The 140,463-nt window shown below is 38.4% G+C and overlaps 14 protein-coding genes and 2 non-coding genes across 20 annotated transcripts in view; 8 read left to right on the top strand and 8 right to left on the bottom strand.

Annotated features, from left to right (window-relative positions):
* Positions 1–7,434, top strand: part of LOC119718781 (serine hydroxymethyltransferase, mitochondrial-like) — an 11,241-nt gene extending 3,807 nt beyond the window's left edge. The window contains exons 4-12 of the mRNA XM_038188201.1: positions 2,124–2,324; positions 2,943–3,024; positions 3,228–3,350; positions 3,902–4,041; positions 4,658–4,823; positions 5,083–5,182; positions 5,703–5,858; positions 6,334–6,441; positions 6,870–7,434. Coding sequence (XP_038044129.1) covers positions 2,124–2,324; positions 2,943–3,024; positions 3,228–3,350; positions 3,902–4,041; positions 4,658–4,823; positions 5,083–5,182; positions 5,703–5,858; positions 6,334–6,441; positions 6,870–7,000 — 1,207 coding nt within the window. The 3' untranslated portion in view covers positions 7,001–7,434. The remainder of the gene's footprint in view (positions 1–2,123; positions 2,325–2,942; positions 3,025–3,227; positions 3,351–3,901; positions 4,042–4,657; positions 4,824–5,082; positions 5,183–5,702; positions 5,859–6,333; positions 6,442–6,869) is intronic.
* Positions 7,435–8,269: 835 nt separating this feature from the next.
* LOC119718783 (COMM domain-containing protein 4-like) lies at positions 8,270–12,919 on the bottom strand. Its single transcript, XM_038188203.1, has 8 exons — positions 12,725–12,919; positions 12,102–12,173; positions 11,655–11,720; positions 11,284–11,323; positions 11,022–11,141; positions 10,416–10,496; positions 9,549–9,725; positions 8,270–9,254 (listed from the first exon to the last, which is right to left on the bottom strand). Exons 1-8 carry the CDS (start codon positions 12,725–12,727, stop codon positions 9,211–9,213), a joined length of 603 nt encoding a protein of 200 aa, XP_038044131.1. The 5' UTR covers positions 12,728–12,919; the 3' UTR covers positions 8,270–9,210.
* Positions 12,920–13,097: 178 nt separating this feature from the next.
* LOC119744931 (39S ribosomal protein L9, mitochondrial-like) lies at positions 13,098–19,288 on the top strand. 2 transcript variants are annotated; one of them, XM_038221145.1, is made up of 7 exons: positions 13,098–13,203; positions 13,858–13,956; positions 14,585–14,744; positions 15,661–15,785; positions 16,460–16,507; positions 16,915–17,019; positions 17,402–19,288. In XM_038221145.1, exons 2-7 carry the CDS (start codon positions 13,864–13,866, stop codon positions 17,606–17,608), a joined length of 738 nt encoding a protein of 245 aa, XP_038077073.1. In that variant the 5' UTR covers positions 13,098–13,203; positions 13,858–13,863; the 3' UTR covers positions 17,609–19,288. The 2 variants fall into 2 exon arrangements, with proteins under 2 accessions (XP_038077073.1, XP_038077072.1); XM_038221144.1 differs by having other exon boundaries at positions 13,843–13,956.
* A 904-nt stretch (positions 19,289–20,192) lies between these two features.
* LOC119744932 (riboflavin kinase-like) lies at positions 20,193–25,246 on the bottom strand. Its single transcript, XM_038221146.1, has 4 exons — positions 25,002–25,246; positions 22,624–22,775; positions 21,748–21,850; positions 20,193–20,484 (listed from the first exon to the last, which is right to left on the bottom strand). Exons 1-4 carry the CDS (start codon positions 25,126–25,128, stop codon positions 20,369–20,371), a joined length of 498 nt encoding a protein of 165 aa, XP_038077074.1. The 5' UTR covers positions 25,129–25,246; the 3' UTR covers positions 20,193–20,368.
* Positions 25,247–25,408: 162 nt separating this feature from the next.
* On the top strand, positions 25,409–30,184 carry LOC119744930 (serine beta-lactamase-like protein LACTB, mitochondrial). Its single transcript, XM_038221143.1, has 6 exons — positions 25,409–25,502; positions 26,148–26,661; positions 26,813–27,003; positions 27,151–27,439; positions 27,690–28,013; positions 28,739–30,184. Exons 2-6 carry the CDS (start codon positions 26,226–26,228, stop codon positions 29,209–29,211), a joined length of 1,713 nt encoding a protein of 570 aa, XP_038077071.1. The 5' UTR covers positions 25,409–25,502; positions 26,148–26,225; the 3' UTR covers positions 29,212–30,184.
* A 5,738-nt stretch (positions 30,185–35,922) lies between these two features.
* On the bottom strand, positions 35,923–35,996 carry Trnan-guu. Its single transcript has one exon. It is a non-coding gene; the product is annotated as a tRNA-Asn (tRNA).
* Positions 35,997–36,709: 713 nt separating this feature from the next.
* Trnan-guu lies at positions 36,710–36,783 on the bottom strand. The gene has a single exon. It is a non-coding gene; the product is annotated as a tRNA-Asn (tRNA).
* Positions 36,784–38,025: 1,242 nt separating this feature from the next.
* On the top strand, positions 38,026–45,638 carry LOC119745462 (tetratricopeptide repeat protein 23-like). 2 transcript variants are annotated; one of them, XM_038221819.1, is made up of 13 exons: positions 38,026–38,125; positions 38,655–38,832; positions 39,104–39,293; positions 40,053–40,176; positions 40,814–40,970; positions 41,678–41,803; positions 41,978–42,104; positions 42,691–42,773; positions 43,490–43,575; positions 44,292–44,419; positions 44,593–44,742; positions 45,103–45,185; positions 45,352–45,638. In XM_038221819.1, exons 2-13 carry the CDS (start codon positions 38,663–38,665, stop codon positions 45,452–45,454), a joined length of 1,527 nt encoding a protein of 508 aa, XP_038077747.1. In that variant the 5' UTR covers positions 38,026–38,125; positions 38,655–38,662; the 3' UTR covers positions 45,455–45,638. The 2 variants fall into 2 exon arrangements, with proteins under 2 accessions (XP_038077747.1, XP_038077748.1); XM_038221820.1 differs by having other exon boundaries at positions 38,652–38,832.
* A 3,633-nt stretch (positions 45,639–49,271) lies between these two features.
* Positions 49,272–52,711, bottom strand: LOC119745463 (CBP80/20-dependent translation initiation factor-like). Of its 2 annotated transcripts, none has more exons than XM_038221822.1 (5): positions 52,458–52,711; positions 51,848–52,080; positions 51,343–51,550; positions 51,041–51,094; positions 49,272–50,503 (listed from the first exon to the last, which is right to left on the bottom strand). In XM_038221822.1, the coding sequence occupies exons 1-5, from the start codon at positions 52,674–52,676 to the stop codon at positions 50,285–50,287; spliced, it is 933 nt and encodes a 310-aa protein (XP_038077750.1). In that variant the 5' UTR covers positions 52,677–52,711; the 3' UTR covers positions 49,272–50,284. The 2 variants fall into 2 exon arrangements, with proteins under 2 accessions (XP_038077750.1, XP_038077751.1); XM_038221823.1 differs by having other exon boundaries at positions 49,276–50,503; positions 51,848–52,077; positions 52,458–52,707.
* A 4,736-nt stretch (positions 52,712–57,447) lies between these two features.
* Positions 57,448–62,520, top strand: LOC119745934 (solute carrier family 25 member 40-like). Its single transcript, XM_038222638.1, has 10 exons — positions 57,448–58,075; positions 58,472–58,534; positions 58,705–58,853; positions 59,590–59,657; positions 59,821–59,954; positions 60,136–60,309; positions 60,721–60,830; positions 61,310–61,391; positions 61,694–61,774; positions 62,196–62,520. Exons 1-10 carry the CDS (start codon positions 57,649–57,651, stop codon positions 62,303–62,305), a joined length of 1,398 nt encoding a protein of 465 aa, XP_038078566.1. The 5' UTR covers positions 57,448–57,648; the 3' UTR covers positions 62,306–62,520.
* A 1,990-nt stretch (positions 62,521–64,510) lies between these two features.
* On the top strand, positions 64,511–70,135 carry LOC119745268 (solute carrier family 25 member 40-like). The gene is made up of 10 exons (XM_038221504.1): positions 64,511–64,878; positions 65,418–65,477; positions 65,937–66,061; positions 66,376–66,443; positions 67,136–67,260; positions 67,770–67,943; positions 68,418–68,527; positions 68,925–69,006; positions 69,242–69,328; positions 69,692–70,135. The coding sequence occupies exons 1-10, from the start codon at positions 64,698–64,700 to the stop codon at positions 69,805–69,807; spliced, it is 1,128 nt and encodes a 375-aa protein (XP_038077432.1). The 5' UTR covers positions 64,511–64,697; the 3' UTR covers positions 69,808–70,135.
* Positions 70,136–71,512: 1,377 nt separating this feature from the next.
* On the bottom strand, positions 71,513–74,402 carry LOC119745269 (GATA zinc finger domain-containing protein 1-like). The gene is made up of 4 exons (XM_038221506.1): positions 74,039–74,402; positions 73,613–73,672; positions 72,901–73,081; positions 71,513–72,397 (listed from the first exon to the last, which is right to left on the bottom strand). Exons 1-4 carry the CDS (start codon positions 74,360–74,362, stop codon positions 72,207–72,209), a joined length of 756 nt encoding a protein of 251 aa, XP_038077434.1. The 5' UTR covers positions 74,363–74,402; the 3' UTR covers positions 71,513–72,206.
* Positions 74,403–74,507: 105 nt separating this feature from the next.
* On the top strand, positions 74,508–83,549 carry LOC119745267 (alkylglycerol monooxygenase-like). Its single transcript, XM_038221503.1, has 13 exons — positions 74,508–74,629; positions 75,326–75,472; positions 75,649–75,782; positions 76,550–76,701; positions 77,382–77,485; positions 78,147–78,242; positions 78,910–78,976; positions 79,228–79,293; positions 79,770–79,849; positions 80,480–80,614; positions 81,450–81,566; positions 81,971–82,053; positions 82,660–83,549. Exons 2-13 carry the CDS (start codon positions 75,356–75,358, stop codon positions 82,862–82,864), a joined length of 1,356 nt encoding a protein of 451 aa, XP_038077431.1. The 5' UTR covers positions 74,508–74,629; positions 75,326–75,355; the 3' UTR covers positions 82,865–83,549.
* Positions 83,550–90,568: 7,019 nt separating this feature from the next.
* LOC119744928 (tetraspanin-31-like) lies at positions 90,569–112,756 on the bottom strand. 2 transcript variants are annotated; one of them, XM_038221133.1, is made up of 6 exons: positions 112,538–112,756; positions 100,259–100,426; positions 99,613–99,813; positions 99,025–99,156; positions 96,987–97,080; positions 90,569–93,926 (listed from the first exon to the last, which is right to left on the bottom strand). In XM_038221133.1, exons 1-5 carry the CDS (start codon positions 112,595–112,597, stop codon positions 97,006–97,008), a joined length of 636 nt encoding a protein of 211 aa, XP_038077061.1. In that variant the 5' UTR covers positions 112,598–112,756; the 3' UTR covers positions 90,569–93,926; positions 96,987–97,005. The 2 variants fall into 2 exon arrangements, with proteins under 2 accessions (XP_038077061.1, XP_038077062.1); XM_038221134.1 differs by lacking the exon at positions 96,987–97,080.
* A 3,171-nt stretch (positions 112,757–115,927) lies between these two features.
* On the bottom strand, positions 115,928–133,119 carry LOC119745741 (tetraspanin-13-like). The gene is made up of 5 exons (XM_038222297.1): positions 132,672–133,119; positions 124,501–124,668; positions 121,642–121,851; positions 120,318–120,446; positions 115,928–116,819 (listed from the first exon to the last, which is right to left on the bottom strand). Exons 1-5 carry the CDS (start codon positions 132,729–132,731, stop codon positions 116,745–116,747), a joined length of 642 nt encoding a protein of 213 aa, XP_038078225.1. The 5' UTR covers positions 132,732–133,119; the 3' UTR covers positions 115,928–116,744.
* A 61-nt stretch (positions 133,120–133,180) lies between these two features.
* Positions 133,181–139,363, top strand: LOC119745740 (probable acyl-CoA dehydrogenase 6). The gene is made up of 9 exons (XM_038222296.1): positions 133,181–133,494; positions 134,409–134,529; positions 134,876–135,005; positions 135,195–135,301; positions 135,848–136,015; positions 136,603–136,776; positions 137,159–137,320; positions 138,033–138,192; positions 138,466–139,363. The coding sequence occupies exons 1-9, from the start codon at positions 133,297–133,299 to the stop codon at positions 138,557–138,559; spliced, it is 1,314 nt and encodes a 437-aa protein (XP_038078224.1). The 5' UTR covers positions 133,181–133,296; the 3' UTR covers positions 138,560–139,363.
* Positions 139,364–140,463: the final 1,100 nt, after the last annotated feature.

The following is a 140,463-nucleotide window of genomic DNA, read 5'->3' as shown; positions in this document are numbered from 1 at the left end:
TGGCATGCCCTCAAAATCTTCAGTATTTGAGCATATTAATGGGGCATGAAATTAAGGGCCGTAGAAAATAAGGGTTGAAGCCGTGCACAGGACTGTGAGCTTGCAGTTCTGTACAATTTGGATGAATTTGGGGCCCTAAAAGCACTTTATTTTGCAATAGGGTGTTGGCATCGTTTTTCAAAATGGCGATGGGCATCAGGACTAGTAAGGGGTGATCATCTTCGAAAGGAAATTTCTCCTGAATTCATCAATTGAACCCCCCCCCCCCCCCGAAAATTGAAAAGAAAATGAAAGATGATGAAATGAAATAAGCTTTAATTTGATGTGTGTCTCGAACACTTAGGAGAGTTGTGAGTATTTTTCCTGAATTTCTGAAGTGGGTGCATTTATCATTGGGGACTAGCGCAGTTTATTTAATGGTCTTCACCCATACTCTTGCCATTACTAACACATTGTCGTAAAAGTCGGTCTCATAAAATTTCTATGCGAAACCCCCTGCACCAGGGGTTTATGTAGAAATTATCAGACGGTTATTTATTACTCCCCATCACACTCAATTAACTTTGGCAGCGACCGCAAGCCCCATTTGAAAGAAAAAGTTAAGACAGGATCAAGGTACCAACTTTTACGATGATGTGCTAGTAATGACAGTTCAAACCAGTGGCGCACCCAGTATTTGTCTTGGAGGGGGGGGGGGGCCTCCAAAAAATTGGTGTTTTAGGGGGAGGGTAGACTACATGTATTTTGACGTTGGTGGTGCCACTTCACTCCTATAATACTACTGGAAAATAGGCCACATACATATCACCTAGGTCAAATCATGGGACTAGAAAAAAAAATTGACAACCTCTTGGCCCCCCCCCCCCCTTGCGCCACTGGTTCAAACAGTCAGAACACATAATAAATTGGGGTTTTTTTTGACAAAACAGGTTTTCGGGTCATTGGGTTTTAAATGGTGATAATCTTTGAATGGATTGAGCAATTTAAGTGATGTTTTCATCAAGTTGTTTCTGGAATTGGCTTTTGCCAGTCATTATTTTTGTTAAATATGAAATATACTTTTTGGGGGTTTGGGCTCAGTTTTTTTCCCCTCGCCCTGTATGATAGCGAGCTTTTTTATGTCCGTTTTGTTTTAATGTATTGTTGTGCTTTGCTGCACATCCTAAATTGATCAGACATATGTATGTTGTGCTAATTTTGTGCAAAATCAATAAAGTTATCATCTGGGTCAATAATAATGGGATATTGCCGGTTGTGCTTGAAGCGGAAATATGGATCACATAAAAGTTTACAAGGCAGAGAGCGTAAAATATTTTTTCAGTATTTTGCACAATATTTGACATTGATAACAACTGGCCAGTAATGAAACTTGTGATTTCACAATTTTTTTAAAACAATTTTTGCCCTCTCCTGTGGTTAATATAAGACAGTGCTCCTGTTCAAAATAAGATTCACATTTTGTAGTGGACTAAGCATTACTACAATTGAACAGGCTGCTTCACTTATTGGACCACTGCAGGATCTATAGCAGTATTCAGTGCATGCATGAAGTGTGCTATACCTTATTTGGTACAGTGTTTAACAGATGCATCCGGTCATGCAATGTATGTAAATCCTGTCTGTCAATGCAAAATTGTACCCACACAAATATTTGTATGTATCTATATGTATTACAATACATTGTCGCCCACACGAGAACTGATCATTTGAAAATACACAACAGATGTCGTTTGAGGGGGAAAAATACATGAAGAGTGTAGTTTTCAATGTGCAGGCAAATGGAAACATAGAAAACATCAGATACACACAAAATATCCCCCAAACAGGGAAGGAAAATGCTATAATTCTTTAAAGTCTTTGGCGCTTTTCCATTGATACAGATATCAATATGTGCATCGAGTTTGAGTGTAAATTGTTTTACCTAAAATCACAATTAAGATGATATTTTTCATTAAAGTAGATAAGGCAACTAATATGTCAAGTGTCTGTGTAACATATGTTGCCCTGGAAGGCATGTTGCATTTATTGAAACCACTGAACCATATGGTTTTTATTCCCCTCTTTTTTTAACATCTGTTCGTTGACTTGATATTAACACTTAATTGCGTTTTCTTTTGTTCTAGATATTACGGAGGAACAGAAGTCATTGATAAAGTTGAGCGGCTGTGCCAGAAACGTGCCTTGGAAGCCTTTGATTTGGACCCGGAGAAATGGGGAGTCAACGTTCAGCCGTATTCTGGATCGCCAGCAAACTTGGCAGTGTATACGGGGCTGCTGGCCCCCCACGATCGCATCATGGGGCTGGACCTACCACATGGCGGACAGTAAGTCTCAAGATTTTAGACTAACACCTGTTTCAGACTGACGTTTAAGAGTTGTGTCCTATTGAAATACTCTAAAGTTTGAATGAAGTTTGATGTCTAAAATAGTCAGGCATGGAACTTTTCCTCGAATCCGCTGATTTCCTCCTTTTTTGCTACTCATGAATGCCATTACAAATTAAAAAAAAAATGTACAAAGTCTTGTGTGGTTTGGAGTTTCCTCGTTTTTTTATTCTAAATTCCCAGTTGCATGCCTATAAAGTAAGGAGTGGCTAGGCCTGCAAGATGTCAAAAAATGAACTGTTGAAGTCACTCAGAACAAATAAACCAGAGCAACTTGATTTCAGATATGGCTCTTTTAAATGAAAAACCAATGCATTAATTTTGCCTTTCTGAAACCAAATTGTATGTGGCTCGACCTGATTCATTCCAGACAGTTTTTGGTTCTTCCCAACTCAAAAGCGTCAGCCTATGACAGGTGTTACTGCTTCGTGGCTGGTGACCACTGAAAGTGTGCTCTTAATAAAAAAAAATTGAGTAGAAGTATCAGTGCCTTTCTTAGTCAGTGTTGCAAATACAATCTCTCTTAAACATGTCTTTCCTTTTCCTTCTGTCTTGCAGTTTAACTCACGGCTTCATGACAGACACCACCAGAATTTCAGCCACTTCCATCTTCTTTGAGTCCATGCCGTATCGACTGGATGTAAGCAACCTTCCTCTTTTCTTGTTAATATATTTGCGGTCTTTCAAGCGTATCTTTAAGTTTTGGGATGGTTAGAAAAGCTCCAGGTAGCAGTCTTTGATATACCTCACTATTAAAACAGTGGTTGATTAGTGAATTTGATTTTGAAATGATAGGTGATACTTTAACATACACTGATTTGATTTTCTGTGGTCTTTTTACAGATCAAGACTGGTCTGGTAGACTATGACAAGTTGGAGGAGACCAGTCGCTTGTTCCGCCCTCGGCTCATCATCTCTGGATACAGCGCATACCCTCGCAGGCTAGACTACAAGAGATTTAGAGAGGTCAGTCAAAACAGGATATCCTCAGTGTTTGTTTTTTGGTTTTTGGTTTTTTTTATTCAGTTTCCTCTATTAACATGCATCTGTTAGCCCTAAGCATGATATAAACATATTGGCGCAGCTAAATATACACACAGGTGTCATTTTTGCCCAATTTATGCATATTTTATAAAGGAAATGTGCAGTGTATTTCACGATAGATGTGCAAACTAAGGGGAAATGAAATGATAAAACAAAATAAAAATTGTTAGCTCATTGCATGTCAAATACAAATTAAAATTGAACAGTATACATGTAAGTGTCAGGTTAAAGACAACGTTGGGCACTGACTGGGTTAATGACATTCATGTTGAATTTTGGCTTCTGACTAACACCCTTTGAACAAAGAAAAACGACAGATTGGAAGACCATCAACACGGGTCTTGATAGTTCAGTTGGGTTGGTAAAGTACAGGTACAGTGTTCAAATCCTTCTCCAAACATATTTGTTATCGTCTTTTAAAATATTTTTTTTTCGTTGTAATCCACAATGCGGCTGTCGTTTTGTACTTGCAGATCTGCGACGGAGTCAAGGCAATCATGATGTCGGACATGGCACACATCAGCGGTCTCGTGGCTGCCAAAATTCTCCCTTCGCCGTTTGACCACTCGGACATCGTGACAACCACAACGCACAAGACCCTCAGAGGGCCAAGGTAAACAAGGCTTCTTGAAAATTCAAAACATCACCAAGGAAAGTTTTGATTTCCACAACACTTCATCAGACCTAATGCATAGCAGTCATCTTAGAGTGCAGTGCTTATGTAACACTAGGGTACAAGTAGGCATGGCGAGATATTTGTGCGTTAAGTCAAGAAACACCCTTTATTTATTGGTAACCCTTCCCCCTCCCACATCCTTCAAAATCTAGAGCTCAGCCATTATGACTGGACATAGTACATCATGCCTGTTTTAAAGTTTGTCTGCAAAAGAGTGTACCATTCGGTTCCTGTACAGTTGAGAATTCAGTTGAGGTTTCAATAAGGTTACCTTCAAAAATGCCTTGGATGTTAGAGCAACAATTTTAGAGGAAAAATATTGCTTAAACGAGTATGAGACTGGTCCTATAGGTATGATGCTACAAGAAGGATTTGAGATGATATTTCTAAAATGATAAGAAGCAGCATCTCAGGACCCAGTATGAACGTGGGTATAGTGTAATATATTTATGGGTTACTTGAAGGCGATTCGGATTTCTCCAGATATGACTTACATTTACAATCGCAGAAAACCAACAAACACTAGTCAATGTATGTAAAAATCTGTTTGTAGGTCTGGCCTCATCTTTTTCCGTCGCGGTAAGAAGGGCGTCAGTAAGAAGACTGGCAAAGACATCATGTATGACTACGAGAAGAGGATCAACCATGCTGTCTTCCCAGCGCTGCAAGGAGGTCCTCATAATAACAACATTGGAGGAGTAGCTGTGGCTCTCAAACAGGTAATACCAGGTAGTTTCAGATGGGCATTCCAGTCTCGCTTAGCTAAGTAGTACTTAGAGCAACTGAGGTCGACTCGACCCAAACAGACATCCTTATAATTATATGAATAAATCTGAAAATAAAAAAAATTAAATCAATGTAGTTTCTTGCGTTTTTATCCACTACAGCCTGTGCCCAGTACCGTCTCATTTTGCTAGAATGCCTCACAAATTTGGAAGACACCATAAGATGTTTTTGTGTCTCATTTTTTTTCTTTAGACAATGACTCCTGCGTTCAAGGAGTACCAACGTCAGACTGTCCTGAATGCGAAAACCATGGCTCAGGCACTTCTGGCCAAGGGATACTCTCTTGTCTCAGGTTTGTATAAATAATCACTTAACTCTTTAAAACAAGGAAAATTCCATCTTATAAAGAGCTTGGTTGCGGTACCCACTGCTATGTCAGACTCGAACCCGCCGGCAAGATCGGTGGTCGAGCGGTAAGACGTCTGCACCAGTAAGCAGGAGCTTGAGGTTCTTTTCTTTTATATTTCGGGTTTCGTTTAAACGTTTTGGAAAATTTGGAAACGGATATCTAATTTGTTTTCGTTTAAACATTGTTTTCGTTTAAACGTCACATCTTTAGTAATTTCAATGATATGACCAAGCAAAGGATTCCTCAAAAAGAAACAGAAAAGAGTGTCTCATGTATCAGGTTAACAGGTGTATTCCTATTTTTCATGTCTGAGTTTCGTTTAAACATTTTGGAAAATTTGGAAACGGATATCTAATTTGTTTTCATTTAAACGTCACATCTTTAGTAATTTCAATGATATGACCAAGCAAAGAATTCCTCAAAAAGAAACAGAAAAGAGTGTTCCTATTTTTCGTGTCTGCAGGAGGGACTGAGAATCATCTGGTACTGGTGGATCTCCACTCCAAGGGAGTGGACGGTGCCCAGGCCGAACACATCCTAGAACTCTGTGCTATATCTGTCAACAAGAATACTTGCCCTGGGGACAAAAGTGCTCTACATCCAAGCGGCCTCCGACTCGGTAAGATATCCATATATTTGTTTTCAGTGCTTGAAGTTGTTGAACACAACCTTGGTCTGGAGTAAGGCGAAGGATACTGCTTTTCAACTGAAGATGTATGCAGTAAATTAAACCAGAATTTCTGTTTTCTTGATTTTTACATGTTTCCTGATTGTAATACATGTGTCATGAAACAAAGGATTATTCTTATGTACCTGTGACTCTGAAGCTAATTATTATTGTGAAGAATATGACTTTGCCATATTAAATGTTGCATTAACAAAGAATATTTTGTCAGAGAAATTCCTGAAAACCCCATTTTGGAGAATTTCCTGGCATCTGGACAGGGACAAATAAATGCACTGTCACACTTTTCATTATTTTAGTTAAAAAGTGAAAAGAGTTTACCCTATTTGCTATTTTTATGCCCTTTCGTCATAAATTTTTTCTTCCTTTTTTTGTCAATTACATGTTATTCATTTTTTTCTTTAATCAGGATCACCTGCACTGACTTCTCGCAACTTCAAGGAAGGTGATTTCTTGCAAGTGATAGACTTCATCGATCGCAGCATCGCCATCGGGCAGGAAGCCAAGAAAATCTCTGGTAAATTTTTGGAGAAATGCAACTTTCAAATATTTTTTTAAGGAGCAAGTTTCAATTTGCGTCCAGAAACTAACTTTTTAGTTCTTTACGCTCCAATAAGATGCCATTGTTAAGCGTACTCAATCTGTAAAAATTTGCTAACTGAAATTACCAAGCATCTGTTATCAAAACTGTCTTTGTGGCTTTCCTTTTTCTTTGATATTCTTAAGTCTACATGATTTGAGACAGAAATTGAATATGCTGAGTGCACTTGTTGGGCACAGCAATTTATGCCGTTAAAAATATGGGTTTTTTATTACAAAAGCTGTTACAATGCTACGGCTTATTGTGCCCCACTTGTGTCCAATGATCACATTAAGCAAATATATAAACTGATGAGAATGACATGACTATTAATCAAATGTATTTTTTCATTTTTTTGCAAATAGGTGCTAACAACAAAGTCTACTATGAGGTCGTGGAAACCAACAAGGAGTTTCTGAAGAAGATCGCCAAACTGCGTCTGGAGGTTGAGGACTTTGCTGCGCAGTTTCCCATGCCAGGATATGACAACTTTTAGTTTTGCCTAGAATCATTCCAGTGAGACTTACATGAGTGAAAAATCTCACTCTCCTGTATATTACAATGTTATCACTCATTCAATGAGTGTTAGCTTTGAACAGTGTTATCTCATTATAACTCATTTCCATTTCCATGTGGTAACTCGCGAGAGAAAAAAAAATTGTCATTCGCTCAATAACCAATATTTCTGAAATCTGCGGGAGTACGGTAAAGAACAGCATGTACATGAACAGCTCAAGCACAGGACCCACCTTTAATACAGCTTCTAAACACACAAACTTTGCTCTGCATATTGCAGGTAAATTGCACATGTTTACGAAAGGTGTGTGTGTGTGTATTAAGTCCATACAAGCGCAGTGTGTGAACTGATTGTATTCGTGATCAATATTTCACCATCGGCTTTGCCATCACATCATTTGTGGATTGAATTTTTTTTTTAAATGTTAGTAAATGTTTTTTTATTCATTTCATTGGAGGTACTCATTGCCCATGTTCTTCTTTACAATTTGAATTGGCTGAAAATTTTGACTGAAATTAGTTCTGTTTTTGGCTATTGCCACAAAAAAAAACAATTATGAGGATTTACGTTTTAATTTTTTTCCCTTTAACTTATTTTCATGTAATTGTTATGCTATGCTACAAAGTGCTAGCTGAAATGTTACACTGCCGTTCTATATAATTCAGTATTTGATCATACATGCAGAACAGTGTGCTCATTAACAAGAAATTTGCTTAGCAGATTCCTTTTAGTTAATTTAAATTTTTGCTTTAGTTAATTTAATTTTGAAAAGTATAAGTTGAATAGTGGAGTTTTGAAATAACGTAATTACACTATTAATAAAAGGTCAGTATATAAACAAATATATTCCATTATTTTTTTCTTTTTCCTTTTTATTTTTACTTATAATTTGGTGATGGAAATACAAATGGAAATGAGAATTAGTGTAATAACATATAAGCTGCAGCGATCGTTCAGACCAAATATAAATTCATTTATAGTCAACAGTTTGTGTGAGAAGTTTGACAATACTATGATTAATAGTATTACATTTTCATTTAGTTGGAAAAGTTTGGGGGGGAAAAGAAAAAATTGAGATTAAAAGAAAATTTAAAGATTAATAAAAGTCTGAAGAGTTGTTTTAGGGAGTGCCTCAAAACTTCAAATGTTCCTATTTATTTATTTTTTTTGGGGGGGGTCTTGCAATTTAGAAAAAGCAAACTCAAAAGTGCTGAGCAAATATCCCCGCTTGCGTCCATCTAAAACAGACTGCTCGTGAGTTAGCATTTGTAGCTTTTTTTAATGGGAACATCTTGAAGTTTTAAGGCTATTCCCAATTGGGAAATGTTCCTAATTAGGAACACCGTAATCATGTCGTCAGTCGGCCAGTCTTCCCTGTGTGACATTCCAAGCACTCCGAGTTTTGTAACTAAAAACTCATGTTAGAAATAAATGTAACAGTCCATTATACCGATGTGGTTAAATTGGCTTGCATAATGCCATGTATATATGGGCAAGATACTAAATTTAATGTAAATTTGTTGAACAAAGCATTGTACTATACAACAGTAACCAAAGTTAGAAAGTTAATGCTTTAAAAAAAAAAAATTTGTTCATTTACTATTCATGATATTGTTTAATTTCCATTCATAAAGCAATAAATTTTCCAAAAGCAGGGGAAAAGCTAGCTTTAACTCGTGTTATTGTAGTTATATGTGTGCTTATAATTCATCAATTATATACTATTGAAAACTGCAAATGTTTCTTACAGCTGAAATTAAAAAAAATTTTGTTCTACGATTCTAAAAGATGCAAAGTGATTGCATTTTCTATTTCTCAACATTTGCACTCATCAGCAAATCAACAAGTTTTATGGACCTCAACATTTGATGTTATAAAAAAATATATTAAAAACCTTTTTTGAGTCTGAGGTCCCATTGGCATTACGGTCAGACATCGGACTTTTTCAAAACGTTTACCGACAAAAACATCTGCTCCGTCAAAATGCGTTGTCAATGCATTCTAATTAAGCGAACTAGGTAACCATATTGCATCTGACGAGCTCATATTGATTGTGTACCTTGTTCATTCAGTCCCAGCAGTATACTGTGTAACTTCATCATCTGGTTTTCATACTTATTCAAGATGAATCGTAAAAATAGTTGACAAGACACGTTTCTTTATATCATGTACAGTACTTTGTATGTTCATCAAGTTGCCATCCCTTCCATCAGCTTTTGAGTCTGCTTCAGCTCTGCGGGAAAAAAAAGGCAAACAGATTATTAGATCTGGCATTCCACCCAAGAAACTCGGAACTCGATACTCGGACTCACACACAAGGTTGAAAACAGAGTAGATGGGGGTCCCTTTCCTCAAATTGAGAGTCATCAGTTTATTCCAACGTTCCTCCAAATTTATCAAGGGCTCAAGAGCTCAAGTGGTAAAAAGCGCCCTCTCTGTTCACACACGGAGCCCATACTCCCTTCAAAGATTCAATTTCAGATTTTTTTTGTTTAAACATTTTTAGACAAACTTTCAAACTACTTACCACTGAGGAAAATCCTGAACTTGTCGGCCGACATGTTGAAGCTGGTCGGCTGGACGGTACCGTCATCAGGATTGCGTATGTGCAGCCTGAGACGCACGCTAGGTTCGTTCACATCTCTCAACTCGCTGGAGCCCAAAATATAGTCCACTCGCCACTCCACTCTGTCAAGCTTCGATACTTGGTAGACAGAAATGATGAACTTGAATTTACTTCAACATTTTCAAAGACTCATCACATCCATTCACTGTTACAGTTCAGCGGATAGTAATGCAAGATATTTGTCTTGTTTTCCCTCTTTCTGTAACTCCCTAACCAAAACCTGTTTCCCTTCTACCTATAGGTAATCGTTCACAATTCATAAGAAAGTTGAATAGATATCTCCTGTCACTATGATTTCTTTTGTTCTTGTTCCTTCTGTTTAGTTTGTAGCTTACACGAGTGGTTCTTCGCCTTGTGTTTGGGCGTTACTCATTCAAAACAAAAAGTCCCGGATTCAAATATATTCTTGAAATGATAACATTCCAGTTTAAAAGCTACAGAATGATAAACTATCAAAATAGACTTCTATGTCCTCACTGACTGACTGACTTATTGTCACTTGTGAAATTTTTAGCCTGGTTTTTAACTGGTGAAGCAAGCCGGGCAGTGCTATTGTATAGGACTACCCCGTAACATTTGGACTAAATTCAGCCCAACGTGTGCACCAGATGCATGTAAAGACTTCCAGTAAAGAGCCATTCTGAATCCATTGCATAAAATTTTGTACTTGTCTTTCATTTTTAAGATTGTGACCAACAAGACCTCAAATTTTCAAAGATCAACTTTCCTTGTTTTGTTTTTTTCTAAAATTATAAGCCAACTGCTTACCTCTTAAGCTCTGCTCTTTGAATCTGTGTTGTAACGCCTCCAGCTTATCCTGGTAGGAGCGACAAAGTGCCGTCGAGTGCTCTGATAAAGATATAAATTTTACACAGAGGTAAAGACAACCCCCATGTACCCTTTTAAGCTAGATAGGAACGGTGCAGTAAGAGTTACATTGCGGTAGATTCTGGGACAGTTTGTGCTACCAACAGGTTTTGTGCAGCATAAACTGTCCCATAATGCAGTGCAGCATATACCTTCAATACAAATTTCCTGGCTGGTGGATTTTTGAAAAAAGGGTCTACAGTGCTGTTAAAATTGCTGCGGCCATTTTCACAGAGATGCTAAGTGCACACATTTTCTTAGCATGGCAAATGTTTTCTGCTAAGACAAAAACAGCCAAAATCCTGATTAACTTCACAGTCACCAGGGGCTGCCAAGCATAGAAGTATGCCAAGCGCAAAAAGAATTTGCTAAGCAAAAACAGGTTACAAGATAATGTGTGTGACTGGTTCTCTGTAGATTTTTGCTAAGCACATAAGTTTGCTAACCAGCAATTTCTGTTAAGCAGCTGTGACATTTAGGTCCTGGGACCGGAGACTTTCAACTCACCCTTGGGAAGACCAAGTTGCTGCAACTCATTGGAGAGAGATTCCCCGTCCACATTGTACTTAGATGCACTGGACAGGATAAAGTTGAGTGCTGCTATGCTGGCTTTCACGTCACCGGTTTCTGTTAAAAATAAAACGTGTGTGAAAATAATGCCACATCCAATAATAATTTAATAATTAAACACTACTCTGTCAGATAATAACTCCTTTTTTCGCAATCTACAAGAGTAGTACTTATTATATAAAACAAATCCCAAACTTACCATATTTTGCATCAGCTGTAAGCTTATACACTTTCTCATACTGAAAAAAATCAAGAAAAAAAATGAAATCATTTCTAGTATTGATAAAACATTCTAAGAAAGAGTGAGCAGAGAGTTTTTACTATTTCAAGTGGAAAGGCAATTTTGAAAGTAAGACCAAAAAATGGTTGTGTTTGCAGTTACACTGTCAAAAACAAAGTATTTTTCACTTCAAGCAGTTTTTACATTGGCTTAAAATGAAAAACTTGACAATAGAAAATGTTGTTTCAAGGTAACGTATGATGTATTCATAAATGATAAACACATCAGCAACTCCGAACAAAGAGAGGAATATAACATTTCCTTGTAACTCAAAAGAGACAGGAACTCACATCAATGCTGTCTCCAAGCAGATCCTTTATGACCTGGGCGCACAGTAACTTCATCTTCACAGATGTCTGCAGACCAAAACCAGTAAAAAAACATTGACTGGGATTATATTAGACTGAAACAAGTACTGTAGTAACCGTCATTGCCAAATATTACAATTTACCATAATATTGAATAAACAAAATAAATAATCAACTCTTGTGGTCCTGAATTCCAAAAAGCGACAGTTATACCCAAAAACTACAGACGAAAAGTTGACATCTCAGTTTTAATGTCAGACCTTAAACGAAGACTGTGATTGAGACAGAGAAATACTTCACATTTAATTAGAAATTTATAGTGTTATTTTCTCCTTAAAATAGTTCAGTTTATCCCTTGAAGTCCTTCAACAAGTCCATTCACCTGTGAACAAAGCAAAAGCAAGCCAATTTGAAATCATATCCACTCACAATTTTGGACAAGATGCTGATTTCTGCAAGCACCCAATCTGGGCAGTCCAGCCCTCCACAAAAACGAAACCTCTGAAAACGGGGGAAAAAAATCAATATTAACTGATGAGTTTTCTATTGAAATTGTGAATAACTCAATCGAATGTGATGAATGGTTTGTAAACAACACCACGTTCCGGTGTAATTTTGAAACATTCCCACATTCGATGTCATTTTATATTTTGATATATATTAATTATTATAACAATTATTATAACAATGTATAATTTTGCCCTATTGATTAATCACTTACGTGTGGCTTTCTGTGAGTTTAAGCGAGTGTTGGGTCTCTCATTGTCATTGCCAAGAAATTTGATGAAAAATACGGCACAACGAACGTGTTCAAAATGATCAGAGAATCAAAAATGCGCATGGTGGTACTCTGGTACCCCGAGTTCCGCATGCGCAAAACGGTGGGGGTCCCCCTAGTGGGTACCCGTCTTACGTGGCACAGTGACCGTAATACCATTTTAAAATTCTGCTAAATCTACTTCAAAAATCTGCCAAATCTCCCAGTATCGCATGAATAGTTGAATGCACAATTAACACTTAAAATCTCAGATAGAAATATCAGAAATTCTTACCATTTTAAACGTGCAATTTCACAAATATAAGATCTGGAATGGTCAGGAAAAGCCTCTCTAGGGAGTCACCAGAGTTACTTTACATGAAAATAATTATAAAAGCCTGCAAATTAACTATAAAGTTTAACTCTGCCACTGCTGCTGCCAAAAATTGCAACTTCAATTTACTTGACCTCCTTGATGACCCGCCTACTTTTACAGCCTTAACAAAAAGTTAAAAAATTAATAAGTTGTAATTAAATAGTGTAATAAATTTAATACCAATAATTTTAATCAATGTATTTTTAGAGAAAGCATCAATAATATTATAATGGAAAAATTAAGTTTTATATGTAATAAAATAACAAATATTTAGTCTTTTTATATAAAAATGCTGAAAGAGGACATAATTTCAACATGGCGGCCTCCATGAGCACGATTTAGTATTACATACTTTGTGCACAAAACAAAACTGTTCAAAACACACTTTAGTTGTAAAGGTATGTGGTATCAACGTAATGTTTTTGTTATATACGAGTATATCATCAACTGATTGTATTTTTTTTCGTTGGAATATAAAGAGAAAGTAGTGTTGATAAGATTGTTTCGTGGTGCGTGCAAATCAATCCAATTTAAATTTGTATCATGTTTGGATTGGCATATATTGCCACTGCACGGCGCACACAGAGATTCATGCTAAATACTCATACTCAGTATGGAAGCTATTGACATGGTTAAAAAGCAGGGGGGAATCAATTTTCCTCACGCTAAATGTCTAGAGTTAGTTATCCTTTAATTTTAAGGGGAAATTTGGAGAAAGTAAGTTGATATGAATGCAGGAAGTGAGTAGGCAAAGGGAATTTTTGAAAGTTAATAAGGAGAGAAACACGGGGCTAACCTATGATGTTGGTTATCATTAAAAAAATTGTGATATGTTGTAAATGAATGTTTTTCTTTCTGTTTTCCTGTAATGTATTTTAGAGAACTGTGACTTTACCATTTATGTATTAACGTTTAACTGTTCGTATTACTTTGTATCTTGTTTGTTGCAGACGCAGTTGTCATTGCTTGAGAACGAATTAACAACTGTTGGAAAGCACAAAGTGTCATACTTACAAAATTGATATTTCTTCCCTCAGTGTCTATCTATCCAGAGAACCATGGCGTTAGCAGCATTTTCAAGCGGCTGTCAACTGTTAAGAAGTTTATGCAAGACGGTACCTGTCACTTACATGGGATGTCAACAACAGAGGGTAACACAAAAAAAATCATTCATTTTAATCGTAGCAAAATGAACTTTTTCTTTGAAAAGGAACCAGTATATTTGATATTCTTAAAAACATAAAAAAACAATCCAAGCATGCTGTTGGAAATGTCAAATTTATTTTTATTTCTGTTAACCCCCCCCCCCCAAAAGAACATCCTTCAAAATAGGCATAGTCTATGCTGCTGCAAACCCCCCCCCCAAAAAAAGAAGAAAATCCTTCAGTATAGGCATAGTCTATGCTGCTGCTGAAGCATTTCTTTTCAATTTTAAATTTCAGTGATGCGGGAATTCCAGTCATGTAGTCTGAGATCTAAATCTTACAATGTGTGTGTTGTTATTTGTGGCCAAAATCATCATCGTAAAAGCCAAGCCTGAGAATGATTTTAGTTACCACAAGGAAGTATTGTCAGGGTTGTAGAATGCCATGCTCCAGTGGTTACGATGTTTCACTCATGTACGATGGTGCGTGGGTTCGAACCCTGCCGGGAACATGGTGTGTGTGCCCTTGGGCAAGACACTTAAACTACAATTGCCTTTCTCCATATATTAGCATTACAATTTAATTTATTTTAATTTAATTTTCATTAAATTGATTAGTTACATTTTGATTGCAGAATGCTGTTAAGTTGCGACGACGCTATCCACCGCCAATACCGAGTCTCAGAGGCAAACCCCACCGTGTCAAAACTAGTCACTACGTCTACGTCTTGGAAGCTGATTCAATGCATGACCCAAAGCCAAAGCTACAGGTTATCCTGACGGAAGATGTTCCAAGTAAGAAAATTGAAACTGAACACATTGTGTTTTGTTTTGGAGCTGTAATGGCCAACTATAGCAATGGCCCCAAGTACAGTTAAAACAGTCCCAACTATAATTGAGGAATCCCTACCATAGTTTGAATGATCCCAACTATAGTTGGGATTCTCTCAACTATAGTTGGGACGATGCTTTAGTTGGGATGCAATAGCGCTTGATGTCCCATTTCTTATTTTTCAACCACAAAAATGTTTGGTTATTCTAAAAGGCTCCTAGTCAAAATGAAAAGTGATTAGGAGTAATATTTACCTTTATTAAACCACCAAACTTGTTTTGGATATTGTTCAAATATTTTGATGTAAAAAGAAAGAATAAATTGCAGATGGGAGCTCTCCTTCATCCATATCTCTTGCATTTCTTATTGAAATTTTATCGATGCATTAAGTTCATCCGTTACAAGCTTTTGCTCTTACTTGCTGGCCTCCATACATGTCTTACCTGTAGATACTGTCATTTGGTTTCACTGACCTGAAGTTGCAATGTTTGGAAGCAATGTCTTTTGAAGGAGAAAAATAGGCAGATTTTGGTGAATTGACCTATCGCCGTTTGCGAGTTAGCCACGGTCCTTAGACAACCCTAAGGGGAATTTTGTACATTAAGTTTGTTCGTCTCAGACTTTGCGCGTTCCTCGTCCATATGTAGATCATGTAATTGGACAATATTTCACAAGCTGCGTTGACGCGATTCTACTGCGATTGGTCAATTTGATACATATGGAAGCTTTCTATTGAAGTTCTTGTAGCCCTTTACCTTGTAATTGGTGACTTCCATAAACAAAGTTCTAACTTAACTATACGTTTCTGTGTGTGACTAAATCGACATCTGAGGAAAATAAATAATGAGAATATTTTGTCAATGTTTTTTTTGTGTCCAGGGATAGGTTCAAGAGGAGACATCGTCGCTGTAGACAGGAGCATGGCTCGCAACCGGCTCTTGGGCAAGAATGTAGCCGTCTACGCCTCACCGGAAAACATCAAAGAGTTTGCATTGGAGAAACAGGCAAGTAGAACAGTGGATGTGTGAAAAAGTGTGTCTGGGAGGATTTCTACCACAGTTTGAAAGTTCAACAGCCTTGAAAGCCAAATTTGACAGAGAACTAAAACTGAAGGGGGAGGGAAAGGCAAGGCATCACCAGTTTTGAATGAGTGACTACCAATGCAGTCAGACTGCTGGAGGTTTCAAAAAGCGAGGATGGGGGCGAGATGGTAACATAATGACGCCTGGGGGCGCTGTTCAATGTGATCAAAACTGGACACTATCTGGCACGAGGTGATGATGTTTGTCAGTGCAGTGGTGGGGGGGGGGGGATGGAATCTAAATGTCTGTGTCAGTTATGATAATGATTCAAGTGGGTAAGAGTACTAAACATAAGAAAAACAATTCTTTTTTTATCAAACATTAGAGCCCATTGTCTGAAACATCCAGTTTGCCCGGTTCTTTTCAGAGCCTCACAAAAGAGATGTGTTACACGGTGCAACTGTAAATTCATCTTATTACCTTAGAAATTATTTTCCTTTTCTATATTTATCTGAGAGTCCACCTTTGAGTTTTCTTGATTGCATCTTGAAATTCTCTTAATGGCTCTTGAATTTTACTATGCAGTTCCTTCGACTGAACAAATTTTGTTATTTGATTTGACTTGTCTGCTTTCGTTTTGTTTTTTCTTCTTCAAGGAAAGGGAAATGGAAGGCAGTCAATTGTTGACGCCAACTGCTCTGAAGGTAAAAAAAAGTTTATCGTATTGGAATATTTAAATTTGTTAATCACTCTTATTCAATTTATCAGAAGCAAGTTGAGATTTGGGATTAACAGATTTTCTTGGAGCATGCTAACATCTGGGGGAAAATGTCCGGTTCCCTTCCCCCAGTAAATAACTTCACACTGTTAATTGTATTTTGGAATTTGCAGTTTAGGTGCTTTTATTTTGTTTGATTTCAAATTCATTAGTATTATGTACCGACTGTTGCTTTTACCATCTGCGTGGATTTATGTCGTTCACGCCCAGGCAGTGCCCAATCCACCCATCACACTACCAATCCAAAACATATCGCCCTCATCTGATCACCAGTTTTGTAACATTTTTGCCAAATTTGGTTTATAGTTCAACGCATTTCTTCTTAACTTGCAGACGATAGAATATCTGAAGAAAAGCCGATTAACCTTAAGGATTCGCTCCGTTCCCATATGGGACGTGCTTCCTAAAGAGGCTGTCATCCATGCATTCGACAAACATGTGAGTTACATTCTTTTAATACTTATGTTTTGCCTTAATTTGTCCTTAAAATTTGCCAAATTTGCATTTTAAGTAATCAAAGTTGTTGTATTTCTTGTTTTAGTGAATCATATTAAGTGCCAGAACTGACAAATATTCTCCAATAAATATGGAAAGTGGGTAAACTTGAGACTTAATCCCTAATGTCACTACAAATTCTAAAACTTAATGACATTTTGTAAAGAGCTCAGAAATTCTTTAAACACCTTCCATACTAAAATGCAACCCATTGTTATGGGGAAGGGTTTCTTGATTTTAAGGTTTATTTCTTTAAATTCTAAGCTTGCATACCTTTTCATGCAAATTTCTGATAAATGTCACTTCTTGTTTGTTTTTCTGCCAGTTGGGTGTAGTTGTTGCCGACCATGCTTTGGAATTACCAGAAGAGCCCATAACGGACTACGGTACATACACTGTCAAGGTCACAGTCAACAAACTTGAAACTGTGCCCATAGAGATGGATGTCAAACGTTACATCAACAAAGGACAAATGAAACGACTAGCTGCCAAAGCCGCAAAAGCCCCGCGGGAAAGTGCGGTCTTGGATTGAACTGCGATACCCCCATCCCCACTCCGCTCACTGAAAACAGTTCCTCTCAAAAAATTTATATGAAATTATTTGCTGGTTGTAAAAAGATTAGGCTTTGCTGATTAGAGCTGGACCCAAAGTCTCAGTTCATGCTGTCACTGTAAATTGACAGGGTCCCTATTCAGTGGCGAAGACAATGTATGTAGCCAACTATTGTACAGAGCAACTGCCGCACAAAGGATTATCTGAATAATAACTGGCTAAATGTTTGCCATTGAATGGGGCGAGTGTGAGCATACGGTGATAGATTGTTTGGACTGCTCTATACTTGGTGACTCAGTCAGTCGCCTAATCAGTCAGTCAGTGTTTCAAGTCATTCAGGACAATAGCCTGGTCCTTCAAAAACGTGTTATCAAGGAACACGGTATTCGCCATTCAAGTTTGTGAAGTAATTCAAGGCATTTGCAGTCACATGTTCATATTCGTAAACCGCAGTTTTGTTACATCGTGCCAGTAAGTCAAAAAGATATATGGTTGTAACTTACGTTGGGAGAAAGAAATTAAATCACTGATAACTGAAGGTTTCGATGTCATTCCGGACCTAAGACTGACCGTTTGACGTTGCAGTTTCATTTGCGAAAAGCTAGCATGCCGGAGGGTTCCACACACGCAATGCGATATTACCCTCAGTGTGTCATGTGACATGTATTTTTATTGTCCAGACACATGACCATCCTAGACCAATGAAATTACAGTATCCAAGCAGATGATACAACAAATATATTTATTACATACAATCCCTTGTGTGATAGGAGCAATATACACGTTCCATACCTTCTATAAATGTACACTCATAAATGTGACTCATAAATCTGCAGTGCTTTTTCGCAGTTCAAAACAATTTTGTAAAAGTTGTAAAAAAAAAAATCTGAAGGCCAACCTCATATTTGAAAACCTTCTTGTTTTGGTAAAATATATACTCATTTTTGTGCACAATGTGCAGTCCTAATTTGTTCTACATCTACCCCCAACCCCACCCCGCCCAATTAACTCATGTTTCAATTTCTGTCTGAGAAACACTGAAAATCAAAAGAAAAATCATAAAACCACTTAACAGAAGAAAGTGACAAGAAAAGATTACACAAAGTACTCAAGGATATGTTTTGACTTTCCACAATTATATATGTGTCTTAGTACAATCATCTCAATACTTTCAATGAACAAACGCAATTATGTCTAAATTGAAGAAGAAAATACTATATTTTGAGGCACTATAGATCTCTCTCACAGGACGCCATCTTCGTAGGAAAATTACAACTGCGTATTCAACGCCATCAGGTGTGTGTGCGCGCAGTGTGCAAAATGTTCTTAACACGCGCACATGTTGCTTGAAATTTTTCTGAAATACGACACAATTATTGATACCAAATAAACATCATAGCCTTATCTATTTCCAACCTTTACTGTGGAATAAAAAATCTTTACATAAGAGCAATTTCAAAAGTCATATTTTCCAAATGAAGTGTACATATAGCTAAAAATAGAAAACAATCTCAGAAAACAATTATTTTAATAGCATGCGAAATAAATACAATTCTCGATTTCAGGTTAAACATGAGCAATCATAATATTTAGCGTTGACATTTCTGAACTAAAATCCTACATTAGCAAATGAAGAGTTTAAAGGTTAGAGCAATAAAATACTGAATCCATTTCTGTCTAATACTTGTAAGATTCCGTCCACCGCAGAGGGGTAACTCTAATATTGAACAGATTTACAGGTTGTTTACAAAACAGCTCATGACAAGAATTCTTGAGTTCACTGAGGTATTCTGATGCAGTTTCCAAATTTAAAACTTGCACTTATTGCACTGTAACTGCATCTAAAAACTGCACCTTCTCACACAAAAACTAAACGATGCTATGGATTTCTGCAAATTAAAAATTGCTGTCGCCAACTAGGTCCAATCGCACTTATGAACCAATGTGCATTTACAATCTATCATTTCTCGGCTGTTGTTAGCCACTCAATGCTGTCTCTAGTGCCAGAATGATGGGCATACAGTAACGATAGTCAAAAGCATACAAGGGTATACAGACGAGTTTAACTCCACAACAAATGCTGAAGAGAATACGCCGAATACAATACAGACCACATGGATTGTTCACAAATTTCCACAACCTTATTGTGACTTCATTCACTAACAGTGATACCAGGGATGAAGTCGAGTCCAACACAATTCCCTGCAAGTCCATCACAAGTCCTCTAGTCCCAATTCAACTCACAAGCTATTCAAATAAGATTTGACAAAGGCATTTCTTTGTTATTGTTCATCCACTGTTACAGTGAAATCTCGAACAGGTTCAACATTTGACTTAATAAGCAGAGTTTTGAGTTAAGGAGCGTTGTATATCATTGTTATACTCAGGCATGCAACTTTTCCTCGGATCAGCTGATTTCCTCTTTTTTCACTTCCAATGTGTGCCATTGAAAATAGAAAAACACTGTACAAAATCTTGGAAAGATTTGAATTTCCTCTTTTTTTTGTGACTTCCCAGTTGCATGCCTGTATACTACTAAAGGGAATGGATTCTTTGTTTATCGAGATTTCACTGTGCTTGTGACTGGACTTGTGATGCACTCGACAACATCCCTGATGTGATACCCAGAGATGTAGAGTCACAATTCTCGACCGGTATTTATCACAGAATACCTACAAATATTTTTACATGTATATAAAAAAACATAAAATGATTTAACCTATAAAACGATCTACTTCATCATAACCTGGATTCCCCATTGAAGAAGTTATCTTGCTGGAACACTTTGTTCTCGGGCAGTTCCAGGACCCTGTCTGCCTCTGCTATGTCGGCCTTGATGGCGCTGATTAATTCATCTGCAGAGTGCACGAAAAATGTGAAACAGAATATTAGGATCAGGTTGTTTGTTTACTGCAAAAACAATATTCTGAAAAACTCGGGTTAGCGGGGTATAGGGGCATATGTTGCACACACTGCAGGCTAAATTACGGACTCCTAAATTGTAATGCAACTTGATGTATTTGTATATATACATTTCAGCAACTTGTATCTCAATTTTGAAGGCAAATTTTGAAGGACACAAAATTTTCAAATGCTTGCTGAATCTTTTGTTGAAAAAGGAGCGGGCAGACATGCATCATGATCATTTTCAAATATTTTAAATATGCTGGCGCAATGACATGGGTACCATTAATTCTTTGAATATGTAATTAATGGCCTTGGGTGGACAGAATTCATTTGGTTATTAACTACCCCCACCAACACAAATCAACATGTATCATGAATTTCATAATGTATTTCTTTACTTCAAATGCCCCACATATTTTTGCTGTGAATCGTCCTCAAGCCACTGTGCAGAAACCCAATTGCAAAGTTTCTGTACTTCATCTTTCAAAGGGCATCAAACTCCCAAAATTAATTGTGGCTCAAGCTCAGTGTAGTAGTACTCGAGTACAACTCGAGTACATTTTGAGAATACTCGTAATCGAATATCAAAATACTCAGAGTCGAATTCATGGTACTCGTACTCGAGAAGAAAAGTACTTGGACTCGACTATTCAAAATTGTACTCCACCATCTAAGTACTCATACTCGATTATAAGAGGAAAAATCGAGTAATTTAGTACTGAATGAAAAAAAAAGTGTCCTTACTTAGAGACACACGTGCTCTATTTTATCGATACTGCATAGTACCGGGCTGTGGAGAAGATCAATTTCCTGTGTGTTGGTGTATGCACAGACATTATGCTTCATCTTTATGTACAACATGCAGCCGTCTGCGAGGAAACTCGTTACTGAGATTTTAATTGTTTTTCCGCTTGAGTTCTCCATAAAGTACTCGTACTCGGGGGTCCAAGCACTCGGACTCAGTTTCACAAAACTTGTACTCAAAGGTCCAAGTACTTTGACTCGGATACCTGTGCTTGTCCTCAAGGGTCTAAGTACTCGGATGACGGTGGTACTCGATAGCTTGGTACCCGGCAGTACTTTGTACTTGCGAAACCCTGCTAAACCTTCTGGAGGATTTTGATAGACGTGGGAGGATTAAACCGTACGGTACAACATTCCAATCGCTCGGACATGCTTAATTCATGAAATTATGACTTCACTGCACTCACCTAGGGAATTGAAGCTTTTCTCTGGTCGTATAAATGCTAATATGACGATGCTGAGATTACAGCCGTAGAAATCGTCCTTGAATACATGCATTACATGCGTTTCCTGCAAACAGAACATGTATTGTAGATGAGACATACATTAAACCTCAAAATACTTCATTTTGACAAAGGAAGAATATAAAATCTTGATTTGAGAAAAACCTCTGAAATGTGTGTTGGGGATTTAGAACATTTCATTTTTCAGAACATCTAAAATGTAAAACAAGAATTGCTTGATTGGCGAACTCAAGGTAAAATCCAATGGAGCCAACTTAAAACAATTGTTTGATTTATTTTTTCTAAAGGAAAGTTTATTAAGCGAATTACAGTGTGTTACTAAAAAGACTAACTGAAAGATGCTTCTAGATGTATATTAAGAAATATATGTGTTGACTCTTTTGGAATGCAAAGGTTAATTTCTAAGGCCTAAATTTGGCCACCAAGATAAAACAATTGAGGGAGTTGAACCAAACTGGTAGTCCACAAAGAAGGAGATTGTAGATCTTGCCTTTGTATAGCCCCATAAATGTGGCCAATAAACTGGACTACCTCCATAAATAAAGGCCACACTTCCACCATGTACAAAAACATGTAGAACTTCGTCAAATTTTGATTTGCACATTTAGGCTTAGTTTGTAGTTTAATTTTGCTTTAGAAGCATACTCGCCCTCTTTATAGGCTAATCAGAAAGTGCTGCCTTTTTCAGATGTCTATTTTTCGTGAAATTCCCAGATTTGTTTGCACACCTTTGCGTATCAAAATTTCAACTTTATTTACGGAAGTAGTCCAGTAAATTGGCCACATTTATGGGGCTAGCCTTTGTACACATGTACATACCATTGATTTTTTGGTGTTTTTGTAATATGGGTTCCATCCCAGACTTAGCACCATCTTATGGACGTCGCCATGGTCTACTGACGCCCAGCCACAGTACACCCCAGTGCTTAGTTCGGGGGGTAGATGCTCCACGACTTCATCCGGGTAGTTGGCTGTCAGGAAACGAAAAGAAAAAGATCAAAATTCTGTAAAATATCACGTTTATATGAGTCAGGATGTAAACTACCTCTCTGATTTGCAGAGTCGATTTGTTTAAAGAAGAAACTTGAGCTAATTATCCTCATTGAAAGCTCTCCAATCATACACGAAAACAGCTTTCAACAAAAGTGTGGCATTTGACAAACACTATAACCACACAACTTCAGAGTCCATACTATAAACTCCAATAATCAGATTACAAAAGTATCCAGAGAAAAAAAAACTGAAGCAACGTTACTGCAGTCTTGCCCCTGCACTCAAAGGCACCTACCAGTTGGAAACCCCAACTCCTTGCTCCCACGCCTGAAACACCTCACCACTCTGCCTCTAACGTAGTAAGGCAAAGGCTGCATGGTAAACTGCAGTAGAGATTGTGTGTATCACAAGGAACACGATCGAAACAGTATTAAGCCATCGCTGGCAAAAGTCAACAGATCCGTTTTCCACGGGTCACGCCAATTTACATGCACATTTCTCTGGTACACTGCACACGTGCTGCTATTGTGATCACTGCTCAGTCAGTGTGTACACAACTTGTATTGATCAAATGTCCATTGACAAAACAACCATCCAAATAATGAATCTGAACTGAATATATGTATTTCTAATTCTTGTCAGCCTACAGTACAGTGTGCAAACTAGGTACCGGTACATGTGCTTAGAATAAATCAACAGTGGTTTCGCACTATAAACTACATGTACATGTATCTCTTGTTATCTTAAAACAGAATTTTTTTTTATAAATTAAGTTCTAAAGTCCACTTCTCTAATTGCACAACTGACATAAACCCATGTGTAGAAAGTCACAGGACCACCAAATCCACACAAGTTTAGCATCAATCCCACCAGAAAAAAAACCAAGGCTGTTGACCAATCTGATTGGTGGAGAGAGATTTAAGTGCACGAACATCTCAGAGTCAGACAAGTTCAGAAAGGGGACAGAGGGCAGTGACACAACTTAAAGGGGCACTGCATCCTGAAATCCCCGAAAATTTCATGTTTTGGATTGTTTACTTATCCTATTTCAACCATCTGGTAGAAAGGACACCAACCTAAATATGAGTACAAACAATCCTCCATGCCTGAATGGGTTGACAATCTCTATTTCATTTTGTGTACTGGACGGTGACGGACCCAGATGTCAGCACTGTACTCAGTGAGAGAACTCCATAAAAATGCACCAAAATTTGTGAACACACATACTATCACAAGCAAATTCCTCAACTGGGTGATAACAAATTGTGAAAGGAATTTGCAGTGACATCGCAATCTAAATGAAATTACTTGTTTGACTACATAAATACAGGATAAAACTTTAATTTTTTTTATATTTTGAGTTTCAATTTAACGATGTAGGCCTTCTAACATGTTATTACAAAAAGGCACTGAACACGCACAGCGAGAGTTTTTGGGGACTTAAATATAGGTGCGCAGCGTAGAGGAAGTCTGGCTCAAGAACAAAAAAAATGCGGGACCGGTTCAGGGTCTTTTAATCACTTCGGAAAAAGCAAAAAACATTTTGGTAAAAAAACAGTGCAATGTGACCATATTTTTCAGAAAAATCTAAATACTTAATAAAAGCTATTGTGAAATTGACAAAAATTAGTAGGCGCCTATTAAAGCTAAAGCAAACAAATATATTACATACAGGACAAAATACAAAATGTTACTAAAAATTATGGCAACTAGTAGTAAACTACACAATATTAATTTTATTATTGACAATTATAACTTGCATTACTAGTATGAGTGGGCATTATAATTAGTCAAATGAGAAACAAAAATTCATTTTTTAATTTAAAATAACAATAAACATGATAAAGATGAACGTAGAGCAAGGTTTTGCTCTATATGAGAATAGTAATACAGAATTTATACTACCAAAAAAAAAGTACCATGCACCATCATGACTAGGCTAAAAAAATAATATGAAGTACATGTATCATCATGATCATCGATATGGTTCAGCTCGAGTAACTCCAGCTCCAACACTCATCAGGAATTCGACATTCTATATGTCAAATTCCTATTGAGCATTGCAGCTGGAGTTACTCTCGACCCGTGAACGTGGCCGGCTATATATACACGCCACGTTCACGTTACTCATAGTCATAGTCATAGAGCAACTTGCTCTATGCTCAAGCTACGATAAATTAAATTCAATCAAAAACAAACCGTACCTGTTGGAATACCCAATTCTTTACTCCCTCGGCCGAATCCTTTCACAACTTTACCCTGTGTTAAATAAGGTAAGGCTGACATTATGGATGACATTCGGTTCAGTTGCCCACATAAACTGCGAATCATCTGCACATTCAGCGACAGTAAAAGATGTTTTTTAGGAACTATCGAAAGTTCGCGAATAAAATATCCGCATTACATCACAAAATACACACATGCACAAAGCCGGTGTACGTAGTCTGTCTCCTTGTCACGTTTCAATTGGACTTGTTGAAACTTTGAGATGGTCACCAGACTGTATGTAAATTTTTTTCCAGTGACCTTTAAACTGCGCGCCATTAAATATTTTCCAGCAGGTTGCATGTGCTCAGTAAATATCGTGTACTTCAGCCTTCAGGTAAAATAGGATGTGGGCGGAAGTAGGAAAACACATATACAGCTAGCTCTACTCTCCAAATTTTCTATATTTAACGTGGACGTTTACATTAAATGTGTAGCGAGTGAGTGTAGATTTGATTGTGGAACAGTTTAGCCCGTTTGATTGTGGACTTTGTCAAAGTTTGTGGTGTTGTGTACTGTGACTGGCACTCAGTGACAGCTCACTAAGTGTACAAAATCCTGGAGAAGTCTAAGTAATGAATACATAAATTAATTTTGTCGGCCAAAATTTGTGTTTTTTAACAAGTTTGCTATAACTATTCCATTACAGTTAACCAGGGATAATAACACATTAGGAATGTTAATTCTAATGTTTAAAAAAAATATCTTTCAAAAATGTTCTTGAATAGTAGCTTGAGTAACTCAAGCTTAACAAGCTCATCAGGAATTCACATGTCTACTTGAACAGCATTTATTAATTTTTTATAACCTTTTTATTAAAAATTTTCTTGAATTATTTGCTGCTCAGTGCTATTAAAGTTGTATTCCCCGTGCTCTTAACAATTTTGATTGTTTTTCTGTCAATATATTTTCAACTTGTATGTTTTATTCCAACCAAAAATCCTCCATTTTTTCTGATGTCCGCAACCCTTTGAAAAAAAAATGGGTTTTCATTTTTGGAAAAAGGTTACATTTACTTTTTAATTAAATCATGAAACACAACTCATAAGAGTTTTGATTTAATCAGTAATGACTTTTCTTTGCAGTTGAGTTACTGTGACGTACCTACCTGCCATTCAAAAATTGGACGTGTGACAGAAATCCTGGTGACCACTCAGTGAATTATGTTGAGGATAAAATCATCCCTTGTGTGTCTTGGAAGACTCAAGTCCGGAAACTTGAAGCCAGCCAGACAGAAATTCTTGAAGTCATACAGCAGTGGAGCCAGAACGTCAGGAGGAGGTGGCCAGAGATGGAGAACTCAAATCGTGTGCGCATTAGGAGGTGGACTGGCCGTTGGGGTTGGACTAGTAGCCAGTCTATGGTATTCGCGTTCTCGTAAGGTTGCGCTCGTGGGTCTTGAGGAGGCTGCATGTCACGAGAAACACAGATGGAGAGGGAAGGATGCGTCACCATGGAGACAGGAGGTCGGTGCGGAGGCGGGACTCCAAGAAGCAGTGAGGAGGTCCAGAGATTTGCTGCGTAGGGTCAAAGATGAGGCGGGCTCACCAGGTATTGTCGTGGCTGTGAGTGTCGACGGGAAACTGCTGTGGGCAGAGGGTAAGGGTCCTTGGTATCTTCTCTGAATGATCATGAGGAAGGAGTTTTAGCCACCAAACAGGAATTGTAGACGAAACTGTCTCACCTACTCAGGAGAGACATTGAAGAAACAATCGTAATTGTAATTTCCCCTTGTTGTTTTTGTTCTCAGGAATGGGGTATGCTGATGTTGAAAATCGTCTTCCGTGTACAAGTAAAAGCGTCCATCGGATAGCTAGCATCAGTAAGTCGTTAACTATGACGGCGGTCGCCAAACTCTGGGAGGAAGGAAAGCTGGATCTGGACAAACCCATACAGCACTATGTACCAGAATTCCCTGAGAAAGAGGTTGATGGGAAAAAGGTAAGTGCATGGATGGCGTGCATGATTTCCGTTTTCTTTCACTTATTAAATTTCAGCCATATTGCATCCACATTCACACAAAGGAACAGTGACCTATGAAACAAGCAGATTTGATTATGAATATTGGCTGATCAATTTCCTTTGCAGGTCGAAATAACCACAAGACAGTTGGTGTCCCACCTCGCGGGCATCAGGCACTACAGCAAAGACTACATAGAGAAGCTGGGGAACCAGACTGACAAAGATGGTGCCTCCAAACTTGCCCAAGACTCCAAGACGTCTTCCAAGAATGACAAAACCAACGATGCCACCAAGACAATGAACAATAATGGGGGAAAAGACACCAAAGAGACAGAGTTCTACGTGACAAAGGACTATTCTTCGGTCGTCGACGCCCTGGAATTGTTTAAAGATGACCCGTTGAGGCATAAACCAGGTTAGTTTGTTCTACTGGAGGGCACAGATGGGAACCTATATGGTGCGGTTACGTCCACCATAAATCCTTGCAAATTCCTCACAAATTCCCAACAAGTCCTCACAAGACCCCACAAGTCCATGACAAGTTAAGTCAAGCTATTCAACCAACAATCGTGGCAATATACTTCACCTAGCATTTTGTGTACATTGATCTATGGGGAACGAGACTGACATTCATTCATCCCCTTTTTTTATTGCAATTTAAAAAGGTAGCAAGTACTACTACACGACACACGGCTGGACGCTCGTGAGTGCCGTCGTGGATGCAGCAGCGGACGAAGACTTCTTAGTGTACATGAAGAAGATTTTCAAGGACCTCGGCTTGACTCACACGGTCCCCGACGAAGCAAGTCCACTGATCTACAACCGGGCGCGAGGCTACACCAAGAACAAAAAGGGAAGGCTGATTAACGTGCCGGCAGTGAATCTCTCCCACAAGTGGGCAGGCGGGGGCTTTTTGTCGGACGTCGGGGATCTGGTTCAGTTTGGCAACGCAATGCTATACAGTTACCAGTACACTAACAAGCACAGGGGTAAGAGAATCAAACACATCAATTAAATCAATTAAATCCATTGGTCACTTGCTTAAAGGGAATGTACATCATTGGCTTTTGCTGTAATTTTCAGTAATAAACTATTTGAGGGGTTAGTATAATAGATCAAATATTGTTACACTGACATGTTTGAAGTTTTGTGTTCAAAAATGCTGGAAAAACCAAGAAAAACTAAAATGTTCAAGTAGTCTGGTTCCCTGACTCCACTTAAGATGATATGGATCCATTTATAGATGCCGGAAAACTGTAAGGTAATGGAACCAGTCCAGCTGGCCTGCACTCATTCATGAACATGTAACCAATAGTAAACAAAATGTGGACTGAAAAAAAATGGTAAATTTGGAGCAGTAGTTGAAAAATAGTTAGGTTTTTCCAACGGTGGTCAGCCAACCACCGTTGGAAATTAACAATAAAATACCACTTTTCTTTAAAATGACTTCACACCAGGTGCCATAATTTTACAAGATGCTTAAGACCGTCATTTGCCAACATCCTAGTAAGGTATTTCGTAAAACTTTGGTATTTTGTTTTTTCGATGTTTGCAAATGTTGTATATTCCCTTTAATCGAATCAATCAAATCTGAGTGAATCAACAGAATCCAGACAGTCAAGATGCCTTCAGTTAAAGAAATTAAAATAAAATGTAATGCCAAAGTAAAAAAGGAAGTCGTAATTTTTGTTTCTTGTTCAATTTGTGCCCTAAGATGCAGGGCTTCTTCCAGGCTACCTAAAGCCAGAGACCATGAAGGCGATCTGGTCCCCTGTCCCCCTCGCCAAGTGTTCCTCGGGTACCAATGGTGAGTACATGTACGCCATGGGGTGGCAGGTGCACGAGAGGGGCGAGCACCGAGGCTTCTGCCCCGAAAAGCACCAGATGGTCTGGCACCTAGGAGGTGCTGTGGGAGCCAGCAGCGCGCTACTCGTGGTGAACCGGGGCAAACCGGACACTGTCAGCAAAAGCGAACCAGTTGCAGGGGACACCACGCAAGACGTCTCCGGACTTGGCGACGCTCCAAGTCCAAATGACCTCTCTGAGAAATGGGGTGTTTCATCTTCACATGATTCTGTGTCTTTGCCAGAGGGAATAGTTGTCGCCATGATTGTTAATGTAGATGACGTCAGCTTGTTCAAGGCAGCTGTTGAAATTGCACAGGAGTTTCAAAAAGTACATTGCTAACTTTGGGGCGATTCCGTAAATTCGGACTTACATGTCAGACAGTTGAATGAGCCTCTCTTGCTAGTGTAAATGTGATACATTACTATATGACATCTAGTGAAGAAAAAACAATTACAGGCCAAACAAATGTGCTACCACCTTTACAATTTTGTAAAATCATGTGGTAGACGTACACAAAATAGCTGGAATTTATGGAATTGCTCTTTGACAACTAGATGTTGTCTTACTTTTGGGTACATTTATTTTAACGCTTGAAGTATCTAAAATACAAATCTTTTTTTATTCTTGCACTTAAATATGGCACTCGTTTTAAATTACTAACATAATTTTTACAAATTTTAATACGGTTTTAAAGGGAAACAACTTTTTAACAATACAATATTAAAGCTGTACATTTTAAAGATGAGTGGTGTCCTCAAATTCCGTCCACTCCATTCTTTCATTAATCAAATTATGAGCCGGGAATCGGAGGAATACCTGTACAGCATTTGGACGTTTCATCACTGTTGCATTTTGATGATAATGCCTTCCAATTTGTGCCTGACAATTTAAAGTAAGTTTACTCAACGAAAATATATTCTACAATGTATTGTTTTCCTTTGCACGTCAAAAACTAGGAATAAATTAACAGCTCCTTTGCTTAATGGACGCTTTGCATTACAACCATCTTTGAGGTCTTCTTTTATCTTATATTTAAGTAAACATCTTGCGTATTCATAATAAAAAGTGCCTCAAACAAGGCGTCTGGATGCAAATAAAGGGTCCTTACTTGCACAAAATAGGGATAACGTGAAGATGTAAAATTAAGGTAATCATTTATCCTAATGCCAATACGGTGCTAACAGATACATGGATTGTAACATGAATATTTTTTTAATGATACAAATGTTCATATTCTTACAATGTCTATCTTATGTACGTGCCTAAGTACAAGGGACAGTCTGGGCATCTGGTGTTTAAAGGGAAATTTACGATAAAGTTTGGGGGGTCTATTTTAGAAAATTGGTTTGGGAAATTTGACGAAAGTCTTCTTTTTTTCTGAAATAACTGTAAAAGCAAATAATGCGCATACAAGTATTTTTTTTAATCGTTTTTGGAAGTTGAAGTGAAGTCTGACATGCAACTGTTCAATTGGAATGTTTCTGTAGTTTTTAAGCAATTTTATGCAATTTTTAAGCAATTTAATGAATATTAATAATTCAGAAACATTACCGTTATTTAATTTATGAAATAAATTAAATAAATGTCATTGGAATGGAAGTTATACGTTTTATTTGTTTGAGGCTGATTATTTTGTGGTTCAATTAAAACAAATCCTCCAAACATCCTCCATAAAATAAACATTATCATTTATAATCATAACATTATCTCCCCTGAGGAAGTAACAAAAGACCAAATCAACAAACCAGTCTTTTTATAGTTTGTAAAAGAAGAATAATTAATACGTCATAAACTAGTCTGTGTTCCTGTTATGTCGGGAATGACAAGACTTCACGTGGCTACAGGAAGTGGCGCGCCCGCAACAACAGGTGCAACCTGTGAAGTGTTTGTTTGGAAGCAATGTGTGGTTTTTCAGATGTCATTCAATTTCCATAACCGTGTTGATGTTTTTGGCTACACGTTTGTTATTGCCATTAAAGGGAAAAGTTTGTTTTTTTATTTCTGTCTGACCGAGTTAAGTTTGATACACATTCAGTGTCTTCTCACAGAAGGGTAATAATCATAATGCGTATTTATAAAGCGCACGTATCCACCAATATTTGTGCTCAATGAGCTGCATCATTATTACCCTGCACATTGGGCCAACATTCCAAATACCATCTCAACTCCCTGGGGAGTATAAAGCTCGATGCTGTCATTTCCGCGCAAAGCAGCTAAAATCAACCACAATGACCAATGAAGCAATGAGTGACAGAGTGCCTTGCCTAAGGGCACACGCACCATAACCCCAGGCTGGCTTCGAACCCAAAACCTGCAGAATTACCCGCAGACCACGAATTCAATGCTCCAGACCACGAGGTCACAGCATTCCACAGTCTTTACAGTAAAACAATTAAATGTTCATTACTATGATTTCCATACTTTTGTTGTAGAAATTATAAAGGCTACACTGACCTGCAGGCATGACAATTTTTGTTTTGTTTTTTAATGCAAATGCCAATGAGTTTTTGTAATCGTCTTTCAAGTAGGTGGCATTTTCTTTGCCAGCCACTAACTGCATAATGTTAGTAGCGGGCAGTGATAACTCTGTTCGGGATCCCGTCAAAACATTGGTTCAAGATTAAAACTCGCGTTTCAAAAAATGTGTCTCTCGTAAGCGGGTTGGTTCTCGACGGCCCTTTCATGGGCGGGCGCCGGAGCGCAGGGATGGGGCTGACCCAAAATCTCCATATACACGTTCTCTGTGTAAAGATTCTCTGGTACACTTTGACTTTGACGGCCCAGTGGCGAGCCGTCTGGAGCCACAGCGTGAGCCCGGACACACCCGTCACCCAGCATGAGGTCAGCCTCCGGGTTGTGCAGGGAGAAAGTCGTCCCTCCTCCCTCCGGGGAAGGACTTGATGGGGTGGCATCTTTGACTACCTCGTTCATGCGCCGTCGCCAGCGGGCGTACACGACCCCCATGCCCGCAGCTATAAAGACAACCACGATGCATAACATGATGCCTATGACTAGAGCCAAGTGTGAAAACTGTGTCAGATCCTCCGGGTTCTTGGAGGACTTCCTTCCTTTCTTGGTGGCTGGCTGGTCGGTGTTGGCAGTTCCTTGGGTCGGTGTTGGCCTGATGGTAAGCCTGGATGGCAAGCTGCGTCCGGTGATGTTTATCTCATTGGATGCCTCGCAGATCACCTCGATGCCATCGTCTTCTGTTGATGCTCCGAGGATGCGGAGGGTTCTCCCACTGATGAGGAATCGCTGACTCGGTTCCACTGTTGCCCCGTCCTTGTTAAAGACCCAGGTGTATGATGTAGCTTCAGGAATGGCTTGAGCGCTGCATTGGATCACCACTTCGCCACCCTCCATCACGGCTTGCGGTCCGGACGGAGAGATGCTGACATTCGTCGGTATGGCTAACGGGATCAGAGTGCAGTTCGCTCGGCTTGACGTTGATGGATCCGTGATCCTGGTCTCGGGTTTACAAGTGAACTTTCGGAAGTTATCCGTCTCCGACAAGGTCCACACGACTCTGCTCTCACCCTGTTTCTTCCCAGCGAACTCGCTGCCTTGTTTACCAGCCGTCCAGGACAGCGTTTTTACCGGTACCTGTCCGGTAGTATCTGGATATGAACACGCCAAAGATACCGTGTCCCCTACTTCGTGAGGTCCTGATGGGTCCATGCTGCAAACCGGTGGTTCAGATCCCAACAACGCTGTTGTCTGTGATGGGACGACCGTCAATGTAGCATTGGAGGATTTCAACCACCCTCCCCCAGCTTGGCTGTACTGCCAGCACTCATACACGGTCCCGGAGTCTTCTAAACTGACGCTCCTCACGCGAAGTGAGTACACATTGTCTTCTCTCTGGATGCTGTACTTGGATTCGTAACTCGTCAGACACTTGGAGACGTACGAGAAATCTCCATCGGGGGCCTGGAAGCGTCCCCAGTAGAAGAACAGACAGGGGAGGTCGGTGCCGCATCGGAAGGTTGCATCGCTGCCCTCCGTGACGGTCACATCGTCAGGTTGCACGGTGAAGACTGTCGCAGTTGCTCCGCACGCAAAAAGTACCAACATCCAGAAGGTCTTAACTGACAGTCGATTTTCCATTTTGTCTACCTCGATTCTTTATGAGAAATCACAAGTTTCGTGAGGAGAAGTAGTTTTGGCCCGCAGCGTGACACATGGAAAGCTTCTCCAGGATAACCTCTTTAATTGGCGCAACAAATTAGATAAGTTACTGGAATATCTTGGTCCGGGTTCAGATTATATACGTGCACAACCATGCTGTTGTAGATCCAGAATAACATGGAGTGTGTTGATAAAAGTCTGGAAGCATTTTTAAAAATTGTTTCATGTCATCTTCTCAAACCGCGTCTTTTAAGTCAACAGTGGAGCCGGCGTGGTGACGACACGAACCTCGTCACTGTGTCGGCAGAGTGACGAAATACATGCAGACAAAAACATCGGTGCAAAAGACTTCGCGATTGACACACAGGAATCTTCCTCGTAATATTTCCTCAGATATATTTACCCTTTGGTTAGAAAAGTGTACTACGTGTACGGATGTGCAGCCGGCAAAAATATGTGGGCGGTATAGTAACGAAACTGTATGTACCGGTACCACCACTGTTACAACTTGCATTATGTGTCTATAGCTGGCCTTATCTTGGTACACTTCCTCTTGGAAACATCTTTACAGCACACGCTGCATTGTTACAGCACTTGTGGCCATGCAGGTCTCGAACAAAGACAATGAATATTTTTACCAGCCGCGTCCTTTGTTTTTAGAGTATAAAGTTAATGAGTGGTGGGTCGATTCAGGAAGTTGCGCACAGTGTATGTAGCCAACCGGGGCCCTTCACTTTTGGATTTGTTCACCGGATGGGGCCGGTAGTACCGTGCTAGGCGGCGCACAAGCGTTTTAGCGTGATAGTTCAGTAATCTAAACTGCCACGCTATAAGCTGTGGGGCACTGTGGTCCAATTGAGGAGGGATTTATCCGACATGTAATTGGGAGTGTGTATAAACTAGCAGACATCAGATATGTTTATATTTTTTATTTTGGGGGGAATTCGTCTCTATACTGGTTGTTTTTAATACTGGTCTTTGGGGCGTTCCTTTTTTTTACTGGTTTTTACCCTTTTTCTGGTTTGATGGTGTTTTAATATAAATCCATTTTTTATCAATTTTTATCTCATCATGGTCATTTGGTCTCATTGGGGTTTTTCATCTAAGACAAAAAGCATCTTGAGATAGTACAGTCGGTCTGTTTTTATCATTACATGTTCGTATTTACAGTTGTTTAATTTAGTATAATATGGTTCTTATTTCATTTTTATTTCTTCATTTAAAATTCAGTGTTTTAATTTGAACAGGGGTCTGGTCAAACACATCGTTTGATGACAGTGTTTTATGCTTTTGTTTGTCCTTGACAGCCCCTGTTCATGTGGTTTTACGTTTCCTTTTAATTCAATTTTATATTTATGTCTAAAGATGTAAAATAAATAAATAAATAAATAAATAATGGTGACGGTGTTCGACTGCATGTGACGTGGTAATTGGTATGGGTTTGAGGCCTGACAGGGAACGTGGTTCTTGTGTTCTTGGGCAAGACACTTTACTACGATTGACTCAGGCTCTCAACCCAGGAGTATAAATGGGTACATGTGAAGGTAGAGGCCAAATTGCGCTGATCTCGAGCTGCTGCAGAACGAATGGTCTCATTGCCTAATGAACAGGGATAATACCGTAGAGCTATATTAATAGCTCTATGGATAGACTCACAAAGCGCTTTGAAACCTCAGGTATAAAGCGCTATACAAGCACACATTTATAATCTCGCGACTAGTATATGTCCCTTCTTTCTCCTATGTATATTCTTTAACCTTAACGTTTACATTTTGCTTTCCCTGAAGACCCGTTCACAAAAAAAATTACGAGGATTATTGTAAAAAGATTATTTCTTCAATTAAATGTTTCAGAAATTGTCGATCTGCCACGGTTGCGGAAACAAAACTATAGAATTGAGCCTTGGTTTTATTCGGTGCGTTTCGTAGAATTAGATATCCTGTAAAGCATAAGGCTTATGCTTTACATTTTGAATCAAATGTTTAAATTTCATTAAAATTGAGGCAGTTTTCTGCATATGCCCTTTTGCTGGGAACATTTTGGTCATTACGCGCTATTGCAAAAGGGAATATGCACATATGCCCTTCTGCCGGGCACACGACGAAGCATAAGTATATGGTGCTATTGCAAACAATACAATGCAAGACTGGTAAATCTGGTCACAGAGTGCAAAAGAAAAAATATGTCTCATCTAATTCAGAATGGATTTTCACTGGAAGTCTTTTCAAGTATGTGACCTACACAATGCACTGATCTCGAGGTCTTGGGTCGGACTTGGGTCGGGGTAATCCTATCAGTTCAAAAGTTTTGGCCAATGTGAGAATTAAGCAAGTCTTATTCACAGTCAGTCAGTGAGTCGGGCACAAAGAGGACTACACAAGCCGGCCCTCCCCGAGACCAGCAAAAATATCCTAAACTAGTGTTTGAACTGTAGTTTCTTTTGAGATCTTTCAGATCTGAAAAAAAGTTTTGGTATAACAGATTTAAGGTTCGGTATTTTTAGGAAAAAGTATCAGGGGCAGAGCCATATACACTTTTCGAAAGTGTCATGTATTAGCATGTCAAAAGTATAATTAGTTGAACTGTGTGCACTTTATAAAGGTGACATCGACAATATACACGATTGTGTTGTTTTTTCCCCAACTTCCTGTTCTGTCTGACCTTTATCGTCCAGCTGGTCCTACGATTATTTTACAGGCATGTGTAGCCTAATGAACCACTCCGGCCCGCCATGCATTGCTAAAACCTGAACCTATACCTCAGAAAGAAAATTTATAAAACTGTTCGACGAAATTGTTCAAGTGAAAGATGGCTCAAATTTGATAAAAGGGAAAAACTAAAGTAAGTATCATTGATTTAGAGTGTGATTTATTGTGACCTCAGATAAGTACAGATTTTGTTTATAAAAATAAAAAGTTGGATCGTCCCTGGGTGGGCTTGAACCACCAACCTTTCGGTTAACAGCCGAACGCGCTAACCGATTGCGCCACAGAGACGAGACAATGCCACTTTGCTCAAAGTCCATCAAGTATTGTTGTTGTTTTCGCTCATGTCATAATTGATGCATAGATATCGCTGATTATTTATCATGTTAAGTAATCCAGTTGCGCAATATAAGTTGAATCGATACCGATTAGACTTGTGTAGGGAATTAAAGTATGGAATCACGGTGTCGATTAAGCAGAAGGAAGATATGGATTTAGAACCTTCTTTTAAATTTCAAACAAATATTTCCAGGTAATAAATACTAGGAAGGTTGCGCATATTCTCTTTCCCATGATAGGTGGGCGCGAACATCCGGCAAATTTTTAGCTCCCATACCTATGTTCTTGAAACTCAATTGTTCTTGAGTCTGGAGTGTTGATTGGTAACACATATCAATGTACTGATGAAAATGTGCAAATTACTAAATGTTTTCATTGGATGACGTCAGCCCGCCCACACCTATACCTTCATGGACAAAAAGAAGCGCGATAATCTGTGATTTCTAGTTGTGTGTGGAAAACAGATTCTTCATCCATTTGGGAACATAAAAAGTAACACGAACAGGACCTACATGCGAGATCTGCCCCCCCCCCCCCTCCCCCGCCATAACACCTCCGTCCTGACCTCGCGCCTCCACGCCTGCCCAGAATTTAGAGGCAAAATTATTTTGTCAACACCGAGTCGTTACACTCGTTTTACAAACATAATCCAAAATATATTTGACCGTCCCTGGGTGGGCTCGAACCACCAACCTTTCGGTTAACAGCCGAACGCGCTAACCGATTGCGCCACAGAGACAGACGTTAGAAAACGCGAAACTTTATCTCATTTATCTCAGTTCTTAAAGACGGAGGAGTATGTTGGGTTAGGTAAAATAAAATATCAGCCGTCCCTTGGTTGGCTCTGACCACCGACCTTTCGGTTGGCCGAACGCCGCACCGATCGCGTTATAGTGAGATACATCGCAGAAGAATGATGCCAACCTTTGATTTTTGAAAGTTTTTGTCTGTATTCCTTTTTTCACTATTATTATTTTTTGTAATATAAAAGTCAGCATTCTTTAATGAGGTGGAATGGGCGCAACTTGCCGAGTTTCTGGGTCCTAACGGAGAAGGAAGACACTGATTTGGTTGCAGTTGCAGTAATAGGTCTCACTTGTCTACTACAACGACCGGAAAATTACAATAGTATACTTTTGAAAATGACGCAGTTTTCAAAAGTTGTGTTAAACGACAAAGCAGAACAAGGAACAGACAAGTCACCTCGAACTTCGAAGACAATCGCACCAGCGACCCCGGGACTTAAGTAGATCACAACCCGGGCAGCCGGGTTTGTGCTCGCTTCGGGTGACTTACAAGCCATGAACTTCCACTGAACTCAGAGCTGTACCCAAACCGTACTGTAAGAACTGGAGCTGACTTCCTTTTTGGAGTTTTGCGATGACATGACCGGGTATATTCGGGCAAGGTTAGCCTTGAGTTCACCTCCGAGGGGTCACACATACAGGCAGATATTTATAATTATCATAAAAATGTTAGATAAGTTGCTAACTTGCTACAATAAAATTAACAACCACTCCTCCAAAATGTTGGTTCCCTTGGAGATAAAATGAGTATACATAGGGTTCACTCAATTGAACTTGAAGCTGGAGTATGGAGTTCCAATCCCAGTTTTTGCTTTATAAATCCTCTAATTGAAGTCTGCGCTTTTTTTTCTTTGAAGCTATATTATTCTTTTTTCTAATGAGCTGAATTTTCTCACTTTACCCTTTTCACTCCTAGGCCAATTGCTAATTACATTGAAGCATTGAACAGTCTAAATCTAAACAGCTTTAAAGTTTAATTTAAATTGTTTGCTGAAATGTCATTTTCAGAAATGCAATCTCAACAGGCTTGAAACTAGGCGGCCGCGGATTACTAAGTTGCAGTGTTTTTTATTCTCCTCCCCCCCCCCCCCCACGTCGACCTCCCTCTCTTGCGAACAGTTGTAATTTGCGCGATCAACAAAAGAGGGCGCTACATAAAAATAGCCAATTTTTTTCACAGAAACGAAAGGCATGAAGAGGAGCGTCGTTTCAATAGCAACAAAAATATCTGCCATTATTTACCCTTTTGCGGAAATTTTCTGACATTTCGGTTCTGTAAGTAAAAGTTGGTGTGCGGTAGATTATAAAGGGAAGATAAAGGAAAGAATACAGTTCATAATAAGCGCCTGGCACTTGAGAATTTTACGCATGATTAAGTGAGTTACTTTTGACAGCGTTGGGAGATTTGTGCATGATTTCTTGAACTGTCTGTAGCCAGGCAAGGCAGTGCATATTTTGGCGATCGTGTAGTTACGGGCCCTGCTCCCTTGGTCAAAAGAGAACAAAATAAATTTCTTTGACTTGCCAAACTAGTTGGCAACATTAAGAACATGCAAGTATGTCATAGATAGAGGGCAGGGTTTGAGTTTTAGAAAAAAATTTGAGTAAAATGACAATGACAAAACGGAAAAATGCAACACTAAAATAAAAGTGGCGATCACCGCGATGTACGGTGTGATTTGAATGCGCAAGGCACTCAAAATCGCATGACACCAACTGTGAACCAATGCAGCAGTAGGGCCTGCTTCCTTTCTCCAATAGGAAATTGACAACATTTTCTTGCTAAATTTCCGATCTTTACTAGATCTTAGGATGGAGTCTTTCTCGGACCTGTCGCTGTCCGATCCGGACCAGGAGGCCTCAGATGGCGAAGAAAAGCCCAACATGGAGGGCCTCGGACTCCAAATCGTCGACATTCCGACAGAAAACGGCAGTCACAGTTCCTCAACGAGGCAAAGAAAACGGGCAGGGGGAAATGAAAGGTACACATGGTTATATCTAATTGAGTTGTGATTTAGTGGAAATCGCTTAATTTATTTTCTTTAATTTGGCCATTTTTAAGTTGTATCTTTTAGCTGTCTTCTCTGTAGAGTTAGAGTTTTTAACAGCATTATAGCTTCTTATTCTGTGCTTATGGCACACGTAATGTAACACATTGCTTGATTTGTAACTGGTTCGGTTTGAATTCCATCAAAAAAGTTGGCCCTCAAATTTATATTTAAAAAAAAGGTGGATAATTCTTTTTTTTTGAAGCAATGATAATTTATCGGATGACGGTTCTGAGTTGTCAACTCAGAGGTCTGCAAGGGCATCCCCTGGTCGCAGGAAGAAGAAACTCCACAAGTTGAAGCTGAAGGATGGCTCCGTCATCGTGCTGAATCCTCCCGAGGAACTACTCAAGAGATCAGAGAGCAAAGCAAGGAAACACGCTGGATTGGGAGAGGTTAGTTATAGCGCCCTCTCATGAACTGACACAGAAAACCTATGAATGCTGCCGTTTTGTTTGTCTTGTATATTTTCAATTTGCTGTGTTCGGCCTTGGTTCATTTATTTGAAGTCCTCTCTTATGGTTGTGTTTATTACAAATACCCAATTTGTTTTCTCTTTTTTTTACTCGAAGTGTGATTGATCAGATTTATACAATGAGATTGTGTATCTGTGGTCTGTCTGTTTGTCAGGCTGGCCAGTTATCTGTCTGTCTATCTAATTTTTTTCGCTTCAGTGCAGGAGGAAGGTACTTCTTGTCAATCAATCTTCCACCTTGTTTAATCCTCTTCTCTCTGCGTCCACGTGAATGCCACGTGTTCCCTGGTGTCTTTTCTCCATTTGTCCCTCAAAATGACAATTGCCATCCAAATGACAAGTGCCACTGCCTTTGGAGTCCAGACAGTTGTTCTGCATCCAATTTCACGGAGCTGCTCGATCAACACAAAAATGTGCTAAGCTAGAAAAAAAGTGCTCAGCAAAAGCAGTTTACTAGCCAAAATGTCGTGCCAAAAATATATCGATTTTGAAAGTCTCTCATTCAGTTGATTTTTCATAGCTCATAAATTTGGTAAGCGAAATTTTCTGCTCACTAGCTCCACAAAGTTATGCCCCTGACTTCCATCTTCCTCAATGCCCCCTGGTCTTGACGAGGTTGATTGACGGTGAAAGGAACTCAAGGGGAATTCAAGTCATGTTATTCATTATCCTTGGTTAGGTGGAGCCAGCTCTGGAGGAGTACATCCGCTGTACCGCCCTCTGTCGTCTGGTTCATGGAGACGGTCACTGGAAGCTAGCAGAGAGTCACACCAACTTGGCCTATGCTTACCTGACACTCAAAGGTACAGTTGAAAATTGTTGCAAACCTCAAAAGGTACAGAAAAATACGAAAAATGCAGAAAAATAGGTACAGAAAAAACTTCGAAATTTAGACCATTTTTCAAGGGGCGGGGTAGTGATAAAGATACAGTGTACATGTCTAGTAACATATTTTATGTATCACTGCTTATATCATGCATGATTCTACATGAACAATTTGGATTTTTTTTGTAGAGAAAAAAAATTGACAGGACTAAGTTATATTTGGTGTTTTTTTTTTACTTTTCAAAAATGTCGCAGAGAAGCTCAGAAGGGCAAAATAGTTGGTGAAGACTTCACATGGTTGTGTGTTTTTGTTGTCATTTGTGTTGGGGTTGGTCCTATCTGCAGGAGTGCACTAAGGGAGCGGTGGGCTCATTTTTCTGGGGTGGGGCACTCAATGGGATTTTAAAAATTGAAGGCTCCTTTTTGCTTTCTCCCAAGTTCTGAGGGTGGGGGGAACAAGGGGGGTACAAGCCTTGAAGGAGGAGTTCAGATTTCCCCCATCCCCCCCCCCCCCCCTCCCCCATGCCGAAAGCCACAGCCGCCCTGTCTTTCCACTCCCCATAATCATGCCTCTGCATTTGTTTATCTACCTTGTTTCTATCACATCTCTGGCAGGACTAGCTCCCCAGGCACAATATCAAGCCGAGGCAGCCAAGAAGATCATGCTGAGTGGTCTACACGCCTCGGACTCCAGTGACTGCAAGGCAGACCTCCTGGCAGTACTGGTCAAGATGTACTATGTCCTGGGACGAAGTAACACCATGTTCAACAAATATCCTTGAAAAAATATACAAATGGGCATCTACTCAGTTGGTTGGGTTGGGGAAGGTAGGATCACCTACTGCCTTTGGGAATTGAAGCAATCCAAACAAGAAACAAATTATACAAGCAACTTTTGGAAAGTAGTTGATCTGGCACGAACTTTATACCTGCACAAAAACCTCCCAACTCCTAGTTCAAAGCAGATTTCACTAAACTGTGGTTAAACGTTGCCATATTTCTCACTCCTTGCAATATCTTGTGATACACACAGCAGCTTTTGATGTTAACCAATTGGAAAATTTGGGGAGGCGGACAGGAAAAAATAATTTTTTTTGAAATACATCAATTGAAATTCCCTGATCTTAAAAATTGCCTAATTTAAAAAGTAAACTTTTCAGAAATTCTCCCCCTTCCCCCCCCCCCCCCCCAAAAAAAAATTATGATTTTTATTTGACATTCGTTTATTTTGGGATAGCATTTAGAAAATTCTGACCGAAATTGGCTTAAGTTTGCATAATTACAACATAATCTGTGAAAACTTGTTTGCCTAGAAATGACTTGGAGAGTTAACTACGCCTCCCTCCCCAGTTGTTAATAAGACAATGTTCAAGATTAGTCCATCTACAATGAACCAAATATGTTTGAGCCCGTTATTGAAAAGTCTTGGATGTTGACTATTGAGTTGACTTACAGTAACTTCCTTAACTTACATGTTACGTATCCAGAGGCTGAGCAGTGCTTACTCAAAGCTGAGAAAGTATCTGAGGAACGAGCAAAGCTGATTGGCTCGGTGGGATCAGAACAGGAGCAGATGGCTATCTATATCGCCATAGCGATGGGAAAGTAGGTCCAAAAACAAATGCTTGGATTCTTAATTAATGCACAATCGTTTCCTTTTTTTACAAAATAAGATATTGGTTTCTTATCCTCTGTAAATGGACATTGATCCCTCACTGATTTTGGCAGAGTTGTTTGCTGATGATTTTCTTATTGTCTCTACTCCGTCCAATTTGACAGGCTGTATGCCAATCAGAACAAGCAGGCTTTGGGAGCCAGTTACTATGAGAAGGCCGTACGACTGACTGAGAAGCACCATGGCTCGGACAGCTTGGAACTGATTGCAATATACCAGGACCTGGGCAAAATATCCTTTGAAAAAAGACCGACCTGCAAAAGCCAGTTCATGCTCAATACGAATGTGATTTTGAAGTGGACTTTTCATCAAGAATCAATCGCAGCAAACTTCACTGGTATTGAAATGAGTTCAACGTACGTGGATTTTCGTTTACATTCGCTTTTGCCCCGAGTTTGAACTGGCCTGAACTTTAGTCAGTGGGCTTAGTTTTTATTGGAAAAACTACAGGTTTATCTCATTGTGTTTTTTTGTTAACAAGAGTGCAGCAAGATGTTTTGATTTGTTTAGGTCTCAAGGCAGGTTTAATCGTCAAGTGAAAGTTTAGCGGGTCAATATTTCATGGGGGGGGGGGGTGGGACAGAAATGTCAGTTATTGACATAATGAAAAATGTTTGGCTTTTCCTAATACTATGACACTTCTCTTTCCAAGCACTGATTCTAGAATGAAAATTTCCTCTTTGTATCAGGATGCACAAAAGTTTCCCAAGATTTGTTTAATTATGATTAATTATTATTATCATAACTGGGTCGTTTTTGTGATGCTATCGATACAATAAGAAGAAATGCATGTTATCATTTCCTTAATGAACTTCACTTAGAGCAGAGCAAAGGCCGACATTCAAACCATGACAAAGCAGTGGAGTATTACCTACAAGCACATTCCATCACTGTAGCCAGGTAAGTGTCTCCAATTATTTCACGAAAACAAAAGGGAAAAAAACTTTTTAAATTGTTGTATTTAAATGCTCTGCCACTAGCACTGTAATGAAATGGTGCAAGCGTGCCAAGGTCCTTGCTAAAGGATATTGTGTAGGGTTATGTGGTATACGCATGTCTACGCTTTGACAGTGACAACTCCAAAATAATGTGGTGTAAAATAGGGTTAGTGTTATGATATTGTGTTGCGTTGTATTTATTCCTGAATGAATACATGAAACCGTAGAGTGCTGGGGCAGTATGGGCTCCGTGCGCCAACGAAAGAGGGCGCCCTTTTACCTAGCAACGACGGCCCATGGGTGGTTGACGCACACCGTTCCTTGTGTGTGACGCACGTACACCAGGGAAATTGTACTATGTACACGCAGTGGTACGGCCGCGCGTCGCGGCAAAATTGCAGTCAGGCAATATGGCCTTGTCGGTCACCCCCAACTGTACTTTCTTTGCTGGTGAGGGGGTACTTGTGAACAGAGCCGATAGGATCGTACAGGGAATAAACAGGCTGGTCAGTTTGGGGTGGTCCAGGGACCGATGGGTCAAGAAGCATAACAATGCAAAATTATCTTAAGGATTGAGGTTGGGTTGTCTTTAGGTCATGGTAAGAATTTTGTAGAAATTCAGGTTTTGGTAAGAGTTCCTTAAGACTAATGGGTGATATAATTATGTGGATGATACAGGTATAGCGGACAGAGTGAAGAGGTAGCGGAGACTGCCCACAAGCTGGCCCTGGCCTACTCTGAACAAGCATCCGCTGAGGCAGAGAGTAAGTGGAGTTTTTAGTGTTTTAGTGGCTTGACGCAAAGGGAAAGCCTACTGTCCTCTGAGACACTGACTGACTGACCGACAGACTGAACTGTCCAGCTTACTTCTTACAGGCATGCAACTTTTCCTCGGATCAGATGATTTCCTCGTTTTTAACTTCACACTTATGCCATTTTAAATTGAAAAACACTGTACAAAGTCTTGTAAAGATTTAGAGTTTCCTCGTTTTTTGTTTCTTCCAAGGTGCATGCATGTTCTTAGACAACCAGTCTTGCAGCTGTCAAACTTTCATGCCTAGAGTTGTTCTTATATTATAGTTTCATCAATTGAAGTTTCAGTAAACAAAACCTCAGTCACTGAAAGAGCTTTCCAACTCTGGCATTGTCCAACACAGTGCAGGAACCAATGGTACATTTTGTATACTGGCAAACCAAATTAGGACATCAAAACCCATGAAATAGCAAGAAACAATTTATTACCTACAAGAACTCCCAAGACCTATTACTTTATCAAAAGACATTCAAAAAGATAATCTGTTTAAATAGAAAGTAATTAGTTGACTGACACTTAGCTTCACTTGCATTTAACACGATAGAAGGTAGAACCAGACAAAACAGAAGGTACATTGTCAGACAGGTTAAGGTTCTGTCCAATCTGAGGAAAAAAAAGAAAGATTGACACCCATGAATTTATTCTGTTTTACCGCTTGAACCACAGCAACAGCTGAGCGATATCTAGACGAGAGTCTAGGTATCAGACAGGTCCTGTACGGTCCCCATCACCCTAAGACTATCGCTACTCAAGAGAGTTTATGCAAGCTGCTCATCAGAACAGATCGACAAGAGGTCAGTCATTTCATTACAAATTACAAAACTGGTCTTCAGTAAATTTGTTGGACTCCTCAGTTTTGTATTCTATTGAAGACAAGTGCGTGCGTCTCAATGGTTAGCAAGGTATTTTTTTTGGTATCATTTCTGGTGAACCAAGACAGTAATGAGTTCTTTCTCATTCCACACAGGAGGCGGTGTCACTACTCAAGACGATTATTTCCTCCAAGTGCGTCACGTTCGGTGATTTCAGCGAGGAAGTTGGAGAGACTTACAAGCTGTACGGCTCCATCCTGCTGTCGCAGGGACAACTGGACAAAGCCATGAAATACTTCAGGAAAGTAAGATTGAAAAAGTAAAACAAAACCTGACAATATACTCATGAACACTGGCTGCAAAACACCCACTTCATCCGGTTCGTTAGTGTGACGTCACCTCCAGCACTTTCTGCACGATTGGAACCGGAAGTTAACGCAGCTCGAGTGTTTGTAGCCAATGGGCGCAACGAACCGGATACTGGCATTCCAGAATCCAGACAAGCCAGAGTGCTGACTCTGGCTAGGCAAGCTTAGTCTTGTTTGAACTTACTGATTTTGTAGAATAAGTAGAACTGTAATGTTTACCTTCCAACTGAGCTCAGCTACATTATTTTCACAAATCTGTTTGACACATCTGTCTTGTTTTCTTGTTTTTGTTTGCAGTGTTACAGCATTCAAAGCAGTCTGTACGGTCCCAGCCACAAGAAATCCAAGGCCACGCAGCAAACCATCGATATGCTGTTGCAGTGAGTACAATCATATTCACCCTCGACTCTCTGCAGAAATTTTAAACCTTTTTTTGTAAATGTGTGGTTCTGAAATGAACCTGAGGGTGTCCTCGACATTTTGACCAGTATTTAGGGATATTATATGTATAATTATTTGCATATTTATGGAATTTGTTTATGACAGATCTCCCGCACTGAAGGCAAAAGAGGGACAGAGCAAGGCGGGGCAACTGAAGAAACGCCCACGCTTCTCATCCACCATCAAAACTGGTGGCACGCTGCCCTGAGGGAACCAGTGCAGTACGAGGTACCGGGCATTAGATCCAGCGAATCACAAGGGAAAGTCCCTCCCATACTATCATCGTCACTCCAGCATAACCACCACCTGCAAATATAACTCACAGAATCGTTTCAAGTACGAGGTTTAAATGTACAGATGAACGTTAAATTTGTTCATTACATTGGCAACTATTTGTAGAGCTCAATTGTAAATATGCACTTCAGCTGCCAGTGTTAAACAGGGTGAGATGAACAAATGTTAAATAACTGTGAAATTTTAGGGAAAATATTTTCATGAAAATATATAAATATAAATATCTTATTTTTAAGTGCGTTAGTGAATGTTGGTTGCAAGTCTTTCTTGAGTTATTGTATTCCTGTGCTGGAGTATAACTGAGAGTCACAAGAGTCTACTTAAGTTACTTAAAGGGAAAATACAACATATTTGCAAACATCGAAAAATAAAACTACCAAGTTGTTACGAAATACATTACTAGGATGTTGGTAAATGACATGCTTAAGCATCCTGTAAAATTATGGCACCTGGTGTGAAGTCATTTTCAAGAAAATGGTATTTTTGTAAATATTTCCAACGGTGGTCGGCCGACCAGCGTTGGAAAAACATAACTATTTTTCAACTACTCCAAATTTACCATTTTTTCAGTCCAAATTTTGTTTGCTATTGGTTACATGTTCATGAACGGGTGCAGGCCAGCTAGACTGGTTCCCTTGCCTTACAATTTTCCATCATCTATAAATTGATCCATTTTATCTTTTGTGGAGTCAGGGAACCAGACTACTTGAACATTTTTGTTTTTCATGGTTTTTCCAACCTTTTCGAACACAAAACTTCAAAAATGTCAGTGTAACAATATTTGATCTATTATACTAACCTCTCAAATAGTTCATTTCTGAAAATTACAGCAAAAGCCAATGATGTACATTCCCTTTAAGCCAATGGGGCTTGTTTTTCAAAGTTCACAAAAATCTATAAAAAAAAATCGGTGGAAATTCTTGTGAGGTTGAGTAAAACCTGAAAAGAAAAAAAAAAAAGCTTTTAGAGTAGGTTTCACTTTTGAAAGGAATGTTTCATTTCCAGCTTTTGTTTTCTAAACTATCTGGTGGTCCAAGTATTAACTTGCTGTACATGACATGTTCCTTGCAACTTGAAGTTTGCAAAAAGTCGCGAATGTGACAAGTTATCAGCTACAGTGGAAACTAGTGCCCTTTGTCACTGTGCAATATAAATTAATGTGTGTTGTAAATAAAACGTATTTTCCATGATTTGTAGATATAAACAAGAACATCATTGATTTTGATGTAAACATGTTTGGAGAAGATAGGGGAATCCCTATTTATTCATTTTGTGAAAATAGAAATCTTTTTCCTTCTGCAATACAATTCTAAGCAGCCTGTAAAAATGTTTTGTTGTTTAAAAAGAAAAGGATAAATAACTTTTTTTTGTAGCTATACCTAAGAGTTTGTTTTAATTCAGTCGCTTCTTAAAATCCTCTTAAAAATTTCTTAAACGCGTTGAAATTGACGGTCACCCAAATTTTGCAATGAAAATAAAGACTGTCTTTTGTGCTGTACTCCACCCCTATGGGTTATCAAAAACTACTCCCAAGTTTTCCAAAAAAATCCAACATTATTTTGATGGGATTTGTTGGATTCAGAACTACTTGCTGCACGAGTACTTGGAGTGCGCCATTAGTTGACTGCACTATGTTAAATTTTGGAGGATCTAGGAAGCTGTCTGATAGAGTAAACAGGCTTGCAACTGGGAAGGAACAAAAAAAGAAGAAACTCTAAGCTTTCCAAGACTTTATACAGTGTTGTTCAAGTTTTAATGGTACTGTATGTGTAAAGTGAAAAACGAGGAAATCAGCTGATCCGAGGCAATGTTGCATGCCTGAGTTAATTAATTAGTTACTCTGTACCTTTATTAGGAGGTAAACTGATATGTGTCGCTGAATTATATAATGGTCCGTCCTAAATAATTATTTTTTTAATTACGGACATAGTGAATTCACTCTGTAATCCTGTATACAACAAAGAAACCAATGCTCAAGTATTTGAGATGTAGCCAACACTTTATATGCAAAATTCACACGTGTAAAAACACAATAAATTACAACCACCTTGAAAATCAATTTTAATTTTTACACTGTACAAAGAAACGAGCAAGCTTTATTGTAAGATTACACTTCAGTGTGGAAGCGCACTTAAGGTTTTAATGCAAATAATGAAATAAACAAATGCATTTTTTACAAAACAATAAACTTTTGAAAATTAAAACGAGTTTGGCACTTTGTGCACGAAAGGGTGAAACATTGGCATTTAGGAACAGTCCATGTCATGTACTAATTGAATTCAAAATGAAAATAGTTACATGTAGGAGTCAACGCATTGAAACATTTGGCAATGAACACATTTTCTAACAGTTTTTGTAAAACATAATGTTATATTTGCATTTTAATTGTGACTTAAAACACAGATTCTGGTTAATAATAATAAGTTCGTAAATGCCAACCATTTTTAAAAAGCTTGTGATTTTGATGTAAATGAAATATGTTCCGAACTCTCAGCGCAAAATTATCTTTAAAAAAAAAGCAAACCATATGCAGTCCACTCTAATTAATACAAACTCCATTGAACCCTGCCAAAGTGTTTACATGTCAACTTTGTATAGAGAGGAGTTTCGGTCACATTCATTGTGCACATAAAGGCAGAGGTGGAACCAGTAGGCTTTTTTTATCACTATAACCAGAATTCGTATTAACAGAGTTTGTATAACCAGAGTCGACTTGAAACAACACATTTTGGGCCGCAGTAAATTGTCATCTTATTACAAAGAGCAACAGACAGGACTGAAAGAAGTTTTTAAAATAAGAGTTTAAGCTATACCTTATGACAAACCCAGACAATTGATCATCGTACACTCACGAGGCCCCCTTCAATGGAGAAACCATTGTGCATGCTATTGTGCTAAGCAACTGTCCCACGATGGATCATCTGAACAATAGCTAGCACAATGCTCGCGCCATTGAAGGGGGCCTTCATGATTGAATTGATAGCATGCCCAGATTGGTCTTTTGCTCTTACTGCACAATTTCAGTGCATCATTAACCAGTGTTTGCTCGTGGTTTCTGTAACTTTGCTACAAATACTTGATGCACAGATTTTTAAAAACAACAAGATGGGGAAATTCAGATTGTGAAATCACATAGGAGTTTTATTACATGTAATGCTAATAAAGAAGTGCCAATCATAAATTATGCTTTTTTAAAGACCCACCATTTTTGAACAGAAGTAATGATGTGGTGCTTATATTGCACTTTATACCAAAGGTCTCAAAACGCTTCACAGAGCAAGGACCTTTTGTGTAGTTAATGAAAATATAAATTTAAGTAGTGCTCACCAGTTATTGGCAAAGCAATAACTGGTGAGCACTTACTTAAATTTATGTTTTCATTTACTACTTTATTAGTGCTACACAGCACCCCATTTTGTCTTGTGTGTAGTTACTGTGTAGACTGCTGTTCAACCAAATCGTGCAAATAGCCTTTAGATGGACGACCATAGTCAACTTGTGTATCACTATGTACAGCCGGGAACCAACAGAATTTGGTCCAAGTTTGCTTTTTCCCAGCATTCAAAATTCTGCATATATCACACATGTAAGAAAATTGGTGAGTTACTAGTACAGTCGAGTCTCGTTATAACGAACTCGTTCGGACCTAGCCAAATTGTTTGTTATATCAGAATTTTGTATTAAGAGGAACATCAGTCCCATTCATTGTGCATATAAATGCACAGTCGGGACCAAGGCTTTATGTTTGTTATAACCAGAATTTTGTATTAACAGAGTTTGTGCTAACGAGAGTCGACTGTACATGTATCTATGTCTGCTACTACATGTAGTTGTCTGTACATGTATGTACACATATTTAAGCATTCAAACAAATACCAGAGGCCAATGTCGTGGAACAGCTCAGAAATTCTGCCCTATTAGCACAGAAAATATTTACTTAGCAAAACAGGTGACAAGCTGAAACTTGCATAGGATGTGTACATTTCCTGTAAGGAACGTTTTTGCAGATCACTGATTTTGTTAAGAAATATTTTCTCCTTGGCACAAAATATTGCCAATATATTGCTTTTCATTCTGCACTCAATTTGCTACGCAGAATGTTCTCTGCTTTGCAGCTCCGGGGATTGGGTCTGGGCCCATTTGGTAGATTTAGTATGCAGCCTTGTTGCAAGATGATGTTGAGAAGTTTAGTGCCTTTAACTTCAAGACATCAGTGACACATCAGCGTCCCTTTCTAACTCTAGCCTGTTCAAGTTCCTTTTATATGCCTAGACATTCACATTCTTTCACTCACTCACAGATCAGCATTAAATAGATTCCATCAGATAATTCTTCATTGCAAGACATTAGGTCCAAAAATCCTACATCTTATGTTGCAGTTCCCTTGTCCGAATATTCAAGCATCCCCTGTATAAGGCCTGTGTCCGAAACGGCCTGTTCCTAGGTGAAGGCCTAGACAATGGCTCTAGATAAGAGTTTCGGCTGTGACTATGCAGCATCATGTATTCCATTTATTGCTTCCGTCAGTTCGGTCGTCCCGACTACCCTATTCCAGGGTGCTTCACTAATCCCTTCTCACAAAAACCAGCGACGGAAATGCTAAGGAGTCACAGAGCATTTCTGGCTCACAGATCCACTCGTGAAAATCACATGCTATACAAAATACATCCAATGGTGGTAAACTTCGTCAGTCTTGAGGGCGCCCTCGAGGGACATTAAATTCCGGAGGCTGCCCTCGCTGAATTCACGCTTTCTCTGAAGTCATTTGTTTAAGTTCGTCGTAGGCCTTTGCGGCTTCGTCGTCAAACTGCCAGCCACTCGCATACAACTCGATGGACTCCAAAAGCAGCAGGCGACCAATGGCGGTGGTGCCTGGACCGAGTAGTCTGGTTCTCAGGTTATCCATTAAGAGTTCCATCTGAGAAGGCTGGTTACTCTGCAGGATCTTGCCGAGTTGCTTCAGCTTGGAGGGAATAAAATATCTAAGAGATTAGAAAACTGGAAGTACAATTTCACTTGATTGGCAAAGTATGAGAAATTTAAGGGACTATGGTTTTGTTGGAAATTAAAAATGCTTTCCTTTTAAAATTCCCATTTCATCCTCGGAAAACTTGCCTACAAAATATCAAACCATCCATGGCATAAGTAATTAAGTGTGAAGCCTGTTGATTGCTAGAAAATCCAAGAACAAAAGATGAAATCATTTTCAACTCACAAGACAAACAAATCCAACATTAACACTCAAAATCAATCTGACTGAACACTAGTGAACAGCAATTTTAACAGCTAAGCGAAACTTTCTTGAATTCATCAACTATCAGACTATGTACAAAAAATGTATTTTGATGGACTCCCAGTCCCACATCTATAATACTTAACATGGGGGCTGCTATTCCAATTTTGTGTATTTGTAAGAACTTGATTGATTATGTTGGAATCTGGTGGATTCAGGAAACTTCCAGTTAGAGCTTCAGGATTGCACATTGTAAATTCATCCTACCTTGAGGGTTGCATATTCAATCTGAATGTCCGAAGCCTCATTATCTGTAAGCAGCTAGGATGAGAAAAAGAAGAGGAAATATTCAATGCAAATAAAGAAATTTAATATAGACGATTCTGGATGTATCTTTTGCAACAAAGAAATTTCACAGCTGCTACAATAATTTCATATCAAAACCCATCTGGATATTCATATCTGTAACAATAGGTTTTTTTTCTTTTGGGAGTTGGGGAGGTGGGGTGGGAAGTGGGGGTGGGGGAGGTGGTGGCACTTGGTATGTTGGGGGTGGGGGTTGTTGGTACCTGATCCAAACAAGAGTACACAGGCTCCACCAGGATATGCAAGTATCCGTCGGCTGCTGTCTTCATCAAGGCATACAAATCACACAGAAAGCAGACGAAGGACAGCCATCTTGTTTGCTTTTCTTTCCTCCACTGATCTCTAGACTGAAAGTCTTCCTGGAGGGGTTTCAGCAGGGTGGAGCGGAAATTGACCTCATCTTTCTCAAATCTGGAAAAACCATCAGACAAATGACAAACAGAGACACTAAATGTAGGTCATCAAATATATTAAATACTGCAAATATAGACCCTCTGAATTTGGCACTCAGGCTGGTTGTAAATCAGTATGGTCTGAATCTTGTTTCCGTCAACTTTCTTTGCCTGCCAAGTTTTCACTTCCTTCTTTCAATATCAAAGACAAATCCGAAACCCACATCTTTAAGATTGCTTGCCCCACATTTCCAGCAACCTCACAACACAAATACACAAATATGGTTAGCAAAATGTAGCATTTTAATGGTCGTACTTGGCAAGGGTTGCACACAGGCTTGCCACGCACGATGTTGTTGCAGGATCTTGCAACGTCCAGTTGTAAATGTCTAAGACAAGGTTGCGCAGCTCTTCTCCGGTTGAAATGCTCTCAAGAGCTTTCTCCACGATTGCGCTTTCATCCTCCGGTGACAGTTCAATGATTCTCTGATTGGGATGTTGATGGCACATCGTTTGCAGAAGATCAAGTAGGCCTAGCTTGTTTTCCTGCTGGTGAAAATCAATGAAAATATAAGAAAGTACTTAAGTAGAATGAAAACCAGAATGAATAAATGAAGTTGCAGCTGATGAGATACATCAGTTGTTAGAAAACTGCTATGCTCCATTTTATGACTTGTTGTACTAGTGAAAGTGGTATGGCTAACATGAACATCATTTGAATTGTCATTTGAATTAAAAATAAAATGTAATTGAAATGAATTTAAATTTTTCCCAAATATCCTAATTAAATTATTCAACTGACTGAGTGTATACTGTTTACATAAACTATAATGTAACATTATCTCATTTTTTTTCAGTTTTTGTTTTTTTAATTCTATTTTAAATTAAGTTTCGATACAAATATTTTCACGAAACTGATGCAGTACCGCTTTTGGAGCCGCGTCATTTCCCTCAACCTCATCAGGCGAATTTTTGGCGTTTTCCTCTTTGTCAGTTTTCTTTACCAGACCAGGTGGGGCCGATGGATTGCTGGTGTTCTTGCTGCGACTTCCCCTGCCTCTACCCTTGCCCATATAGTTTGTTGGTCGAAGGTTCGGTGTTTCGTTCGAGAGTAGCCCTGCGTGTAAACTTCTTGCCGACGCCATGTTGTTGCAAAATGGTTCCCAGTATACAGTATGTGTGCAGAAGTACATCTTTTGGGGATGGAACCTGACTATATTGCGTGTGTTTCGCGGGGAATTCCCAAAAGAATATTTTTTCTCTCCGAAGTTCATTATCTGTATCTGTATCTGTATGCTACTGCACAATCGCCTATGGTGGGGCTATCACGTGCAGGTGCTAGGTAACGCTGTCATGGTGCTGGTTGATGACTAAATTTTGAAGTGCGCATGGGTGGAGAGTTGGCCGATATTTATCTTGTCTAGTTGGGTTTTGAAGGCGTTCAGTGTGGGTTGGTTTTTAGTAGCGTCAGGTAGGAGGTTCCATTCGGGGACTGTCCATGGGTATAACGAGTGAAGATAGTTGTTTTTGTTTGACTGGATGCGCTGAAGATTTAAATTGCTATTGGATTGTCTGGTAGTACGTCTGGTGGTTGGCTGGTTACTGGGTAGATGAATTTGCAGGTGGGAGATATTACTTGGAATTATACCGTGAATTTCTTTGAAGATGGTGCATAGTCGAGCTCTGTTGCGTCTTTCTTCCAAGGGGTCCCAGCCTAGCTCTTTGAGCATTGCAGTGACGCTCGATGAGTAACTGTAGTCCCTCAGGACGAACCTGGCTGCACGTCTCTGAACTTTTTCAAGCACGCCGATGGTGTTCGATTGGTGGGGGTCCCATATGACTTGACAATATTCCAGAAGTGGTCGAACGAGTGCCTTATATGCTATTTCTTTGGTGTGTTTATCACAGCTGGATAATGTTCTTTTGAGTAGACCAAGGGTTCTGTTTGCTTTGACAGCAATTTGGTTTATGTGTCGATTCCAAGTCATATCAGAAGTACATCACAAACTAATTATGTGGCCGGCCAAGAACCATGGTGGCATACCACCAACTTGAAGGGGAGGGGTAGCGTTATAGAAAAAAAACAATGTAACTTTTTTAAATCGATGAAGTTCTTAATTAGGCCCAAATGCGCTAGATCGACGCGCGTAAAATCCAACTAGAGATAGAACCCAAAGAAAGCACGACTTACTTAATAATTAATAAAATCAAATGTATAAAGACAATACACCGTATTAAAAAAAAAATATTTTGGAGAATGGTCGTTTAGGCTTATATATAGCCTACTACAAGTAGCTTTAGATATGATCAATCCACATATTTTGTAAATTACTTGAAATTTATTTCAGAATCAGATAACAAAAACAAGTGGCAGACAAGGGCGGATCCAGAACACAATTTGGGGGGGGGGGCCAAAAAAATTTTGGTCCCCCCAAAAAGTGGGTCAAAAAAATTACGGCGTGGGGTTCGAGACCCGCTTAAGGGCCTCGAAAATTTTTTGGATTCTAGATGCTCTGTGGTGCGATCTGAGGCAATTTCTGACCACTTTAACCAATGTTTTTTGAGGAAAAGATGGTGGTGTACTCATTGCCTGCCTTTATTGCGATGTCACATAAAAAAAAAAAATTGGTTTCGTTTTTTTTGGGGGGGCCATGGCCCCCTTTGCCCCCCCCCCCCCCTGGATCTGCCCTTGGCGGCAGACATGGAGCATATGGGACTGGCTAGTTTAAAATCTGCAATTTAATAGACGATCGAATAAAAAACTAGACCGAGACAAACTCACAAACATTGAATCAAAATATTGTACTACCCGGCCCTTTGTTCGAGAGTTGGTTGGTGGACGTGCGTCGGTGACACTACTTTTGTTTACATGGACAAATATTGTAAAACATTTTATGATTTCATACGGATGCATGCATGGAGTCATAAAATGTATTACAATATTTGCTGTTGCATATTGACCTCGCCCTACAAAATACATTCTTGACTTTATAACCACACGACGAAACGTTTTCGTTACTGTGTTCAACTGACGACCAGCCAGTGAGAGTACTTTTATAGGCTGTGATACAAGAATCTTAATTGAATCTCATGCATTTTTAAGACGTACGTTTCATTTGCATTTGACAATACAGAGTGAGTAAAATAAAAAAGCGGAACCCAAACCCCAAAATTATATTTCATATTTAAAAAATATGTAGCACCAAACATGACTGGAAAGCCAATTTCATAAGCTACTTTTACATGAAAAAAATTACTGAAATTGCTCAATCCGTTCAAAGAATATCACCATTTAAACACTGACCCTAAAACCTCTTTCGTCCTAAAATGCGATTTCAAGAATCATCATCACAATTGTCTTCAAACATCACCAGATGTTTAAAAACCTCAGTTTAAAAGTTAAAAAATATTCAACAAAGTCCTTTTGAAGGCCCGTCTTTAAAAAAAAAAGGTGGACTTTATAAATCATATTGTTTGCCTAACCAGGGTTGTTAACATACTACAGTTGTTGGCAGTTGTTGAAACAAGTATTCTGTGTCATTTTCTTTGTTGTTCCAAACAGTCAGAATACACAATAAACTGCATGGGTTTTTTTTTTTGGACGAAACAAATTTAAGGGGCATTGCCGGCGTTTAAGTGGTGATATTCCTTGAACGGATTGAGCAATTTCAGTATTTTTTTCATCTAAAAGTAGCTTATGAAATTTGCTTTCCAGTCGTTATTATGCTTGGTGCTACATATTTTTTAAAATATGAATTATATTTTTGGGGGTTTGGGATCCGCTTTTTTTTTTTTACTCACCCTGCATAATACTACATTTTACTACTACTAGTCATTCAATGACAATAATTTGAACGGGCATTTTATGAAGAAAAAAACTGTACGCTGAACACTCTTGAAGAGATGTCACTTCGGCGGGCCCTTTTCAATTAGGGTAACGAAGTTTTTGGACAACGTATCTAAAGGCGGAGATCCATCTAAGAGCCTTTATTGAGGTTATAATTTCTCGTGATGAAACTGCTATTTGCTAGATGTTAAGCATCATACGATTAAAAAGAAAATATATATAATATAGGCTGTGTCAAGAATCCCTCGTTCGGATGCCCAATTGTTGCCCGAGGTTTTCTTGGATTTAGTACAGCGAAAAATAATTGATTTCAACGGGAAGATTACTTGGAAAAGGATCCGCAAATGTGCTGACGCCACGAAACCACGAATACATTTAATTTCATAAACTGAGCTAACAACTTGACAAGATAAGCGCACAGCTCAATACAATGCCTTCACAATTCGGTCACAGATCCGATGAGTGTCCTTCACCTCGCACTCGCAGCCGAAGCTAGCTAGCTACAGACAGACTATTGTATGTTAATCAATCTCTAAGTCAGCCCGTTTAATAGCCAGGGACGTATTTTTATTGCCTTGACCTGACGGTTCTGGCACGCGCACGTAGGCCAAGCTCAGTGACCCAGACTGTCTAGCTGAGGCCTTGAGACCATGGGTTACCTGCAAAACACTAACCCCGAGGACCTCACCCAAGTACATGTACTTGAAAGGTTTTCGTTTTACAAACCTTATAAATGGGATACGTCGAGAGTAAAACACGGCAGTGTATACATGTATTTGTAGTTTCTTGTGTCTGATTATGGGAAAGCTGATTATGGGAAAGCTGATTCTACATGAGCGTATTGAGGCAGTTGCGATGCACTTTTGGCTAGTAAGATGGAGCGGTGTTAACATTTTGCCAAATATGAATTAATGTTCTGAATTCCATTTCCCATCTTGTTGAGCACTGCTCAAAACACTGCACGACTATCGCACCCTTGTACCTCCCCCTGTGCTAGCTCAGTCAGTATTTCAGATTGTAGAACTCGAAAATTTCAGTCTCTTTTTTTTTCACACACACACACTACCAACTCCAACAGCCCGCTGCCCTAGAAAATTGGCGGTCCTTCACCCCCCCACCCCCTCCCCCAAGCTGGCAAGAAATTGCCGCCGCTTATTCAAACCATGGAGGTAGGAAACCGGCCAGCCATCTCGAAAAGCCTGCATTCCATCCAGGGCTCAAAATTGATTATCAAATTTCGGGTCAATTTTCGACAGCTGTGTGTGCAAACATGCAGACTGTGTTGCTGACTTGGCAATCCATATCCCAGAGACTTGTAAAGTCGGTAATATTTGGCTTTGCAGTGCACGAGTTTCTCCGTTTGATTCAAAACGACATAAAATAAAAGGCAACTTACACATTTAAATATTTCCCCCCTCCAAAATTCATTCTCCTTAACCAAAGCAACTCATTGTGTGTTTTAAATATTTTTGACATGAAAAAGAAAAGATTAATCAAATACGTTTAAAATAATGTAAAAAAATTAAAAGTTCTGTTGTCGGAACAAAAGGTGAACAATTTGCATGCATAGCGTCGACGAGAAATTTCTCCGCGATAGAGAAAGAAAGAAAATATTTTAATCATAATTATTTGGCAGAATTATTGTCACAGCCTTTGGCCATGTTTTTCTCATCACGACTTTGTTCCATTTCCGAAGAATTGGTGAGGCATTCTCGCGATTATCATTTTTCTAGGAAATCGGCACGCGGACTCTGGATGATATCCAGGCACCACGCGCGCGCTTTGTTGGTAGAATCTACCACTTATGACATGTATAGGGATAAATTGTCGGAGGGTTGCTAATAAACAATAAAGATGTAAAGAGAAATAAAACTAAAACAAGATACAAATGACATAGGTAAGGACTAGAAGTTAAAACTTAACGCATGATAATATCTTTGGCTGTGACTGTTTGCGTTTTGGAATTTTTCTCGTTTATAATTTGACTTCCCACCTACCTAATGAAAGAGTGGAACAGTCTAGTTAGGTTCGCGCGCGTTCATTCCCCGAGCACGTGAACTTGTTTACATCCATAAAGCGGCCAGTGACCAGAAACGTGCACTGTCGATTCTGCACGTAGGCGCTGGAGCTTTCGAGGCCAACGTTCGTTTTACGCGTTTCCGATTGTCCGTGCGCTACAGGTTAGATTTGATTTGGGACTCGACGAGGAAGCTTGGGGTCTGTCATTGCTCCTGAAGTTCTGCTGTTTTTTGTGAGATTTATCTTACGAAATGTGCAGACCCAAGTTTCTTCAGCCCAGCGGGGTGGTCGTTGGGCAGGGAGCGAACGGCAGCGGGCAGCCGCTGCAGAATCTACAGCAAATCGGCCAGTTTCCCGGGGGCCCGAGTTTCCCTTGCTCGCTTCCACCTCCACCATCCCCGGAGTTTGATCGGAAGTCGTCCAACAGTGGGGGATTTTCTCCAAAGCCGCTCACGGTTGCTGAAAGCAGAGTCGGGGAGAGACCGTTGGGGAAACCCGTCCGTGCGGGGAGCCTTTCCCCGTCTTCCCGAGGTGATGCCTTGCCGAGGAAAGCGTCGCAGAGCCCCACCAGAAGCATCGCTCCCCAGGCAGCTGGTCAGTCGCAATTGGAAGTTGATGTGACCTCTCTACAGAGAGGGATTGCCTCATGTGCTGGAACCGTATTCATGTCTGTTTTCAGTAAGTTGGCAGATTCTTTTTGTAGGCCTAGGGGCCTACTAAACTTATTATTAGCGTGCCCTCCCCCGTAAAAGTCCAACCCCGCCTCCTCCGTAAACCCGCGCCCCCCCCCCCCCCCCCCCCTCCGCTTCTGAAAATTGGTGTAGGGCAAGGCCCTACTTAACTTTGACAAAAGATTTTGTTTGTTTCCGCCTGGCTTTGATACTTTTTTCATGGTAGAATTAACAGGGATACCTGTACTTATTACTGTACTAGGCCCTATAATTGAATTAAAAAAAATCCAGCCCTGTTGTTCCTTGCTTTCTCAATAAAATGGGCCTTCGTACTCAATCGTATCAAAGCACTATAAATCAATGTAACTTGTAAGCACGTTTCTTGACTTTTTTTTTTACACAGTGACTCCACTAGATGTGGTTAAAGTGAGGCTCCAGGCACAGCAGCAACCCATCGAAACCATACGTAAGCATCAATTTAACAAACTTTTTCCAAACTTCCTATAATTTTGCTCTTAATCTTAAACATCATTCATCTTCAGTTTCCAAACTGTGTGCAACTTCGCAATTCTGTCATGCAATGTTTAACTTCCAAACTTTTCACTCTTCATTGTTTTTTTGTTTTTGTTTTTCCAGGGTCTTTTCGTCCAGTTTTTGACAGTCACCCCCACTCCACCCTCAACCTCGTCCCGTATAGAAGATACACCTGTCTTCCTGCAACTCGCTCACATTCCCACGTCATCTGCCCGAGTGCCACATCAGCCTACAGATTCAGTGGCACCTTGGTAAGTAAAACGTCATATTGGGTGGTTGTTTTGGGTTTTTTTTGGAAAATTTCTCAAATAATTATTAACATAGAAATAGCATAACTGATCACTTTAGTCTGAAAGCAAATAAAAAAAAACCCAATACATGGAAAAGTTGCTTAAGTAACTTAAGAAAAGTTACTTTAGGCCAAAAAAAAAAAGTCTCCGGTTTCTGGTATGGAGCTTGCCCAAAAAGTGGTGCGGCGACGCGGCTTTTTTTTTTTTTTACCTGTTTTTTTTTTTTTTGGCTTCAAATGTCGGCTGATGACTGCAAATGGTGCCCGACTAAACTTAGTGCAAATATATGGGAGTCCAGAGAGGCCACATAAAGCTTATTCTCGATCATAACCCCATCTAAAAACACGTTAAAATTGTGCAGCAGCAGGATTCCAGTCAAACCAGTGAGTTTGGCGGTTTTGAGACATCATCTTGTATTGAAAAAAAACCTTTTTCATTTTGCCAACGCGCATGGCTGCGGCGACGCGCGCGCATACCAGAAACCGGAGACTTTTTTTTTTTGGCCTTAGCAAATCCAGACTACATATATATTGATTGGAAGTGGCGACCTCAATTTCGGATATTTTTTAAATGCTGACAACACTGCTTTTAAATGTTGACATCATTTAAAAATAATGCTTCATATAAGTTGTCGAATTCTTTTTTTTTTTTCAGGAATGGCTCTTAAGTGAAATGTTTGTTTTTGTTTTGTTTTCAGGATGCCTTTGCAAAGATTGTCCGAAGTGAGGGCTTGAACAGACTGTGGAGTGGCCTTACTCCTGCCCTGTAAGTTTGAACACACTCTCTTCCAATTCTCGATTTCTGATTTAAAAACAGCCTTTTTGTACAACATTGGGGTCTACCTGTGTGCTGCAGAATGTGGTAGTTTCTTTCTTACAATATTTATTGCACATTTTTAAATAAAATATCTTGCATGGTTTTGTTGCAGACTGATGCGTATCCCATCCAATGTGATCTATTTCTCCGTCTACGAGAAACTGAAGTCGGCGATGGGTTTCCAAAAGGGCCGCACAGACAAGAACAGCTTTCTCATCACTCTGTCTGCAAGTGGTACTGCAAGAGGTAATTTGTCTTTAATGTTTTTCTTAAGAAAATGATTAAAATAAATTTATATACACTCTAATTAACTGTACGATTAAACTGCAGAACTTACATTTTTAATTTTGGATAATTTTTTTGGGGGGGGGGGGGTACTTTTCTTTAAAAAAATAAAAAAAAACATTTTTTCCCTTTCATATTGTAGCTGTCTCCGTGACGACCATCAGCCCGATTGAGATGATCCGCACCAAGATGCAGGCAGAGCCCACCTCGTACGCCCAACTGATGCGCTGCCTTCGCCAGGCCATCAAGACTGAAGGTCTGTCGTCCCTGTGGAGGGGTCTTGGCCCTATGCTCAGTCGGGACGTCATGTATGCAGGCAAGATTTTCCTCTCTGGCAGTGTTGTGGTCTAGTCCATCGCAAGTCCGGTCTAAAGTACGTCACAAGTCCTTTCACAAGTCCAGTCCCAACAGCAACATTGGATGAACAAAGGACTGCTTTCATCACAGATTGTTTGAATGGTTTTGACTTGAATCGAGTCTGGAGGACTTGTGAGGACTTGTGATTGACTTGTGAGGACTTTTCAGGACTTGAGAGGACTTGTGATTGACTTGTGAGGACTTGTGACCGACTTGTGAGGAGTTGTGAAGACTTTTTATGATGAATTGGGATGGGCAAAGTTTCTGATACTTTTATCCCCTTTGTTTCAAGATTTGTAAGGACTGCCAAATCTTGACTGTCCTACTTCTAATTTTTTGTTATGATTGAATTCTCCTCGACACCCTACAGTGCTGTACTGGACCAACTACGAACTCTTGAAGGCTGAATTGTGCAAGGTTTGCAACACCACTGACCCAACGGTTGCCATGACATTCTGGGCTGGCGCTGCATCTGGAGTTGTAAGTATAGCAAAAATCAGATTATCTGAAAATCGGAAATAATTGCTTCGAAACAAATGTTATATATTATCTAAAATATTTACTATTGCACTATGTCAGCAAAATCTAATTCCTCACATTAGTGTTTGGAAATTAGCCGGCCTGTATTGTTCCACTGACTGTTGCTGATGATGCAGATGAGCAAACTTACTTTTAGCCAATCATTCAACCAATATGCAAATGAGCAAACTTGCTTTTAGCCAATCATTTAACCAATATGCAAATGAGCAAACTTGCTTTTAGCCAATCGTTTAACCAATATGCAAATGAGCAAACTTGCTTTTAGCCAATCATTTAACAATATGCAAATAAGCAAACTTACTTTTAGCCAATCATTTTACCAGTATGCAAATTTCACTTAACTTATATGCAAATTGGAATAAGTGGAACAAAAGGAGCTTAGTTTACTTTGCATTGTTTTTCTTTCTCTTTTTGTTTAGCTGGCTGCAATTGTGTCCACACCATTTGATGTCGTCAAAACCCAGAAACAAATCACCATTGGAAAAGCATCTGCACCCACCGGTAAGTATCTTAAATTTAAACTTCAGAAACACTAATGTGTATGTAACCCGTTTTTCCAAGACAAAATTTCAATTTTTGCTCACATTTCAAAGGTCCAATATTCTTGGTTTGTAAACAGCATGGCATACCACATGATTTTGGGCCAAAAAAAACCTAAATTACAAACGTAAGCCTGCTTAGCCAAACTGTTATTCATTGTGAGATATTAAATCACCGAGATATTAAATCACCGAGTAATTATCAAAAAAAAAATGAAAAATTGGTTTTAACTCATGGCAAATGTTTGTTTTCTATTTGTGCAGTCATTCCAAAATGCAAGACCAATAGCTGGGCTATCATGCGGACAATCTTTGCCGAAGCTGGAATGAAGGGGCTCTTTGCCGGTAAGTCCTGCAACCATTGTGACATTTTCTTAATGTATAGACAATTTGCATTTGGCAGCCATCTTTGAGGTGTGTATTTTTATGCTAATTCGGTAACATAATGCACGAGCAGTTAACTCATGCGCACCCCAGTGGAACAAAACCACACACCTCAAACATGGCGGCAGTGCAAATGATCAATTCTTATTGGTCACGTACGACAGAAATGTATTGATTGAGTCATGCTTGAACTAACTTTTTCATTAAACAAAAATTGCAACTAAAACTTAAGAAAATTGATGACAGTGAAAGTTTTCCCCCTCAAAACATTATGAAATGTGTAAGAGCATTGAATGGTGCCAAATTTTTAATCCTAAAGTACACTAGAAATTATTTTGTCACAAAAAGAAATGAAATGCAATTGATTGATTCGTTTTTACAGGCACCGTGCCGCGCATCTGCAAAGGGGCGCCCTCCAGTGCCATTCTCATTACAACCTACGAGTGCTTCATCTCGTACTTCCGGAAGCACAACTTGGAAAGGGGTTACTGACCTTTGAACCCTGTTGGTGAAAAAGGTCATCGACCTATGAACCTTGACAACGAGCTACCCGAAAATCACCGAGGAAAAGTTGACACTTCCCACGAAGAGAAGTACGAAAAGAAATTGGCACTTCAAAAAGTCAGAATTAACCAGTGAATATGAATAGAAAGTCCTCCACTAGGTATGCGACATTTACTTCATTTGTGATGAGTCTAAATGTTAAATTTCACATTACAAGATGCTGACTTATAGATGCTTCCGAAAAACCAAATGCACACTTATTTTAATTGCTGAATGGGCGACATGATGTGACGATCCCTGCATGCAGAAACGAGTGCAGTTGGTAAACTGTGAGACAGTAAAAACAGTGAATATGTATCAACTTTTTGGAACTGTTTTGGTGTTTTTGTAGTAATGATTTGTACATATTTCGCTGCTTTGAAGCTTTTTCGAACTTTGTTACTTTTATAGTTATTCTGTGCCAGTGAATTTGCAACCTTATTGTTAGTGACGTGGGTATCTGTTAGCTTAATTGTGTTCAACAATGCTTGGAACAGCTCACCGTTAGAACAGTTGGGATTTTCAAGGCATTTTTTAACTTGTTGAATCATTGTTGCATTGTTTGTGTTTTTGATATTGGGCATTGTCTTGGCAGATGTTCTGTAAGAATGAATATAGAACACCAGCTGACTGCAAATTGAAAAGATTTCAAGGGTTTCCAAAAAGTTAGTGCAATTTACCTCAAGAGTCAAAACAGTACTGATTAAAGAAACAATTTCAATGAATGACAAGCAATTAGGAAGAGTTCTGACCAAAACAGTTTGTAACGGGGGAAAAAATCCATGTTTCAGTTTGTGAAATATTTCACTTTGCAATATTTCATCCTTTCCTGACAAAGATATTGAAATTTGTGGCATTATTATATAAACAAAGATTTTTCGCTTTCCTTACTATGTGATTAGCTGAAGTGACTGTGTGTGCTCAAAAGGCTTTTCATTGTAAATAAGTTTGATATAGAAACTGTACTGCATGCTGCTTTAAACTTGATATTAATTCTGAAGAACTTTTCAAACAGTCTTTTATCTTTTGATCTACAAGGAATTACAAGTGGTCTGTAGTTGCTTGGGAAACCTGTGTACCAATATGGTGTTTCCTTATGTATATATATTGTTAATTGAGCTTGACTTTACTCCTTAAAAAAGGACTGCAATTTTCATTTAAGTTTTTTTTTCATAGTTCAAGCAGGGTTTGAAGATTAATTTTGTTTTAAAGGAAACTTCATTTGGGAACAGGTTATTATTATGAATAGTTATTATGAATAGTTATTATTTCAAAACATGTTTTTTTATCCTATGGGTGCAACTATTTTGTGCATATTTACGACTGGAGCACACTACTCCCTATGATTTTCCTAAGAGTAGTGAACATACAGATCACCAAAGAATTTTGACATCATTTGTTGCAATTAACAGTAATAATTGTAAATGATTTCTTTCCTTGTTACGTTTGTAATTAAACTTGCATGTTTTTCTTGTATGATTATTTTTGCTGCAAGGTGCTCTGAATGTAAGGTGTTGTTATAAATCAATACCTTTTGTTTTCTGTGATTTTGCTTGTTAAACAGGCAAAATTCAATTTCATATTATTCAGTCATGTTTATTGAAGCTTTACCTACTTCAAAAAATGGGTTCATGTATTAGAACTTCAAATGGCAATACCTTAAAAATGTGCTTCATTAAAGACCATACAGATAACAGTAAATTTAATTTCTGCCACCCTGAAAGGTTTTTGGATATTTAAATGTTTCCTACATTGTTAAAGGCCAAGTGCATTTTTGTAAACTTACAATATGGATTTTCATGTGTTGTTCATTAAATGATCAATAAAATGGAAGATAAATCAATTTAATGCGTATTATGTTGTTTTAATGTGACTTTAATGAAAGATAAAAATATGACCCCAACTCTTACAAACTTTTCAACCTAAACTTACAGTATGGATTTTCATGTTTTGTTCAATAAATGATCACTAAAATCGAAGATGAATCAATTTAATGCGAATGATGATGTTTTAATGTGACTATAGTGAAATATAAAAATATGACCCCAACTTTAACTTTTCAACCACAAAAGGGTATGATTTTTGTTACGACGAGTCTTGCCGCAAGGTGGCGCACTTCATCGCATGTTATCATATATCCTATCCATGATCCTATCCAACGTGTGTCATGTGGGACGTGGGGGAATGATGCAGTTTTTCTTAATTGTGTAATTCATCGCCGTCCAAAATTTCTGCATTGTGTTTACCAGCCAGTACCGTAACTCATACCAATGCAAGACTGAACGTCTCAAGAACTGAAAGTGAGCCCTTTTCAGGCCTTAAGCGGCTCTTTTGAGCCAGTATGCCGCGTGAGAATGACGGGCATTCCGAGCCGAGAGGCTCCGTGGCTGCTGCCCGTTGTGATGATGATGTAAGCGGTAGGCCCGCGGTAGCCGCAGGCCCGCCTCAGCACCTACCGCCGCTGACACCGGTACAGCAGATGGTATCGTCTGGAACTGGAGCCTTTCTGACGGCATTATTCAGTGAGCAAAGGCCCAGAATTTGTTATTTAATTAGTGAAAATGAAATGCGTAATGATTGAGGGCATCAATAATCCACACAAAAAAACAATGGAAATCGACTAGACTAGGCCTAGGTTCAATTCATTGAAAAAAGTTGAGGGGTGGGGGCATGGGGGGGGGGGAGTTATACCATATACACACCCTAAACTAATGCTACCTGCCTAGTCCCCCAGATATCTCAAAAGAACCCCTGAGATTATTAGCATAATGCATAACACAAAAGAGAGGAGGGGGGGGGGTCCCTCTGTCCCATTATGGCCCACCGGTCTTCCAGTGTTGTTTTTAACATACATAAGAATTGGGTAGAAGGGTATTGGGCTTAGTTAAGACAGAAATTTTGGCTTGAAAATTGTGACAAGTGTTCAAGAGGACTGAAAAAAAAAAGTCCTAATTTATGAAAATTAACATGACATGCAAAAATTCTTGTGTTTTGTATGTACTGTAGATAGTTTTTACACTTTCAGAAATTATTTTTTGTTTCCCCACATTTTGTGCCTCAGTGACCCCTCTGGATGTTGTGAAGATCCGACTGCAGACTCAGATGAAACCAATGGCCAGCGGTGAGTATGTGTCAACGGTCACATCAGATCACTATTTTGTGTGATGGAATGTTAGCCTCATACAAAAAAGTGATCGGTTATACCCGCTACTATCAGATAGCATGACTATAGTAAACTAATTTGGGGGGGGGGGGGGGGAGAGACAAACAGATAGTCCCACATTTTCAGACTAGCTTCGCGGAATAGTCATGTTGGACTAAAATTGCCTCGTACCATTTTCATTGGGAAAGAACGTAGTATCCAGGCGCCACTTTTTTGGTTGTGTACAGAGTCTATAGATAGTCAAGTGCATTTTCAAAGTACATTGAAAATGTTTCTCAGTCCCAGATTCATGTCTTTTCAACACGTTTGCAATGACTGACCTTCATTGAGTTTTCAGAGTCTTAATAATGAGCCAATTCAACCAGATCATATAGAGTACAATTTTTAAACATTTCCTATTAATTACTTTGCCAACAGGTCAATGTTTTTTATACTGCAACGGTTTGATGGATCACATCTGCACGTGCATAAATGGGAAAGAACCGGTTATCACGACAATCGCCCCATGGTACAAAAGGCCTGGCCAGTTCAATGGAACAGTGGTAAGTATTGCTGTCCAGCGAATTTCATTCATCCTTGACCCTCCAAAATCTGTCAAATTCCAACACCAGATCTGTTGGAATTTGACAGATTCCGGACTTCAAAACCCCGATACTGTTACTTGAGGAGAGCCTTGGTTTTCCATTTTTTAAAAAGTGTATCGTTGCTGTGTTGGATTTTGGTGGATTTAGGCTGCTTTCAAAGAATAGTAAAGGTAATGGAACCTAAGAAATTTGTGGTTTGTGGAAAATATTTTTCTGGTTAGGTTTGTTATTAAAACACATTTTCTTTCTTTGTTTTTTTCTCTTTTCTTCAGGATGCCATGTTCAAAATAGCGAAAAATGAAGGAATTTCCAAGCTGTGGAGTGGACTTCCTCCAACACTGTAAGATATCCAACAAATTTAACCCTAACCCTGCTGAATCCAGCAGGATCCAACTATATCATATACCCGTTGGAGCCTGTTGGATTGAGCAGTAAATCCCTTGTACAAATGTACATGTACATATTCAGTGTTGGATTCTGTTGGGTACTGATATATAACACCAAGTTGGACTCTGTTGGATCCAGCAGGCAACTAAAAATTAGGCACAGTTGGATTCTGTTGGATTGAGCAGGAAGTAACCGTTGGACTCTGTTGGATTTATCAAGGTAGTCCTGAGGAACCCTTCGGGGGTTAGGGTTTTAATGTGTGTTTAGATGCTTAATGATATTGTTGCTTAAACTGGGATGAAATCAATGTTATACTTGAGTCCATCACAAGTCCTCCAGTCCCAAGTCAACTCACAAGCTATTCAAACGAGATTTGACGAAGGTACTCCTCCAAAACTGTTCATCCACTGTTACTTGTGACTGGACTTGTGCATTGACTTGTGATCTACTTGTGACTGGACTTGTATGGATTTCTGATAAACTCGACTACAACACAGGCAGAAATATTTAGGAGGACCATCCCTTTAGTTAAGATTGAGGAAGGGAGTACAAATAATGAATATCTGTGGACTTTCGGGTTTGTGGAAATTTTTGAAAATTAATATTTTGCATGTAAAATATTGTATTGTATTGTATATCTTTTAGGCTAATGGCAGTACCAGCCACGGTTCTCTACTACACATGCTATGACCAGCTGAAGGAGTGGATGGGTTACCAGAATGGCAAGTCTAGTATGCTGATACCCATGGCAAGCGGCGGGTTAGCCAGAGGTAAGCCAAATTCTTTGCTAAGCGAGAACAGCGGGGAGCCAGTCCCAAGCAGCATGAATCAATTGACGTTGTAGCTGGTAACCCCTTTTTCAGCTAAGCACCTTAGCTGGTGATCGAACAGAATACGTGAACAAGCAAAATATTTGTGCTGTACGCATGCCTTTGTTAGGCTATGGGCTCCGTGCGCCAACGAAAGAGGGCGCCCTTTTACCTAGCAACGACATCCCATGGGCGGGACATTTAGCTGGTTGACGCGCACCGTTCCTTGTGTGTGACGCACGTACACCAGGGGATTTGTACTATGTACATGCAGTGGTATGGCCGCGCGTCGCAGCAAAATTGCAGTAAGGCAAGATGGCGTCGGTCGGTCACCCCCAACTGTACTTAGTTTGCCGGTGAGGGGGTACTTGTGAACGGAGCGGATAGAGCATCCTGTGCTCTTCATTCACAAATTCCTTAAGCATTGTGCTCTGTATTGTCATATTAATAAAAATGATTTGTCCCGCCAGTTTTTGCAGTTACTGTCATCTCCCCGTTGGAGTTGGTACGGACCAAGATGCAGTCTCGACCTTTGACCTACAACGAATTGGTCAGTTGCATCAGGACGGCCATACAGGACGAAGGCTGGTTGTCGCTGTGGAGGGGTCTGGGTCCCACACTTCTGAGGGACGTTCCATTCTCAAGTAAGACTTGCAGCTGTCACTGAAATTCTCACCGGGTTTGGATCAGTCATTAAATTTGTATTTTTATTGAAGTGATACTGGAAATTATGCAGAGAATTATGCATCAAATAATCTGCCATAGTTTCATTTTTACTCATTACTTGGTAGAGTAAAGAAATTGACTGGTGTTGGATCTGAACCTTCAATCTCAAAAAAACATGCGCTCTTCTGAGTTATTCAGCCCTGTATTGGCAGTCTCCCAGTTATTTTTCAATGTCTTTAACCATGGGGCACTAGTCAGAAGTCATGAAATCGACTAGTTCCGCGACAGGGCAATGTTAGTAAGATGTAGGTTCAAACAGTCAATTTCTTTGTTTATCATTATGAATAGTTTCACCGTGATTGATTATGACTTCAGGCGATATCTTGTTGATTGTCGATACTTGTCTGTATCTTTGATGGTTAATTTGAGTGATTGTGTTTTATTTTACACAGTGATTCTATGGGTCAGCTACGAGTACATGAAGGCCAGAGTCTGTCTGAAATACCATCGGAAGGAGCCAACGTTCTTGGCATCATTTCTGGCCGGTGCTGTGTCAGGAACGGTAAGACTTATTTCATGCTTCAACAAGTTGTCAAAAATATCCCTCCAAAGGTCAGGAAAATAAATATGGACAAGAATGGCTTGAATCGTGTGAATTAACCCCCCAAAAAACAAACAAATGATTTGAGCACTACTCATAAAGATTCAAGAGAATTACAGTCGGGTACATTTCTCTCCTTCAGTTCTGGTGACCCTGGTCCGATTCCAACCTTGTGCACAATTCGGATTTGTCGACACACTTATTTTACGGGCATGTTGATGTTCAGATTTTTGTTCAAGTACTGAAAACAATAGGTGCAGTTAATTAGTACACAATTTCATGGTTTTTAGAAGGTTTAAGAAGGCTCTACTTGGGTTGATAAAAATAATACTTAATTTTATTTTGTCGTTTGTTATAGGTTGCAGCTGTTCTTACCTCTCCGTTTGATGTCGTGAAGACACACCGACAAATAGAACTCGGAGAAGCCATGTTCAATACCAGTAAGATATTTTAATTACAATTTTTTTGAACAACTGGTAGCATTATTCCAGTATCCAAAAACATTTTTTTTTTTTTTTTTTAAAGTTAGTTTGCTTTTTACCACGTCTTTATTGATGTACAGTAGTGAGGAACCTGGCCACATATTTCGCCACACTTTTTTGTTGTTGAGAAATAAAGGCATTTTTTAATACTTATAAAACTTCATCTTTAAATTTTTCTTTGAAAAAAAAACAGAAAAAGATTCCAGTTACCGCGCCTCCTCGACATGGCATATCATGCAGAGACTCTATGCAGAGAGGGGATTCAGAGGCCTTTTCGCAGGTATGTATGGAACAATCCCGGCACACTATCATTTCTATCGCGAAGGCCCCCTTCAATGGTGAATGCATTGTACTAGCTTTTATTGAGATAATCCATCAGAGGGGCAGTTGCTTTGTACAATAGCGTGCACAATGGTTTCCCATTGAATTTGGCCTCGTGAATGTACAGTGATCACGTGTGCAGATTCGTTTATAGAAAGGAAGAAATTTGTTTATTAAAAGGGATACTTGAACAACTTGAGCTTGGAATCCACACCAAATGTCTGCGGAACCAGTGATGTTCATTAAAATGATAACAGCAAAACTGTTCAAGACAGTGTGTACATATCTGGACACTTCGTAATTATTTTTTTTTTCCCCACAGGTATTTCCCCTCGCATTGCCAAAGTGACCCCAGCTTGCGCGATGATGATCAGTACGTACGAGGCTGGGAAAGCGTTCTTCCATAAGCGCAACGAGGGTGCTCTGTCTCTTACGTAGCATCAGAGAATTGGATATCAAGGATCTTGGAAATCGACCAATGAGAGGGAAGAGAAAAGCGCAGAGGACCATTCAGCCATTAGCTCCGCCCACCGTTTGGATGTTTACATTTGTCAGTTCTCCGAAGTTTTAATTTGAAGACAACCGTGTCAAAGGTCAAAGTGCAGAGGTTATCTTTTAACTGTAGGGCAAGTCTAAGAAAAGGTTCTCTTTTTGTCCCATATGTAAGCCATGTTTTCTTTAATTACATTATCATCGCAAAGACTAATAACATAGAAATTCCTGTGGGTATTCTCCTGGCAGATGCCCAATGTTAGTAGAATAAAAATCGCTGAAATGCATGAATATCTTAGAGGGTTAAACTTTGGGTACGTATGGGACATAGTGTGCAGGAATTCTTGGACTTGCCCTGTAACACAGTAAAGTGTCAGCCTTTAATACCCATGTGATTGATCGCACTGTTTTAAGTGCCGTTTTTAACAATGCATGTTTTTGAAGTGATGTCAGCTGAAAAAAATAAGTCGTACACATTTGATGCTACAGATTTTTCGTTGTTTGGTTTTTTCCCCATTATTTTGTGGTTTATTCCCAAGTAGACACCGGATGTAGAGCCCCATTGGAATTTCTATAAAAGTAAGCTTTTCAGCTTCTAAGCTCTAGTCTGAACAGAAAAAAAACCATAAACCTTAAAATCATGTTTTTATTTGTGGCATCGTCTGTGCACAAATGAAATAATTATTCGTAACTAAGGCCAAAAAAAAAAAGTCTCCGGTTTCTGGTATGCGCGCGCGTCGCCGTAGCCATGCGCGTCGGCAAAATGAAAAAGTTTTTTTTTCAATGAAAGATGATGTCTCAAAACCGCCAAACTCACTGGTTTGACTGGAATCCTGCTGCTGCACAATTATAACGTGTTTTTAGATTGGGTTATGGTCGAGAATAAGCTTTATGTGGCCTCTCTTGACTCCCATATATTTGCACTAAGTTTAGTCGGGCACCATTTGCAGTCATCAGCACACATTTGAAGCAAAAAAATCAGGTAAAAAAAAAAAAAAAGCCGCGTCGCCGCACCACTTTTTGGGCAAGCTCCATACCAGAAACCGGAGACTTATTTTTTTTGGCCTAAGTGTGATTTTTATACCAGCATGTTTTGTGAATTACATGTTTGCGTCGTTGATTATATTTAGTCATGCAGCTTAGTGGAAAAAAAACCACCACAGAGTTCAGTTGTTGATATTGAGCAAGGATCATAAATTTTTTTTCAGATTTCTGAGATTTTGGGGTCGATTTTCGTAGTCTTACGGTCGATACTCTTAGTGCAAAGATTACATCGGCCAAGTGTAGCTGCTCATTTAGTAATAATTGTACTGACGGTCTGTTATTTTTATATCTGTAAATATCTTTACTGCTCAGGCAGTGACTTGACTAAAGATATATATGAAAAAAAATTATTATATTGCTATTTGAACACAATAAAGATTCCTTAGAAAAATTAGTTGGTCTTTTTTCTTATGTTTATGTTTTGAGTTTTTTCTGGAGTTGGGGTCGGAGTTGGGAGTGTGCAGTGTTGCCAGAACAAAAGCTCCTGTAAAATCTAGAGATCCTGTTTTTGGGGAAACATACTTGAATCCAAGTTTCGTTAATAAGTTTTTAATTTTTAGTCGTTATCATTATTCAAACACCAAGAAACATGTTATCAAAACCGTTCAATTTTGCAGTAAATGCACTCAAGATTACAGGAAAACAACGTGAACTTACCACCGACCGTGCCTCACAGGTATCTTGAAATGATATACATACTGGAACACTGCCATAGCCAAATATTATAAATCATCACGTGTGGGTTATAAAGGATTCTGTGACTTCCTTTTTTTCTTGGAATATCAACTTTCAATGACTCCTTGTAAAATAACAAAATTCCATGACTTTTCTGTTACTCTCCATGGTAACTTCAAATTCAAGGATTTTTCCACGACTAAGAACCCTGACCGATAATTTCTTTTAGGTGAAAAGAAGAAAAAGGTAACTTCTGTTCAGACCGTTTAGTGTTTCATGGGTGGATTTATTTACAATTCAATACAGCTGTTACATCCAAGCTTCAATGAATCCAATACGAGATTTTTTCCAGGGCAAAGACATTGCAAAGATTTTCGTTTTCACTCATTATTCAATATTAAGTCGAGTAAGGAAACTTAACAATGCACACATTATTTCATTAAAGAAATACGTTCGTCAATGTGGCAAAAATAAGTGTCTTTTCTGTTCTCAAATATTCCGAAGAGAAAGTTACATTCTTTTTGCCTCCTGAAAATCCAACTTGTGTAACACCACTGTCAGGTCAACAAAAAATGCAAAAATAAAGAATGAAAAAAAAAACGCGAAAACATTGAGAAAGTTGCAGGTCAGCTCTTCCCCCCGAAGATTGCAGCAGTCGACGGTGGCCTCTGTGGGATGACGCTGGACCAGACGAAACCCTTCTCCTCTCTCAGCGAATCCACAGGAAGGGGCGTGGTCCTGGAACGGTAGTACTCACTGGGGGTGTGGCAAACAAACTCCAGATATTCCAACGAGCGAGGGAGCTCTTCTTCTGGACCTGTTGAGAATGTCAAGTCATGAAGCCATTACTGAAAGAGAAGTGTATCTGTAGCAGGGTATCAGGCAAAGGAAAATAATAATTGTCAAAAGGTCGGGGTGCAAATACCCCCTCTTCCCCCTCTTCCCCCTTGTCCCCCCCCCCTCCTTCTGCTGCCCATTGGTTACCAGTCCTCTGCTTTGTCTCAGGCTTTTGCTTAATCAATGGTTCCAAAATCATTTGGAAGCTGCTGATGTTTCTATCAACAGTAGTATTAAATGATTTGATGTTTTGACTTGAAGCTGAAGGAGAAAATGAGAATTCTTTTGGTGCTTCCAGAGATTTTTTAATTCAGGGGCCTTCAATCATTAATCTTGAATCTGGTGCCTTATCTGAAGACAAAGCTACGATATGATTCTGAAGACAATTTTTATTTTTTTAGAAATCATGAGCAACATGACTTTGCACAACTTTTTCAATCAACAAATAAAAAGTACATTGGTTAATTGGTTTACTTTTCTCACCCAAAATATATGTAGAAGGCTCAAAATGGTTCTTGTCTGTTGCTTGTGTGGGGAGTAACCACGTGATCACTGCGCTCTTGTCACCGTACTGGTCTTGAAGAAATCCTCCAATCTGCGCGTAGTAAATACCGCCCTCAACGTCTAAAATTGACACAATGTCACCGGCTTGCAAGTACACACCCTGGACATTCAAGGAAAGAGTGTTTTCAGTGTCCTCTGTCTGAACCTCTGAATCATGACTTGATAAAAGGTGCTACATTTGAAGATAACTCGACGACCGAATATTGCTGCTACACCCAAATTAGACCATCAGTCCCAACTTTAGTTGAGAAAATCCAACTAAAGTGTTCCAACTGGAACAAACCATTTGGGACAGTCCCAGCTTAGTTGGGACCATGGTCTAGTTGGGGCGTATTAAACATCATCATGGTGAGCTCAAAATGATTTTTCAACAGGAAATTTGATATTATACTCTAGCAGGTCTCAGAATCCATGTTACACCCAACTATAGCTGTAAAGCAACGGTCCAAACTATAGTTGAGTCAATCCCAACAATGATAAGTTAGGATCGTCCCAACTAAAGTTGGAATGATGCTATGCTTTGGGCATTACATCAACATTTCCAAACAAAAAAACAGAAGCACTTTTTCATTAAAATCTATATTAAATAACATTTTCGAAGATGAAATATTGGTGCTGGACATGTACTTACGTGATGGAACACACTGTTACTGGTAACAACAGTTGCACTGGCTTCAGGGGATTTCATTGGCTGTGAATCAACGCAAAAACGATCGAAAAATGATGATTTATTAGAGAGTGTGTTACCCATTTATTGGGAAATGGAATTTTATTGGGCATGCCGATTAATACGATTTTTGGCATATTCACTGTATTCTTCACAGGTAAGTACTTAATATAATCATAATACTGGGAGGGACAAATGACGTTCAGGTTGAAAATTTGGAACACGTCGAAAGGTTTCATATCAGATGTACGTGTAGCGTTATTATTGACGCCACATTCACGGGTCTAGTCAGAGCTGTGTAATTATAATCCTACTGAACAATACTAATTTTAATAACGCAGTTATGAAAAAAAAATCATGAAAAATCACATTTACATAATTACAAATTACATTTCTTTTAAAAACAATCCTCCTGTTTTTCCCCTTGGTGGCCTGTGACTTTGCCGCATTGACGATCTGTTTGTAGCGTAGTTTCTTTACAGTTCTCGCTGATTTCCGAGTTCCCTCACGACCCGGTCTTCCACCGGCTCCTCCGCCGTTCTGCCCCGAGGCTGACCCGGCCCCCGATGGCTTGCCGTCCTCGCTTCCTTCCCCGTTTCCTCGGTGATTCAGAAAGCACGAGTTGCACTGGATTCTCTCATCGGAATTTCGCCTCCAGAGGGGGGAATTAGTCGTCTTACATGTCACGCAGAGTGGCTTTTCCCCGAACGGCATTTTGATGTGTGAAAAATACCACTGACCAGAGGAAAAATTAAGAAAAATATATTGGGATTTGTGAGCCGAAACTTCACATGCCGCGAAATTCGCAGTGGTATTTGTGAAGTGCGCCCTCCAGAGTTACGAAAACAAGAGACGTAATCACGAACTTGAGGTCAGCTTCAGCTGACGAGAGCTCCAACTTTACTTCTAATTTTCACCAAAATTGTCGAATAACTTACGTCTCCGCTGAATACACCTTGAAGAAGGTTCATCTGTTACTGAGTGAGTTTCCTTTTGCCTTGAATTCTTCGAACAAAATGAGCGCGTTTTTACATTTGACCCTCTCGAGTCTCGAGTACCTAATTGTTGGTACTGGTACTGTGGTAGATACGTGCGCTATGTACATGATGTACTCTGCCCATTATTGAATTGAAAGTTCATCACACTTTTTTATTTTGTTCCAAATCTTTTTGTGAAGCCAAAGTGAACTTTGTCTCATATGGCTCTGCAAACGTACAAAACTTGGCGTTGACCTATTTTCTGATTTAAATCAGCCATTCATTCAGTAAACAATATGAATTATGAGTCACTCAACCAAAATAATAAATAATTGGTGTCCAAATAAAAAGAATGGACACATGCCTTTGAAAATTATCTGCTCTTATTTTTTGTTAAGGCTTAATTCAAAGTTAAATAATGTTGATGGCAACATGCTCTATCTTACAAAGTTCAGTTTCAATTTATACAGTGAAAAATATATCTTTTTATGTGTATTCAATCACTATTACTATCTCCCACAAGTGGATGTCAGCTGCCACTCGTGGTGAAATGATTTTGGTTTTACTGAAATCAATTGTAGAAAATCAATTATAACTACATTAGTAATAATCGTCCATTGTCAAGATGTGATTTCATGTTACAAAATAGAATATTATTTTCAATGTGATAATTTTGTTCATTTTTCTGGTTTTATTAAAGGGTTCTTCTTAAAGAGACTTAGTAAAAAAAATGCCTGGGATGTTCAACGCCGATGTCCTGACTGGGACCAGACGGCTGTTTTATGCAGTCACTCCCAATGAAACATCATTTGAGAGACTGGAAGATGTACCAGATTACTTCTATGAGGTAACAGACATGAAATAGTTGTATGATATAGTCTTGCACTTTATAAACAAAAAAGGAACAATAACAGTCACAACAAATATAAATGAAGTTATTCATGTTTACTTAGCTTTGTAAATGCTTGTCTTTTGTTTTCTTTTTAACTTTGTTTTTGTTTGTTTTTTCCCCCTGTGTTTTAGGCCATTCCATTCTTCGGTTTAATGTCTCTGATTGAGATGATTGTGACCATCTCAGACAAGAAGGTTCGTGAGAGGTTCTTTCTCGCTGACAGTATCAGCTCCCTCTCTGCCGGCATGTTGCTGCTTCTTACAGCGTAAGTATTGTAAGCTGCGGAACTATTCTGAGTTGCAAATCTGAACATATTCTCTCAAAATTTAGGAATCATCATCCAGCAGAATAATTACTTTTGCAGGAGTCTGGAAGTGTCTGGCTGAGTTGTACTTCTAACCCGTAACCCACTCTACCAAAGTTCAAATTTCAATCTGCTGGACGTTTAGTTTGGGTTTTTCTGTTCTCCTCTGATTCATGTTTTTTTTCTTCGAGTACATAAATTTTTTCAGGGTTCCTTCCTACTCAAAACTGAGCATTACTTCATATCTCTCCACATTCCCTATGAGTACTTCTTGGGAATACTCTTTTTTTTTCGCAAGAGAAATAAAATTATTTTGAAAACAATAGTGATTTTGAATTGACGAGACCAATAAAGCAGAGGAGAGGGTAATTTGAACTTTTTGCAGTATAATCTAGGACATTATCTCTGGCTATGTGATTTGTATATATAGGCGTATATAAAATGACGCCTCTATTTTTGATAAATAAAATTTGTAAAACTTCATTGACCTTTACAAACTAATACTGCAGATTGGGGAGGGTTTGTTTTTAAAGCAAAATAAGTTATATAATGAATTCATTGAAACCGTAACAAAATATCTGTAAGAACAAATTTCAAGTGCATCATTTGTATTGTTTCCATAAGACTGTATATGTATGGCGTTCACGCAATGTAAAGCTAGCAGTGTAATGTTTAAACAGCAAATTATCCTATTAAAATGTCCGTCCTTGTGATTTCTCCCTGTCTAGGTTTTTAGCCTACGGCGTTAACATCGGGATGTACGTCTGGGTTCATGAGCACTATCGCCTGGCCACCTTGCCCTGGAACAGCCCCTGGACCTGGGTCATTTGCTTTGTATTGGTGGATTTTGGTTACTATTGGATGCATAGAATGACGCATGGTACGGACCTTGCCATTGGCCGCTCATAAATGCCTCTTTCAGGACAATGATTTTGATTGGTTGATTTTTGTTTTTTAAAGTATTGGCATGTTTGAGTTAGGACCTGCTACCTTTTTTTATATTTATAAGATATATTTTACAATTGACTTGGACATAATAATTTAGTTTATAAATATATGTTGGTACAGCACATATAAATATAGGCATAATTAGTGTTATTTCTCAAAAATACCAAATATAATGAATTATTTCCCTTCCGTTTCAAATGTACTTAAACAGCACAGGGAACCTACCATGGTCATCACAAGTCAATCACAAGTCAAGCACAAGTCAAGCACAAGTCAATCACAAGTCAAACACTAGTCAAGCACAAGTCAATCACAAGTCAATCACAAGTCAAACACTAGTCAAGCACAAGTCAATCACAAGTCAATCACAAGTCAATCACAAGTCAAGTACGAGTCAAGTACAAGTCAATCACAGTCAAGTACAAGTCAATCAATATGGAAAATCCTATCATTTCCCTACTTTTTCCTGTGTGGGCCATTTGGAATGGGCAGTGTTCCAAATGGAAAATTCCATATGACATTGCAAGTTTTGTGGTGTTGCCCAAGCAGCTCTCTGTTAAAACCACAGAGAATCATTCAATCATTTGAATGAATATTTGTTTTCTTTTTTAGAGGTGAATATCTTCTGGGCAGCTCACCAGGTTCATCATAGCTCTGAGGAGTACAACCTCACCACTGCGCTCAGACAATCAATTTGCCAACGATTCGTGTCGTGGGTGAGCCACATCCTTCCTTTTCCTTCATTTACAGAGACATATTTTTGTGGAATAATATAATCTCTTGTTTATAACTCCTTTCAAGCTATATATCCCTGTACCGCCAAAAACTGATCTGCCTGTTACTCCCTGTACCACCAAAACTGTTTGGGCACTACATAATATAGAACAAGTAGTAATAGGTTTAGGTTTATTTATTCACAAGAAATAGTAGGCAAAATGCTTAATAACTGAACAAATCTGAAATATATGAATTGTTAAAGTATGGAGTTTGGACACTATTTTTTTGATATTCTTTTCCAGGAATATTTCAATAATTATTTCTCTAAATAATCTTGGAGTCAATTGTGAAGCTTAATTAAAGCTTCATACTCCAAATAAAACTTACACCGTTTAATTGTTCATACTAACCCAACAATTTACTGAAATATACAAATGTACACGAGTCCAATCAAATACAATCTCATCCAAATATTGTTAAGTATAACGATTCCGGTAATCCTGAAAAATGACTGAAACTTCTGCAAACATCTTCTTGACCAGTTGACCTGAATATAAACCAATCAAAAAGTTACAGAGCCTAAGGTTTTGATCCTGGCAGAATCTTTCTCAAAAACAAAATTCTGGTAATCCTTGATTTGATATTCTTCTCTCCGGACAGATGTTCTACCTTCCCCTAGCCCTGGCCATCCCCCCTCCCATGTTCATGATGCATCAACAGTTCAACACTCTGTACCAGTTCTGGATTCACACAAGGGTACGCTTATGTTTCTATCTTATGCCTCAGTCAGTCTGTCAGTCATTTTAACTTTACGTCAGTTGTCTTTAGGAGTAATTTCTGTGGCAGCTCAATTTCCCAACTTTTTGAGAGCCATCTGACTTTTTTGTTCAGGTGACATTCACTGCTTCAACTGATGATTGGCTGAAAGATTTTTAGGGGAAAAATGCAAATGCAGCGTGTTGATTTCTTCTTATTTTGACATCATGAAGATCCCAGTTACATTAGAACGTTCTTTTATAGAAACCTGTGCGGGAACATCGATCACATTGAACAGTGCGGCCTTGCCATAGGAACCACACATTATAGTGTACACATTTACACAACACAGTAGTCAACCAATTTTCAACTGAGAATGAACAATTCCGTAACGATTTCACATGAAATGAATGCATCGGAACGCTTTAACGAAAAGTGTCCGTCGATAACAGCAATTGCTCGTCGTCTTGGGTGTTTAATTTTGAACAGAGTCAACAAAAATAAACAGTGAATAAATTAATATAAGGTAAAAAATAGAAAAGAATTTGACTGTAGGTGATGTGATTGTGAACCTGTGACCTGTGGCACATATTACACCTTTCAAGTTGCTGACATTTTTATAAAGTATCTTTTTTTCCCCTTGTTTATTTTTTTGGTCTTTCCTCAGGCTATTAAGAGTCTTGGTCCCTTGGAGTATATTCTGAATACCCCCAGTCACCATAGGGTCCATCACGGTACGTATTCTACAAGAAATTGAAATATCAATTTTGAGAATCAATGATTTTAAAAATTAGCCTGTATATTCATTACAGTGGATCCTTCCTGCCTGCGAATCTGGAGCAGTAAATTTGCCAAGCTTGCATAATGTACAGTTATCAACATTTCAAGTCTTTACAATCAGTGTCTGTGTATGGTACATGTACTGCCATAGGTTGATAAGAAACCAGTTTATCATCAGATGTGTTTGTTGTATGTTTTATGACAGGCCGGAACCGGTACTGCATTGACAAGAACTATGCAGGAACGCTTATCATCTGGGACCGAATGTTTGGTGAGTAGGCCGGTGTTTGATTTGCAGATTAATGCCTAGTCAGTTGTATTTACAAACAGTCTTAAATCGCTCACTAAAGGAAAGAAACAATGAAATAATATATCATCCGAGACTGCAGAATTTGGTTTCCATATTAACAGATAAAATTGAGAATTGTGTAAATGTTGTGTATAATTTTGATTGAAATTTCATGGTTAGGAATTTTGTTTTGTGACTGTTACGCTTTTCAACTGCAACTATTAGTTTTCAATTTTGATTATTTTTTTTTCAATTTCATTTTTCATTTTCCGTTTTCTGTTTTCCATATTCAGTTGTCTCCTCAGTTTCCAATTTTTGCATATGCTGTTTTACTGGTTATTTCTAAATCATTTTCTAACTTTCAATTATAAATTTTGCTTCTTAAATTTTTTTTCTGATCTTCATTTTGAATTTTATTTGACAAGCTTTATCCAAATTTTGTGATGACTTTCAATCAGGCACCTTTGAGCCAGAGAGTGACCCTGTTGTCTTTGGGTTGGTTCATCCGCTAGAATCATTCAATCCTCTCTATACTCAGGTACAAATCTCTTAATTTATTCTCTCTAAAAAAATCTTTTCCTAATTGGTGCCATGCATTTGGCCTTCATTTTGTTTATTTTTACAAAGATAAAATTGATGTAACATAGTTTTGTGAAACTTAGCTGTATCATCATTTTAACTTAGACTTTGTTTTTGTGTTGAAGCACAAACATTGAACTATATTCTGCTGAAAACAAAATGTCAGGCCCTCTATCTTTAATTTCAAATTCTTCTCACTTTGCTCTTTGATAACAAATGTTATTTCTCATAACAATTTTCATTTTGCGTGTTTTATTTTAAGCAAAGAAAAGATTTATTGTTTAATTTTTGGTGTATGCAGCCCTCTGAAGAGGAAAATATTCTGGTTGCTTTTTTGGTTCTAATGCACAGAAAGATCCACTTGAATTTTCATCAAGCAATGAATAATTCTACATTCTTGGAGTATTTATTCCATAACAAAATGTGGGGAGGGTTTTCTGTTTAATATCTCATTCGATGGTGAACAACGTTTGTATTTGTAAAACTGAATAGCGTTTTTGATTTAAAAGTCTATTTTTTTTCGAGGCAAAACTTGAAAGCAGCACAGGAGCAGCTACTTTAAAAGTTTGGTTGTTTTTTGTTGACACAGTATTGTCACTTCAAGTACATCGTGGAGACAGCATGGAATATGCCGGGACTGACCAACAAACTCTGGGTGTTCCTGAAGGGACCGGGCTGGACGCCGGGTTTGCCCAGACAAGGATCCATCAAAGATATACCGGATGTGAGTCACAGCCGAGTCCAAATAACGTGACTACGGCTTGCCAGAACACATGTCTGTGGGAGTGGCTGTAGTCACTTCCCATAGACATGTGTTTTACCGCTAGCCGTAGCTAAGTAGCTAAGTAGCTAAGCTTGGATGCAGCCATAGATGCCTTAGGCCATTCAGGAAAAAAGTCTTAATTTATCATCAGTGTTATTTTACAACTTAAATGAATGTGGACATTATTGATCTATTTCTTTGTTTACTTTTCTTTTCTTTTTCTTTTGATGTGTAAGCTGAGTAACAGGAAGGTATAGATTTAGTCGGAATATTTTGTTCCCAGGAATCTGCGTGTGTTGTTTTTTCCTTGTTAACTGATGACTTTTCAGAAGACAAGTCAGAGAATGCATTGATATATTTATTGTTACTTTCTTCAAAAGAAATATAAATAAGAAGGAAACAATTTACGATTTAACAAACTTCCTTTTTATACTCTGAAGCATAAAGGCCTATTTACACATACGTGATTTTGTCGCAGCGACTTTGTTGCATGGCAGTGTCACAGATGTGTATGTATCCAGCAATACAAAGATATGTTTCGCCTTTTTTGAAAATTTATCTCACAAGGAAAGCAGTTCAGGTACAGGTTGCAGGTGAAACACGTTTGCAACATTTTGCGTCGCGCGATGAAATCACTTCCAATTTGCATTTGAAAAATCGCGCGATAAGCCGCACGACTTTGTAAATGTACTTCGTGTAAATGTACGCAACAAAGTCGCATAGACCTTTAAAACTGAAGCATTACCTTCTTATCTGACATTTCAACCAACAAATTCCTTGTGTCTTTGTTTTTTAGATTCACTATCCGATGCCCAAGTACCGACCCAAACTGCCACGGTGGATATTTGCTTACATCATCGCTCACTTTGCCATCAACTTCATTGTTTATGACGCCTTCATGACATCAAGGACGGTCAGTTTTCTGTCTCCCATCAGTAATATCATTGTAAAGTGGATTGCTCATGGACATAAACACCGTGAACCCAAAGCAGGCTTTGGATTGTCGGAAGACAACAAAAGTCAATCATTTTTGCTCAGTTACAAGTTATTCCTAACTTTAAGCTTTCAAAATGTCTCTTTGAATACAAAATGTTCAACTCTAGACAGCAATTATATGGAAATTGCACTATTGGATGTTGTAAAGGACTGTAAAGCAATATTTCGGCCTGTTGTACTAGAAAGAACTTGTAAATCATTTTGTCCAGACAGACAAATACTAACAGACTGATGAAAAGCGATCCATTTTATTGTTGTGGTCCATAAAATTAATCTTAACAATATTAGACTCACAAAGACTATTCGTTCATTTTCTTTTAGACGCTGTCTCCAACTGCCACGTTTTGCAGTATGGCATACATCATCCTCACATTAACATGCCTGGGAGCAATTGGTGATGCCAAGTAAGTTTCTTAAATATTTTTTTAAAAATTTTTATTCCCCCCCCAACTTTTCAAAGAAACAAAGATGTTACAAGATAAAAATAAAATATTGCTCACCATGATTTTGAGTTTTCCACCCCAGTGTGGATGAGTGTCATGGCCTAGCGGTTAAGAGCACCGCACCGGACTCATGCTCTGGTGTTTTAGAGGCAACAGAATGTGGGCTCCAGCCTGGGTCTGGACACTTGTGCCCTTAAGCAAGGCACTTAACCATTATTGCTTCGTCCTTCAGATGGGGCGTAAAGGCACAGGTCCCATGTGTTGTGTAATGCAATGCACGTAGCAGAACCCAGTACCACTTTTCGCCAAGAGAAGGGGTTTGCCCTGGTATTTCTGGCCTCCTGTGGAAACTCCCCTGCAGAATATTTAGGAGAAGAACCAACCAAGTACCAAGTGTGCCAGCCTATAATCTCTCTTAAAGTTTGCTGCCAAATTTATGTGACAGTGAAAATTTGCCAGGTACTAGTCAGACATAAATACATCCATGACATTTTTGGCTGGTATCCTTTCTTTTTTTTTTTCCTCGGCACAAATTTTCTAATCCTGCCATATTTTTCCCGCCATCAGACCAGCAGCTCCGTTCCTTGAGGTCGTCCGTTCCTGCCTGGTCCTGGTAGCCGAAGCCATCGCCAGTTCCTACCTTCCCATAATGCAGCGGGGTTCCTCCCAGTGGGTGTTCTACCTCTTGAGGGCAGCATTCGGTCTGTCCATAGTGGTCTGGCTGCCGAGGTGCGTGTCCGTGCTCACGCAGAGAAAGAACAAGGCTGAGTAATATCTCAACACTAGAGGGCGCTGTTTGTCACAATTTCACAGGCTGTTTCCAACACAACATACAAATTGAAAAGTCATTCGGAGAACAAATCCATTTTTTTTAAGAGCATGGGTATCCATCTTCAATGCAAGCATTCAAATAGAGGGTTTGACATTTTGAAATTTGCATGTCATTAAATATAGCTGTGCCCAGATTGGTCTGGATATTTTGAACACATTTTAAATGATCTGATTTGGCAAACTGAGGAATTGTAAACAGTTATGACTGCTCTATTTTTTTCCCAAATATTTAAATGATGTGATTTCACTGCCAAAATTTTTACTTTTACATTTTCTTTTTAAATATGTAAATGATGTGAATTCATTGCCAAAATTTCATTTTTAATATTTTCCCAAATACAAAGAGCCAGTTTTAGAGTTTTAAATATTATTTTTCACTTAGTAATGGTTAAAAAATTTATTTTTAGCCCTGTGTCGAAATGGCAGTTTTGATCCATTTCTTCGCAGACTGGAACTTTGACATGTAGAATGCATCAACATATGTGTTGACGGAGACTGAATTTTTCATGTTCGTGTCAAAGAAACAAACATTTTTTGTTGGGTTTCACATTAATACCTACAGGTTTATCCTAGTCTACATGCATTTAATTTTCCAAGAAGGAATCAAAATGTTAAAAACCATTATTTATTACATGTAGAATAGAGTATGATTGATGGCTTGTACAACTTCTGCTGAAAACTTATGATAAGAGTGCTTGATCTTTAGTTGTTTTCCCGTATTAAATATTTCGCAGCAAAATTCAATGCAAATTTGTAACAATGCAATTTACATAAATGTAATCATGTGAATAATCATGTAGAGTAATAAATATTATGTTAATGTGAATATTGGGGATTTTTAAACGCAATGCAAAGATTTTTTTGGAAAATGCAAAATGGTAGACTATTGTGAACGTTAAATTTGTATTTTAATTATTTTTATCAGAGAAGTCTATGATAGATTCATTTAAAGGTTTATGGCTGATCATCCTAGATTATTTTTATATCTGTAACACAGCAAATATAAAAACATTAATGATTTTTATCTCATTTACAAGTTTCTGTTTCTATCCATGTAACCAAAAATTACACATTGATGTCGTCAGCTTAGTTTGTTATCAAGACAAAAGAGAATCCATACAGTTTCCATACTTGACTGTATATTTATACATTTCTTTACTTAAGGAAAACGTATTCAGTGGATGACGCATGTAACATAGAAGCATTACGCATGTTGTTTTTTATCACGGTTTTTCTCTCAGAGCTTACTATCTGTGGTTGTATCAATTAATGCATGGTTATTAAACGGAAGTTTGCTAGAATTAATTGGATTTGTGTGGAAGAAATATGAAAACAGGGTAATTTTTATTGTGAAAGAATGAATACATTGCCAGCTCGAATCTGTAGAATTTATCATCTGAGTTGGTTATTAGCTGCTAATTCAATTGGATCTCAATAAAAGAAGTGAACATTCTTTAACCCAATAACACCTGGACTTCATTGTATTATATAGTATTTATTCACTGAAAAATCAATAAAACCATGGAGTTTTCAGGACAGTTTCCAGACAGTGATTAAAGGGTTAGCCTTGAACTTAATACAGCTTATTGAATTATTCGTATCGTCATGCTTAAACGTTTCTATTAAGAACAAATCTGTGTTTAAATTATTCAGGCTGTTCTCTTTAATCCAACTTTTTTTTTACCAAGGGTTGTAACATAAACAGGAAATTTTTAGGTCATTTTCAGAGTTTATTGGCTAAAAAAATCCTTACATTTTTAGTCAAAATCGGCCAAAAATTGACTTTTCCCTAAACAAGGCAGAAATTCATCTGGATGCAAGAGGAACATCAATCAATACTCTAACACGCATAATTTTGAAGATTTGGGCAAAAATCATCAATTTTTGGAGAAAAAAAGTTAATTTTTGAGCGATTTTACCTTACTTTTTTGACAGAATAACCCCTTTAATAGCACATCTGTCCAACAATCGATTTGGAATGCGTTCTAGGGCCCTTAAGGCATTTTTCTAGCAACTTTCAAGAAATATCATATTTTGGCCAAAATTGAAAAAAATGCAAGGGGTTAGCCTTACATTTTTAGTCAAAATCGGCCAAAAATGGACTTTTCTCAAAACAAGGCAAAAATTCATCTGGATGCAAGAGGAACATCAATCAATACTCTAACACGCATAATTTTGAAGATTTGGGCAAAAATCATCAATTTTTGGAGAAAAAAAGTTAATTTTTGAGAGATTTTACCTTACTTTTTTGACAGAATAACCCCTTTAATAGCACATCTGTCCAACAATCGATTTGGAATGCGTTCTAGGGCCCTTAAGGCATTTTTCTAGCAACTTTCAAGAAATATCATATTTTGGCCAAAATTGAAAAAAATGCAAGGGGTTAGCCTTACATTTTTAGTCAAAATCGGCCAAAAATTGACTTTTCTCAAAACAAGGCAAAAATTCATCTGGATGCAAGAGGAACATCAATCAATACTCTAACACGCATAATTTTGAAGATTTGTGCAAAAAAAAAAACAATTTGTGGAGAGAAAAAAAGTTAATTTTGAACGATTTTACCTTAATTTTTCGCCGAAATTACCCCTTTAATAGCACATCTGTCCAACAATCGATTTGGAATGCGTTCAGGGGCCCTTAAGGTATCTTTCTAGCAACTTTCAAGAAATTTCATTTTTTGGCCAAAATTGGAAAAAAATGCAAGGGGTTAGCCTTACATTTTTAGTCAAAATCGGCCAAAAATTGACTTTTCTCAAAACAAGGCAGAAATTCATCTGGATGCAAGAGGAACATCAATCAATACTCTAACACGCATAATTTTGAAGATTTGGGCAAAAAAAACCAACAATTTTTGGAGAAAAAAAAGTTCATTTTTGAACGATTTTACCTTAATTTTTGGACGAAATTACCCCTTTAATAGCACATCTGTCCAACAATCGATTTGGAATGCGTTCAGGGGCCCTTAAGGTATCTTTCTAGCAACTTTCAAGAAATTTCATTTTTTGGCCAAAATTGAAAAAAATGCAAGGGGTTAGCCTTATATTTTTAGTCAAAATCGGCCAAAAATGGACTTTTCTCAAAACAAGGCAGAAATTCATCTGGATGCAAGAGGAACATCAATCAACACTCTAACACGCATAATTTTGAAGATTTGGGCAAAAATCATCAATTTTTTGGAGAGAAAAAGTTATTTTTTGAGCAATTTCACCTTAATTTTTCGACGGAATTACCCCTTTAATAGCACATCTGTCCAGCAATCGATTTGGAATGTGTTCAGGGGCCCTTAAGGTATCTTTCTAGCAACTTTCAAGAAATATCATATTTTGGCCAAAATTGAAAAAAATGCAAGGGGTTAGCCTGATATTTTTAGTCAAAATCGGCCAAAAATGGACTTTTCTCAAAACAAGGCAGAAATTCATCTGGATGCAAGAGGAACATCAATCAACACTCTAACACGCATAATTTTGAAGATTTGGGCAAAAATCATCAATTTTTTGGAGAGAAAAAGTTATTTTTTGAGCAATTTCACCTTAATTTTTCGACGGAATTACCCCTTTAATAGCACATCTGTCCAGCAATCGATTTGGAATGTGTTCAGGGGCCCTTAAGGTATCTTTCTAGCAACTTTCAAGAAATATCATTTTTTGGCCAAAATTGAAAAAAATGCAAGGGGTTAGCCTTACATTTTTAGTCAAAATCGGCCAAATATTGACTTTTCTCAAAACAAGGCAGAAATTCATCTGGATGCAAGAGGAACATCAATCAATACTCTAACACGCATAATTTTGAAGATTTGGGCAAAAAAACCAACAATTTTTAGAGAAAAAAAAAGTTAATCTTTAACGATTTTACCTTAATTTTTCGCCGAAATTACCCCTTTAATAGCACATCTGTCCAACAATCGATTTGGAATGCGTTCAGGGGCCCTTAAGGTATCTTTCTAGCAACTTTCAAGAAATTTCATTTTTTGGCCAAAATTGAAAAAAATGCAAGGGGTTAGCCTGACATTTTTAGTCAAAATCGGCCAAAAATTGACTTTACTCAAAACAAGGCAGAAATTCATCTGGATGCAAGAGGAACATCAATCAATACTCTAACATGCATAATTTTGAAGATTTGGGCAAAAATCATCAATTTTTTTGAGAGAAAAAGTTATTTTTTGAGCAATTTCACCTTAATTTTTCGAAGGAATTACCCCTTTAATAGCTCATCTGTCCAGCAATCGATTTGGAATGTGTTCAGGGGCCCTTAAGGTATCTTTCTAGCTACTTTCAAGAAATATGATATTTTGGCCAAAATTGAAAAAAATGCAAGGGGTTAGCCTTATATTTTTAGTCAAAATCGGCCAAAAATGGACTTTTCTCAAAACAAGGCAGAAATTCATCTGGATGCAAGAGGAACATCAATGAACACTCTAACACGCATAATTTTGAAGATTTGGGCAAAAATCATCAATTTTTTGGAGAGAAAAAGTTATTTTTTGAGCAATTTCACCTTAATTTTTCGACGGAATTACCCCTTTAATAGCACATCTGTCCAGCAATCGATTTGGGAAGTGTTCAGGGGCCCTTAAGGTATCTTTCTAACAACTTTCAAGAAATTTCATTTTTTGGCCAAAATTGAAAAAAATGCAAGGGGTTAGCCTTACATTTTTAGTCAAAATCGGCCAAAAATTGACTTTTCTCAAAACAAGGCAGAAATTCATCTGGATGCAAGAGGAACATCAATCAATACTCTAACACGCATAATTTTGAAGATTTGGGCAAAAAAACCAACAATTTGTGGAGAAAAAAAAATTAATTTTGAACGATTTTACCTTAATTTTTCGCCGAAATTACCCCTTTAATAGCAAATCTGTCCAACAATCGATTTGGAATGCGTTCTAGGGCCCTTAAGGTATCTTTCTAGCAACTTTCAAGAAATTTCATTTTTTGGCCATAATTGAAAAAAATGCAAGGGGTTAGCCTGACATTTTTAGTCAAAATCGGCCAAAAATTGACTTTTCTCAAAACAAGGCAGAAATTCATCTGGATGCAAGAGGAACATCAATCAATACTCTAACACGCATAATTTTGAAGATTTGGGCAAAAATCATCAATTTGTTTGAGAGAAAAAGTTATTTTTTGAGCAATTTCACCTTAATTTTTCGACGGAATTACCCCTTTAATAGCTCATCTGTCCAGCAATCGATTTGGAAGGCGTTCTAGGGCCCTTAAGGTATCTTTCTAGCAACTTTCAAGAAATTTCATTTTTTGGCCAAAATTGAAAAAAATGCAAGGGGTTAGCCTGACATTTTTAGTCAAAATCGGCCAAAAATTGACTTTTCTCAAAACAAGGCAGAAATTCATCTGGATGCAAGAGGAACATCAATCAATACTCTAACACGCATAATTTTGAAGATTTGGGCAAAAAAACCAACAATTTTTGGAGAAAAAAAAGTTCATTTTTGAACGATTTTACCTTAATTTTTCGACGAAATTACCCCTTTAATAGCACATCTGTCCAACAATCGATTTGGAATGCGTTCAGGGGCCCTTAAGGTATCTTTCTAGCAACTTCAAGAAATTTCATTTTTTGGCCAAAATTGGAAAAAATGCAAGGGGTTAGCCTGACATTTTTAGTCAAAATCGGCCAAAAATTGACTTTTCTCAAAACAAGGCAGAAATTCATCTGGATGCAAGAGGAACATCAATCAATACTCTAACACGCATAATTTTGAAGATTTGGGCAAAAAAAAACCAACAATTTTTGGAGAAAAAAAAGTTCATTTTTGAACGATTTTACCTTAATTTTTCGACGGAATTACCCCTTTAATAGCACATCTGTCCAGCAATCGATTTGGAATGCGTTCAGGGGCCCTTAAAGTATCTTTCTAGCAACTTTCAAGAAATTTCATTTTTTGGCCAAAATTGAAAAAAATGCAAGGGGTTAGCCTGACATTTTTAGTCAAAATCGGCCAAAAATTGACTTTTCTCAAAACAAGGCAGAAATTCATCTGGATGCAAGAGGAACATCAATCAATACTGTAACATGCATAATTTTGAAGATTTTGGCATATATCATCAATTTTTGGAGAAAAAAGAGTTCAGTTTTGAGCAATTTTACCTTAATTTTTCGACGGAATTACCCCTTTAATAGCACATCTGTCCAGCAATCGATTTGGAATGCGTTCAGGGGCCCTTAAAGTATCTTTCTAGCAACTTTCAAGAAATTTAATTTTTTGGCCAAAATTGAAAAAAATGCAAGAGGTTAGCCTTACATTTTTAGTCAAAATCGGCCAAAAATTGACTTTTCTCAAAACAAGGCAGAAATTCATCTGGATGCAAGAGGAACATCAATCAATACTCTAACACGCATAATTTTGAGATTTGGGCAAAAATCATCAATTTTTTGGAGAGAAAAAGTTATTTTTTGAGCAATTTCACCTTAATTTTTCGACGGAAGTACCCCTTTAATAGCACATCTGTCCAGCAATCGATTTGGAATGTGTTCAGGGGCCCTTAAGGTATCTTTCTAGCAACTTTCAAGAAATTTCATTTTTTGGCCAAAATTGGAAAAAAATGCAAGGGGTTAGCCTTACATTTTTAGTCAAAATCGGCCAAAAATGGACTTTTCTCAAAACAAGGCAGAAATTCATCTGGATGCAAGAGGAACATCAATCAATACTCTAACACGCATAATTTTGAAGATTTGGACAAAAAAACCCAACAATTTTTGGAGAAAAAAAAGTTCATTTTTGAACGATTTTACCTTAATTTTTCGACGAAATTACCCCTTTAACAGCACATCTGTCCAACAATCGATTTGGAATGCGTTCAGGGGCCCTTAAGGTTTCTTTCTAGCAACTTTCAAGAAATTTCATTTTTTGGCCAAAATTGAAAAAAATGCAAGGGGTTAGCCTTACATTTTTAGTCAAAATCGGCAAAAATTTACTTTTCTCAAAACAAGGCAGAAATTCATCTGGATGCAAGAGGAACATCAATCAATACTCTAACACGCATAATTTTGAAGATTTGGACAAAAAAACCCAACAATTTTTGGAGAAAAAAAAGTTCATTTTTGAACGATTTTACCTTAATTTTTCGACGAAATTACCCCTTTAACAGCACATCTGTCCAACAATCGATTTGGAATGCGTTCAGGGGCCCTTAAGGTTTCTTTCTAGCAACTTTCAAGAAATTTCATTTTTTGGCCAAAATTGAAAAAAATGCAAGGGGTTAGCCTTACATTTTTAGTCAAAATCGGCAAAAATTTACTTTTCTCAAAACAAGGCAGAAATTCATCTGGATGCAAGAGGAACATCAATCAATACTCTAACACGCATAATTTTGAAGATTTGGGCAAAACTCATCAATTTTTTTGAGAGAAAAAGTTATTTTTTGAGCAATTTCACCTTAATTTTTCGACGGAATTACCCCTTTAACAGTACATCTGTCCAGCAACCGATTTGGAATGCGTTCTAGGGCCCTTAAGGTATCTTTCTAGCAACTTTCAAGAAATATCATTTTTTGGCCAAAATTGAAAAAAATGCAAGGGGTTAGCCTTACATTTTTAGTCAAAATCGGCCAAAAATTGACTTTTCTCAAAACAAGGCAGAAATTCCAAAAGCAAAGTACACAGGAATGGAATTGAATCTCAGAAAATGTTAGGGTTGTAACATGGGCTTGCTCATTTATTTATTGCAATGGAGTAATTTCTAGAATCATACAACAAATCAAAACTGGATGAACATCAGTCCCAAGTAAAATTTGACTTGATAATTAACGGCAATGCACATACACTTTAATGTTCCTGAATAAATCACTACCGTTTGAAAAAAATCTAAACATTTGGAACAATCCTTTTAGTTCAAATACATCACAGGGGTAAGGCTAAACTTACCCAACAAAGACTTGTATTTGATGTATTCTAAAACAAACACAACGTTCACAAAATTGACTCTTATTTTTTCGATGTCATTGTGTGTCGCCTTTTTTTTTTTTAAACAAGATGACCTAACCCAGTTATCTAAAATGTACAAGTGATTTTGTGAAAACCTGCACTGACAAACACTTCTTGCCTAAGATGTTTGAAACTATAGACCACATGACTTAGTCACATGACTGGTCACACGACATGTGTATTTGCGCTTTCAACAGAAGGCATGGTACAGCTTTAAAATGGACAAGGGATACATGTGAGATTCGGCCGAATTTTGGACAAATAATGCACGACATGACCTAAGTTGGCAACTTTTAGTTTTTGCGATAGCCAGAAATTTTAAAAACCATTTGCCCAGTCAGTGTGTCGGGCGTCATCAGGCAAAGAGTTTTCTCGGCCCATGAGTAACAATTATTGATACGTCTTAACTGAGTATTTCTACCATATAAAGGAGACAATGTACAAATGAAACTCCTACAATCGGAGACGTCATACATTTACGAACAGGATACTTCCAAAAGAACATGACCAAATTTCAAATGGGGGTTATGGAGACTGTTTTAATTTGTTGAAGACATATTTTGTTTCACAACGTCGGTAAATATCAGGTACTGGAGCTGGATTCGAACCTGCACCCTCCAGGACAGACTGATGCATGTTTTGACCAATCACGGCCGCGATTACTGAACCATATGCCCAGACAAGTCTGACAACTGCGCTTGAACCTTACATGATGACCACTGTATTACAATTTTCTACATCAGTTGAATGATGTCTCCACATGATGCAACCTCATGCAGTAAATCCGGCTGTTCAAAAAACTACTCGATGTTCAGGAAATGGACACAGAGGTGCTGATGATAGTGGTACAAACAAAAACCACATGGCTTAAAAATTTATTGTATTTTTTTATTGTGACAAGTAAAACATGAGAAAATGGTTTCGAGAATGTAAATGCTTCCAAAATCTACAGGGATTCAAGCAGTTGTAACAAATCTAAACTTGTGCATTAAGTACAAATCACTCTGCTCCTGTTCTGACTTAATGCGGAAAAACATCCAATTTGTTTAAATAACATGCACTTGAAGTTTTTCTGCGATTTTTTTTTTCAACTATGAATTCATCAGGAATCATTTTCTAAATCAAATACCATCACCTCTATCAAAAAGGAACATAAAAACTTACAAAATCTCCGTAACATCAACTGACAAATGCGTACATTTAGTAATAAAAGGAAGGAAATATATAATATTAGAATTCTTATTTATTTTTTTATCTGCCCAATATACAGCACATACACCAAAACTCTTATAGGTTTTTTCTTAAATCTCTGCCCTTCGGAAAAAACGATAACAATTCACACTCACAAAATTGTCATTAATTTAGTATATTATATTCATTACGTACTGAAGGTGATTATATTTTACAACGTCCGTTTGGCTAATATTCTTGTTTCAAACATGAAATTACCGCAAGTTAAGAACATGTACAGCAGGAAACTTAGTCGTTCCCTAAACTTAAAAGAGTACTTTTGGTGTCGTTTGATCAAACGCGGAACTGAACACTTTCAATGAATTGTGTGGGCGTTTTCATTGTAGAAGCCTCATGAGAATTACATTACATACAGCGGCCAAGACGACACTGAAGATTAGGAGTTTAAATTTGTGAAAAGTTTACAAACATTGAGTTCGTGATAAGCGTGCTTGGATCATGAGAATTCGGAGAACAAAATTTCCATGTCAAATATTTTTATTCAGGGATGATTTCTTTTCCTGTTGTCCTTTTTTTTTTGGAGAAACACTTTTACAATGTCTTCTTTTTTGTGTGTTTTTTTTTCTGTCAAAGGCCATGCCTGCTTTCAAACAGGAGAGAAAACGTACAGCGTAGATTTTTCACTAAAGACAAAATACTCCAAAATAATTAGTTTTAGCATCTGAGTATCACATTTGTTAAACTAATATGGACTGCTTCAAAACCATTAGAGTGCCCTCTATAATCCATGACGCCTCGTGAACATTTTTCTAATCCTCAAAATCTGTGACAAAAAAACACAAAACTGTGTCTTCAAGAAAACACCCTATCACCAGAATTAAATTCGCTATAAAACTCATGACGTGCAAACTATACTTTAATTGCCCTACATCAAGATATAAAATAAATACCAAATAATTAATCCCATATCTACCCAGCTACTGTCACAAATCACTGCTTTAGGTAACATCATTCAAAACGACTTTCCCCAAAAAGGAAAGAAAACTTAAAGTCTGTACACATTTAATGAATTACTGACATGAAAACATATTTAGTTGTCAAAGTGTGTACTGTGTAAAACATTCCTGGTATCAAATTGATGTTTATATCAAGTTATTTCAAAGATTATTTTAAAAAGGGGCCATCAAACATATTTATGAATTTTTTTCTTTTAAATCTTGAACAATACAAGTCGGGTTGTCAACAGCCTTTATAAATGTTCCAATCTCAGGGATAAACCTACCGACTACAATTGTACCCTGTCCTATGAACGGATCATAACTTTGTCTTTACTTCGTTAACACTGCATCGTATTACCCATTGATACCACTCACTGAGACTCGATAATTAGTTTTAATTTTAAGCTGCATTTAGTACCGAACATGTAATTTTCCAGGATTTTTTTTTCAATTATGATTTTTTTTTTCAGATAATGGCAATACACCTTCAACAGGGTAGTATTATCGAAAATTAATCAAATTTAACATTGGATTCTTCTGTACACGTGTATTCTTTCTTGAAGGCTGGACAAACATGTAAGTTTATATCTAAAAATTGGTTTTTGTTTCCTATGGGCTTGTGTTGCTTTGTCAAATATTGAGGAGAAAAACAAAACAAAATACCACTTTGTGGGCTGCATCATGTAACAAACTAGGATTCATACCAGTTGAAGGTGATGATAATTTTCTAGACGCCATCCCGCGAGACTTGTCGACGAGCTTCGTGACGTGATGTCGCTGCCCCATGGGTCGTCATAACTACAGGAAGGCGTCGGGTTTGCCTCGCGGGTCCTTCTGGTTTCGGTAACGGAATGTAATGAAAATACCAACAATCTGGGCCGGGAAAGAAGCACAGTAAAAACACAGAATCAGGAAATAAACCACGAAGGCAAACCGACTAAATTCACTTTAAATCAATAATAAGGTTTAACGAATAAACTGACTGAAGCAAGATTCGAACCAGCGACCTCAAGTCTGCCACACCAAATGGAAGACTGCTGTTGGCTGAACGCTTTTACAATTTACATACTGTGATTCAGAGGTCAAAGGTTAAAATACTGCTTCAGTGAATTTCTTTGTTTAATCTTGTAATAGAAAAAGAAAAAGCTTAACTTAAAAACCATTAGTATAAACTAAACGAGGAAAATGGGGAGGAGGTACCACCATCACCGATATCTGTTCATCACCATCAGGGATATGAGCTTCACCAACAAGAAATATGACCCTCCAGCACAAAAGCAGTCGGAAGTTGTACGGCCGTAATTTGAGATACAGGCTATAATACAGCCTTTGAAACATACATGTATATTGATGAAGATTGGGAACTGAACATGCCTACATTGTATAACTCTGTCAGATTTTGTCCGATTCCCATATTCTATACTTCATCGGATAGTTTATTCAATGTCTTTTTTTTTAAAGAGCACCAAATTCCACTTTTCAAAAATTGGTCCAAGTGACTGGTTTTGTGCCACGGCGTCACAATGGCCCTCCAAAAATATTTATACAGTACTGTTATGTCATATTTTTTTTGGAAGGGGGGAAATGAATTGGAAAAAGTTAGTGCACTGAGCCTGGTGTTAGTGGAGAAGGGGGAGGGGCTTAGTGGGGGGGGGGAGTGATATTCAATGGAGCATTAGCTACGACTGCGAAAAGTGAAATTGGGAGTTTAAATGAAAGAAAACAGTGTTAATCATTCATCATGCATATTTTTATCTTCCAAATCATTAATATTAAGGAATTTTTTTCCCAATTGCATTAAAAAAAAAAAATCACTGACAGAAACTCAAGTTATTCTTGTATGCATAAATTTAGTTTTCAAGAATGGGAAGAGGGGTTACTGAGAAAAACAGGACAATTTTGAATGAATCTCACTGCAAAAATTGGTAAAAATGAGGGTAGGTATGATGCATGATGAATGAATTTTAAGACAGAAAATGAGCGATGATACAAAGGATTATGTTAATGTAAAAAAACAAATAATGAAGCAAAAATGCCAAGCAACTGTGCAATGCAACCCAAGCCTTTTTAACCTCTTTTGGAAAACTGGTCTTAAGAAATTTAACGATTAACGATTGCCAAATATTTTAATGTTCTTTAACTCGGTCAGCTTGTGTGTAACACAATCCAACTTGGCCTGACAACTAACTAGACCGTGACGGAGTTGGAGGGCGGTGTGCTTGTGTACGTCCCTGATACAGGCCACAAGCCGTCGGGACGCTTGCGGAATCCTAATGAAGTTGAGGCATTTTTGTTTTTGACTGATCTCAATACCGACTCTACTCCATAGAGGATTTAGGATCTTTTAATGCATGCATTAGTGCAGGCTCTGATTCTTCTTGCCCTCAAGCTTTTGAAATTTCCATTTAAAAGCCTTCGGAAAAATAGCGGATAAAATTCCTGCACGGTGCTTTTTTTGGGGGGGGGTGGCAATGTCTTTGTGGAATGTTTCAATAATCAACTCAATTATGAAGTTATTTGGTAGACAACTAGATAAAGAAATTCAAAGCAATTTTTTTTTCAATAGGCCTTTCCAAAAATTGTCAGATACTTTCTGACTTTTGAAAATCACCAACATTAAAATAAGTTTTAATAAAAAGAACAGCTACATAGTCATGCTGAAAACAATTTCACAATGACATGCAAATAAACAAAACAACAACAACAACAACAACAACAGGCAAGTGCTGCACTGTACTTGATCGGACACACTTTGCTTCAACAACTATGGACTAAGAGTTTGTGGATTTGTGTCATTTCAGTTTGATTTGAAATTAATTATTGTTTCACCGTACACCACGCTTAATGTGGCTCAAAGGCCCGGACCGAGTGAGATAGAAAGAAAATCTAAATGTAAACCAAAATAACTAGTAGAAAAGGCTGAGATAGGTCTTTCACAACACCTGTGCATATTAGATTGAGAAATAGCCTGAATTCTTCCCAAATTCTTTTTGACTAAAATGCTAATAAATAAAGTAATAGTTGCTGGGTTTGGCAATCTACAGTGCAATATCCAAGAAAAAAAGATAATTAAAATCAGCTTTTTTTTTAATTTTGATGGAAATGAGATTAATGCAAATAATGTTTGAAACAGTTTGTGTAAAACACTGGTTTGGAAGAGTAACTAGAAGTACAAAAAAAATAATGAAAACCGAACACAACGAGAGCAAAATATGGCCAGCTCACATGAACCAAAAAAGCAAAACAACGGGACAGGGAAAGACAACATTCACCATTACCACATGTACCCACAATCAGCCAAAATCCAACAGTATCTGTTATTTAGTTATTCATTAATATTTTTTAAGGATTTGGGACCTTACATCTTACTACTAGTTTACACAGGGCTAACTGCTCTAACTTTTAAAGGAAGAGGACACCATTTGCAATATAGAATTGTTTTTGACGATTCAAAGAACTATACAATAAATGTGATGCAGATTATCAAAAATTTAACCTGTCAAAAATTTCAGCTCAGTAGATATTCTTTTTTGAGAAAATTGTGATTAAGCATCTTCACTTTTTTCAACACAAAGAATATGTTTCCGTTGAAAATGCGATGGTTTGGTCCAAACTATCGCCAGGAAATGATGGTAATTTCTATTTTCTCAAAAATGACAGCATATAAGGTGGAGTGATGTCACAGGATGTTTGATCCTATTATTTACTTACAATCATGCAGGACATTTCATATTTTGTCAGTTTCATTTTTGGATGTTTGCAAATATGGAGTCCAGTACCTCAAAGTACACAGAACATGCCACTGATGTAATGCACAATGTTGGATTTTGGAAGATCCACAAACTCAACTTCTTAAAAGCAAAAATGCATAGGAGCCAAAGCTTTTAAAACAATCAAGTTTGCCATAGCAAGCGGTTTGTGTTTATGTAATACCTAATACGGCGTGACGGGGCTACAAGAAAGCACTAGGGTTAGCTCTCGGGTCTTTCTGGTTCCGATATCGAACAGCTAACCACACCCCGATCAGCTGTGAGGAAAGTGGGCGTGGCATAGACGGTGGGATGAAAAGAGAAGAAGAGAGAGACATACAGAGAAAAAAAAAAATAATGAACGGAGGCAGAATACTTGATATGGTTAAGCGTCAATATGGTACAGCAAATATAGACACGATATTACAGGAATGCCAGTGGGTTTTTTGTTCCAGGGCCTGAAGAAAGTTGACGTGGAAGGGGGCAGGCTTGCCCAAAACGATCGCAATACACCATAAACACACTGCAATACCACTAAACACATTGCAATATGTCTGCTTTAAACTTATTTAATTCATACTTTCATGTATCAAGCTAGCATGGCGATTGCAATGGAGCATCGCATGAACAAATGCTTCCTCTGTGCACGAAACACGATTATTTATTTTTCCAGCCTGTGAAGGGATTGAATGCCTAAGTTTGTTTTTTTTACAAACATGAAAAAGCCTGAAGTCAGGATATAGCCTGAAAAATGGAATATCAGATTTACATTTTTGAAGGTCTGGTGAAAAATGGTGATCTTTAAATAAAAAGTTGTCTCTGTTAAACAATTGTTTAGTAGTTTCAATATTATTACTCAGGAAATTGTTATTGGGAGAAACTTTTTTTTTTCAGGAAAGGGGAGAAACATGAATTTTTTTTAAAAACAGCCCAAGCCTGACTACAATGAACTCCATTTGAATGTTAGCTGTCACCGCACAACACCAGTTCAAATGAATGATCTTAATTTTCCATGATGAGTTTAGCGTACCCAATAGAAACAAATTTGTGGTAATATGACGTTGGAAATAATATCAAATACAAGAATACAAACACTGACAGTGTATGGCAAAGGTTGAGTTCCATGTAATTAATGTACAATGGGAAAAGTCTACATACAGGGCAATCAAATTTGGACTTCACTAATGCACAACTCACAAGAGAAAGCCAAAACTTGACTAATTTCTTTTGCCAATGTTTTTTCCCGAGGAGTTCAATGATAAAAAAACCTGAACATGAATGGAGCCATCAAACATGAACTACGAGTGCCAAACTCTTCCAAACCAGTTCGTCTCGTCATGCAAACCTATTCTGCAGTGTTCTGGTCATTGTTGACTTGACATTCCATCAACACACGAGGGCGACATTTAATACATCTAATGGGACACAAAACCCGCATGCCACAAAACGGGGGCAATTCTAATCCACTTTACATGTATCTTAATTATTAATATTTTCCATCTTCCATTTTATCACATCTCATCATGTAATGACCCAGTTTTAAGTACTTCTGTTTAGGTCAAAGAAACAGCGCCCTCTATAAATCATGCGTAAGAACGATGCATCTTATGTGTGCTAGGATGTGCAACCATTAAAAAATAATAAGAATGCGAGGGCGAGGGGGGGGGGGGAAGCAATGTGGTTTTGTTTTAATGTGGAAAGGTTTTCTCATTCTAAGTTTCACATGTTATTGGAGACATGTTTGAAGATGTTATTTTAGAAAGGAGATAGGATGGGGGGATGAGAGGGGGGTCAGTGATGAGCATGGCGAAGCAAACGACCATCGTTCAACAGTTTTTGGGAAGTCAGATTGGCGCAGTGTTTCTTTCCTCATCTTCCGCAACTTATGGCCCGGGTTCGATTCCCGCCTTGGAATTGGGTTCTATTCCCCAGAATTAGCTTGATTTGGTTTTCATCCCACCTCCAAAATTGAACATTTCTTGATTTGTCTGCATTCTGCAGGATTTTTCGGGCATGCAAGTTGCGGTGCCTGTGGTACTTCTGAGGAATTCTTGGTTTCATTTATACCACAACTATATCATAATAATGGTCAATACATGTTTATTGGAATGAAAGCTTTATATTTGAAAAAAAAAAACATTTAAAAGGGTTGGGGGGGGGAGTTCATGAATTCACTACCATGCCCAACAAGCAGCAAGCAATACAACAATCGTCCAACATACCTCTGTAAAACTAAAGAAGAGCCCGACTCCGCCCGAGTAGTGAAGTCCCTGGTAAAACACTGCGTCCAGCTTTGTGTCGCACGGCTCGCAAGAGGAGCAATTCATCTGTTCTTTTCCTTTACAGCATGTTAGCTACGCACAGGCATAATGAATGACAAATTGAATAAAAGAATATATATCATTGTTTATTATTTTTATATAACTAAATATTCAGGTAATTTTTTTTGGCATAATCTACACAAACTTTTATTCCGGAATTTCGCAGTTAACACAACAGAAAAAGTGTGTTGCTGGTGGCATAAATTTACGTAGTCTGTGGAGGGTTGCTTGTCACTGTGCATTGGCTTTTTCCTTCCCTGGGTTTTCCTCCAAGTTCCCACTTTTGGGAGAAACGCAAATGATCCTATACGCCTTTAACCCATTACAAAATGACATTCCCTTTCGCCCAGAACCAAAAAGTATTTAAAGCAACTCAGGTCAACTCAAGTGGTCTTTGATTTTAGACAAGTTAACTCTTCTGCATTGATTTCCACTGGACTTTGGAGATCCATCGCCTAGACTCGGGGCTTTACAACAGGTGTCGCCTACCTTGGCGCAGTCTGGGTGGGTGGTGTCGTTTCCGTTGAACCCACAGCAGTCCAATCCCTTCTGGATGTCGGCCTTGGTTTCCGGGCCGGAGTTGTCCCAGCTAGCCTTGACTAGCTTATTCCGTTGGTCCTTTCCCAGCGCCAGGCAAGCGATGGATACGGAGATCTGAATCAGGAACACCAGGAACAGGATCACCATGTACTGGGGGGAAGGGTTCAGGAAGATACATCTTGCAAAATGACTCCAAATATGCGACTAGGCTTTATGTGTCGCATAGTCTCCGTTTATGACATTATTCATATTCAGTGACTCGGGGAGTCAGCCAGTCAGCCAGTCAGTCAGTGATAAGCACCGTCAATATCGGAATTTTCAATAATCGATTATCGGAAATCTAATATTGAGAATATTCGATACAAATCGATTATCCCGTGTAAACTTTAAAGATCATAAAGATGACACTTTCATAACAACAACAAAATCTTTAAGTCCCAATTTTCATTTGTTCTTCAATTTTTTTTATTTATTTTTTTTTTTTATAATTTTTTTTTTTTTTTTTTTTTTCCCCCTCAGAATTATTCCTGACATCACAGAACGCAAGCGGTAAGAGCATTTGTGATCAGGGAAATAGCTTGGTTGCCAAGGATACAAAGAAGAGGCAGACTTGGTGATGCTTGAGGGCACCGACCAGCCCAATGATGGCCACAGCAAAGAGGAAAATCCCACAGGCGATGATGCCGCCCACGATGTACATGCTGGAGACATAGGCAGCGCTCTTAGCGACCGGCGGCACGATGATGAGAATCAGAGCGACAATCTGAAAGGAAACGATGGGATAAAGAAAAAAAAGAAAAGGCAAGAAGAACATGTCACTTATTGACAACCAAAGATCTTGTCAAATTCCTCTTCTGTTTTTCACGAAGAGGTATTTTTCTTCGAGATTTTGTTGAGAAAAAAAAACGTGGAAAATAATGTTTGCTAATTAGATCTCATCCTAGATTAGATGCCTTTTACACGGGCTAGTCACCAACAGTCAGATCATATTTCAAGCAAGCACCGAGACTAGTCAAATTCAGTCAACAGGCAAAAGCAGGCAAGTGGTAGTAGGCACAGCTGGCTTATCAATCACCTACAGTGAAATCTCTACCAAGTTACATAAACAGTCACAGCCAGTCAATCCTGCTTTCTGTAGGCTGGGAGCTCTTAACTGTTGAAAACAGTCACTTGATTGATTTTGACCGAAAGGACAACTTGGCACAGAATGTTAACGAAGGTCAATTTGATTAATTTTGTGTACAGAAACTCAGCCCCCCACCCCCATGGTCTTGATTACAATGTACATCCTTTCCGATTTGAGCAATTTGTAGGCATGTCAGTTTGTTGCTAAAGCTATCCAACTGTGTTACGCAAACATTCATGTTCTCAATGTGCAAGATGGTCATGTTGAAAAACATCTGTGTAAATAGACAAACTGATCGTATGGACAGACATCAAACATTACACAGTATTTGAACGCATATATTTGCATTAATTCCATATGGGGAGAAAAAAATTAAGAATCATGCATGCACTGATTTTCAATCCTCTCACATAACAGACTACATGCTAATTTTATGAATGTTCATCGTCTCATGTGCACAGTTCTGCAAACAAATACAGGGGTGTGAGTGACCACTGATAAAAATAGCTGAAAACAGCTGAAAAAGGTGTAAAAAAGCTGAACTTACTATACTTTTGTACACAGCAATTGAGGGAAAAAAGCTGAAATCCAGAACAAAAAAAGCTGAAATCAGCTTTAAAGCTGAGATTTCACACCCCTGCAAATACATGTGGCATTTATGAAATCAAACAGAGGCTTGTCTTCCATCTAAGGGATTTTTTGCATTCTGCAAGAAATTGAACAGTGTGTAATTTTTCTAGAAAAAGACTCTACAAAATTTTATAGCATGTGATGGTTGTGTGTGAATACCATGAACGTACATGCATTGGAAAGCATCTGCCAATATTTGTTCCCCATAAATCAAATCGAACAGACGGACAGTTTTGCCACATACTGTGGGTTCAAGCATGGAGGTAGAATTACCGTACATGTACCTCCATGGTTCAAGCAAACCAGAAGACTATTTTCCTTGAGACCTTGGAATTCCTTGCTTTTACTGATTTTAAACTGATTCCTTGCTTTTACTGATTTTTAGGAGGCACAACTTGGATTGAAAACTGAACGAATTCGACTATTTTACATTTTCTGATAAGACTGGAAGTGTATAAACCAAATAAACTACAATGAAATGAAATGTGCTAAGTCTTAAAATTAAGGAAAATTCAGCCATAGCACATTTCAGTCAATTATAATTTCAATTTGCATGATTTACAAGGCCATCACACGATATCTGTAAATAGGGTAATTTACCCGCCTGATTACATGCAACCACCCATAGTTATAGATTCATTGTTTTGTTAATATGTTACGGGGGGAAAAATGGACAAACGGCACAATCACATGGCAACGCTGGCAATTTTTATACAGAGGTCTTGAATCATGGCATGACATGATGGTGGGGTACGTGTGGCCGCTCTTGTCTCGTAAGCCCGAGCATCAAAACAAACGCTTGGTTTGATTAGATTGGCGGTCAATGATCAACCAATATGCGCGTTGTGGGGCAGGAGTCAGTGTCGCGCTACTGTGGCCGTGTACTATGTACGTGTGCAGTACACTAACATGAACCTTGCAAGCGTGTTTACATATGGTAAACATGCAAACGGTTGGAGAAATTAAGAAATGGGACAAAAAGGCTTGCCAATATTAACCACGGAATTCTAATGACTTCGTCTGCTGAGATCACCGAATCAGCTAGTGAAGATCACAGCAATTGTGAAACACACTCACCTCCAAGATGCATAATTTATATATTAACATCTTGACGGTTGAATTTTGCAGGTTTTTTATATGCAAATCACAAAAATTGAGCTGAAAGTATCAGAATTTTTGCCTGTATATATGTACAGCGTAAAAAGAAAGGAATGCCATTCTTGTACACAAATTTACGTTCATTTTTTTGCTAAGAAATTTGCTTCCTTCTGTTAAGCAATTTACATAAAATTGAGCCCATATAGACCATATGCGTAGCAGCCATCTTAGAGCGCAATGCCTTTGTTTAGCAGGAATATGCATGAGTGAACTTCTTATGCATATATTGATATGGGAATAAAATGACAAAAGTTGCCCGCCAAGATGGCCGCTACGTATAAGGTTCATTGTCTAACCCTAACCACCAACATAGGCCCTTTTGGCTGGAAATCATCCTCAATCCTGCAAAATCCTCTAATTGTCACTATGTTAAAATTGAATTCAGCCTTAATTAATTAATCCAAAAAACAAAAAAATAACCCTTTATTTCTTGAATTTGTTCAGGAGGTGTGACCACTGCCTCAATCATTCAAAATCCTCCAACAATCACTTTTGCTACATTGAGCAACTTCCAACTATATCTAGAACTTAGAAGCAGCGTGGATGGTATCCAAGATAATGTGGGCCTCTATTATGCATGGCTGAACATATTCAATTACTCCAGAGTACAGCCTAAGACCTTGACACAATTCATCCTCCAAAATCATCTGATATTTTCTTGCCGTTCAGCCTCAATACTAAAAAAAAACCTGTCCGATTGATTTTGGAGGATTGAGGAGGGTTAGGGCTAATGATAAACAAGACCATAAAGTGCAAAACAGATTTAGATGCCTAACGGTAACTCACGAAGGCATGGGAGGCTACCAAGTCTTATTGAAGAAGGCCCCTTAGGCTCAATGTGTGTGGGGACACTGATCAGCGTCCTAGATTTCTGAACAGTTGCGAATGCCTCGTTTTGAAAATTTAATAAAGTAAACTTCCCTGAAGCATTGTTTTCGGGAAGCTTTTCCCCCTTTTATCTGCCCATGTATCAGTATTGTAGAGTGTCCCTACAGTTTCCATGCTCCATGAGTAAACAAAAAAATGTATTTCCTAAGTTAAAAAAAAAAATCAGCTGCTCCAAATTCCTTTTCAACCAGTGCAGTTAGAGATCTCGCACTTTAATAGTTAATTCACAAAAAATTGTATATTTTTTATAATACATCATATATTATGTAGATTGTATCTGAGCATAACTGAATGTATGAATTTTCTCATATGGTTGGTACTACAAAGGCCAAAAAAAAATAGTCCTGCTTCCGATTACATGGTATTTGAAAATAGGGTAGGTAGGTAGGTAAATTTATTTTTTGCCAATTTTTTTTTGTGTACGATCACATGGAGGCGTCTGCGTATAGTCAAGGGTAAAAGGTAGAAATTGATGGTTTTAAGGGTTTTTTTTCTCATTTTTTCCATAAAAAAATTAGGGTAGGGGCTGTCAGAATAGGGTAGGTAGGGAAACCAGAAGCAGAACTATTATTTTTTTTTTGGCCTAACCACTTTGTGGGCAGGCATGTAAATACTTTGAATGCACTTTTTCTTCAAAACCAAACACACAAACAAACCTCTCTCCCACCCCTACCCCAAACAACAACAACAATACTGTCTCCTGAGTCCTGACAAAGGGCAAAGCATACTCAAATGTCTAGTTTTCCTCCATTTTTTTTTCAGGATCACACAAACTCACAAAAGAGATTTCAGAAAAAACGTGTCATTTTTTTTCAAATACTGGCTGTCGGGTCAGATGAGCAGCGCCAGCGAACCTATACCTTTCCCATTGGTAAATGTTGACATACGTACATGTATGGCAGGCTCTATCGTGCAACAAACAGTGCATAGACGTGGATTGTTGTCTGCTATGCCACATGTACATGTTACCATACCAGCAAATCTTCATGGATTTGCATTGCTGTCGTGTAAACCCCATTTTTTTCCCCATTTGAAATTAGCTGATGCACATGGACATAGAATTGAAGAAATTTTTGGTACACCATACAATACGGTTCGCTTGTTAAGAAAATAGACTGTGGAGATTTTTTTTTTTAAGGGTTCTGCCACTGCACAGCTGTATAGTGCATCTAATCATGGAGGCAGAAAACACATGTATAATAATGGTAGATAAACAATATACATGTTCAAAAATGCACATTATGAAATCACGATCAATTCTGCAGTATTATTGCGATATCCCATTTATCCATATGTTCCCTGTACAGACAATAGACCGTCCACGTGTCGATGACAATAGTGCTTCATTTAAACATTGTGTGTGCATGCATAATGGGCCAAAGGTTACATGTATGCACACTGCATGACTAATGAACAACTGTGGGGGGTATGATGTCATCAGTGGGATGAGGATTAGACTTGTCAAAGTCCTTCAAGCATTACCACAGCAGAGTATGTAGCCTTGACCAAGGCGTTGCGGGCTTATCGATTCGCCGATAAAAAAAAAATCGCCGATAACAAAATCCCTAATCAACTTGGCAAGGCATAATTGCGTGCACATATCGATGCCCGTACGCTGCTAGTGAGAAAGTAACTTGTACCATACAGCAAGGCTATGCTTGTACATGTACATGTACGTACGCACGTACATCACTGTATTCACACACGTACTCGTACAACAGCCATGCACACACAGTACATGTACATGTACATGTACATGTACAAGTACATGTACATGCATGAGCTAGTCCGCGTAACCCAACGCCTTGATGGTTTTGAGTTGACCCAGCAAAACCTATTACGGTAATGAGGTACCACCCCCGCGTATATACTGAATTCTCATTGGTCAGCCCGCGATAGGCTAACAAACACGTCGCATCCGCGAAGAAACGCTGCAATGGCGGCCCGTTGCTGTGGGTGAAAGTCGTTCAGTCCCAGTCTGTCCGAAGCAGTATTGAAGGCTCCAACGAATTCTGCAGGTAATGCTGTCATTAGACGATCGTTGCCCACTCAAATGGATTCATTACACGAGCCGAAAAACTCGAATCAATGTCAAATTGTTGAAAAAGTGACGAACATTTCGCTCTCGCTAAAATGACATGGAAGACGCCATGATGACTAATGCATTATGCATGCCGCGCGACGTCACATGATTCTTGTGAAGCTTACGATTGGTCAGCTTAAAAATGAATTAATCATACTATTGGGAAGGTTGTTTCATGTGATTGGTCCAAGACGAACCTACATAATCATCACGGCATACCCGCATACCTGAAGCCCGCCCATTTTTTTCCAAAACTGGACGAAAAAGTAAAGAAAGACATTAAACCCGGAAGTTGCAGACCCAACAAGGCGGTCGTTCGACAGGCCACGCGGCGCGTATATCCCCACACGTACGTACGTACACCCACACGCAGAACATAGTAGGCCTACATTTTACTGCCTTATTACACCGTGCGTACATGTACAGTCCGTACTCACGTGTGTGTGCTTGCTGGTTGTGTTAGTACCGAACCGTTCGTACGGACAAGGGTCGGTGGTACACGCACGGACAAGGGTCGGTGGTACACGCACGTAACCGCGTTGATTGTGGGTGCTAGGGCCCGATTATCTCCCTTCGACAAAAAGCCGAGAGACCGCATTGAACAAGGCTACAGAGTATGCGGCTTGATAGGTAAAAGGGCCATACATGTAATAACTGAGGACACTACGGTAAAAGGACACTTCACATGTTGTAAATATTTCATGGTTGTAGATGAGTGATGAACGCGTCAATGCGTTTTATAACAAATTTTCATCATTTTAATTTTATTAAATGATAACAAGATGTCAGTAATGTATGTACTAAAGCTGATTAAAAAAAAATAGTTTCTCGTCCGTTTTTTTTTTTAAATGAAGGAGGCGGGTGTCTTTTTTTATTTTCCAAGATGGCGGATATTTCCAAAATGGCGGATGGATTCTTCCATTTTCTTGACTATTTTGCTGATACAAACTTGTGTCCAAAAGCAGACAAAACCCTTTCCACATCGCTACAATTTTATTGGAAACAAAAAATAAAGACAACAGATTGACAATTTGTAAAATATATTGCAAACATATGAATTAAAAAACAAAAAAGGAGGCGGGCAGAAAAAAGAAGCACGTGGCGACGAGAAACTGGTTTATTTTTTTTACTTGGCCTAAAATATATGATTTGGTCAAGTCCATCCTCAATGAAACCTGACGTGTAGATTTTACGTACAGGACTCATGCATAAACAGGAACTAAACAAACACAATGTTTTTTAAATGGGGATGATATCATTCTTGTATTAGAAACCATTAGGTGATTTATGATCTAACTTTGTCCAGGAAATGTGTGGATACCGAAACAACATTCTGGTTTTGAAATCAATAACAATTTCAAAGGCAAGGCTGACAAAACTATAGTACAAGATTTACTCACATGAAACTCAGTAAGTGCAATTATGCTGTTAAGGAAATTTGGCATAGGGACATGTAATGTATGTGTACAGTACATTGTGCATGCATGAATATTTTTTAGTGTGCACATAATTTGCATGTAAACATGTACATTGTAGTCATATCATGACAGGCCTATGTACTATGTGTTTATGTACTTTAATACTGAAGGTAAATCTGTGCCGAGCTGCACACAATGAATTCTTTCTTTTCATTTAAAAGCTATCCACAAGTATGCAAATTTTCAAGAATTTTTTTTTCATAACTTTTTTCCAATTTGATTTTCAGACTATAAAATCATTTAAATTGTACCGATTAAAGAAATTTAAAAGAAAAAACTTATTTATAAAACACATGTTATGCATTTTGCTAAACTGACTCTTTTTCAGAACGTCAGGCTTATCCATCAAAGAAAATGGAAAATTTGGGGGGAAAATACACTAGTTGTAACTACATGTACCAAAAAATGAGGTATTAGAATCTGAAAAATGAACCCCTTGAAAATAAAATTCTTATAACCAAGTGACATATTTCTGATTTGAAAGTTTACGCCGTATTATTTACACCTCTGTATGCATTTTTAGGCCAACAATTCACGTCAGTAAAGACCACAACGTGTACAATATGACTCAAGCACCGGTGACCACGCACAGACTACCAGTCAGGTCACTCCTCACCGCTGGCGTAAATTTGTTGCTTTAGATTTCTCTAAACCCTCCCGCAATCGCCAAACCATGCGGAATGTGAAGGCTAATTCAATTCCGGAAGTCCTGTTTGCCTTAATTGATGAGGTAGAAGGGGGGGGGGGGGGGGGAAGGGGGGTTACAGCAAGCGAGAGTTTAATTCTATCCTACCCTGACCTTTTTCCAGACTCGTGTGTGTTTATTTATGCATTCTTATGACTGATCGATTTCCAAAATCTCAATGCACTCTCGGATCATACCAAGCCAGTAAGGGAGAAAGAAAAAAATTAAAAAGAAAAACATTTTCTTTGTTTGTTTGAGAAAAGACAGTTTTCCAGACAAGGATATTTTGGGTTGAATATTTGTTTAGTAAGTAAAAAGTAAAGTCTGTCACGAGCCAATGTGGCCCATCAGGCCGGCGTTTATCTCCAGTTTCAGTAGCATGAAACGACTGAGAATATTTCTATTCCCCCTGGATGGGATGCTAGTCCATCGCGGGTTACTCCCCAGCTAATGCCGGTATCCATTTATACTCCTGCTCTGGGTGGAGAGAGACAAGTGTGGGTGAAGTGGCTTGCCCAAGGACACAACATATGAACAGCAGCTGGATTATTTGGAACCCCTGACCCTCTGATCATGAGTCACGAACCCTAACCACTAGGCCACACTCCCCACTTTTTCCCCCCGTCTATAATGAGGTACATGTAACACGCAGAACAAAAAGCACTGGCACTAAAAAAATTTTTTTTAAAAGACTGAAGATTTTCATTTGTAACATCTTTCAACTGAGCCCATCCAAACAAAGGTGGTTCACGCCCCAAAACCCAGAAAGCAAGCAACAGAATAGCTTGGTGTGCAACAAATTGGCAGAAAAAAAACTCTTGTAGGCCTATATCTTTTACTGAGCCCTCTAGAACTACAGTGCACTAGGTGCATCTAGATGTTTTGTGTCGTGCCTGGCACTGACTGTAGGGCACAAATATTTTGTAAAATTGCCCTCAACCAACTTTCATGTAAAGTACCGTACTTTGTATTGAAATTGTAAAGCAGGTCATGCATTCAACAATAGGGCTATGTATTGGCCCCAGGTACCTGAGTACCCGACCACTGACATGACTGATGATGTCAGGAACCGGTTCCAGATTACGGGATCGGGTACCGATAACCAACTTTACAAAGTACTCAGTAACTTCTCAGACAATGAAAAAGAAAGGTTTTTTTCTGATGAAAATGGGTGTCACTGAGGGTGTCAGAGTCACCGGTGAGAGAAATATGACTTTGCATGAGTGTACAAATGAACCTATTATTAGGCCCCAACATGCCCAAACTATGACAATGGTCCCAACTATAGTTTGGAAAGTCCCAACCATTGTTTGGAGAGTCCCAACAATAGTTGGGGAATTCCTAACTGTAGCTGGGGTCATCCCAAAGTTCATAAACCAATACAAGTTGCACCGTTCCACTCACTGAAGATTAAAATCCAAGAATAAAAATGACAAAACCAGCAACAATGTGCACCTGGTAGCATTTTAATTGGGCAAACATGTAAAGTTCTTCACATATTTTAGGAATCATTTAAGAAACTGATAAAGCTAAAAGGGAAATTGGTTTTAGCATATCATTTCCTAAATGGTTCCTCAAATATGAGTCATCCCATCCACAATACTTAACATATTCTAAAAGTAACAAGATTTAATTGTCTTAAGCTGTGTACAACGAGCCATGTATCAGCTCATTATTAAAGGCGTTCACTGGAGATGTTTGTGCCACTGTATTTAACTTGAACGTCATGGCACAATGATTTATTTATGTCTATTTTTATAGAAACATTATTCGAGACTCCAAGAGTGGCATTGAATGTTTATTTCAGTGAATTGTATGTAGGGTCCAGAGTTCAGGGCCATATTTCATGGCGTTGCTTATAACAGCCAAAAAGTTGTGCTTACTATAGCAGAAAATTGTGCTAACCTTAACCTTAAGCATTATTTTGTGGCGTGGACGTGCTAACGGTCACGCGCGTATGGAGATTATAAATGTTACGTCACTAAGTTAAGCAAATTTTTCCTCTGAGGTAAGCATACCTTTTGCTGTGCTTACTGTTTATGGTCTCCATGAAATTATCAAAAACATTTATTCAGAACTTTGCATTCATTTGGATGGAAAAAAACGAATTCTCAACTCGCGCTTTCCATATCGACAGATGCCCCAAACATTACCGCGCGAGCCGGCACTTTCATTTCAACCACCGTGTAAAATTATAATCTGCTTGATAAATCGTAACTGTTTTTATGATATTAAATATAAATGAAAATGTCACAGACTTGCACACTCGTACCCACAAAGTTAAGACTTTTATTAAAACAGTGGTATAAAAAGAAATGATTGAAAGCTTGTCGCAACTTTCCGCAAAGCATTTTTAAAGGTTGGGGTACAGAGGCGAAACGAGAGAATTTTGTACAACGGCGAGACGCCATTGCAACCAGACTAGTCTACTACCGCATGTTATTGTACGCTGATGGCATTGGTGCCAGACTTGTACGTAGTTTGGCACGCAGTAACAGTAATAACGCGTGCACACATGTTCCGTGTTGCTGTGTTGTGTGGAGCGGGATCGGCCATTGCCAGACTTTGTCTGGCACGCGGTATTTATAACAGGAATAATGCGTGGACACATATTGCAACTGCGTTGTGTCGAGTGAGATCGGAACTATACTTTGCCCGTGCGTAACGGCGGGCCATCTGGCATTGTCTGGTCGCATCGCGGTGTTTGCTCGGCACGCGCCTGGACAGTAATAATAATAATAATAACTGTATTTATATAGCGCTTTTTGCCAGAGGATACAAAGCGCTGGGGGAGAATGCAACCAAAGCCAGGTATATGAAGTATATGAACATATGAGACCCATTATGAAGCACCTTTTTGCTAGGTGCTGTGGCGCATAATTGCTGCCACTGCCAGAAACACCGGGGCAAACCCCTCCTCTTAGCGACAAGTGTTACTGGGTTCTTTAACGTGCATTACACAACACACGGGACCTACGGCTTTACGTCCCATCCGAAGGACGAAGCAATAATGGTAAAGTGCCTTGCTCAAGAGCACAAGCACCATGTTCCCACGGTCAGGACTCGAACCCGTGTACCACGGCACACGAGTCGAACACCGTAACCATTGGACCACAGCGCCCCGACAGTGCGAAGGTCCAGGGAAAACAATCGTAACTTTTTTGTTATGAGTGGTAAAAAACCTGATTCAGAAATCAACTTTATGTTTATTTAATGGGGATTCCTATGATACCAAACATTTTGATAGATTTGGAAAAGAAGATTTATAAAAGATGCTAACAGTATATAATGTAAATCTTAACTCCAAATTCGGCCATTTAAATTGTATCTCCAAAATGTTCAAACGCCATTGATTTTTTTGTGTAGTTCTCTTTTCAGTGATACAAAAAATAACATTTTTTCGCTAAAAAATTAAATTTGCCGGACTCCCTAGTATTAGCACGGTTTGAAATTGACTAATTTTGCGTGGTTACAGATATGCGGCCCAAAACCACTCGACTCCCTATTAGAAAGAGGAATGAACATGACGAACGAATGTCGGTCACTTCGGCACCTAGTCAACTCGGCACCTGCCAACTCGGCACCTTGCCAACTCGGCACCTTGCCAACTCGGCACCTATGTAGCCAACTCGGCACCTGGCCATCTCGGCACCTGTCAACGGCCGTGCACAGTGGCGATGGCCGGTGGGGATATGCGGCCAGGCCATGCGCGGCACTTTCACCGTGCACCGTTGCCGTGGAAGCATTGACCTGTGACGACCGACGCTGGGCGTACAGTGCTTGCTACATAACCACATAACAGACTTAAGGGCGCTACACGAGAAATCATGCTGCGTATATTGGACAGCGGCAAAAAGTTACAACATTCTCGATCTCTTTCTATCTAAATAAAACAATTCCTATTCAATTAAAAACAACAAATAACAAAGAATGTCACAATTAAATTAGTTGAATCATATTTTTTGGCAGTGGATATTTTGCCGGAGACGGCAAACCTTTAGTAAACGTTAGCTTGCCGGATATGCACTGAACATGCGCAGTTATTGTTTTTTTGTACTTTAACATTTTCCGGTGACAAATTTTAGTCTGGCTCCATGCCAATATTATCGTTGTAACCTCGTATTCACAAGATAGGATTCAGATCATTTTATAATTTCGGACTTTATTTCCCTTTTAAAAAAAATCCTCCAGAGCCACAAATCTGAAAAAGAAAATTTAATACTCTGCAATAAAATGTTTGAGACATGTTAAAATAATAAAAGAATATTCTTATTTATTTGGGGATGGGAAAAAAACAACTTAAAAATGTGGCGGGGATCGGGATCGAACCCGAGTCATCCCGCTCACTAGAGCTTTTGCTTAACCACTACATCAAACGTCCTACACAACTTTTGGTGGGAATTTAATACATCTTATAATTCAGCCCTATCTTAAAGCGTACAGCGCCCTCTGTTGATATGGATTGCCGCCGACAAACCTTTAGTAAACGTTAGTTTGCCGTCATTACCTCCGGCAAAATATCCACTAGGCCCCTAGGCCTACCTATTTTTAATTTTTTTGAGGGGGGGGGGGGGTTGAATCCGATCATGTAACCAAACACCATATGCGGTGTCAAATGAACGTAGCTATGCCTATGGATTCCATATTTTTAAACAAACGTTTAAAAGAGGTGCCGAGTCGGATAGGTGCCGAGTTGGTTTTTGTACAGGTGTCGAGTTGGTGGATGCCGAGTTGGCAAGGTGCCGAAGTGACCGGATACCTGACGAACATGCATGACGAACATAGCAAATGAAAATTGCGAAATAAATTGAAGATTGCCTACTTACGATATAAAGACTGTTGAGCGCAATTAGCGCATTTCTGCTGCACGCAAACCCCCCACACATCTTGACCACTCTCTGACGGTCGTCTTCCTGCTACAAATAAGAGATTTCTTGCGATTTTACTCCAAGGAAGTATTAAAAAAAATAATGAATTCTACTCCGATTCGCGACCCACCACCATCTCCACGTTGATTAAATTCAATGGCCTGGACAGATTTGAACGCGAGGTGGCTCACTTCAACTTTTCCAGTCCGTATTTTTTGACGCGTGACGGTTGACGCGGTAATTGCATGCAATTTGTTTTGTGAACCTTCGCGATGTTGAAAATTCTTAATCATCATTTCGAAACATTTTTACTATTGCGTATTGTTTTTCCATCAAAACAGGAATCAGATTGCGTTTTTAATTAATTAAGAAATATGAAATGTTAGGCAAGGAAAGTTTCCGAATAAATTTCTGGCATCTGATTGGCCAAAAGTTTAGGGCTGCGCCCCCCCCCCCTAATATTTCACCGATTAAAAATATAACGGGAGTGGTCCCAAAAACAAACCATGCAAATGAAGGGAGTGAGAATTTTCAAGTGTAACATTTTTATTTCAAACTCAAATATGTGGACCTTCGATGTAACACAAGATTTTAATATAGAGGCATTCATTTTAATTCCTACACATTATTAATTGAAAGACCCGACATTGAATTTAAAGCTTTAACTTGTAGTACAGTTATAACTTAACAGCATAAATGAGAGTTGCACTCACTTTAATAAAGAAACTTTAATAAAGTACTTCGCTTTAAACAACTACTAAAAACGAAATGGAAATACTGTTCCAAATCCAAAGAGTCCATGTATCTGAACTTTTGCCAGCCCGAGGACCAATCATCATGTCTAGCGCCCTCTGTCGTCCAGGATAGTACAAATCAGCCCGAAAGAAATCATTTTCTCTTTTCAGAACTACTCTGCACAATAGATCTAAGACATAATGACGTCACACTTTGTTAAAATATGCAATTTCATAGGGAAGAGGACCAATTGTCCCGACCTGACTGACTCCCATAGGAAAACGCACATGTAAACAAAATGTGACGCCACTATGTCTTAGGTCTATTTGCATAATTTGGCGACAAATTTCAATAAAGTGCTCTCTTAACATTGGCAAAAATATGCTAAGAAATTCTGATAAATAAAACTGAGCTACTTCGTTTCATGTACCATGTCTACATTTAATCCAAGGGGGTTCAGACAAAATTAAATACCACTTGACGTTTCTAACCTTTCAAACAACTGTGTATTTTAAAACATTACAATAAAATAAATCACTCATTAAAGAATTCTGACAATGCTATATTCTATACACTGTATTTGTCCAAATGACTGCTTTTACCAAAAATCTTCATTCAAACCGAATAAAAATACAACACATTAAATTAAACTTAATAGAGATTGATAAAAAAAGCCACACACAAACAAAATTGGCACCAACATTTTAAAGTGTAAACATTTATATATTTGGCTTTTTTGGGCAACAAAACTGCAACAACTTTAGCAAATGAATACAAGTTCATATACATATACATGAAATTGAGTTATATACATGGTTGGAAAGCCCACAGCGTAAGCTTTCATTTGGTATATAAAAGAGCTCCGTAGCCCCTCCCGTTCTGGAGATATGACGTATTTGCATATTAATTACTTCCTTGGAGTTCAAATTACACAACTGAGAAAACAGGCTTTGAAACAGCTGGCTTTGCTGTAGAACAACAGAACGATGCACACAGAAAGGTTGTTTTTTCCACTTTGTTCATCAAAATCAACATTTCTGTGAATGAAACCTGAAACTGTAGGTATTACAGATGTCATTTATGACAAAAAATTAAAATCACGTTTTGACGATATGTTTAACCTCTCAATGTTGAGCAGGCCATTACACAATAATGCACAGCGCGACTTATTACCCTTTTTTTGTGGAGCCAGTCACCTTTCTCCAACAGTATTTTTACTACTATCAATTTTGCCATAGAAAACTTAAAGTGGTGATAAATGCCTGGCCTTATAGCTTTCTGGACAAGATCCCTTACCAAACCATCATGACAGACCACTTCAAAGACAGATTTTCAATAAGTACGTCTTGTGAGAGGAATTTTCTGAAAGAATTTCTGAGTTAAAAATACATGCTCTTTAACATATTAATGTTTTTACTGCCAATAAATTTTCGTTTTGTACGTTTTATTGCAATGGAAAAAGCTGTTTTTTCCCCTTCTATTTTAGATGTTTTCAAAATACACTTTCACTTTTGTGGTTGCTTTTGCACCCATAACACACAAGGGATACGCCTGAATTCTTGTCAGATTGCAAGTAATTTGAAATTGGAAAGACTTAATATTCCGTAACTAAACAGGGCTTTTTTTTGTTTTGTTTGATGTCGCATTCAGAATGTGTACAACTGTAGTACTGCTAGAAAAATCTAAACACAAAACCTACAGTCCGGTTTTTTAACACCAAGATACCATATCAGTTTGTTTAAATTTTTTGGGGAAAAAGACCCAGAAAAAAAATGAGATAATAAACAAAGGTTAAAAGAAAGTCATATTTGAGTATAAATGTCTATACATTGCACAGTATCCGATAAAATATATAACATCTTTGCAAAATAAACAAAAATAATTTATGTTAAAGGAATTTCCATGCTATTGCAAATAATTGAGGTAACATCGGTACACTCAATAAATATAAATAAAAACCTACAAATATTGCATTGAACAAATTAAACAGAAATAAAAAGTGATAAATAAATATATATTCTCCAAACTTTGTTCAATATTCCAAATACTGGGTTTCTACAAATCTGCAAGCAAAACACACAAATACAAGACTGCAGCATTTTCTTTTTAAAACTTATGTTCAACTATATATCCACATAAAAGTATGTACACTGAGGAAAAAATTGTGCATTTTCTTAGCAATGGCATTTCAGACTGAAAGACTGCTGTTAAGCAACAAATACAGCTCACCCATTTGCATTCAAAAATACAAGTGTTGCAAAACGAACAAAAACTTTAAACCTTTCATTCATATTATTTTAAATAAAAATAAAATTGTTGAAGTAGCAAACTTCCTTTTTAAAAGGTAGGGTAGATCGTTTGTCATTTGTGATGCGATCAAGCTAAATGAGTCGTTTGTCGGCCCTGGTTAATTTTTTTTTTTTTTTACAGTTTTGAAAAAAACACAATCTCAGCATTACTGATGTCAAAACTTTATCAAAGTCGGAACACCAAGAGATGAGATGAAGTGATGTGATAAAGCGGCCCTATTTTGGCCTGTATCTCCAAATGAAAGTTCCCGACAAACGACTCATTTAGCTTGATCTCATCACATTTGTGTTTTTGGGGTTTTGTTTTTTTGAAGTAACAAAAGTTCTCAAAATGTAAAGACAGGTTCTTAACAACTATTCTCATTCTGATGAAGTTTTAGCTCAGTGAATGCTGTTTTTCTGGCAAATCAATTTTCTAGGATCTCGGTTTCACTCCAAAAGTTGCCGATTCATGTTTTGAATTGCGCCCCAGAGCAGCGTCCGGGACATGTTCCCATTCACTGAACTGAGGAATACATCGTCGTTTCAATGCTTGCGCGTACCCATTTACGGATTTGCCGAATTACAAACAGAAATTTCCAAAAATACGTCACTTGACACATCTTTGGAAATGACCGTTTTTTTTATTGCTTTCTTCAAAATGACAGCATGCCAGGAAGAATAACTTCACAGGGAGTATAGTGTCATTACTATCTTTAAACCGAGTATTTTTTTTTTTTTAACAATAATTCTGTCAGTTACTTTTTGGATAGCTGCAAATAATCTACTCTACCTTTAAATGTTCTTGAAAGCATCAGGTAGGCGCTCACAACATAACAGCAGTGTGAATTTATGTTACAATGCTGAACAAAATGCTTATCGTCTCTGAAATAAAAATAAAAAAATTGTGTAAACCTAAATAATGGATGATGGCACCATTGATGAGCCCCTGCGTAAAAAAAAAACTTCCAAAATTTACACCCCTCTCCTTTTACTCACTCTATCCATACTTCCTTCATTTCTGGCTTCATTCGATTTGAGGAGTGTTTTCTTCTGCCTCCTCGACCAATCAAAAACCCCACGGCGGCAGCCCAAGTTGCAAATGATCATTTCCGGAGACTTCACGGGGTGAGGTGGACAATTCAATTTAATATATCATGTCCGAAGCCCAGCGCCGGTTGTCGACGATACCACCAAGCTAGGAAAATGCCCCCGAGCTGCAAAACAAGGCACATGAAAACAAAACGAAAAACAGATGAATCTTGGATCCCATGGGGGGTCGAGAGGATCGAATTGACAACAGCAATGCACAATCGCGACAAAATAGAAGCTGTTTGGGCAAACATCGAAAATAAAAAACCAAAAAATATATGCATACATGTACTACGAATGAATGCGAGCCATGAATTTCTGTCGTTTTAAAAAATACATGACTGTTTACTTTTGAAGATTCAGATACCGAAAACGTCAATACCTGGAAGCTATTTTGTCGGACTTGATGTTCAGAGAGGGTTTGTAAACGACGCCAAAAAAAGTTAACAGATATAAGAAAATATTTTGAAATGCCATATAGGGAAACCTGATCGTGAGTTTTCCCTGGAAGCGACATATATCAGTTACGACTGTTTGTTTTAATGTGGCCTACGCATGGCATATAAAACCTCCCTGAAAAAAAATAAATAGTGTTTACTTTCAAGTATGAAAAATTTTACAGGAAAACAAATGTATTAAATTACTTTTTGTCTTTGTTTAATAACGGAAATGACAACATATTTTTGTCCTTTCTGAAATTTGAATTTGCTTTTTCTTGTTTTTTGTTTCCTTTTTCTGGTTTAACCCTTTTATTTAAACGTCCACTACTTTCTTTTTTTAAATCATGTCTATCAAAACAACTTTAAGTCGTACATGATATATTAACACACAAAACCCGAAATTAACAAATATTTTGGGTCATTTTGATCCTGTTAATTTGCATTATGCTTAGGGAAAAGTGCAAAATGAAACAAGGAGTATCTCCAGCCTTTACCTTGATGTACCCCACAACACACCTCGTAAAAACCTTGAGAAAGCTTGAGTTACTGCCTGTTTAATTTTGCATTCTCCCCTTATTAATCTGAGCTTTCACAGAGCAATGTAATAAATTCTCTGTTAGAACAATTTTGAGGTACGGACCAGGGACATTTGCATGGTTGACTGTGTTGGATTAAAAAAGAAAACATCTGAGTCGTTTATAGACAGCCCAAAAAAAGAAGAAAAAAAGGATTTCTGAAATAATGGCAACTGCCCATGATTTTTCTTGTGTGTCCAAAATGTCTTTAAAGGGCCAATGCAATAAAATTTTCTTAAGAACACATTTTGTGTAACTCTCTTATGCTCTTAATTTTATGAAAACTATTTGACATCCCTTTTGGGTTAATTTTATTGAAAAGTTCTTTAAACATTTAATAATGTGGTGCTGTTGCTGTGATGTCATTTCAGGAAGACACTGTCCAGTGGTAGGGGTTTTCCTTTCAAATTGTGAACCCAAAATTTGCTCATTGAAAACATTTGTGAGAAAGGTTTGCTCATTGGCTTACTGCCGTAAGCCACAACACCGACACAACAACGAATCAGTCCAAAGAAAAGAAAATTTACGACAGCAAAATATCCCAAATTCTAGCAACGTTTTGTGCTGCAATAGCCGTTACATTGAGGTTTCTGCCCGGAATGACATCCAAGATTTGCTCATGAATATCATAAATTTGCATTAGCCTAACAACAAAAAAGGCTCCAAAAAAACCTTGAAAATGGCAAGATGAAAATTGACTAATCAGGTTAAATGGGACACAAAGGTGCATTTTCAAGGATTTTGCATGAAAAAATTACATTGCATGGGGCCTTTAAAATTGATAACTTAGTTACCTACTACCTTGACCTGAAATTACTTGACCTACTTGAAAGAAAACAAAAAGTTACTGATACCCGCATGTTTATTAAAAAAAATAAAGAATTGTACAAGAATTACTTTACTTGTATTTAATATGATTTCTCTATTTCCACCTCTACTCAAAAAGTCTGTTATTTTGTATGAACAGCATCGAAACTGCAGTTAGAAACCAAATGGCCAAATCAATCTGATTGAGGTTTTAAAAATTAATTTCCATCTGCAAAAGCCCCAAACTATCCACCCACGTCCAGCCACGCAAAACTCCCTGAGTGAGTTCATTTGCAAACGGACGCGCAAACTCCTTTCGTTGTGACAGGGGGATGGCGCAGATGCAACTCAATTACGCTTTTGAAATGCCTGCGGGTCCGCCTGCAAAATTCATTTCTTATCTATTCTAGGTGAGTAATCCGCCCCCTGGCAAACTAAAAGCCACACGTAAATAATAAATTTGAGCGGGGTTGGAGGCTTTCGCTCGGGAATAATTTAGATTGGTTACAACGTGCATGCCCACAAGACAGATAACAACACCGAGGTTTGCCCCGTGTCTTCACAAAAACAACAGAGATTTTCTTTCTAGTCCTCAATCATTTCACAGTCTTGATCATTTGACAAGTTAACATCAGTGCATACACAATAAAAACAGCTTCTTACATAGAGCTCAACATGTTGATTACACAAAAAACAACAAGTTTACATTGCACTTATATTTTAAACAAGTCTACATTTTCTGTCCAAAATTCATGTGAATTTTTAAGTGTACAATAATGTTAGTTTTACAATACTTCTACATATATTCTATCAAAGTGTATCTTCAGTTGATTGGTTTTTCTCCATTTTAGTTGGGGAAGCTACGGTAGCACAGCATAATTGTGGATTTAATGCTTTAAAATTGCGTTACTGAAGGCCAACCATACATTTTTATCTGGTACAGCACTGATTGCACACAGCAACAATTTAATTTCCACGGCGTCATTTATTTTTCATTTTTTTTTTATTACAAATGAAAGCCCCCAAAACGCAAGCTTTGATCATGATGGCCAGCTCCCAGGAAGAGACTCTGCCTCATTATGGCGCATCTCTGAGGGGTCCGGAACCGGACTAGCCAAAGCGACTAGGTTAAAAAACAGCCTTTGAAAATGTTGTGGGCGGGTGTACTTATCAATCATATTCAACCACAAATCTAATAAACGGAGGAAAAAGGGTCGTGAAAGGGCCGCCAAATTAAAGCAAAAATTTTGAGTGCATCACAGATGTTTTTGCCTTTTTACTTTCTCAGGTAATGAGAGGAAATGTGGCAGGGGTTTTTACCCTAATTGACGAAATGGGCTAGGGGTACTGTTTGTCATGTTTTTTTTTTCACATTCTAGGCAATATGTTGGTTCGGATAACTGATTCAGAGGGGGCAAATTTTTGATAGTTTTGGTATAATTTTGTTTTCTTAATTTTATTTTAGAGAAAAAAAAGAAGAACTTTGATTAGTATCTTTTTATATAAAGAGAGAGGTGATGTTATTTTCAATACTGATATTAAATTTTGGTTGATATGACTAGGGCTCGAATGCAACTGTAAACAACTTATTTTTTTATTAAGAAAAAATTGTGAAAATGCAAATATTTCCACAAAATAATCATACTATTATGTACAATGAGTGACAATCACTTTAATATCTCATTTTCCAGCATAATGTTTAGGGGAGAAACACACAAATCATCGATATGAAGAAACACTGTTGGTTTAAGCAAATTTTGTCAAATTTAATAACAAAGTTTATAAATACGAATAACAATACCTGTAAAAAGCCAAAAAGTAGCCCAACACCTCCGGAGAACTGCGCCGCATGCTCCAATCGATTGTCGAGTGTGGACATGCAAAAACTACAGCCGGTACAGTTATGGGTGCTAATATTGCAACATGGTAGCTGTGGGAGGGGGAGGGGAGAAAGAAAAGAAAAGTGGGGGGCGTCAGAAAGCAGATTAGAACTGAAATAGTTTATTGAACAACTCTACACTAACACATTTGAAATTATTCTTATACCCCCGGAAAAATATTATTCTCACTTCAAAAAACCTGTTAAATCACTTCATTATAGTTATTTGGTTATGGACAGTGGCATAGCAAGGTTTTGGGTACGGGCTAATATAAAAAAAGTCCCGGGGGCACCCAGAAAATATTTTCAGTAACAGGGGTTGGGGGTGTCAGTAACAAGTTATGAAGAGGTGACACTTTCAATTCTTGCTGGGGAAGTTGTCTGTCCTATTTTGGACATGCCACTGACATGAAGGGCAAAACCTGATTTGATTGACATACCATTGATTACTGAGTACATTAATGTGAGGTTCAAAAGTGCCACTGCACAGTGCATGTTCACTTGACACATTGCAATGGAGCAAATTCGTTCAACAACTGGTTGTTGATTTGAACACTTAACGCAATCTGTGATCGTCTCTAGTCAAATGATGGTCACAACCTCATCACACAACTCCTTGGTCCTGGCTCCCTGCTATGTATTGAGATTCTTTGCAGCTATTATGTGTTACCAGGGATAAGTACCACCGACCTCTGTAAGCTTGTCCTGAATGGTAGACTAGATTAGTCCAAATATGGTGGGTTTGAGAAGACGCGATTAACCACAGGGCAAGTTCAAACAAGGATAGCTTGACTAACTACACCAGAGACGTTCACACGTTGCTGTTATTAGTGCGCATGCGTTACGTCACAAATCAACCACTAGCAAACTAATGGTCCTAGCGCAAAACTTGCTTATAGTAAAGCAAGTTCGGCTGCCAAGTAAAGTTAACCATAGTTCCACTAACTTTGCCCGAACACAGGATGGTTGGACTATATTCTAGTCGACTATTTGGAACCGGAGCCCAGGGCAGGGTTGCATCGCTGGTTACCAATAGCCACAGGTATCATAAAGCACAACTCCCCAGCCAGGAGATTTGACCATCATTTGACTAGAGGTGTTTGCTATTAGTGCGCAGGCGTAAGTTTGCACAAACCAACCACTAGTCGACTAATGGTCCTCGCCCGAAACTTGCTCGTACATGTAGGTCTTGCTCAAACATACTTCTGGTTCCTACTTGGTTTAAAATGGAATTGTCTCCACTCACCAGTAGTTCCTCGCAGCTGCTGTAAACCACATGCTTGGCGTCCAAGCCGCAGCACTTGAAATTACTCTGAACCTGTTGCCGGGTAACGTTGCTGGCCTCCTCCCAGCCGCCTCGTAAAACCTCGGCCCTCCGGGCTTTGCTGAAGGCTGACAGACAGGCTATGGAGATGCAGAACTGGATGAAGCATGTGACGGACATGAATACGAGGTACTGGAGACGAGGCTAAGGAATGGGACTGTTCTGTAAACAGCAAACTGGGGAGATTGTGTACGCGTGTAATAGGCACTTAACTCTCGCATGATGGTATCTTGCGAGCAGGATGGGGCGTGCATAATGTCTAAGTGTTTCTGAGTTGCTTTTTCTCTCTCATGATGGGAGATTGAAAACCTCGTCCACTGCAGGGATTGAAACAAAAGTAAGCTGAATACATACAAACTTGTAATTCTTTGAACAGGCAGCATTGGTGATTTTTTATACCGCAGAGTAAAATTAGGTGTATTCTTTTTAGTTTTCTTTGTTGTATCATGGTGATAAAAATATGGATAGTTGTAAATGTATATTTTGTATATTCTTTTTTTCTCAAGTTAATTATATGTAGTGATAAAAAAAAAAGATAACCGCATGTATGCACATCATACACACGCATCATTGAAATTCATCCAACGGAGATGAAAATGAGCCAGAAAAAAAAGGGAATTAACTAAAAGGTTTTGCTTCAGTGCTTACTTAAGTTTTTACTTCACTGAACAATATATTTTTTTTTCATAGAAAAAAAACTGATCAATAGGTTCTCATCCGAAGAATTGCCAAGCCAAGGAGAAAAATGAAGCGTGTGGTCAATAAATTAAATCTAGAGCCAGAAAATATGGCCACCAAAAAAAACACCCAAAAATAAAATTGTGAGCTAATGCATAACGGGGATCGATTATCCTTTATTTCTTTCTTTTGAAGGATACCGGGCGGAAGAAAATGAGCAGTATTTCCAAAACCAAAATTCTAAAGCCGAATTGGATTTATTCATGGCAGGCTGGGACACTGTGACATTTTAGGAGATATTCAAATCCGGGGGATTTTAAAATTGTCAATGACGTTTGGCAGAAAAGGGTGTTGAATTGTGATTTCTTCATATTCAAAATTGCAAGGCATTATACACAACATTTAACTGAGTATGAAATTCAAACATATCTTGGGCAGATATCCGTGCCTTTGGATAATGCAAATGCTATGCTAATTTGCATCAGTTGCACGAGTCCACTCGCCTATCTGTCACTCATCTGTTAGCCACTGGTGATGCGTTACCATGGCAGCATGCCAGATGCTGAGTTTGGTGGTGAGGGGCCTTTGCCTAGCCATTTCTTATGGATGTGTTTATGTTACGCTCCAAGAATCCTGCGATTTGAAAGCGTTCTTGTGCACTGAATCCATTAGTGTTCCATCACCAAAAAAAAAAAAAAATTAAGCAAAACAAAATGTCTTGTTTCTTTTTCATTAAACCTTTCAAAGATATTGTACTTGGATGTTGTACATGTAAGTGCCATATGTTTTGAGAAAAAAATAACAGAGTGTGGGAGGAGAGATAACTGCAGACATGTCCCATTCTTAGATTGTTGAAAAGGTTAATTGTGTAAAGGTGTCTATGGCAAAGATAGCAATAAAATGATGTTTAAGGTTGCACAAAAATCTTTTGTGAGTCTGTGATGTTCTGAAAATAATAATAATAATGTGTATTTATAAAGTGCACATATCACATTCCAAACATTCCAAATACCATCTCAGCTCCCCGGGGAGTATACAGCTCGATGCTGCCATTTCTGCGCAAAGCAGCTAAAGTCTCTCACAATAACCATCTCTGCCCTCACACTTAGGTACTCAATTTAATCCTGCGTGGGGAGAAGCAATGAGTGACAAAGTGTCTTGCCCAAGGGCACATGCATCATAACCCCAGGCTGGACTCGAACTCACAGCCTGTAGAATTACGCACAGACCACTAATTTCAATTCTTCAGACAACGAGGCCATGGCATCCGGACACTACTAATTAAAGTACTAACTGCACTAATCAAATTTGTATTTGCTGTGCTGACAACCTACAAAAAGGGAATGTACATCATTGGTTTTTGCTGTAATTTTCAGTAATGAACTATTTGAGGGATTAGTATAATAGATCAAATATTGTTACACTGACATGTTGGAAGTTGTGTATTCGAAAATGCTGGAAAAACCAAGAAAAACAAAACTGTTCAAGTAGTCTGGTTCCCTGACTCCACTAAAGATAAAATGGATCAATTTATAGATGCCGGAAAATTGTAAGGTAAGGGAACCAGTCTAGCTGGCCTGCACCTGTTTGTGAACATGTAACCAATAGCCAACAAAATTTGGACTGAAAAAAAATGGTAATTTTGGAGCAGTAGTGGAAAAAAGTCAGGTTTTTCCAACGGTGGTCGGCCGACCACCGTTGGAAATGTATACAAATATATCATTTTCTTGAAAATGACTTCACACCAGGTGCCATAATTTTACAGGATGCTTTAGACTGTCATTTACCAACATCCTACTAAGGTATTTCGTAAAAACTTGGTAGTTTTATTTTTCGATGTTTGCAAATGTTGTATATTCCCTTTAATATGAACAAATGTAAATGGAGCAGAAAAACTGTGTTGGGAATTCCCTTGAAATTGGCCATTTTTTTTGTATGATGAAATTTATATAGTTTCAGGGGGAGGAACATTGTAACTTGGCCCATTTTTGCAAACAAATCTTTTCAGTGCTGACCAGAAAATGTGTGATTTTACATGTAGCAGGAGAAGCTTTTGGTCGCTTTGTAACATTTAGGTTTTTAATTTTTTTATTTAAAGGATACAAGAAATATGAGTGCTTGGTTGCCCATGACAACACCGACGATGCCTAGGATGGCCAGGAAGAGGAGAAAGGTTGCCGTGGCAGCGAGACCCCCGACGATGGGCGTGGTTAGGAGGAGGGTGGCTTGCAATGCGAGGGCGCTGATGCATATTAAGATGATGGCCAAAACCTAGACAGAAAAATGAAAAAAAAAGAGCGAGAGATTTAGGGTGACACATATAGAAAGAATCAAGACTGTTGTTTCAACACATAAAAACAGGTCCACGCTAACTACTCTCCGAGTTGAACAAATAAAGTAGAAGGCAAAATATGGCGGACATTTGACTTTAACAAACATCCCCTCGGGTTCCTGAATTTTATGTACAATACACCGTCCCATCAATCTGCCTCATGCTTCCAAAGATCAAGGAAGTTGAGACAATGTGTTCAACATCTCTGAACTGTTTGTTGTTCTCCCCCTTATGTTGGATGAGAAAATGTTGAAAACATTGATGTGGATGGACGTGCTTGAACTCTGATCAAATGAGACATTTGCAGCCTCTCAAATGTCCACAGGATGCAGGCTTTATTGGCCTTAGAAATCAGTAAATAATTGGCATGTTTGTCCTGAACGGAGGTGCGTATTTTCTCAGAGCCCCTGAAGGGATTTCCAAATCCTGATCGTATCAATGTCTTGAGGTTGTTACAGGACAAGATTACAGGGGGGAGATTGTCTCTGTGCGGCTTTTGACGTCATGGCCCATAAGAGCAACAATTCTGGCCCCCGAAAGATACTTGATTGTCAGCTTGTTAACTTGTAGAACTGTCTTCCGGCAATAATAACCGTTCCATTTTCCCTTTAATAGGTGTTATTTCAAATCCTGTTCTGTTGTTTTTGTTCGCTTTGCTTATTTTTTTGGGGGGGGGGATTTTTGTGGGGGGTGGGGGATGGCACCTTTTTTTGGAAGGGGATTTGTATTTTAATGCTTATAAATAGTCCAATGATTACAGTTAGCTAAGTTCTGAAGAGGAAAAGTCTCAGATATTTTCTTGCATTAAAAAAAAAGTCACCAAAAATATTATCCATTAAAGTTGTTTTGCTCCTAGCAATATAAATCAACCTTACAGTGTACTCCAGTACAGTTCCCATGACGACGTGTTTAAGTCACCAAGAGTTCTCCACTGTGTGCATGCAAATATGATAAGTAGTTTCTTTGTTTTCGAAATCCGAGTTTGGACTTGAGGACAAGACAGACAAACAGGAAAAAATGTGTGTACGTCAATGGCAAGACTTAGCGAAGCCGGCGAGTGATGACAACCCTGGACGATTATTGTCAGTCTGTTAATGGGTACTGGAATACATGTACGTCAGACGTTTTCTCGGTGTGTGTAATCAATGGACGCTGGCCAATTTGACTGCTGGAGTAGAAAACAACGGGCAGAATGCGTGGCACGCGTTCTCCTTGCCGTAAGAGATTATGCTGTGGCTCTAGGCTGGAGTTGTTTTTACAAGGGAAGGAACATGTTCTTGATGTAAAAAACAACTTTCCGGGGCTTTCAGTGACTGATCCTTTGAGGCAGTCCTCCAATTCCATGTCGACCTTCATTTTTTTCTCCCTCTTAACATTTTTTGTGCAGCACTTGCTTATTTTCCAAGAAACAAAACTGTATTCTAAAAAAAAAAAATCATGCATGTGCATTCATTTTCCTAGAGATCTACCTCTAAAATGTGTTTGTGTCTAGCCTGTCTTGTGCCCATGCCATTCTCTCCCCCCCCCCCCCATCCATTCCCCTCCCCCCCCCCCCCCTCTCATTTTTTGAAATCTCAGTAATTGTTTCTCGGAGCTCTCTCTTGGTGATTTGGCAGCCACTGTTGATCGTAAAAATCAGTAATTCATTCCATGCTCAAAAATTCCCTTTTTTGGTGTATTGTGTGGCATTATTTATCAGGCCATCGGGCACCCATGACGTAGTCTTGAAAAAATAATACGTGCCACTTGAAAAAACTTTACGAATTATGATAATGCCTTAAAAAAAAAAAACAGGCTTGGACAAGGCTTCAACGCGAGTGATAAGTAAATGATCCTTCGTGTGTTATTGCATTATACCGCTCATACTTCAAGTTTCATTATTTTTTTGGTCTGTTTACTGTAATATTGAATGACAGTTGTTCACGATAAACACACTACTCCAAACCTCCCCCCCCCCCCCCCCCCCAATTTGATATTTTGGCATTCTCCAATTTTTTTTTGTCTTTTGTCTTTTAGAGTAAATTATATCGTTCTGTCATTAGTTTTTAAAATAAAGGTACAATAACATAAAGACGTTTTCATTGTGTGGCTTTTTTTTCAAAGTCGTAACCTTTATCCCACACTTAATTTTAATCACAATGTCAAATATTACTGTAATGTACATCTCCTAAAGTAAATTATGATACTAAAGCAAAGCTTTCTAAATGATGTATTCTTCATGTCAAATATTTTTACACGCTGCTAAATGGAAAACCTTTATCTGAAAATCATTTTGCGTGTTGAAAGAAGGTCAACTAATGGAATTAATTTATAAATCACTGCTTGTCCTATTTTCCGTCTACATTATTCTGTGATTCCATACCATTCCCCTAAGGTTTTCTGCACGGGATAAATAGAAAGACTCAGAATGAAATTGTGCAATTCCACATTTGTAAAATTGCTCACCAAATTGGTCTTGACATTTTGCTATCTTGGACTGCAAGGGGAAAGATTGTAAATATGTAGGACAATTCAAAGAGAGATAATTCAGCAATTATCTAGCAAAAAAACGTATGATGGCTGTTGGTTGGAATACAGTATTGTCAATGGAAGAGCAATATTTAAAATGTTAGAATTTTCCAACAAAGTAGTATATTTCGTCAAAATAAGACTCTCCCGGGCAATTTTGCTAAAAACTTTCCTAAATCCTCTACAATCTTTCAGAGTGCAGCAACCCAATGCCATATCTGTGCTTTAATATCAAGGGGCCAGCATCACAAGCCCAGGAGTATAGTGGCTGGGCCAGGTATCTCCCTGATCCTGCAAAATCCTCCCAAAGCCCCTCATGAATTTTTGATCGGTCTGGAAGGGTTAGGGTTATTGATGGACATATATATTCTGTACCGAACTGTCATGCTAAGTTGCACTTTCTACAAATGTATTTCATCTTTTTAACCCTGCAGATACTGAAATATGAAGGCAAATCCCTCTTTAATTTACATGTAATTCAAAGAACCTGATGTCGAAACAAAATGATCAATTTCACCGAAAAGTGCATGTTTTTTTATTTAAAAAAATGTTTAGCACTCTCTTGAGGTATTTCCAACTCGTGAACAGTATATTCTAGAAATTCTACATACATTGTAGCTATCCCAGCGGGGGATCATTTTGTTATGACCTAAAAAAAAAAAAAAAATGTCAAAACCCAACTGACAAGTAATTTCCTAGTGTGCCCCATACCTTTAAGAAAAAAAAAATCCCAAGGAAATTGCCCATTTTGAGACAGGTCATGTACGGCCAGTATCGTGATGAGGGGTTGACAGTGCTCGTTGGTATTTCGTCGTGGCCGGTACCCAGCATCATCATGAGACAATGCCCTGGAGTGAGTCACTGATTGAGACCCATGTATCTACTCCAGGCCTAATTTGTATGCAGTGGGGCGACTAATACGAGACAGCACGGTGTAGGAATTTTCCAATTCCGCCCTCCGAAGTATTTTTTAAAGATAAAAAAAATACCCTGTGAATATGGATCAAGTGGGATTAATTGTTTGCTTTGAATTGTTATGAACCATTGTATTAATACATGTACAAAATTTAACGAATATACATATATAAAATTTAGTGATAGATTAAAAATAATCAACAAAGACAAAATTGCAACCGAAATTACAAAGTTAAAAACAAGAGACGGTTGCTCTCTTTTTGATTCTAGTAAAAAAAAAGCTCACTAAAAAGTTAATTTCTATATGGGTCCCCTAATTATAATTATTTAAAAATCATTCGAATTTTTATTTTACCCATTTTTATTTTACCCTTATGCATAAGTGCCCTGAATCTTAATTTTTGGATCTTCTACATTAATTGATTACTTATAATGGCTAATAAAATATTTATTGAAACTTACATTTGTAAAAACTTATCAAATCTCTTGTAGATAAACTGAAATTGAAACAGTGATATCTGGGATCTTTTCTCATGTACGATATTTTAAATTTGCAGATGTAAAAGTTCAATGTTTGGCATATTTCAACTAGATGTGCATTGGTTCAGGCAACGGTGCGTGAGTGCACAAAAACCAAGTGCAATTTGCGTACAGGTCCCTTTACACTGGCGCAGGTTGCATTAAGCCGTGGTGAGGTGGCGCGGCGTGTCAGTGTGACTGATATGAGTCATTAACAAGCCCAGCTAGCCTGTTGATCAATGATAGCATCTCTCTGGATGGCACCGGCCCGGCCTCTTCCTTGATGAGGATGGCGATAGTTCGTCTCCCCCCCCCCCCCCCCCCCCCCCCCCCCCACTGTAAATCAGGTTATGGCCAAATGATTAATCACCAACAAGGCCATGTACATGTATGTTTAGTTGCACGCATCCCGGGACCATGTTGGATCTTGCATACATTATATTAATGATGCATGCGCTTTTTACATACGGGTCACCTGAGGGCTAGTTCACTGTACATTTCACATGCCCATTTTTACTAGTGTAGCATGCAAGACGCAACTTTGAACAGTAGTAAAATTTTTGTTAAATACAGTTTACAAAAGAAATCATCGACATTCCATAAAGGCATAGGCTTACAATGTTCATGATGTAGAATGCAGTTTTCGAACCCTGCCAGCCACTTAAAAATTAAAACAACTTGTGATTTACCCTTAGCGTGTAGCAGTTCATTTTGTTTGTTCATCAGGCTATTAAAAAAATCACGCTCTGAATTTAAAACAAATTCTGACAGGAAGTTTCTTTGTAATTCACATTTTTTTGGCCAAGGATCGTAAGCTAGTAATAGTGATAAGCTGTAGATTGAAGAATAAAAAATGTACCCCAAAAAGGTCAAAATTTTATACACAAGTATATGTCGATGTATTTGGTCCATTTTTCTTCCAAATTATTTTTCAAAAGGACAATTCCTACACTTACTAATGAATAAACTTGAAGGCCCTCAGTCACCCAATTTTTTGTAAAAGTATAATTTAAATTTAAACATCTGCAAACATATTTTAATAATGAGGCAACCTCTCAGAACATGCCTACAAATATATTCATCCTAAAAAAAAGGAGTGGAAAATTTTGCAAAAATACCCACAAAATCCCGAGCCTGCATAGCATAGCATCAGTCAATTTTAATTTAAAAAAAACTTTTCTAAAATCATCACCCGTCAGTGCGGCCAGAAATTAATAAGCACGCATGTTGATAAGATCATGCTTCGCCGACACGAGATTAGTAATTCTGTCGCGCTGGTTAGCACTTTGCGGAGATTGACTGATTTCTGCTGGGACACTCGGATCATTGATTAGACATCAGTGTGAAGCTGTGGTACCTGTACCGCAGAATATTATGAACAGGATCCAATGACAGATTTTGAAAAGACTGCATGATTCTTCAAAGCCAAGGCCAGAAAAGAAATCAATGGGGAAATTTGAATGCAAAATAGAAAACGATAAGCTTACAAAGTACTACCAGAAATGAAATGGCCACTGAGTGATTTCCATTTTTATCGAGTTGAACACAGAATCAACAATCACAAAGTTATTGACACGTATAGAGACAAAAAGCTTTTATTGGTTTTCTTGTTTAATTAACCCAGCCGCATTTATTTTTAAATGGTTGGAAATCTGTTGGATTTATGTTGATCTTAGCAGGAAATAAAAACACCTGTTGTTTGAGCTGTAACGTTAATAGATTTTGTGGAATTTGACAGGCATCATGATTAGCAATTGATAGGTTTTGCTGGATTTAGCAGGATTAGGAGTAAGGCTTAGACTTTTGCTTTCTTCTCAATTTTGCACTCTTCTTTGAATCATTAGTTTTAAAGAATTAATTCTAGAACAATATTTTTTTTAATCCGTTTGTAAATATATACCCAAGTAAATATGCTTAGTTTGTAGATTTTATAATTTGTTTGTAAACTTTGCCCAAAGTAATACTGATAATACCAAATACTTTAATGACTTTAGATCACGACTGCATATATTATAACTATATAACTACATGTATCAACAAACCAAATGTATACATCAACAAATCCCTTTTAAAATTAATGATGTCCAATTAGATGGCAAAACATTGTAATCTCTTTAATGATCAAAACCACTGTAATTAGCTGCTATATCAGTTGCATATTAAACTACCCCCCTCCCCCCACCCCTCCAAAAATCAAAATGACAGCACACCTATAAAATTATCCTGGAGTTGAGCTTTAAAAAAGCAGTGCTATTCATCTCCAAGGCCGCACAGTAATGCGGAGGGTTATCTTTACTAGCAACGGAGCAATCTCCCTGAGTAGTCCCCCGACTCGTTCTAAATCACACAGGTGTCTGGGTCAATCAATATACCTCCCATTATGCAGAGAATAATGAACGGCTAAAACGCCTGCGGGCCCGAAACAGGCCACTGGAATTGCAGCGGCGCAGAATATGGGTTAAGTTTGAGCCGATGTAGAGAAAATCACTCCCGCTCATATGTAGACATTGTACTTTTCTGCTGTTTGTTTAATATCAATACTTGTTTTTAACAAAGAATAACAGGCCTATGGCAGGGCTTACAAGTGTCTCATGGAGGGTTTCTATTAAACCCAAACTCCCTAGAGTAAGTGGAAGATCATATTAAAACCGGAGGATTCAGGACTGTTGAGGTTAAAAATTAACAGCATGCACAAAATTTTTACGAAAACAAAATAGAGAATTAAAAGATGATTTGTATATTCCATCCTCCAAAATCATTATTTCGATTAAAATCACTGTCATTATTTATTTTCCTCGAAACAGGTTCAAAACCTGATGACAAAAACTTGTGACACCGAAATGTCCTCGATTTTTCAATTCCTAAAATGTTGCCAAATTTTAAGTAGATATGGGTAATTCTTAAATTATAACTGCAATAAGTTATAATTTTTTTTAATTATTTGTTGGTTTTCAACAGAAATATAAGCTGCCTTTTTGTGTAAATCCCTAGAATATGACAAGATTCAGAACATATCCCTGGAGGGTTTGGGCAGCTTAATCCAAGGGTTGGGTCAGAATGGTAATGCAGTACGGTAGATTCTTTTTCATTAAAAGTAATTTCTATTTTTTTCATGTTATTTCAAGTTATTTTCATAAATTTCATTTCAAGTGATGTTTATATTGATTTCTTTGAATTTGGATCCCTTGCCTGTGAGAGTTCAATAATGCACACAACAAATAACTAAATTACCTAAAGAAAAAACTTCTGTATGCATGCTTTTATATTCCATGATAAATTCTTCAACGCCTGATGCCTGATGAGAGGGTTAATTCAAGTTTTCAAAGTCTTTTTTTTTTAAATTATCTGACTCGATAACTTCACGCTTATTGTAGGCCTATTCACCTATCTTGTGTTTGTGTTTCCCCAAAGACTTACAGCATTTCTATTTATGAATCCCTAAAAATAAGAACAATAAAAAAATCATGAATGTTCTATATTGGTATGTCACACTATTAATATTTTAATTCCAGCAGAAGTAAACAAGTTTCAACTACCATCAATTTTTTTCAGGGTCATGAAAACAGAACAAAACAAATATTAATCAAGTTGTTAAATTTATTAGCTAGAAATAATTACTCAACATTGTATTTTTGAAAATCCCATTCAGCTGAAACTGGTTAAAAAGTATGTGAATTAAATACAAAATTAAATTTAACTCAATACCTGCCATTTCAAAGTCACACACATTTTCTATGAATTAAAAACAAATGAAAAAATAAAAATACATGCAAGTGATAAATGCCGACAAATAGACCCTTTAAAGTTGAATTATGATCATCAAAATTGCAAAAACGTGATAACAATCTAATTTTGGTTCATTAGATCATTTACCAAAGCATATTTGAAGTTGGCAAAACAAAATAAAAGAAATGAATGACTTATCTCGAATTTCTCGATGATCATGATGATGAAAAATTTCTGACACTGACAAAAGCTGTTAAAAGTAATGTTTTCTTACCACATACGCACAATTTACAGCAATGAAAGCCTTGTAAATTCTTTCACTAGGCTCAGCCATGTCGCTCCCAGTCAGTTTTTTTTGTTCGCTTTACTTAGGCCTTACAACCTCTTTATGCTGTGCAGTGCATGCACAAACCAAGGAGGCGTTGCCTTGGATACGGCTCAAAGAGCAAACGATGCCTTCGGATCCAGTGTGCAGCAGATCACTTTCCGTACACGTCTGGATATTCCAATTTCTCGATTTATTTCTCCTCAAGAAAGAGCTCAAAAACGGCTCCAATAATGAGTGCAATGCGCCAGTTCAGTTCAGAAAATCGGCACAAACTGTAGTCTGGACGAGAATTGTTAGTTTGCGGTGGAAAATGTTGACTTTTCAAGACATATTTTGGTGTTCTCAACAGCAACTCGGCAAAGCAACGAGCTGTCAAGTCGGCGGCTGAATGAATGACTCGCTTAGGTTGGCCAAGTGGTGGCGCTATACACCTTTATGACCATTCCCATTTGGCTACGACTTCGATCTGCCAAAACATTGCGCTATTGCAATTTGCATGTTGATGACACTTTTGTAGCTGTAGTCGTACATTTTCGCTTCTTAAGGCTAGACTAGACTTTCACGAGTTCACATGATCAAAATGGCGACTATGGCGATGAGAAGTAGTTCACGATTTGCTCGCATTTTGAGATTGGATGCCCGATCGCCTCAGTTAGGAGTTCGGTTTTCTTCGTCACAGTCTCAAGTAGCAGGGGACACATCAGAAGACCTCACTCATGAATCCATCTTCACGGAGCAACATGTTGAAATGAGGAGATCACTGAACAAAGTAGGGGGCTAGTTAGTTGTCGAAGTCATCAGGTCATGGAAGTCTGGCTAGCGCGGCTAGCTTGATTGCTTAACATGCTTAACATGCTTAACAAGCTCATCAGGAATTCACATGTGAATTCCTGATGAGTATGTTAAGCTGGAGTTACTCAAGCTATAAATTTTCACAAACAAATGACGGAAGCCGTAGGACTAACCAACGGCTATAGTTACAGAATCGCCAAATTTTACGGCGATAGCAAATCTATTTTTGTATAATGTGTAGGCTACAACACCTCTGTTTTTAGTACTAGCCTAGTTCCGTCATTTCTGTTTAAAAATTAACGTAGATTGATTTTATAATTTTGATCATTATTTTGAAAGAGAAAGTTAAGAGGATGCGGGGTTTGATTCACAGTGAGACGCTTTGTTAAGTTGCCAAAAATGATTTTGTTAGGCCCTACTTTTATTGTTTTAAATCAAACCATAGTAGCCGAGCCTACTTAAAGTAGATATAATTATAAAGCTTTCTGGCTCTGAGAGCCATTCTGGTAACAACTGATGCATGTTTCAACAGTTGAATTCCATAAAAATAGCAACATCAGTTGCAAAAATATGCACAAACCCCCGAGAATCGGAGGCAAGTAGTAAACACAAAACATTAAATCCTTTGGATCACAAAGTTTGGATTGAAAATAATATTTCAAATCTGAAATAAGGCCATACCTTATGACCACTTTAAAGTGATCTCGACTCCCAATATTTTTTGCACACCAACAGACATTCGTTGCTCAACACATGTCTTCTCACAATGCTCTAAAGAAAATGATGAACGATTACTATATTGTTGGCCTGTTTTGTTTTTTTTGGAAAAGAATTTCCAACTGCTTTAACGGCTGTGTATATTTTCATTCTCCATTGTTTTCCTCCTCGCAGCTGATTGAGAAGGAGATCAATCCATTTGTGGATCAGTGGGAAGCCGAGAAGCAGTTCCCGTCTCACGAAGTCTTTAAGAAACTCGGCGATGCTGGATTCTTGGGACTCAACAAGCCTATAGGTATGAAAAGGAGAACATGTAAACACACAACTACATACTGCCGTCTTTGTAATGATAGGGTAATCGCAGCGGGCATCTCAATAACTGGATGGGACGTACTTTCAGTGAAATGCCCCAAAATATTACCATGTGACCAAAAAGATGGTGAAAATAGGCTAGACACAACCTAAATATCCTGCTCAGATATTAGGTCAGCTCAACTCATACTAAACCAGATAAAGAGTCAGAGAACTGCTTGCACATTACTGTCCATATGACCTCTGACATGGGTTCAGCTTAACCTCATATTAAACCATTATCATTGCATTGTAATTGTGAACCATTTTTTTGCAATCACTGTGCACAGAGTATGGAGGATTGGGTCTTGATTTTAGCTACAACATAGCCATGGCGGAAGAGTTGGGAAACATCAAATGTGGCGGTATTCCCATGGCGATAGGGGTCCAGTCTGATATGGCCACTCCAGCCTTGGCCAGGTAAAACAATTTCTTTTTGTTTCATTAGGAAAAGGTGCCTAAATTGAGGAGTTGAGGGGGTACGTGTTCACAAAAACCAGAATAGACTCAAATTGAAAAAGTCTGTGTGTGTGCCAACAATTTCTAGAGTTTCTACATTTTTAGCCTTTCCCTAACAGTGAGTTTTTTTGGACGGTGCTGTATTCGCAGATTTGGCAGCGACGAACTCAAGAGGCAGTTTCTTGCTCCAACCATCGCCGGTGATGTGGTCGCCTGTCTGGGAGTCAGCGAAGTTGGGTCCGGCTCCGACGTGGCAAGTAAGTCTGTAAACGCTATTAATGCCATGTCTAACTGGCATAGTAAACTCGTGGTGAACCAAACGATTCCGAAGATTTGAATCACTTACACAAGATGTTTGACAATTGAAACATTCAGGAGGGACTACGTCGAATGATCGACAGTTGCAGTCGTTGGTAATGACTCCAGAGCCCAGTCACTGGAAAATTAATGCAAACAGTTCCCAAGTTTGAAACCAAACCAACTTAAACAACTGTATCTCTTCCACGTGCTCAGTAATATGAATCAAAAATGTGTTTCGAATTTCTCCTAGGACACTATGGTAAGAGTAGCAGTATATTGTGGATCACTACCCCTGTATACAATATCCACATAGTGTTGAGAACATAAGAAGTTGAGAGTGACGTTAAACTTGCTGCCAAATTGCCGAATATGTGTTTGATGTCATTCTTAATGCTACTTGAATGGTCAATTACTAAGTACCAAGGTAACAGGGACAGGAAAATTGTCACACTTTAGACTGTAAATTTAAAGATATGTATTATGATTATTAATTTTGATTCTAGGCATACAGACCAAAGCCGAGAAACAAGGCGGTGACTACATCATCAACGGGGGCAAGATGTGGATCACAAACGGCATCAAGTCCGATTGGATCTGCCTCCTAGCCAACACGGGCACCGGGCCTGCCCATCAGAACAAATCCCTCATCTGCGTGCCCATGGACACTAAAGGTAGCTGCAGATTGCATCCGGATAATAAAGGATTAATCCTAATCTCCTAGGATCCTTCTTAATCCGCCAAGTGGTTTAGGGGGATTATGTAAGTCACTATTGACGGTGATTGATCTCTGTATTCACTGCTGTGTAAGACTCAAACTGGCCCTCAGATCCAGGCAAGCTCATGGTCAAGTGGTAAGACATATGAAGTAGTAAAGCGGGAGGTCGTGGGTTCGAATCCTCCCGAGTAACTTTACAAATTGTCTAGCTAGCTCTCGGACTGCACTGAGCATACAGTGCTTATAAAATTACGTAAGTAAAAGACAAAACTCAAGAAAGTTAGGGTTAGCAGGTAAGATGTAATTGAAGACTACACCTGCCTTTATAAGCTAACTAATGTTAAGTCTTTGTCAAGAGAAGTCAGTCTAGACCAAACATTTTGAGGACTACAACTTTCAACGTTCAATTTTTGAGGAGCAAGCTTTGACATATGTTTGAAATTTTCAGCTCATTGGCTGTTAAATTTAAGGCAAAATTGTAAATCAGAAGTGAATCACACAAGATTAAACATTTGTGTGTGACATTTTTTGTTTTTCATTCAGGGGTGGTGAGAGCCCAGAATATCGACAAAATCGGCATGTGGTGCTCGGACACCGCTCAGCTGTACTTCGAGGACGTCCGAGTGCCGCAGAAGAATCTGATTGGTCAAGAAGGGATGGGATTCACCTATCAGATGCTGCAGTTTCAGGAGGAGAGAATGTGGGCAATGGCAGCAGGTACGCCAAATGAAACAAAAGATTCAGTTTGGTCGGTGAAAGATCGTTAAAGAGCGGGAAGCGCCCCGACAAATTTGAACATGTTCAAAATTGTCACGGGTGATTCGGGAACCAATTTCAATTCTTGATGTATTCTTGTTGTATTCATTACTAATTCGGGAATCTGTGAACCTAGCACTACAACTTGATATTTATTATCCTGCTTCATATCCCAATCCTGTGTCATTTTGTACCCCTTTTGCGTGGAAAGACCCGTTTGTGTATCTGTGTTAGTATTTGAAACCAATTCGAAAAAGAAGAGGATTAACAGTCAATAATATCATTACAATCTAAATGTTTTTCTCTGTTTTCTTTGTTTTTTCTTTCCTTGATTCACACTCAGCCTTGCAGCCGTTAGAAATACTGATCAATGAAACCGTCGCATACACCAAACAGAGGAAGGCCTTTGGCAAGTCTATTCTGGACAACCAGGTGGTGCATTACCGCCTTGCCGAGATGCAGACCGAGGTGGAGCTACTCAGATCTCTGCTGTACAGAACCATAGGTGGGTCAGGGCCGAGGAAGGACTTAGGACAAGTCTAGTTTCACAGTCACTGACAATAGATTATTAGGCCCCGCCCACTACGCAAGTGGGAAACAAAGGGTGTGTCATACCCACGTATACATGCATAAAATTGTATAAATGCATACATTTGTATAAATACATGTATAAATTTACACAATGACGATGACAGTGACACTGTTGTGGCTTGTAGTGTACCATGGTTGAACCTCAAAATGCAAATTGTTTGTGTGCCTTAAAACATCCATACAAAACATTTCTTGGACGGTTTTCAAACATTCCAAGGCATGAGAAATTGCAGTAAAGCGTCTTGCCTAAGAACACAAAGTAGGCGCATATTGCAGCCACTGCCAGAAACGCCGAGGCAAACCCCTTCTCTTAGCGACAAGTGTTACTGGGTTCGTTAATGTGCATTACACAACACACGGGACCTACGGTTTTACGCCCCATCCGAAGGACGATGCAATCATGGTAAAGTGCCTTGCTCAAGAGCACAAGCACGAAGTTCCCCGTCGGGATTCAAACCCACGTACCACGGCACACAATTTGAACACCGTAACCATTGGACCACAGCAACCCTCTCATGCTAGAGTGCGTCAAGACTAAACATGGGACTACAGTTTTTTGAAACTTCTTTGCAATCATCAATGCCCCCCTCCAACTTATCTCTTTGGACCCCTACCATCCCCGCTAGGTCTATACATCCAGGGCAAAGATGTAACCAAGCTAGCCTCCATGGGTAAGCTCAAGACGGGCCGACTGTGCCGCGAGATCAGCGACTCTTGTCTGCAGTACTGGGGAGGGATGGGCTTCACTACCGACGCCTTGGTCAGTCGATACTACAGAGATTTCAGGTAAATTAAAGAAGAGAAATGAAAGTTTGATATAAAGAGTTTTTCCAAATGCAGTAGGTAGAAATGTTAAGATGGTATGGTCATTTTATCGTTTATTTCAATAACAAAAAATAGTGTACTTCTTACACAAAAGGTATAAAAGAGATAGGAACATTAAAGTGGTTGTGTTGGTTTTTTGTTGTTAATTTGAACCTTTGTAGGAGCATTGAATGTCCACGAATTGAACTGTATCCACAGATTTTTTTAAACTATTCTGATTTCTCTCTTTGACAGACTGATTTCAATTGGCGGTGGTGCAGACGAGGTCATGCTTTCCATTATCAGCAAGTACATGGGAACGCTTCCGACGCCACCCAAGAAGAAATAAATGGTTCAACCGCTTTGCTGGTTAGAACCACGGCACTCGCCCCTGTGACAGTCAGTCTAGTTGCTGCACTGTCCCAGCCAAACTGGTGCCCAGCTTGTGTGGGTGTCCTTACCATCCATTCTCATAGACCTGGGTTCAAATCCTACCCAAATCTTACACGTACCCTCCAACTTGTTTCATTTGCAAAAAAAAGTTTAAGAATGAAAGTGACACTTTTACGGGTAATTTATCATCCTTCAAGTCCAGAATCGAGAAAATGAGGCTTTAGTATATTTTTACTTATTCACTTTCAAAATTTGTAATTTTAGAAGAAAAGTTTAGGTCTTCACTCATCAGGCAGCTGCATGATTTAATGGTTTTGTAAATTTTGGGACTGCATGTAGGATGTTGTGTTTTTTGTTTGTAAATGCTACAAATTAGGTTTTAAATTCTGAAATATTGATTATGTTACTTTCTGGGCAATTTGTTTTAGCTTCAGACGGTGGTTACAAGGATTAGCAGTCATTCTATTTAATCAAGATTTGTGACATAACTAACAGTGGACATATTAGGCTATTTGGACTTTGTTTAACCTCCTAAAATGTGTTGCAATCCATGAAGTGAATTCACAACTAAAATGGGTGAGAAATTATTTTTGATAGTGACATGGATGTTTACACACTTGTTAAATTTTCAAACTGTGGAGAATTAGGCTAAATATAACTGATTGTAAAAACTAGTTATATTTTTTAAAAAAGTAATTTTTTTGTGTGATGCATTCGAACTAAATGTAAAAACTAGTTATATTTAAAAAAAAAAAAAAAAGTTAATTTTTTTTTGTGATGCATTCTCTCTTTGCACGCTCCGCCATAAGCATGCAGAGCCTCGATCTAGCAACTTTACACAATAAAAATCACCGGTTCAGTGATTGCCATGTATACACGGAAATCACTGAACCCCGACACGGGAATCACTGGACCGGCTATATTAATTGTGTAAAGTTGCCTGATCGAGGCTCTGCATGCTTATGCCTGAAGTGTGCAATTGGAATAATTGTAAAAAAAGTGTAAATACATTTTGGTAAGTCTTCAGCTTAAATCATGGGTATAATGTGGAATGTGTAAATTGTGTATTTGGGTAAAAACAGGGCACAGCAGATAATTTTTAATAATTAATAAAATAAAATAATTAAAATAATTTTTAAAATTTTGTATTGGTCTAATTTCGGATTGGTGGTATTTAATTTAACAATGCAAGATTCAGGCATGAAAACACCTCTCGGTATGAGGGTATTCTGCTTCAGTGATTACAGATTGTAAGTTCAAACATATAATTGTAAAATATTTGTCGACAGCATTCATGTACAATAAAAAAACAAATACCTAAAATTAAAGTTTTCATGGTGGTATCACTTTTAATTTTATTCTACAGTGATGTGTGGTCATTAAAATACACTGCTCTGTCAAAACATACATTAAGAAGTATCAACATTTTTGGAAAGAGACTTGAGAATGTTCTTCATAATGTTGACAATATAGCTCGGGGAATTAAGCTATATATATATACATGTACATTTTTTTTCATTAACTCGGGAAAATGTTCAACATCATAAAAAAATACTGTGGCGACATCTAATATCACAGTCGTGCACCACAGACCATTGCGGACAAGGCATTGCGTTTCCTTTGTCCCTGTAATATAACACTCTCCCATAAATACATGAGGACAACAAAGAATGTATTCATAAGATGGAATTGAGTCGGGGTGATGTAAATCAATATTAGGTTTTGCCTTTCACCGACGTTTAAACACTGTATACTCAGTGTGTTACATCTCGAGTGTAGTTGGAAAAAAATCACTCGGGTGGGACTCGAACCCACGACCTCCTGCTTTCTAGTGCAGACGTTTTACCAATACTGAAGAAC

This window comes from Patiria miniata, unplaced genomic scaffold (genome assembly GCF_015706575.1).
Source record: "Patiria miniata isolate m_02_andy unplaced genomic scaffold, ASM1570657v1 HiC_scaffold_7, whole genome shotgun sequence".
NCBI lineage: Eukaryota > Metazoa > Echinodermata > Asteroidea > Valvatida > Asterinidae > Patiria > Patiria miniata.
The sequence above is the reverse complement of the archived record's forward strand: the minus strand, read 5'-3'. Positions and strand labels throughout refer to the sequence as shown.

Coding starts and splice junctions, on each gene's coding strand:
- LOC119745462 (XM_038221819.1), top strand. CDS start 38,663: ATGGAGTCTTTCTCGGACCTGTCGCTGTCCGATCCGGACCAGGAGGCC. Junction 42,774..43,489: donor CATTCCATCACTGTAGCCAG/GTAAGTGTCTCC, acceptor TGGATGATACAG/GTATAGCGGACAGAGTGAAG. Junction 44,743..45,102: donor CCATGAAATACTTCAGGAAA/GTAAGATTGAAA, acceptor TTTTGTTTGCAG/TGTTACAGCATTCAAAGCAG.
- LOC119745463 (XM_038221822.1), bottom strand. CDS start 52,676: ATGGCGTCGGCAAGAAGTTTACACGCAGGGCTACTCTCGAACGAAACA. Junction 52,081..52,457: donor ATGACGCGGCTCCAAAAGCG/GTACTGCATCAG, acceptor GATTTTCACCAG/CAGGAAAACAAGCTAGGCCT. Junction 51,551..51,847: donor CTGTGTGCAACCCTTGCCAA/GTACGACCATTA, acceptor TGGTTTTTCCAG/ATTTGAGAAAGATGAGGTCA.
- LOC119745741 (XM_038222297.1), bottom strand. CDS start 132,731: ATGGCTGAGCCTAGTGAAAGAATTTACAAGGCTTTCATTGCTGTAAAT. Junction 124,669..132,671: donor CTGTAAATTGTGCGTATGTG/GTAAGAAAACAT, acceptor TTTTCTGTCTAG/GTTTTGGCCATCATCTTAAT. Junction 120,447..121,641: donor GCAGCTGCGAGGAACTACTG/GTGAGTGGAGAC, acceptor CCCCTCCCACAG/CTACCATGTTGCAATATTAG.
- LOC119745269 (XM_038221506.1), bottom strand. CDS start 74,362: ATGCCGTTCGGGGAAAAGCCACTCTGCGTGACATGTAAGACGACTAAT. Junction 73,673..74,038: donor GGATTGTTTTTAAAAGAAAT/GTAATTTGTAAT, acceptor GTTGATTCACAG/CCAATGAAATCCCCTGAAGC. Junction 73,082..73,612: donor GTAACAGTGTGTTCCATCAC/GTAAGTACATGT, acceptor TTGAATGTCCAG/GGTGTGTACTTGCAAGCCGG.
- LOC119745268 (XM_038221504.1), top strand. CDS start 64,698: ATGCCGCGTGAGAATGACGGGCATTCCGAGCCGAGAGGCTCCGTGGCT. Junction 67,944..68,417: donor GAGGGACGTTCCATTCTCAA/GTAAGACTTGCA, acceptor TATTTTACACAG/TGATTCTATGGGTCAGCTAC. Junction 69,007..69,241: donor AGAAGCCATGTTCAATACCA/GTAAGATATTTT, acceptor AAAAAAAAACAG/AAAAAGATTCCAGTTACCGC.
- LOC119745934 (XM_038222638.1), top strand. CDS start 57,649: ATGTGCAGACCCAAGTTTCTTCAGCCCAGCGGGGTGGTCGTTGGGCAG. Junction 58,854..59,589: donor ACAGATTCAGTGGCACCTTG/GTAAGTAAAACG, acceptor TTTTGTTTTCAG/GATGCCTTTGCAAAGATTGT. Junction 59,955..60,135: donor TGCAAGTGGTACTGCAAGAG/GTAATTTGTCTT, acceptor TTCATATTGTAG/CTGTCTCCGTGACGACCATC.
- LOC119744930 (XM_038221143.1), top strand. CDS start 26,226: ATGTTGAGGATAAAATCATCCCTTGTGTGTCTTGGAAGACTCAAGTCC. Junction 27,004..27,150: donor AAGAGGTTGATGGGAAAAAG/GTAAGTGCATGG, acceptor TTTCCTTTGCAG/GTCGAAATAACCACAAGACA. Junction 28,014..28,738: donor GTACACTAACAAGCACAGGG/GTAAGAGAATCA, acceptor TTGTGCCCTAAG/ATGCAGGGCTTCTTCCAGGC.
- LOC119744932 (XM_038221146.1), bottom strand. CDS start 25,128: ATGATTCGCAGTTTATGTGGGCAACTGAACCGAATGTCATCCATAATG. Junction 22,776..25,001: donor AGAATTGGGTATTCCAACAG/GTACGGTTTGTT, acceptor GTTTCCTGACAG/CCAACTACCCGGATGAAGTC. Junction 20,485..21,747: donor GAAAAGCTTCAATTCCCTAG/GTGAGTGCAGTG, acceptor TGCACTCTGCAG/ATGAATTAATCAGCGCCATC.
- LOC119745267 (XM_038221503.1), top strand. CDS start 75,356: ATGCCTGGGATGTTCAACGCCGATGTCCTGACTGGGACCAGACGGCTG. Junction 78,977..79,227: donor TCACCATAGGGTCCATCACG/GTACGTATTCTA, acceptor GTTTTATGACAG/GCCGGAACCGGTACTGCATT. Junction 81,567..81,970: donor CCTTCATGACATCAAGGACG/GTCAGTTTTCTG, acceptor ATTTTCTTTTAG/ACGCTGTCTCCAACTGCCAC.
- LOC119718783 (XM_038188203.1), bottom strand. Junction 11,142..11,283: donor TACAGCTGATGCAAAATATG/GTAAGTTTGGGA, acceptor TATTTTTAACAG/AAACCGGTGACGTGAAAGCC. Junction 10,497..11,021: donor GCAACTTGGTCTTCCCAAGG/GTGAGTTGAAAG, acceptor TATCTTTATCAG/AGCACTCGACGGCACTTTGT.
- LOC119744931 (XM_038221145.1), top strand. CDS start 13,864: ATGGCGTTAGCAGCATTTTCAAGCGGCTGTCAACTGTTAAGAAGTTTA. Junction 16,508..16,914: donor TGACGCCAACTGCTCTGAAG/GTAAAAAAAAGT, acceptor CTTAACTTGCAG/ACGATAGAATATCTGAAGAA. Junction 17,020..17,401: donor TCCATGCATTCGACAAACAT/GTGAGTTACATT, acceptor TTTTTCTGCCAG/TTGGGTGTAGTTGTTGCCGA.
- LOC119744928 (XM_038221133.1), bottom strand. CDS start 112,597: ATGTGTGGGGGGTTTGCGTGCAGCAGAAATGCGCTAATTGCGCTCAAC. Junction 100,427..112,537: donor CGCTCAACAGTCTTTATATC/GTAAGTAGGCAA, acceptor GTTTCCTTTCAG/ATTGTCGCTCTGATTCTCAT. Junction 99,814..100,258: donor ACCAAGTCTGCCTCTTCTTT/GTATCCTTGGCA, acceptor CCTTCCCCCCAG/TACATGGTGATCCTGTTCCT.
- LOC119745740 (XM_038222296.1), top strand. CDS start 133,297: ATGATCAAAATGGCGACTATGGCGATGAGAAGTAGTTCACGATTTGCT. Junction 135,006..135,194: donor GCCACTCCAGCCTTGGCCAG/GTAAAACAATTT, acceptor CTGTATTCGCAG/ATTTGGCAGCGACGAACTCA. Junction 136,777..137,158: donor AATGTGGGCAATGGCAGCAG/GTACGCCAAATG, acceptor ATTCACACTCAG/CCTTGCAGCCGTTAGAAATA.